The sequence below is a fragment of the Bubalus bubalis genome, chromosome 1 (assembly GCF_019923935.1).
Source record: "Bubalus bubalis isolate 160015118507 breed Murrah chromosome 1, NDDB_SH_1, whole genome shotgun sequence".
In the NCBI taxonomy this organism is placed as follows: domain Eukaryota; kingdom Metazoa; phylum Chordata; class Mammalia; order Artiodactyla; family Bovidae; genus Bubalus; species Bubalus bubalis.
Window position 1 is genome coordinate 179,683,011 of NC_059157.1, and position 144,179 is coordinate 179,827,189.

General features: G+C 41.0%; 2 protein-coding genes across 14 annotated transcripts; one reads left to right on the forward strand and one right to left on the reverse strand.

Moving 5' to 3' along the window:
- Positions 1 to 19,106: 19,106 nt before the first annotated feature.
- Positions 19,107 to 98,387, reverse strand: CEP63 (centrosomal protein 63). Of its 9 annotated transcripts, none has more exons than XM_025291443.3 (16): positions 97,899 to 98,030; positions 94,918 to 94,955; positions 87,679 to 87,747; positions 86,583 to 86,760; positions 69,821 to 69,916; positions 68,871 to 68,993; positions 61,600 to 61,713; positions 37,450 to 37,683; positions 37,054 to 37,193; positions 34,363 to 34,500; positions 31,053 to 31,167; positions 29,995 to 30,192; positions 28,597 to 28,683; positions 22,547 to 22,752; positions 21,492 to 21,777; positions 19,107 to 19,632 (listed from the first exon to the last, which is right to left on the reverse strand). In XM_025291443.3, the coding sequence occupies exons 2-16, from the start codon at positions 94,944 to 94,946 to the stop codon at positions 19,474 to 19,476; spliced, it is 2,172 nt and encodes a 723-aa protein (XP_025147228.3). In that variant the 5' UTR covers positions 94,947 to 94,955; positions 97,899 to 98,030; the 3' UTR covers positions 19,107 to 19,473. The 9 variants fall into 9 exon arrangements, with proteins under 9 accessions (XP_025147228.3, XP_006058646.4, XP_044802872.2 ...); XM_006058584.4 differs by lacking the exon at positions 97,899 to 98,030 and adding an exon at positions 97,604 to 97,892; XM_044946937.2 differs by lacking the exon at positions 97,899 to 98,030 and adding an exon at positions 96,235 to 96,252.
- Positions 98,000 to 103,620, forward strand: ANAPC13 (anaphase promoting complex subunit 13). Of its 5 annotated transcripts, none has more exons than XM_044946971.2 (3): positions 98,000 to 98,125; positions 99,399 to 99,529; positions 103,218 to 103,620. In XM_044946971.2, exons 2-3 carry the CDS (start codon positions 99,431 to 99,433, stop codon positions 103,341 to 103,343), a joined length of 225 nt encoding a protein of 74 aa, XP_044802906.1. In that variant the 5' UTR covers positions 98,000 to 98,125; positions 99,399 to 99,430; the 3' UTR covers positions 103,344 to 103,620. The 5 variants fall into 5 exon arrangements, with proteins under 5 accessions (XP_044802906.1, XP_006058645.1, XP_006058644.1 ...); XM_006058583.4 differs by having other exon boundaries at positions 98,013 to 98,152; XM_006058582.4 differs by lacking the exon at positions 98,000 to 98,125 and adding an exon at positions 98,256 to 98,392.
- Positions 103,621 to 144,179: the final 40,559 nt, after the last annotated feature.

Consider the following 144,179-nt stretch of genomic DNA (forward strand, 5'->3'; position numbering starts at 1 on the left):
CAGCCCTGAGGTTGCCGTGGATGACCTCTAAAGTCCCTTCCAGTCCGGAGAGTTTGTGATGCTGTGTCTCCGTGAACAGATGCTGGCAGGCGGTAGGCCTGAGATTGTCAGTGGCGGAGCATCTGAAGGGCCCTGCTGTGTTAAGAGCCTGCCCTGCAGCCCGCACCAGACTGCGCTGCTGGCTCTTTTCTTGCCCGAGGGCAAGGGGCTGGAGAAAACCCAGCAGAGGGACCAAAGGGGAAGCCGCCGCCTCTGACAGGATGTTGCTTCTCTCTGATTCTGCGAACAGAACTAAAGAAAACCAAAAGTCAGGCAGCAACTGGGATGCCCCCTCTTGGATGTCCTGCCGGCCTCCCTGAGTCAAAAGACTCTTAACCCAGGTCACTTCTCTCCCCCAGATTGCCTCCTCCTGGACTGCCAACACAGTACATGTATCCCCAAGCCCAAAGTCAGACTCATGGTGGCCACTACCGACTCCTGCATCCCTTTCAGTGAGAAATCTGCTCCATTCCGCCGGGTTCCATATTTGACCTGCTCCTCCAACTCCATGTCCACTCCACTCCAAAACCTTTGTCATCGTTCAGGCCCTCCTCATCTCTCAGGGATACATGTGATTGCTTCCTATAATGACAAAAAGAATAAACACTTTTACTGGCAAAGTCTGAATATTTTCAGGGCTGTCTTCAGGAGGGTTGATGTCTCAGAAAACAATAGTCCAGTGAACATCAGAGCTCCTGGTTCTTTAAGCATCATTGTCCCCAAGGCTAATCCTCTCAAGAGAAGTGCCTGCAGGATGAGACATAAAAGAGACAAAATGCCCTCAAGATCCTTGTGTATCCAGTGGCAAAACTGAGACATGAGGTTTTGAGAACAAATGAGAAGGAAACGTGGACTTAAAACAGCTCTCCAGATGCTTGGTCATTGCTACCTGGCACACTGGCTTAAGGATTCTGAGGTCACAGTGGGCTCAGTAGGAAAGTGGACTGTGATTAGCTGGTGATCCTTAGACACTGGATTGAAGGGTGAGGTGTGCCATGCATTTGCCGAGTCTGACTAAAAGGAAGGCAAACCCAAGCTAAGACCAAATGACACAGGAGATTATTCAGACCAGTGGGTGAGTGCTGGCTTCCCAGCAAACTCACCCACTGACAACCAGTCAACTCCCACCATAGGCGCAAGGATGCTCTGGACGTATCTTGACAGCCTCTGGGCTCCAAGAGGAGCCCACCCAACCCACCGCATGGAGCACCCAAACGCATAGCGCTCCAGGAAGAATGAGGCACCCTGAACTTGTGCGCTTTTTCATCTCATGATGAAAGGGTACTTTGCATTTAGGCTAAACGACCACTGTGTGTTCAAAGTGAACATCAGTTCTTTCAAAAACAAAATTCTAGACCATTGGCTTATTTACAGCATTGTTGACCCAAGAGGTTTCCTTTTCCAACTAACTAAAAAGTATACGCAACGAGCACCTTTGCCTCTGTGGGAAATGTGGGTTTACAGGAAGACAAAGATTGCCACCTGGCTGTGTGCACTCCTGGTGTTCACCTCCAGGAAGCAGTCAGGGAACTGATTGATCCGAGGAGTGCCCTGCTTCCTGGGGGGCTGCCGCCCTCAGCTTGTGCTGGGATTGCTTTGTTTCCATCCGGGGGATGGCTGACTGCCTCCACGACACAAGGAATCAGCCATCATTTCACCCTGGCTGTGCGGGGACCAGGTAGGGACTCCCCACTCCAGACCGGTGGGGAGGGCGGTGGGGAGGTTTGTGCCATGAGGGCAGAGGGGCAGCCACACCGTGAATGGCCGAGAAGAACTGGTGCACGTGATTACTGGAGAACAGATGTCAGGAGTGAGGGGCCTCTGGCAGCTCCCATATGGACAGAGTGCTGATGGAGGAGGAAAGTGTACATAGAAGAAATGACTGCGGGATGACAAATTGTCCAGTGAACAAACGGTCTGCCAATATGTATTAATATATGTATTAGTGTGTATGTGAACACCAAGCGGAATCTGAAAGTTAACATTGATCATTTCATCATATTACAAAAAATTAAATGTAGCCAAGATACCGCAGGCATTTGGAGGCTGCCCCCGACTCCATCCTGTGTGGTCATCCCGCCCTCAGGACTGGGGTGAATGTGGATACCGTGAACTTTTCACGTCCGTTTCATCTGCACTAGACCCCTTCCCCACCTCCCAGGAGAAACAACAGAGAGAATCTGATCCCATGAGGAAATCGCCTCTGTTAAAGCTTCACTTGACATTTTTAGAGCTCAGCAATAGTGTTCAAAGTCCATTTTAAAAAGAAGCCAATGGGCTTCTTCCTGGAAAGGTGACCTCTTAGCCTATGGTTGCTGATGACTGTAAGCTGTCATGTGGGGTCAAAAGCCACAAATGCAGGATTGGAGCCTTGGTTTCTCTCTGTAAACCCTGGCTTGACTGGGGGCTCCCCAGAGACCCCTTCCAGCAGAGCTCCCAAGGCTGGGGGAGCCCTGCAGCCCAGACCCATGGATGACATCTGAATGGTACAAGAGTTAAAGGCACCAACTCTGCAGTCAGCCACCGGGATTCCATCCCTGCTCGGCCCCCTACCGCTGCTGTTGGCAAGTTAGCGAGCCTCCCATCTCAGTGTCCTCAGCAGTAAAATGGGGGTAATCATAACACCCACCACGGAAGCTTCTTACAGGGTTTGAATGAATGAACAAGGGCACAGTAAACAAAGTCCCCGGAGAAGGCAATGGCACCCCACTCCAGTACTCTTGCCTGGAAAATCCCATGGATGGAGGATCACAGTGGGCTGCAGTCCATAAGGTCGCGAAGAGTCGGACACGACTGAGCGACTTCCCTTTCACTTTTCACTTTCATGCATTGGAGAAGGAAATGGCAACTCACTCCAGTGTTCTTGCCTGGAGAATCCCAGGGACGGTGGAGCCTGGTGGGCTGCCGTCTATGGGGTCGCACAGAGTCGAACACGACTGAAGCGACTTAGCAGCAGCAGCAGCAGCAAACAAAGTCCCAGCACTAGGGCGCTCAGTGAGGCTCAGCTGTCATCAGCACCACACCAGATTTCCGCAGCCCGGGCGAAGATACTGACGGGTTGCGTGTTGTTTCCTGAAGAATCTGAAGGTCTAGGCCCCTCATAAAATCATACCAGCCCCTGACCTAATAAGAAGAAACCCTGTCTCCAACTGTTGGCCACTCTGTCTCTCCTAGAATCTTCCAGAGACCAGGAGCATAGCTAAGCAGCTATTACATTATTAGCACCCCTTTGAAAGGAGCCTTGAGAACAGTCGGCCAGTCTGCACACTGGCTGGGGAACATATCTGTTACATTCCAGGACCACCGTGTGGCAGGAGCCCTGAGCCCCCAGTGCAAGACCCATCTGAGGCACCCAACCCCACTCTCCCTTCCCCACCTCCTGCTTCAGACAAAAGGGTGGAAATTCTTACTTTCTCTCAGTAATATTTAGTACACTTTTGTAGACCTCTGAGCATCTTTTATCAGATGTATTTCTAGATATGTATGGATGTATTTTTCATGATGCAGTAAATGGTATCAATTTTTAAGTTCATTTTCTACTGTTTTTTCCTAGTGTATAGAAACACTACCTGAAATCATGCAGTGTGTTCTTTGTGGATGCGTACAAATACAAAGATATGGTTGTGAAATTAGAAGGGCCACAGAAGTTTTCAGCAATCTGTTATGTTAAGTTTTAAAGCATATATGATGAAATGCTGGCATTTGTTAAATACAGGGGGAAATGAACCATCCATATCACCATCTAAGAAAAAGAATCTTTGCCAAACCCAGATCATGAAGATTTTCTCCTGTTTTCTTCTAGAGGTTTTATCTCTTAATGAAAGTCACTCTGTTCTATGATCTCTGTTCTCTCAGGGGGATGGAAGGAACATGTGGCAGCCAGCCAGCTGCCATGGCGTCAGTGTCCCTCGGAGCCCTGCAGACAAGGGAAGGTGGCCTGTCCTCCTGTGGTCCTACCCACCCCCTGTCCTGGGGGCCTTGGCTGTGGTGACGGACACTGGCCCCAGGTCAGCCTTATCACCCCCATACTTGGTGCAGGCAGAGTTTGCAAACCTTACTGATCAGCCTGTACAGTGTTAGTTGATTCCAACATTTAAAAATCAATGGACTTCCCTGGGGGGGTCCAGTGGCTAAGACTTCACTTTCCAGTGCAGGGGGGTGCCAGTTCTATCCCTGGTCAAGGAGCTAGGATCCCACATGCCTCATGACCAAAAAAATCAAAACATAAAACAGAAGCAATGTTGTTACAAAATTCAGTAAAGACTTTAAAATGGTCCACATCAAAAAAATCTTTAAAAATTTTAAAAAATAAAATAGCATTTAAAGGACTTCTCTGGTGGTCCCGTGGCTAAGACTCTGAGCTCCCAATGCAGGGACCCAGGTTAATTCCTGGTCAGGGAACTAGATCCCACATGCTGCAACTAGAGACCCTGCATGCCACAGCAAAGATCCTGACTCCCACTACTAACACTCAACACAGCCAAATAAATAAATATCTAAAAAATAAGATAGTATTTTAAATAAATAAATAGAAGTGAAAAATCCCATCAAAATCTGATTGACAACCTTTCCCGAGAAGCCTGTGAAAACCTCCACAAGGAAGAGAGCTGCAGCGTCCCCTTTGGACAGGCCAGCTGCCCAGGTGCCCCCACGCCTCTGCCTCTGATTGTCTCCCAGACCCTAAGGCCACCCGCCCCTGAATGGACGCTTTCCTACAGCTGCCCTCTATAGTGGTGGGTATTACCTGTGAGGTCCCAGCTACAGCTTTTTGATTCTCTTCCCTATTCAGCATCTCACCTGGCCTCACGACAGCTCACGACAGCCTCGCTGAGTGAGTATCAGAGTCTACATTCTGCATATGAAGAAACTGCCCAAGGGTGTACAGCTGCTAAGTGGAGAGCTGGCTTTGAGGCTTCCCTCTGCGCACTCAGACTCATTTCACTCAGCCCATTGCCCTGGGCACTGGGGCCGTCTTTACGCATTGACGATGCAAATTGCTAAGGGCGCAGGTGTGTTACTAGACCCTCTGAGCACACTTGTCAGAGGTTCTGGGAGCAAGAAGGGAGCTGGGGTCTGTGTCGCCAGCATCCTCAGGGAATTGCAGGAGCTCACGCTGCAAAGATGAGAAGTTTGCTTGATTAAATATTTGATGAATGAATTAATAAATGGATGAACTGTCATCTGAGTAGCCCACATACATTTAACCATTAATCAAAACACATTTTAGCTGCAGAAATATTTTAGCTCAGGCATAAAGGAAGGGGAGGGAGGGTTGCCTAACCCGCTCCAGACCCTCCCTCACCACCGAGGTCCTTTCTGCTCATTTAAGGGAGGACTTTCCAGGAAAAGCATAGACAATAATCTGTGCACAACCCTCTGGGGTAAACTGGAAAGGATTTAAGGGTGTCTATTGGAGACAAAACTCATTAGATTTTCCCTGCAATATGTAATTAAGATGATAAAAATAAAATGCAAGTATTAGGAAAGACATTGAACTTATATAAAACTTCTAATATGATCATTTCAAAATTTTTAATGAAAGCCCTGAGCTTTCTTTCATGATCTTAACATTTTTATTGAAATATAGTTGATTTATAATATTGTATTAGTTTCAGGTGTAAGCAAAGTAATTCAGTTATATATTTTACAGATTATGTTTCATTATGTTAATATAAAATATTGAATACTGGTCCCTGTATTACACAGTAAGTTCTTGTTTCTTATCTATTTTACATGTAATAGTTTGTATCTGTTAATTCTATACTCTTAATTTATCCCTCCTATAAGTTTGCTTTCTATTTCTTTGAGTCTGTTTGTTTTATAGATAAATTCATTTTTCACATGCCACATATAAGTGATATTGTATGATATTTGCCTTTCTCTGTCTGACTTGCCTCACTTAGTATGATAATCTCTGGGTCCATCCATGTTACTGCAAATGGCAATATTTCATTTTTTAAGGGTTGAGTAGTATTCCATTGTGTATATGTACCACCTCTTCTTTATGCCTTCCTCTGTCGATGGACACTTAGGTTGCCTCCACGTCCTGGCGATTGTAAATAGTGCTGCGATGAACACTGGGTGCATTGGTCTTTTGGAGCTAGAGTTTTTGTTTCTTCCAGGGATGTGCCCAAAAGTAGGACTGCTGGAACATATGGTACTTCTAATTTTAGTTTTTAATGAACCTTCAGACATTCTCCACAGTGGTCAACCCAGCTTACATTCCCACCAGCAGTATTTGCGGGATCCCTTTTCTCCACACCCTCTTCAGTATTTATTATTTGTATTCTTTTTGATGATAGCCATCTGACCAAAATGGGATATTGTGGTTTTGATTTTCATTTCTCTAATGATTAGCAACATTGAGCATCTTTTCACATGCCTGCTGGCCATCTGTATGTCTTAAGAGAAATGTCTCTTTTGGTCTTTGCCCATTTTTTGATTGGGTTGTTAGTTTTTTTGATATTGAATTGTATGAGTTATTTGTATATTTTGGAAGTTAACTCCTTGTTGGTCACATCACTTAAAAGTATTTTCTCCCTTTCTGTAAGTCGACTTTTCAGCTGGTTGATGGTTTCCTTTGCTGTGCAAAAGCTTTTGTTGATTAATGACCTTAACTTTTTATATCAGGACTTATGCTGGAATTTGTTAAAAACAATTCCTAAGATGTTTTTAGCTAACAGTGTCTTTAAATTCTTTCTAGTCCACTTTGATGAGAAACTTATTATTTTCACTACAAAAGAGTGATAATTTTCTTTACAACATTAATTTGAAGATTGCTGCTGCTACTGCTGCTAAGTCGCTTTAGTCGTGTCTGACTCTGTGCGACCCCATAGACGGCAGCCCACCAGGCTCCCCCCATCCCTGGGATTCTCCAGGCAAGAACACTGGCATGGGTTGTCATTTCCTTCTCCAATTTGAAGATTACAACACCACAAAATGTATTTAAAAACTAATTGCAATTCCTGTTCTTTAACTGACAGATTTATTGTTGAAGTTTCTAGTAATATTATGGAGAGATTTTGAATCCAATCAAACGTTTTTAGATCAACTGTTAAATTATGAGAAACACTAATTTAGGGAACTTCTGTTTCTTGTTGGAGCAGTCATCTTGCTGCTGGCTTGGGATGACAGGCAACAGACACAGCAGAGAGGTACAAGTATCTGACCATTGCTGGATAAAACGTTTGCTTTGTCTATAGGATTTAATTTTAGGCCAGGGGTCCAAAATGAATGTCTGGAGATTCAGAGACAACTGGATTATTTTGTGAAGACAGATTCAGGCCTGCCATCTAGAGTAGGACCCACAGGAACACCAACTGGCTTCTCTGTTACCAACCAGAGCTCTTGGCCTCATGAATCAGTAGAAATTGATCAGAGGCCAGAGGAGACATTCAGGCAAGGCTTTACTGTGGCCGCTGCTGCAGGAGAGTGGAGCGAGAATAAGTCCCCTTGCTTGTTGGGGCGGGGATGGGTGCCCAGGGTGGGGGTTAGGGCCAGCTGGATCTTATATCCTTATGTTGGGTGAGGGTAGGGCCAGATGCGTGGTTTAGGTGGTCTGCCTATCCGTTGGTGGTGCTGTGTGGGGTTTTGGTCTTTCTGTATTTTGCCGTTAGTAATTTGCCCCAACTGAGCATGCACACTCTTAGTTTTAGTCCTTTACAGCTTCTTTGTATTTTGGTGTTTGAGGAGACTTTTGTCCAGGTGCAAGCCCTGCAGCAAAGGGTCCCAGGTGTCTCACCTGCACCAACTACCCTCCCCTTGTCCCTTGCCCCACAGTCCCCAGGTGGCTGCACTTGGGCCACACAATTCTCCTTGCATGCACAGAGCCCCAGCTCCCCCGTGTGTCATGGCTCCTTGTCCACGGCAGACAGTGGCATTCTCTGCTGCTCTGTTGGAGGAGACATCGGAGTGGTCCAGCTTCTCCCTGATCTCCCACTGGGCTTGTCACCTATAGGGAGCATGGGCTGCTTGACCAAGCCTAGTTTTCCCCCAAGTAGCCCCAGGTCAGGCGCTCTGACCCTCCCAGGCTTGACCTGGCTATCCTAAATTCTGACGGCAGCCAAGGGCCCAGGGTCCCCCATAACTCAGGTGGAATGATCTGACCTGTTGAGTGCATGACACTAGCTCTCCAAGATTCCCAAAAAGGGCACCCCTTGCACAAGTCAGCGTGTGATCTCATCCAAAGACTGAGTCCTTAGAATCACAGGTGACGCTAAGCACAAATATTGCCGCCACCACACAAATGAATGTTCACAGACAACCAGACTGACCAGGGACAAGGTGAAGCATGAGTGAACTCTAAGCCTCTAAATGCTTAACCTGGAGTCCATGGACTCCCAGCCAAGGGATCCAAGGAGAGAATTGAAGTTTCTATGAACTTGGATGGAAAAGCTTGATGTCCTTCTTCTCAACTGAAGCTCTAATTGAAAGTTAGTTTCCATTCTATTAGGAATCTTAGCAACAAACTACAGCAGTGTTAACAGTACCTGCAGTTTTATTCCAAGAGAAATTAAGATACTTTCACGTCTGACAGCGAGTGTTGCAGACACTCAGAATAGTGTGTTCATGCATCATTGCTTCAAAACCTAGTGGGCAGTGGACCTGACACTCAATCTCGTTATTTAATGAGTTAATAAAGAGGTCCATGTCATACCTTATCACAAATTTACTTCTTAGTAGATTTTGAGAATTGAATGTCAATGTAATTGGTTTTCTTTTTAACACTATATATCTTATTTTGTGGACTTGGTCACTGTTTTGAGGGATCCATAGGCTTCATCACTCTGCCAGAGAAGTCCCTGGCACGCAAAGGCTAAGGACCTTAAGTGTCTAAAGCCCCAGGCCCAGTGGTCTGGGAAGTACAGGGGGACCATCAGGGGAAGGGAGAGCTGGTAGGAAGAAGAGAGGCCGCTCCCTCACTCCATCCCGGCACTGAGCAGATGCTATGCAGCCTTTCCTATTCTGCTTTGGTACATGTCTAAGGAACAATTATTAACACTTTGAGGACTTTCAGATCTCTAGAAAACAGTTTGAGAAATGTGAATTTAAGGAATGACTTAACCTGGGAACACATGGAAATTGAGTGGTAGTGTTAAACCATGTGTTGGAGTTACACCTTTTGGGAATAAAATAAAGAGCTCCATGATGCCTTCTTCATTCACAAACGGTAGCTCTTGCAGGAGGCAGCAGTTGAATACATCATCCATCTAGAACTTTCTCTACCCTTTGCTGTCGGTCCAACACTTCCTAATATGAACAGGCTGCTGCCGTGTCTCCATGCTGGGTTGAGGGGCCTGTCATCCCAGAGGGACATCACTGAGGAAGCCACAGGGCTCCTGCCCCAGCCACCGCTGTCAGGTACACAGGGACCTGCACAGCTGAGGACACGCTCCTGCTGGGCTTGAGGGCTGCGCTCAACCATGGCTGAAGGGATTAACTGGTAGAAAACACTTGCTGCCTTGTTTATGGCTTTTACTTCAAGGCTGAGGATCTGAAATGCAGGCCCTACACTGCAGAAAGATTCAGACTGGTGAGTTGTGTATATTATACATCAGGGTCAAGACAGATCCAAGAGACGGTCCAGTGAGCGGCCCTCATGGCTTCCTCAACCAGGACAGCTCTGGGGGCTGGAGGCCAGCTCGTCCACACTGGCTACCTCCCAGAGCGCAGCCAGTCCCTAAGAGCAAAGTCCTGTTGGACAGCGTTTGCCTGATCTGCTTCCCACAGCTGAAGATATGAGTGGCTGTATGTTGTGTGGCTGGCTTTTCTTCCTCTGGCCACCACACTTGTAGAAGCACCGGGGACTGGCCAAGCAGGCTTGGGGCACAGTCCCGTACTCCCACACTTCCCGTCAGTGGTCAGGAACCACAGATGTTGTCAGGGCCCTCAGCTATTCTGGAAACCAGCCCCATGGTGGACAGCATGAGCCCGCGCTCCGCTGCCAGGAGAGGAGCCCTGGGTGCCCCAGCTCCTGGCGAAGCCCATACCCATGGAGCCTCAGTGAGGCTCCACCTTGCGGCCCCAGCTCCCACAAGCAACTGTTCAGGCAGAGCTGGATGTCCACCCCCTAAAGAGGGGCACCACTGTTACTCCCGAGTGTGAAAGTGGAGAATATGAAATTTTAGAATAGCATGTGTTATATGTGCTGTGATGTTTTCTGAATATAAACTTGACTTTTTTTAGGTGTTGCTGTGCATCAGAGGGTTTTTTCCGTAAGAGCTTTACTGAAATATAATTCACATGCCATTTAAGCTACCCATTTAAAGTGTGCGATTCAATGGTTTTCAGTTGTGCTATAGAGTTGTGCAGCCATCACAATCAATTTTGGAACATTTTCTTAACTCCCAAGAAATCTGTACCCTTTCATCTTCACCCCCGGCCCCTCCACACCCCCCAGCCCTCGGCAACCACAAACTACTGTCTCTATAGATTGCCTACCATAGATTTTTCATATAAATGAATGAAGCCACCCATATGTGGTCTTTTGTGACTGGCTTCTTTCACTTAATGCTTTCAGGTTTCATCCATATTGCAGAATCATACTTCACTCCTTTTTATTCCCAAATAATACTCCATTGTATAGATATGCCATGTTTTGTTTATCCATCTATCAGTTAGAGGACCTTTAGTTTTTTTCCATTTTGGGGGCTCTTATGAATAATCCCATGAACATTCACGTACAACTCTTCATGTGGACATGTCTTCACTGAGCCTGGGTGTATACCTAGGCTTGATATTGCTGGGTAATATGGGTAATAATCTAACTTTTTAAGGAACTGCCAAATTGTTTTCCAAAGTAACTGAACCATTTCACATTCCCATCAGCAATGTATGAGTGTTCCAATTTCTCCATATCCTCATCAACACTTATTTTTTATCTTTTTATTTATTACAAGTGGGTGTAAAGAGTTTTGAGTTGCATTTCCCCGACAACTAATGATGTAGAGCATCTTTCATGTGCTTATTAGCCATTTGTATATTGTCTTTAGAGACGTGTCCTTCAGATCCTTTGCCCACTTTTAAATTGGGTTGTCTTTTTATTATTGAAAAGCTTGAATTTTTCATGACTATTCAACTGAACTTTAAAACTCAGCCCCAATAGGAATTGGTTAGACGTCTCCAATTTTGTATCTCTCCCCAGGAAACAGAACGCCATTCTGGGAGAATTCCAGCCCCTAAAATTGTGGTTCTTAATCTCTTTTTGGCTCACAGATATCTCTGAGAGTCTGGTAGGAATTATGGATCCTCTCCCTGCATTTAATATCAGGGAGTTCCTGGACCTTCCACTATTCAAGCTTTGCCTTAACTAGTTTCTTTTCATAAGAAGAGTATAAACCCACTTCTGATTGGGTTGTCAAATCATTTGAACTTGGCCTTAATGGGCAATGTTAGTTTCCCAAATTCTAGGTTCCCACAGAAAGAAAGAGTGAACTGTTGTTCAAATGATTAAAACTGCACAGTGGAGAAACAGCTTCTTATAGGAGATTGCTTTTATAGATGATTGCAGTCCATCATGCCTCTAAATTTTCCCTTTTCATTAAGCCAGGCTACGAGAGCGTCACGCTGTCATGTTGGTGACTTCTGAAACCTGGTTCCTCAGTTGCACTCCAGCATTATGCCAGCAGCCTGCACTGAAGCCCCCTGTAAGGAAGCCGTACTGACCCCCTTATTATTCAGTTACAAACCTGCTGTGGCTCACCCCCACTGCTCAGGCACACACAGAGTACTTCTCTTGAACCCATGGTGTGTTTCGATTTTGTAATAATTAACAAAGAATAATTTAATTATGTACTTAAGTAATAAATAATAATGTTTTCTCCTCTGCTTTGGCCTTTAAGAAGCTCAGAGGTAGTGCTGCTGCCTGCCTCTAACAACCAGGCTGGAATAGCTGCTCCTCTGTGACCAGCGTTCACGGCCCTCACTTGTCCTTTGGCCCAATGCCACCATTTGTTCCTTTTAGATGCATTTTTGCTCACTATTTCAATCTGTTTCTAGAGCAAGTTGACACGTTTCTTTTTCTAACCTTGCCATTCTGCACCTTATGTTGTGCACTTCATGAAGTGCTGTGCATGACAACTGCTTACTTGGTGTATGTTCTCAACGACAGAGCTGACTCTAGTTATCTTTCTTACCTGTAACTTTTAGGTTTTGGTCTCGAGGGCATTTTGCAAACAGACCACCATCACCTATAGTTTGCCTGGTGTCACACGTCTGTGTATGAAAAGGAAGACAGAATTTTTTGCAGCTAAACCGACATAATCGAAATACAGAGCATGGTATTGTTTCTATTCCACAAGATACTCCCATAATTTTTACTGGATGAGGCACTGTTCTAAGTGCTTCACAAACACTATGAAGTAGATACGATTTTTATCTCCCCCACTTTACAGATAAGAAAACTAAGGCCTTGAGAGGTTATTAATCTGCTCAAGGTCACGGGGCTAGTAAGTGGCAGAGCAAAGATTCGGAACAGGGTTGTGTACCTGCAGAGGCCACACTCTCTACCCCCAGGCGCTGTTAGAAAGCCAAGCCACTTAAATCCTTCCTGTCATATGGGAACGACGACACCCACTGCCTCCTAGACTTGTTGAAATCAAAAGAGGCTCCATGGAAAGGTCATGTCCAACCCATAGTGGGAATTCATCTTTGTCTTCTTCAGCTAAAATCTGCATAGAAATCCAGACACAACTTCACTAGGATCCAGGCCAAGAAGAATAACTCACCCAAGAAAATGTCATCTGAAAACCCACCACCAGACGACAACAGCCTTATCTTTTCAGCTAATTCGGGCACCCCACTCACTGGGAGGTTTTGTAAAATGTATATGAAGAAACTAACTCAAATTTAATTTTGACACATTTTAATATTTGGCATCTTTTTGAAGAATAAAGTTAAGAGATTAAATTACAATTAAATGTTCTGACAAATTCAATCAGTTAACGATTTCAACTTAAAGCAACACAGTACTGTATAAATGTAAGAAAATACATAGCACCTCATGACTCCTTATTTCCAGCAACTACAGTCTGCCATTGTTTCTCCTAGTCAACAGGTAGTATGAACATTCCATAAGCTTGGGACAGTCTTAAGACTCAGAATCCCCTCATAATAGTCCATATTGGTACAGTATTTTCAGAGTCTACAAAGCCCTTTCAGAAACATCTTTTCAGTAGATCCACTAAACCCCATGAAGTATGATCCATTTTACAATGAAACCTAGAATGGTGGTGGTCTTCATCCACCTAGTACTTCCTTAGTATGTACTATGTTAGTCAACCTGCGGACTGAGGACGGCCCCTGCTTTTGAGGAGTTTTCAGTTCAGTGGGAGAGACACAGAAATTGAGGAGGAAGCACAGGGCGCTTTGAGCTTTGAGAGATGCACGCACAGAGCACCGTGAGAAACAAGGAGGCCCCTTCCCCAGGATGTGTGTGGGAAAGCTTTGCCAAGCAAGGTACTGGGGCACAGGCCAGGAGATATGTGGGAAGAGGGGCTGGCCAAAGTGTTGGCAGCATGTGCGAAGGAAAAACAGTGGCATCTGAGGAAAGACATTTATTCCCTGGTTTCTGAACTACTTGAGTAGCTCCAAGTGCGGGGCTTGTGTGGAGAGATGAGGGCCCCACCAGACAGCAAAGTCCTTCCCCTCAAGGAGCTTGATTCTAAAGGCAGAAGTGACAATAAAAACGCAAATCAAGTGATGGAAGGGCTGCAGAGTGCTGAGTACTGTGAAGGCAATAACTCTGGGCTGGGAGCAAGAGAAACCGGGAGAAGTGGATTTTGGAGACGGCAGTCGGGGAAGACTTGGAGAAAGCACCTATCATGGGTGAAAGAACGGGAGTCCAGGTAAACAGCAAGTGCAATGACCCGCACAGGTTAAGGCTGGCAGCTCTCAAAAAACAGAAAGGAGGCCAGGGAGGCTGGAGCACAGGGAAGGACAGTGATGCAGTGGGCGATGGAGGTGGGCATGGAGTATTGCGGGTCTTATGGGAGACGACAAGCAACTCACATTTAAACTTAGTGGAATACGGAGCCTTTGCAGGATTGGAAGGGAGGTAGCAGGGACACTGTTTAATTTACATTTCTAAAGGATAACTTAGGAGGCATTATGGAGAATGAATTATTGAGTCAGGAGTAGGAGTAATAGCAATTAGGAGGTACTGCTGGAATCCAGGTGAGAGACTGGGTGGCAGGCACAAGGAGAGAAATGGCTGGGTCTGAGACAGCAGGCGGAACTGACAGGACCTCCCAAAGGCTTGGATACGGAGGTGTGGGTAAGGAAGGAATTAAGGAATAACTCCTAGCAACTGGCACACATAATGCCACTCTGACATGGAATCTAAGCAACAGGGACATTCAAGAGCTCTCGGAAATCTTCAGCCTAAGGTTCTTATCAGACATTCAAGTGAAGATATTCTTTTTTTTTTTTTTTTAATTTTATTTTTAAACTTTACATAATTGTATTAGTTTTGAAGTGAAGATATTCTAAGGCAGGAGCTCTGGGGAGAGGTCAAAGGGGTCACTGGCCTACAGATAGAATTAAAAGCTTAAAAGTTAAATGCAATCGTCTAGGGAAAGAGCATGTTGAGTGAGAAAACTCACACCGAAGTCCTAGCAGAGGCCTTTAGTAGAGGAAAATTCAGAAGAGTAGAATCAGACGGAATAAGTAGGAGTGTCAGGTCAGAGAAACCAAAAGTCGGTGAGGGGGGAGACCAAGGGTGTGAAATGATGCTCAGAACTGACAAAGTCACTGGCGACCTCCAGGCCAGGAGAGCAGTTTCATGGCAGGGAGGGAGGTGGGGTTAGAGAGGATTAAGTTAAGAAAATAATGGGACGCATCTATTATCTTTGACAAAGGAAGCAAGAAAATACAATGGAGAAAAGATCAGATCAGATCAGTCGCTCAGTCGTGTCCGACTCTTTGTGACCCCATGAATCGCAGCACGCCAGGCCTCCCTGTCCATCACCAACTCCCGGAGTTCACTCAGACTCACGTCCATCGAGTCAGTGATGCCATCCAGCCATCTCATCCTCTGTCGTCCCCTTCTCCTCCTGCCCCCAATCCCTCCCAGCATCAGAGTCTTTTCCAATGAGTCAGCTCTTCGCATGAGGTGGCCAAAGTACTGGAGTTTCAGCTTTAGCATCATTCCTTCCAAAGAAATCCCAGGGCTGATCTCCTTCAGAATGGACTGGTTGGATCTCCTTGCAGTCCAAGGGACTCTCAAGAGTCTTCTCCAACACCACAGTTCAAAAGCATCAATTCTTCGGCACTCAGCCTTCCTCACAGTCCAACTCTCACATCCATACATGACCACAGGAAAAACCATAGCTTTGACTAGACGGACCTTTGTTGGCAAAGTAATGTCTCTGCTTTTGAATATGCTGTCTAGGTTGGTCATAACTTTCCTTCCAAGGAGTAAGCGTCTTTTAATTTCATGGCTGCAGTCACCATCTGAAGTGATTTTGGAGCCCAAAAAAATAAAGTCTGACACTGTTTCCACTGTTTCCCCAAAAGATAGCCTCTTCAATAAGTGGTGCTGGGAAAACTGGACAGCTACATGCAAAAGAATGAAATTAGATGCGCTCATTTAACATGCTAGTAAAGTTGTGTTCAAAATTCTTCAAGTGAGCCTTCGACAGTACATGAATCAAGAACTTCCAGATGTACAAGCTGGATTTAGAAAAGGCAGAGGAATCAGAGATCAAATTGCCAAAATCTGTTGGATCATAGAAAAAGCAACGGAATTCCAGAAAAACATCTACTTTTGCTTAATTGACTATGCTAAAGCCTTAGATGTCTGGATCACAACAAACTGTGGAAAATTCTTCAAGAGACGGGACTAACAGATCACCTTATCTGCCTCCTGAGAAACCTATATGCAGGTCAAGAAGCAACAGTTAGAATCAGACATGGAACAACGGACTGGTTCCAAACTGGGAAAGGAGTACATCAAGGCTGTATATTGTCACCCTGCTTATTTAACTGATATGCAGAGTACATCATGTGAAATGCCGGGCTGGATGAAGCACAAGCTGGAATCAAAATTTCCAGGAAAAATATCAACAACCTCAGATATAAGATGATACCACTCTAATGGCAGAAGGTAAAGAGGAACTAAAGAGCTTCCTGATGAGAGTCAAAGAGGAGTGAAAAAGCTGGCTTAAGACTCAACATTCAAAAACCAAAGTTCATGGCATCCAGTCCCATCACTTCATGGTGAATAGATGGGGAAATGGTGGAAACAGTGACAGACTTTATTTTCTTAGGCTCCAAAACCACTGTAGATGAGGACTGCAGTCATGATATTAAGAGATACTTGCTTCTTGGAAGAAAAGCTATGACAAACCTAGACAGTGTAATAAAAAGCAGAAACATCATTTTGCTGACAAACGTCCATATAGTCAAACCTATATGGATGTGAGAACTGGACCATAAAGAAGGCTGAGCAGTGAAGAATTGATGCTTTTGAATTGTTGTGCTGGAGAACTCTTGAGAGTCCCTTGGACAGCATAGAGATCAAACCAGTCAACCCTAAAGGAAATCAACCCTGAATATTCATTGGAAGCACTGATGCTGAAGCTCCAATACTTTGGCCACCTGATGCGAACAGCCAACTCACTAGAAAAGACGCCGATGATAGGAAAGACTGAGGACAGAAAGAGAAGGGAGAAACAGAGGATAAGATGGTTAGATGGCATCACTGACTCAAGGGACACGAATCTGAGCAAATTCTGGGAGATAGTTAAAAACAGAGAAGCCTGGCATGCTGTAGTCTATGGGGTCACAAAAAGTTGGACACAACTTAAAAGTGACTGAACAATAATAACAGAACACTTCCTAATACCATACACAAAAATAAAATCAAAATGGATTCAAGACCTAAATGTAAGGCCAGCAACTATAAAACTCTTAGAGGAAAAAATGGGCAGAACACTCTTTGACGTAAATCACAGCAATATCCTTTTTGACTTAGAGTAATAGAAATAAAAACAAAAATAAACAAGCGGGTCCTAATTAAACTTAAAAGCTTTTGCACAGCAAAGGAAACTAGAAACAAGATGAAAAAACAACCCTCAGAATGGGAGAAAATAATTGCAAATGAAAACAACTGACAGAGGATTAATCTCCAAAATCTACAAGCAGCTCATGCAGCTCAATAACAGAAAAAACAAACAACCCAATGAAAAAATGGGCAGAAGACCCACACAGACATTTCTCTACAGAAGACATGCAGACGGCCAACAAATACATGAAAAGATGACCAGCATCACTCATTACTAGAGAAATGCAAATCAAAACCACAATGAAGTTATCACCTCACACTGGTCAGAATGAACATCATCAAAAAAGTCTACAAACAATAAATGCTGGAGAGGGTGTGGAGAAAAGGAACACTCTTGCACTGTTGGTGGGAATGCACACAGATACAGCCACTATGGAGAACAGTATGGAGATTCCTTTAAAAACTAGGAATAAAACTACCATGCATGTGAGTGCAAAGTCACTTCAGTCGTGTCCAACTCTTTGCAACCCTATGGACTGCAGCCCGCCAGGCTCCTCTGTCCATGGGGATTCTCCAGGCAAGAGTCCTGGGGTGGGTTGCCATGGTCTCCTCCAGGGGATCTTCCTTACCCAGGGATCAAACCCACATCTCTTATATCTCCCACATTGGCAGGCAGGTTCTTTACAACTAGTGCCACCTGGGAAGCCCAAACTACCATATGACCCAGCAATCCCACTACTGGGCATACACCCTGAGGAAACCATAACTGAAAAAGATACACGTGCCCCAGTGTTCACTGCAGCACTATTTACAGTAGTTAAGTAGGATAAGGAGCCAACCTAGATGTCCACTGACAGATGAATGGGTAAAGAAGTTGTGGTACATATAAACAATGGAATATTACACAGCCATAAAAAGGAACACATTTGAGTTAGTTGCAGTGAGGTAGATGAATCTATAGCCTGCTCTACAGAGTGAAGTCAGTCAGAAAGAGAAAAACAAATATAGTATATTAACACATATATATGGAACTAGAAAAATAGTACTGATGAATACTCTTGCAGGACAGGAACAGAGACACAGATGAAGAGAATGGACTTGTGGACACAGTTTGGGGGAGGAGAGGGTGGGATGAATTGATAGAGCAGCACTGAAACATATACATTACCACGTATACAATAGGCAGCTAATGGGAAGTTGCTGTGTAACACAGGGAGCTCAACTCTGTACTCTGCGACAGCCTGGAGGCGTGGGATGAGATGGGGAATGGGAGAGAGGTTCAAGAGGGAGGGGACACATGTGTACTTATGGCTGATTCACTTTGTTGTATGACAGAAACCAACACAACATTTTGAAGCCATTATCCACCAATTAAAAATAAATTTAAAAAAAAAAGACGGCAGTGGCAACAGTCACTGCAGACGATTCTCGCCAGAGACGTGTGTGAAGGGGAGCAGGTGTGTGGAGCAGGAGGGAGGATGTGCAACTGAGGTTTTGTTTTGCTTTAAAGAAAGGAGAAATAACAGGATGTTTGCTTGCTGATGGGAAAGATCCACAGAGAGGGCTGGTCACAGGAGCCCCATCTTCTGACAAGAGCCCTCCACCTCGCCTTCTGGTCTCTGGTTGCACATTCCAGCTCCTCTGCTGGATCTAACCACACGATGCTCATGTGCTGGTGTCCTTCGGGCCCCAAGTCCTGCTCTTCTGTCTCCTTGCCCTCCTCCTTCAGATCTCCACAGCTTCAAATGCCTCTGCACCTTGACATCTTTGTTTCCCCTTCAAACCTCTCCTCAGAAATGCAGATGCCGAGATTTCTACTGAGTGTCCCCAGGCTCCCACGCTAACCCAGCCACAGGCCCTGCTCCCACCTCTTTCCCACATCTGTCTTTTGAATAGAAGAGGGCTTCCTGTCAAACTTCTCCAGCCCCTTCACATAATTCCACCTAGCCTCACACATTACCAGCCCAACTGACTAACGAGGAGCAAAACCAGTATAAAACCCAGCAAAATCTGGATCACTCTGCCTCTGAGATCCATGCTTCCACTACACACACTGCTCCCAAAGGAAGTTCCTACAGTTACTTTATTTCCAACATGCATCATAAAATCTTTAATTAGTCTACAGCTATTACACTTAAGTCAGCAAGAGAAAGTATTACTTTATGATAATAAATATTAATATGAGAAAAAAGTCTAGCAAAGTGGTTTATTTACATGTTATTGCTGGAAAAAGTCCTTTAAACAAGACAGTGCAGAGAAAACACCTTAGAGCTAAGTATCAGCTTCTCAGATTCGTCACGGCAGCTTTAGTACATCTCATTTTTATGGTTTCTATATAGTCACATGTTCAGGCTTTCAAAGAGCTGCTACTTCATGATGACAGTAACTCTCCAGTGTTTATTTTTATTTCCAAGTTTGTGATTTTTAGGAGGCTACTTTAGGACTGTGAATTGTTTCACTGTCTTCTCACTTTCTCGCTTTAGTTCTTCGATGTGGGCATCTAGGCGCTCTAGGATGTGATGAGACCTCAGCTCTTCCTCTTCCAAAAATCTTGTGGCTATTGAACCAAGAGGAGACAGAGGCAAGGGACACTAAAAGAGAAACACATTTTGACATATGTAAGTTGAACAGTATATTTCTAAGACACAGTATTCATGATATTTTCTAACTACCAATATCAAAAGGGGCATGTTTTCCTCTGACAAGATACTGTTTTTATCCTAATGATAATAATAGTTAAAAAAAAAAAAGTTCCACAAAAATTAACACAGATCTCTTCCTTTCTGACAATTATGTAAGTGTGAAGTGTCATATAAATATATTAGTTACTCATTTGAAGACTTTCAGAGCGTTCTATACTCTAGAAGAGATATATTTAATGCCTATTTATTTCAAACTTATTTATAAAAATCTGAATGTTACTTTTTAAAGCACAGAAAATCTACCTGTAATAAATTAGATACCAGGTAAAAATCAGTATTTCCCTTCCTCCAAAATTTGAGTCTACAGCCCCTTGTCTGAATTCACTGGTTTCAGAATTTAGATGTACCATATTTAGTTGACCCTTATCTGCAGTAGTTACCTTCTATAATGTCATCTCAAACACTGAATTAATGAATATTGAAACACTGCTCTTATGGGAAACATAAACACATACACACAAACTTCACATAGATTATAATCCTAACTCCTAAAAATAACTCACCAGGTAGATTCTGTTTGCTTTATTTCACAAAAAACAAGGTTCACAGTGTTTGGTGACTTGCCTGAGGCCACCCCATTAATGGGTGCCAAAGCTGTGGTTCAAACCCTGTTCAAGCCCAGCATCTGAGCTTCGTGCACTGTACTGCCCATGAGTGGCTCTATCTTCTGGGCCTCTCAGCACAAGAGCTGAGACAAGAGGGTAACACACCACCTTGGCTGACCTTAGCTGGAAACGTGCAAGTCCAGTGACTCACATTTTGTCCAGCTCTGCCATGTTCATGGATAACTGTGGAAGTGCTTATGAGTTCTGCTTACAGGTAACAAATAGTTTAGCAAGTAGATGAATTCACAAATATAGAATACATGACCTATGATGAGTCTGAGATAACATCCCATCATCAAACACATTGGTATTTCTGACATAAAATGTTAAGTGGGATCAATCAACATTTTATCCACATCATATCAGTTCAGGCCAGGTCAGATCTTAGTGCCAAACTCAGAAAGAAAGTTAAGTCATCAGGTCTTTCTTGGATTTCAGAATTACATATATAGTACGTTTACTTCAACAACTAAAAGAGGACTCCTATGGACTTGTTGGCACATTAAAAAGTCAAAAATACTGAACTTTCACAGATACAGGACCATCAGGGTGATGAGAATGAACGGCCAGAGCTGAGTGTTTCAGCACAGAAGGCAAAAACAAGGGTGGAGAGGAGTCCTCACATCTGCTGCAGGAACAAGGGGCCAGCCCTGTCGAAGGGCAGCGTCTGCCACCAGGGCCCCGCAGGGCAGCACCCAGTCTATGGTCTATAAACAGACACATCAGCTGCCATTACTTCCTCTGCCTCGACCCACTCTTTCCCTTTCCAGCCATTCCTTTTCTCCTTCACCACTATCTATGCCCCAGGACTATCTTGGCAGGCAGAGATATTCCTTGAACCAATCATTTCCAATACAAAGGTGAGACTCTCTGAAAAAGGCAGGAAGGGAATTTTCAATTTTGGCTAAAAATAAATGAATCCCTATAACTTGTATTTAATAAGACACCTTTTGAAAAGTACTTGTGGCTGAAGTCTTCACAAGCAAAATCTTAGGACAGAAATACATGAGAATAACAAAGGGTACTTAAGAGAAAGAACCAGTAAGGAGACAAGAAAAAAAAAAAACCTTATGCCTTAAAATAAAAAAATAAAATCAAACTAAACACATTTAATAAACTAGTAAGATCAGAAAGTGTCCATACCGAAGATGTAAAGTCTTCTGGGTCATTTATACTCTCAGAGACAGTGTCAGAAAAGTTGGTTTCATTTGTATCTAGCACTGAAGGCAGAGAGTTAGTTTTGCACAGAAAGTTAGATGGCAGAGAGACAGTGGAGCAGCAAGAGCTGATCTGATGGCTCGGGGGGCTGAAGCCCCGGGACAGGGACACAGGCTCTATGCTATCCGACGCTTGTCCTTGCGGAGAATGAAGACCTGCTTTGTAGGGCTCAGCCTTCATCCCATCATGCCTGTGCTGGCCATGGGCTGGCCTGGATAGCAGATTAGAAAATAAAGCAGATAAACATTGTAGCAATTTTCCTCCTTTAAAGAAACAGACTTATTGTTGGACGTTCAATAAAAATACAGAACCAGACTAAGGAGAAGGCTATAATTTACAAAATCAGAAGCCCGTTCAGACCAGGCATTCTTTTCATCACCCTGGCCCCAAATACCCAATCCCTATGACCACGTTCCTGCCCCCACAGACTTACACAACAGCAAGGAAGACAAGTAAGCTATCTGAGTGCCCCAGTGGGGTTGGTGGTAGGACAGAGGGGAGCACTGTGCAGAGAAAAGTTCCTTATCTTTACCTGGGGGTGAGGTGGGAGTGGCAGAGAGAGTGTCAGCAAAGGTTCCTGGTAGGAAAACATGTAAGAGCTGAAGCTGGGTGGTTTTTCATTGAATGCTGATGTTTTAGGCAACAATCTATTATTAGTTCACCAAAAATACAAAAGAAGCTTTTTATAAAAAGCTAACTTCCACTTCTTATGGGACAAGTGAAGCTAGAAAGGTGGGAAGCAGCATAACAAAACTCAGGGGAATTAGGCTGTTATTCTCACCTACATCTAGACATGAAAGTGATATATAACCCCCTGCATTTTTTAACCTACCAGCTTTACTTGTACACACTGTACTTCAGAATTAAACAAAGGGTCCTTTGATAAAGATTTAATTTCTATAAATTGGAAATTATTCTCAAAGAAATGAGCATTACATAATAAAGATACATATTTTAAATAAACTACGAAGAAAATTTACTTGAACTCTGTATTCTTGAACTCAGGTACTCTGCTGTATGTTGGTTTAAAGATCCTGTCCCGGTTTTTTTTGCATATCTGAGTAGAAATCTCCAGCTGACCTTTGGTATCCATCAAATCTTTCTGTAGTTGTTGATTTTCAGATACTAATTTATTTAATGCCTCAATATAATTTTCCTGGAGGTCTGCTAGTGAAATCTCTTTTGCCTAATAAAAAAGAACAGAGGCACTTAATTTGTAAAAGAATACTTGTGATCTGTGATACTGCTGGTGGAAAATTACTTTTAGCTGTGACTAGTTAATCTATGGTTTTACTTAGGAAAAAGTATAGATCTGATTTTGGCACCTTAAAAAAAAAAAGGATGTATTTCTTACAGTTAATGGGGTAGGAGCACAATGGGCTTCCCTGATGTGTGAAGGAATATCCAAGGAGCTGGAGGAAGGCTGGAACTAGGATGGAAAAAAGCTACAAATGAGAATCAAATACAGACAAAAAGAAAGAAAACAATAACCATGAATTCTTTAAGAAAAGAGAAAGTTGAGCTTAGTGAAATAAATCAGACAGAGAAATACAAAGACTATGTCATCCCTTATATGTGGAAACCAGAATATAAAACAGATGGATATTACAAAACAGAAGCAGACTCAGAGACACAGAGAATGGTGACCAATGGGGAGCGGAGGGGCGCGGCTAGACGGAGTGGAGTGAGAGGCACAACTACTATGTATCAAATAAATGAGCTACAAGGACATATTACACAGCAGACCACACAGCCATCATTTTATAATAACTTTACACAGCATAATCTATAAAAATATGGAATAACTATGTTGTACACTTTGATATTAATATTGTAACTATACAACTATAGTTTAACTTAAAAAAAAAGGAAAAGACAGAGACAGAAGGTTGAATAGCGCCACAATACCTGTGGAAGACAATCAAGAGACCTATTTCAAAGAAAGAAATCTGAACATAAGGTTCTGAAAAGGAATTCTGACTGGCATGGACAACTTTTAAATAAATAACTCTCTGGTCTTAGAAACTTTTACATAATGTTGTACCTATTCTGGTATGTGAGATTGATTTTGACATGATAAGTCAGTATTCAACAAGGATGACGTACGAATTACTACTCTGATATGGTCTGAATTCTGTGATTATAAATTCTACTGCTCTTCAATTCTAGGTGTTTCCTAGTAATATAGTACCTAAAAAAAACAGAAGTCTGGACCATTTTTTCCTAATGACAAAATGTTTTCATTAGCATTCTGAAAAATTATGTTTATCTTCTTTGGAATTTAATACAATGTTTAGCTTGCCCTTTTCCATAAAGAATTTTTTGAAAATAAGCTGGTCAAGTAGTTTTACAAACACAATTTACCTAACAAAAAAATAAAGCTTAAAATACAACCATTTAACTATCTGTACTAGTAGTGACAATAAGGTATAAAATCTTTCAGGAAGTTGTTGACAGATAAAATCTCAAAAAGAAAAATCTGCAGGACATAGGAGCTAAACTATGAACTACTGGCAACTTTTATTTTCACTGTGGTAAATAATTTATCAGAGCTATTGCTCTCATTACAAAGCTCATTAGATACTTTTATTAAGAGTTATTTAGCCAAAATTATTCATTTGTAAAAGTAATATCACCTTCCTAGGATAGTAAATGCAAAATGGAACTTTCTAATAATTGTTCTTAATACATACATCATGTTTATACTGTAACTTAACTGCTGACATGATCCTCAACAGCCAGAGTTTGGTATCTGATGTCATTAAAGATATCTTTTAGAAGAAGATAATGTTTGCTTTTTCCAGGCAGGCATCATTTAAATTTTTCTCAAATTTACTATTTTATTAACAATAATTACAAACAAATGAATGTGAAAGGTAATATAAAAAGTGCATAGCAAGCACACAGCTGGCTGTGTGAAGAAAGAACATCCCTACCACTGTTAGAGGTTTCAGAAGAAATTAAGGCAATGGCACCCCACTCCAGTATTCTTGCCTGGAGGATCCCATGGACGGAGCGGCCTGGTGGCTGCGGTCTGTGGGGTCACAAACAGTCAAACACAAATGAGCGACTTTACTTTCACTTTTCACTTTCATGCACTGGAGAAGGAAATGGCAACCCACTCCAGTGTTCTTGCCTGGAGAATCCCAGGGACAGAGGAGCCTGGTAGGCTGCCGTCTATGGGGTCGCACAGAGTCGGACACGACTGAAGTGACTAAGCAGCAGCAGCAGCAAGCTGAACAGAATCTCTGGCCATAGTCTGGGTTAAGCACTTCTGAGAGTTCCCAACTCTTAAATATGAACAGGTAATCACACTACATAAGATAAAAGTCTCAATTAGCTGTTTCCAAATCCTGAGCAGTGACAGACTTTATTTTCTTGGGCTCCAAAATCACTGCAGATGGTGACTACAGCCATGAAATTAAAAGATGCTTGCTCTTTGGAAGAAAAGTTATGACCAACCAAGACAGCATATCAAAAAGCAGAGACATTATTTTGCCAACAAATGTTCATCTAGTCAAAGCTATGGTTTTTCCAGAAGTCATGCACCGACGTGAGAGTTGGACCATAAAGAAAGCTGAGCACCGAAGAAATGATGCTTTTGAACTGTGGTGTTGGAGACTCTTGAGAGTCCCCTGGACTGCAAGGAGATTCAACCAGTCAACCCTAAAGGAAATCAGTCCTGAATATTCACTGGAAGGACTGTTGCTGAAGCTGAAGCTCCAATAATTTGACCACCTGATGTGAAGAACTGACTCACTGGAAAAGACCCTGGGAAAGATGCTGGGAAAGACTGAAGGCAGGAAGAGAAGGCGACGACAGAGGATGAGACGGTTGGATGGCATCACCGACTAGATGGACATGACTTTGAGCAAGCTCTGGGAATTGGTGATGGACAGGGAAGACTGGCATGCTGCAGTGCATGGGGTCACATAGAATCAGCCACAACTGAATTGAACTGAAATCCTGAGCCTTTTGAAGACTCTGTGGTGCAAATTAGGTTCTTGGTTTTCTCCACCACTAGCTTAGTATTGCTTATCAAGGTGTATAAAGTCGTTTTCCTTCCTTCCTTTCTTCTCTCCTTCCTTCCATCCACCTTCCCCCTTACAAAACACTTAGCCGTTGTCTCCTCTCCTACATTTTTCATCCTTGTAGGTTTGCTTTAAAAAACAAAGTCCTTTCACTTTAGTTTTAGAGGGATTTGACGAGGGAGCATATGTTCATCTGCCACATTAAATGACGGCATAACATTTCCTAGTAAAGAAAATCATGAAACCATCCCTCTACAGACTAACATTTACATTTTTTCAAAATTTTGGATACTGCAAACAACACTGAAATGACCGTTTTCATGCATTTGCTTCTCCAGGATGGGTTCTTTGGGAATGCAAACTGATGACAAAAGGAGAACAATTCAGCAATGACAACCAAAATCAGAAATGCACATGACTCAGGACTTTATAGACTGCATGTATTAACATTCGGTTTAATGGACATTGCTTAACTGCCCTCCAGAATAGCTGTGTCAATTTACTTTCTCATTAACAGAGCACTAAAGGGCCTGTTGCTCTATATCCCTGCCAACACTGGTTGTATCAGTTTTTAAAAAATCATTGTCAAGCCAATAAACAAAAGAATATTTATTTATTTTGTTTATTAAGGGATGTAACTGCTTTTCTTCTTTGTTGAATTTCTGCATTACTTCTATGATTATCTATTTATGGACTATGTAGATCACAACAAACTGTGGAAAATTCTTCAAGAGATGGGAATACCAGATCACCTTACCTGCCCCCTGAGAAACCTGTATGCAGGTCAAGAAGCAACAGTTAGAACCAGACATGGAACAACAAACTGGTTCCAAATTGGGAAAGGAGTATGTCAAGGCTATATATTGTCACCCTGCTTATTTAACTTATATGCAGAGTACGTCATGAGAAATGCTGGGCTGGAGAAGCACAAGCTGAAATCAAGATTGCTGGGAGAAATATCAATAATCTCAGATATGCAGGCTTAAAATTCAACATTCAAAAAACTAAGATCATGGCATCCGGTCCCATCACTTCATGGCAAATAGATGGGGAAACAATGGAAACAGTGACACACTTTATTTTCTTGGGCTCCAAAATCACTGCAGATGGTGACTGTAGCCATGAAATTAAAATACACTTGCTCCCTGGAAGAAAAGCTATGACCAGCCTAAATAGCATATTAAAAAGCAGAGACATTACTTTGCTGACAAAGGTCCATGTAGTCAAAGCTATGGTTTTACCAATAGTTGTATATGGATGTGAGAGTTGGACTATAAAGAAAGCTGAGTGCCAAAGAATTGATGCTTTTGAACTGTGGTGTTGGAGAAGACTCTTGAGAGTCCCTTCGACTGCAAGGAGATCCAACCAGTTAACCCTAAAGGAAATCAGTCCTGAATACTCATTGGCAGGATTGATGCTGAAGCTGAAATTCCAATACTTTGGCCACCTGATGCAAAGAACTGACTCATTTGAAAAGACCCTGATGCTGGAAAAAATTGAAGGCAGGAAGAGAAGGGGACGACAGAGGATAAAATGGTTGGATGGCATCACTGACTCGATGCACATTAGCTTGAACAAGCTCTGGGAATTGGTAATAGACAGGGAAGCCTGGCCTGCTGCAGTCCATGGGGTCTCAAAGAGTCGGACACCACTGAGTGACTGAACTGTACTGAACTGAACCTATTTTCCTACTAGATTCAATGATTGTATTATCTTTATAAGGCCTTTATATTAATACATTAACCTTTTGTCTGTTAACCGATTGTTTTCCTCTAGTCAATCAGTCTTTTAAATGGGGCCTTTTGTAATCCAGAAATTTCATATTTTTATGTTGTAGAATTCTTTATGTTGTAAAATTATTTGTGGTTTCAAGATGCTAAGAGAGTCTCACCCTCTCAAAAGATTATAAAAATGATTCCCTGTATTTTCTTTTAGCTGAAATAAAGTATTCGTGTAGTGTTTTGCGTGTTCTTCCACCCCAGCCTCCACAATCCTTGAGAGTGAAACTAAAACTACCTAGGAGCCAAAAGGGGCACTGTACAACCACGAATTTTTGGAGGCATAGACTCTCCAGAAAAACAGAAAAAAAGAATTTCTAAAATCTCTGGGCATTTGACCTATATCAAGAAAAGAGGGGTAAGAAACAGACGGGTCATTTTGCAAAAATAACAATTTTATAACAAAACAGTTAAAAGAGCACCCACACAGCTGGTAACTGTTAGCTAATCCTGTTCTCTGGTTTCATAGAAGCTTGCTTACACTTCTTATCCTCCCCTACTGGATTACCCTCAGTCTTGTAAAGACAAGAATCTTATTCATCCTTGTATCTATTACATCATCTACTAAATACTTTGAGCATAAAAGATTCTAGAATATTTGATTAAATGAAGTGTATTTTCTCTAGTGGCTCAGATGGTAAAGAATCTGCCTGCAATGCAGGAGATATGGGTTTGATCTCTGAGTTGGGAAGATCCCCTGGAGAAGGGAATGGCTACCCATTCCAGTATTTTTGCCTGGAGAATCCCATAGACAGAGGAGCCTGGAGGGCTATAGTCCATGGGGTCGCAGAGTCAGATACAACCAAGCGACTAACAATTTCACTTAACACTTTTACCTTGTAGAAATATATTTAAAACAAAAATACTTAAAAGATGACATACTTTATAATGAAAAGAGTGTGAAAATAGTAATTACAGTAATAATAACAGCGTTAAATATTTATTATATACCTACTAAATGCCAGACACTATGCTAAACCCTTTATATATATTCTCTCTATTTTACATGTATTTTTACCACATATAGTATTTTTTTAAATCTTCCAGTTGCTGGAGTGAAGAGTCATATTTTGCCACTCCTATCACTGTCTTCTTTTTGAGAAAGTTTTTGCAGAAGGATTATTTCATAGTTTGATCTTAGCTTTCTCTACAATATCAGTATTAACAAATGAATTTCTTTTAAGGCTTGTATAGCAGAAAAGCAAGTTTCTATATATGTACCTCATGTAAACCCAATTCCAATTTCATCACCATTTCAGAAAGATGACGATTTTCTAACTTGAGTGATTCCAGCTGACCCAACATCTCCTGAGAAGGGAAAAGTAGAAAAAAAGAAATAAATGTAATGAATAAATCAAATCCATCTTAAAAATTTTTTCTATATATAATTTTCATTAGGTGAAGTTACATTCTTCATTCATATATACAAATACTTTCTAAAACATTTTTTGAAGAGGTGTTTCAACATGAATTTGTACGCATGCAATTAAGAGTATTATTCTAAACAGATCAATCCAGGCACTGGTGACTCCCTGGCACTCCTCTTCCTGGCCTCTGCCTCCAGCATCTTGTAATCTGCACTCCTTTCAAGTAGCTTATTCCTACTTGAAGATTCCTGCCTTCCTTGGCTTCCTGCTTCTTTTCTGAAAACTATCTGGTTTTCTTCCTTATTGTCTCTTTCCTTTTTAGCATCATTCTGGCACCTTTTTACTCTAAATGAGTAGTTTCCTAAGTTGGGTTCAAGTCTCTCCTCTTCACACTCTATGCCTTCTCCTTACAATATCTAAGTGTCTTGGGGTTTCAAATGCCAACTTCATGTAAAAACTTCCACGGCTAAATGTCTTACCTTGATTTGAATCTTGCACTCCAGGCCTTCTATGGAACTTAGATATTTCCATATGAAAGTCCAGCTTTTATCTCAAACCAGTGTCCCTTCTGCCAGCTTCCCCATTTTGTGTAATATTCATACAAATTCATTATCCTCCCCAAACCTGCTCCTTATCTTTTCTGTATTTCATTAAAGAGCATCACTCTCTAATCAGTTGCCCAAGCTGGAATCCTAGTGACATCCTTCCCTAACTCTGTCTAACTCACTCTCCCTGTCCAGTCAAATACAAAGTCTAGTCAGTCTTACCAGGCAAGTATCTCCAGAACGATCCACTTCCCTGGGTCTCCCCTGCACAGTGCTCAGGCCACCATCTCACTGCTGTGACAGCATCTGAGTGGTCTCTCTGCCTCCTTTCTTATTCTCCATACAACCACAGATACTTTTCCTCCTGTTTAACCCATTCTCTACAGACCCCAAGATAACATGAAAACTCCTGCACAGGGCAGGCGGGCTTTTCAGGAGCTAATCCCTGCTTTCCCATTTCATCCCTCACCACTTGTCCCACCTGCCACAGTGAACAGGGTAACCTTCACCACTCACCATAGAAATAGTCCTTTCACTTGTCTGAACTACTCTTAACTCCTGCCAATCTTCACAAGACTACTTGTTAACCAGCCTAAAGAAGGGGGTTAATAAAAATGTACTGAATTAAACACTATGGAAATTATACCTTTAATAAATCGAACCTTCAAAAACAAACTTCAAATAAAGAAAATTTTTGTTCGTTTCACCTTATGCTCGACTGCTTTTTCTTCTGCCTTTTGTATCTCTGCTTTGAGTCGCTTTTCCATGTCAGAGGAAGAACTTTTGGTGGAAGCAATAGTGATATCTCGCTGATGTAACTCTCGAGTTAGTTGGGAGATCTCCATCTTCATTCCTTCTAGTACAGAACTGTAACTCTGTTCAGCCTGTAAAATCTGTTCTTTCAACTGCAAAAAAATAGAAAGCATTACAAATTGAGAGAAGACATGTTAGATAGAAAAATATAATATTAATAATAGAGTAATTTTTACCTTGCCTCAAGTCATAAATTTTTCCCTAATTAAATCTGCAAAAGATTAGCAATTTACCAAGCTATATATCTGTACTGAAGGTCAGGTGGTTATGCCCACAATTATTTATTAGATCTCCAAACAGTGAGAGATGGCTGACTCAGATGCTGAGAACCAGCATCAACGAGCTGAAGCACACATAGTCTAGAGGACAGCGTTTGTTACCTTCACTCTTTCTGGTTGCAAATCTAAAAATTTGCTTATATGGTTTCCTGGTCCACAGAAGATAACAGAAAGAGAAAAAGAAAGGAGCTAGAAGTAATCTCAAAGAAGTAATAAAAAGAAATGACTCAACAAACAGGACAGTTAGGGCCACTAACACAGAGACAAATTCCACAAACTTCAAATGCCAATGAGGATATAACTACCCACAATACAGAAGAGAACACACATCCATCACCACCTTCAGCCAGTAAGAAAATACTAAATGTCAGCTCAATTAATATGTTCATGTGTTCATGCAAGCAAGAAGGTGTATTATCTTTTAGAAAAATTTTCATCAAGACATATTTAAAATAAAATTGTAAAGTTCAAAGGAGGCAGGCTTCAATTATCTTGAAAATACTTAAACGGCATCCCTGAGGATGACACAGACATTCTCCTAAGCACCTTACAGGCACTCTACTCATGAGCATCACATGGCCTCTGGATGACATTTTTCTCTCATTAAAATTAACGACTATAACCTCCCAACCCACTGCTCAGTCTACAAACACGGAGGGGTCTGCACCTCTCACCTTCTTGATCTCAGCCCTGTACTCATTGTTGTGCACTTCCATCTTCTTCAGCTCTCCATATTTTTCCATTAGCTCTTGGCTCAGCTGTTTACATGTTGCACTCACAGATTCTAAGCTTTATGACAAAAATAAAGTCACATATTTAAAACAAAACAAAACCCTGAATCCCACAAGTTGACTTATCTAACTACCCTCTTAATGTCCAAGAAATAAACATCACTTTGTACCCCAAAATAAAACTCATTTCCAATTTCCATATCAGTGGAGTCAGCAAAATCCAATCCACACTTCTGGGGAGATACTTTTGACTTCTGTGTTCACCTATATACCTTCTATCTGCTTAAAATACTACTGGTTACAAAACTCTAAATGTTATAGCAACTTAGGCAATTTTTTCTTTCTAGTCATACACGAGCTGCCATCATACTGTCATTCTTCACCACGCTTAATTACAATCCCATCCATCACACAGCTGCCAAAATAATCATGAGTTTCCAACCTGTCACCTTTATTTATCCCTCATCAGATATAAGAACCTCAGGGACACCATACTTGTCTTATCTCACAGCTTATATCCACTATAAAGTCGTTTTGCTTCTAAATTGCTAGGCTTTACAGTCTGCCTTGAGACATGTGCTAAGCCTGATTTCTTTTATTTTCACATACCACCTCCCTGGCCACACAGCACCTCCCCCTACCACCTGACAATGGACAGTCAACACCCTTTCAAGAATCTAATCAGCATTTACCTGGATAGAGCCACCCTGACCCTCATTCCCCTAAATCATCTTAAAAACAGTCTACTTTCAATTGTTAGAGTTTGAATGTAGACACTTTCTAGAACTTTCACTTTAAATTGCTCTTAGGTCTTTTAATGTACATATTCTGTCTCTCAAACTACAAATTCTATAATTAAAATAATATCTTTAACTTCTCACCTCCCTTTAACCTTGTCCACCATACTCTCGGGCCCTTCATCATTTGGCTCCAGACTGTTCAATAAAGGCTTAATAACTGTTCGACTGTTCCCACACACAGCCAATTTACCAGATAAGCTATCGTTCAAAATATCACCTTGGCAATACAACACAAAACAATCATGTACATTCCTCCAGTTCCTGTTTCACGGAGTATTCTGTTCAAACTGAACAATACAAATAAGCCATCTAAAACGGTTCCTTTTTCTACCTGTCTTTTGCTATAGAAAAATAATCTTTAAGTCATTCAGTTTTATTACTGAACAGAGGTATTTGTATCCATTTATTCCAACCTTATTTCTAAAAATCCTAGAATGCTTATTATGTGGTACTTAGTACATGACTGCTGCTGCTAAGTCACTTCAGTCGTGTCCGACTCTGTGCGATCCCATAGACGGCAGCCCACCAGGCTCCGCTGTCCCTGGGATTCTCCAGGCAAGAACACTGGAGTGGGTTGCCATTTTCTTCTCCAACGCATGAAAGTGAAAAGGGAAAGTGAAGCCGCTCAGTCATGTCCAACTCTTAGCGACATGACTACAATATGTCAAATAGAACACTGAGGTAGAGAGAAAAGAAAAATCAGAAATAATCTTGTCCTATCTAAAGATGGGAAAATCGAGGCCTAAAGAGAATAAGGTGTTCCAGGTTGGCAGTGTGTCAGAAGCAAGACACAAGTCTTCAGAGTCTGCCGAAAGCATAGCAAAACATGTAAAAGACCACTAAAAAGTTAATCAATGGAAAATCTATGATAAAAAATATAAGTATCAGCTCTAATATCAATAACAATTTGTCATTGTTGTTTAGCTGCTAAGTCGTGTCCACCTCTTTTGCGATCCCATGGATCACCACCAGGCTCCTCTGTCCATGGGACTTCCCAGGCAAGAATTCTGGAGTGGGTTGCCATACCTTCTCCAGGGGATCTTCCCAACTCAAGGATTTAACCTGTGTCTCCTTCACTGATACAAATGGATTCTTTACCTGCAGAGCCACCAGGGAAGCAATGTCAAGAAGAATGTGCTGTGCTGTGCTTAGTTGTGTCCAACTCTTTGCGACCCATGGATTGTAGCCCACCAGGCTCCTCTGTCTATGAGGATTCTCCAGGCAAGAACACTTGAGTGGGTTGCCAAGCCCTCCTCCAGGGGATCTTCTCAACCCAGGGACTGAACCCAGGTCTGCTGCATTGCAGGTGGATTCTTTACTGTCTGAGCCACCAGGGAAGCCCGTCAATAAGAATACTAAACTTTATTTTATTCAATCTACAGTGTGCAAATATACTTCAGTAATGAGAATTAAGAATATCTTAAGTATTTCAAGGTGAGAAATAAAGCAAAAATTCTGTGGATGCATGTATATTTACTATGCAAAGAAAATACTTAGTAGTTTCCAAAAACAGTAATAAAAGATATATTAGTTAGAGTAGGGACAAAAATTTGTTACTTAAAAAGGCAAAATGGAAATTTTTTGGTTGTTTGTTTCCCTGCAGGCTAACAGTTTATATATTTTTATCTTCTACATGCAGAAAACATTAGAGTACAAATGACTGTGATTTACGTTTAAAATAAAATATCAAACTGCTCCCAATCAAAAAGTTCTGCAGTATGACAAAAAAAAAACTTCACTGTATTGTAATACAAGTGAGCTGGGCATAGTACAGCATAAATAAGAATTCAATCAACACACAAGGACATATCAACAGCATTTCAGAACAGAAGGAAGGAGCACCATATGTCCAGTGAGACCTCCCCAGTGAGGTGGCTGGTAGAGGGGAAAGCCAGTCTAACCGAAGGCCTTCTGCATGGGAGAAATGTGAAGACATACAGAGAGTCAATATAGACACCTCTTGAAGAACTGGGTTTTGAAGAAGAGCAGAGAAATATGGAAGTAACTTGACAGGGATGTAGAATTAAAGGAGGGTTTTCATCTTTTTCCCAAGATGAGGAATATTAAAACAAATTTTATACCAGGGGAAATGATTTAGCAGAGATTAAGAATTGACAATGTAAAAAAGAAAAGAAAAAACTGTAGAAACTATATATAAGTGGAATCTTAGAAGCACAGACATGTAATCCATTGATTCATCCACTCTTCACAGATTAAGGGCACAGACAGGTGCAGGCTGACTGGTAGGTTTGGTGGTAAAAAGATTAGGAAGTTCTACTTTACTTGAGATCAAAGTTCTCCTTTAATCTCAGTAAAATCAGAAGTTAGGCCAATTTGTGAAAGCTGGAGGAAAAAACATGTTTTCATTTGTTATATTAGCTTACTTTATCAATACAATGATTGAAATAGTTTCTAACAATTTGAACATTGCTGAAATGCATGTAATTATCTACCTGCCTTCCAGACGCGTCACCTCTGCCTGCAGAAGCTCTTCACTAGTGTGGGTAAAATCCAGTTGGCAGAGCACGTTCTGCAAGTCCCCCTGCCCTTGAGAGGCATACCTCCTTTCTGCCAGAGGTTCCTCCAGTGATCTACGGGAAGACATAGAAGGATTGTTAAAGGCCTGCATCTTTGCAAACAAAAACAACACAGAAGCAGTTCGTATTTTCCCAATTCTTTTTAGTAATGAAACTCTTCGGAATTCTTTAGTCTGTTTCCTGGTTTACCAAAAAAAAAAAAAGTTAGCTGACTGTATAGAGCTTCCTCATCTTAGGCTGCAAAGAATATAATCATTCTGATTTCTATATTGACCAACTGGTGATGTCCATGTGTAGAGTCTTCTCTTATGTTACTGGAAGAGGGTGTTTGCTATGACCAGTGCATTCTCTTGACAAAACTGTTAGCCTGTGACCTGCTTTTTGTACTCCAAGGCCAAATTTGTCTGTTACTCCAGGTGTCTCTTGACATCCTACTTTTGCATTCCAGTCCCCTATAATGAAAAGGACTTCTTTTTTGGGTGTTACTTCTAGAAGGTCTTGTAGGTCTTCACAGAACCGTTCAGCTTCTTCAGCATTACTGGTCGGGGCATAGACTTGGATTACTGTGAGAGTGAATGGTTTGCCTTAGAAACGAACAGAGATCATTCTATTGTTTTTGAGATTGCATCCAAGTACTGCATTTCAGACTCTTCGTTGACCTTGATGGCTACTCCATTTCTTCTTAGGGATTCTTGCCCATAGTAGTAGATATAATGGTCATCTGAGTTAAATTCACACATTCCAGTCTATTTTACTTCATTGATTCCTAAAATGTCGATGTTCACTCTTGCCCCCTCCTGTTTGATCGCTTTAAATTTGCCTTGATTCATGGACTTAACATTCCAGGTTCCTATGCAATATTGCTCTTTACAGCATCAGACTTAACTTCCATCACCAGCCACAGCCACAATTGGGTGCTGTTTTTGCTTTGGTTCCATCTCTTCATTCTTTCTGGAGTTATTTCTCCACTGATCTCCAGTAGTATACTGGACACCTACCGACCTGGGGAGTTCATCTTTCAGTGTCCTATCTTTTTGCCTTTTCATGGGGTTCTCAAGGCAAGAATACTGAAGTGGTTTGCCATTCCCTTCTCCAGTGGAACACGTTTTGTTAGAACTCTCCATCATTACCCATCCATCTTGGGTGGCCCTACATGGCATGGCTCATAGTCAAGGCTGTGGTCCATGTGATCAGTTTGGTTAGTTTTCTGTGATTGTGGTTTTCAGTCTGTCTGCCCTCTGATGGATAAGGATAAGGAAGCTCCCTGATGGGAGAGACTGACTAAGGGGGAAACTGGGTCTTGGTCTGATGGGTGGGGTCGTGTTCAATAAATCTTTAATCCAATTTTCTGTTGATAGGGAGGGGGGTCCTGTTTCCTCCCTGTTGGAGGAGTTTGACCTGAGGGCAAACTATGGTGGAGGTAATGAAGATAATAGAGACCTCCTTCAAAAGGTTCCATGCACACACTGCCGCAATCAGTGCCTCTGACCCTACAGCTGGCCACCGCAGACCCACGCCTCTGCCCGAGACTCCCGGACACTCACAGGCAAGTCTGGCTCAGTCTATTGTGGGATCACTGCTCCTTTCTCCTGGGTCCTGGTGCACACAAGGTTTTGTTTGTGCCCTCCAATAGTCTGTTTCTCTAAGTTCTGGCTGCCCTATGGTGGGGTTAATGGTGACCTCCTCCAAGAGGGCTTATGCCATACCCAGGTCTACTGCACCCAGAGCCCCTGCCTCTGCGGCAGGCCACTGTTGACCCATACCTCTACAGGAGATACTCAAACACAGTTCTGGCTCAGTCTCTGTGGGATCCCTGGGTCCCAGTGGCACAAGGTTTGTTTGAGCCCTCTGAGCATCTCTGGCCAGTATGGGGTTGATTCTAAACGTGCTTGTGCCCCTCCTACCATCTTGCCAGGGCTCCTCCTTTGCCTTTGGACGTGGGGTATCTTTTTGGTGGAAGCCAACATATTTCTGTTGATGGTTGTTCAGCAGCAAGTTGTAATTTTGGAGTTCTCACAGAAGATAAGCACATGTCCTTATCAGCTACTAATCATGATCTATTTTACCAAAGAAGGTAGGCCTCCCAAGAGACAAAAGACTATAATTCCTTTCATGTTTGGAGTTTCAGCAAGGGTACAAATTAACAGGAGACAGAGAAAGAATAGTTGCTAAGTCATGTCTGACTCTTTGTAGCCCCGTGAACTGTAGCCTGTGAGGCTCCTCTGTCCACTGGATCATCCTGGCAAGAATAATGGCATGGGTTATCATTTCCTCCTCCCGAGGATCTCCCAACCCAGGGGATTGAACCCACATCTCTTCCATTGGTAGGTGGATTCTTTACCACTGCATCACCTGGGAAGCCCATACAGATTGACAAAAGGGTTTCTAACTTTCTAAACATCAGAGTTTCTTGTTTAGGGGACCCAAACTGAAGGTAGAAAAAAATAACCATACATTATTATCTAATACCCTAAAAATTTAACTCCGAAATTAAAACTAAGAAAACCTATAATATGATCAAGCACAAAATTATGAATATGTAATATTAAAAACCATGCAAATGCCAAACCACCCTGTGGCTAAGACTAATAATATTTAAGGTTATACCTTATGGTCTCTACTGTGTGTTGAGTATCAACTGCCTTTAATTTTGCTTGCAGCTTCTCCTTTTGTATTCTTGCATCATGGATAAAATTTTCTTGAGTCTGAAGAGCTGCCTTCAATCCTCTCTTTTCTTCTTGCAGAACCTGTAAAAATACTCAGAAAAAAAGTCAGATGTTATTACAGTTTTTCTATTTCACGAGAAAAGGAAGCCAGGAGTCAAACTGTAAACTATATAACAGATACAGTATTAAAAGGCCCAATGTCAATATCTGATCCATTGGCTATAGAGTCGGTAAGAAACTGCAGATTTTGGAACCTGGTTCTAGGTTAATTAGTTTCTCTTAAAACAGACACACACACATTTCCTCAGTTATAGTATATAAAAATTTAAAAATATACCTCTAGCAGTTTTTCAGATTCCCTCAATTTTTCTTCTTTCTGCCGCTGCTCTTGCATAATAGTCATATTGGTTCCGACCAAGTCATTGACTCTCATGGTGAGGCGCTCTATTTCCAACTCATTGGCACAGATAGTATCATTGGCCCGCTCCAGCTTACTGCTCAGGTGCTGAATTTCCGACTGGCTGGACAGTTCCACAGACTCTAATTTTTGTTTCCGATTGGCAAGCTGAGCCTAAAAATACACAAATTACCAATTGGTAAAAGTAAAAGAATAATCAATGAACAAGGAAGAATGAAAATGAAACTGAATTTTACCTCCATAAAAATATACAGCAATAGATCATTAAATAATATATAATTCATTCACCACTCCAATCAAAAACTGAACAAAAATTTAAGCAGACATTTCTCAAAAGAAGACATACAGATGGCCAATAAACACATGAAAAGATGTTCACATCACTCATTATTAGAGAAATACAAATCAAAACTACAATGAGGTATCACTTCATACCAATCAGAATGGTCATCAGAAAAAGAACTGCGAACAATAAATGCTAGAGAGCACGTAGAGAAACTAGAACCCTGCTGCACTGCTGGTGGGAGGGTGAACTGGCACTGCCGCTCCAGTGTGGAGACTCACAACAAACTAGGGATAAAACCACCATGTGGTGGCGGTTTAGCCGCTAAGTCATGTCTGGCTCTTGTGACCCCGTGGACTGTAGCCCTCCAAGCTCCTTTGTCCATGGGATTTCCCAGGCAAGAATATTAGAGCGGGTTGCCATTTTCTTCTACAGGCGATATTCCCAATTCAGGGATTGAACCCACATCCCTTGTGTAGAAGGTGGGCTCCTGAATTACAGGCATATTCTTTATCACTTACCCACTAGGGAAGCCCCCAAACTACCATATGACCCAGCAATCCTACTACTGGGCATATACCCTGAGAAAGCCACAATTCAAAATGACACATGTACCCCAATGTTCATCACAGCACTATTTACAATAGCTAGGACATGGAAGGAACCTAGATGTCCATCAACAAATGAATGGATAAAGAAGTTGTGGTACAATGGAATATACTCAGTCATAAAAAGGAATAAATCTGAGTCAGTTGTAGTGAGGTAGATGAACCTAGAGCCTCTTATACAGAGTGAAGTAAGTCAGAAAGAAAAAAACAAGTATTAATATATTAACACATATATATGGAATCTAGAAAAATGGTACTGATGAACCTAGTAGAGAACAGACTTGACACAGCAGGGGAGGTGAGAGTGAGATGAATTGAGCAAGTACCACTGACATACATAGACCATCATGTGTAAAACAGACAGTCAGTGGAAAGTTGCTGTATAATACAGGGAGCCCAGTCTGGTGCTCTGTCATGACCTAGAGGGGTGGGATGGGGGGAGGGGAGGAAGGCTCAACACAGAAGGGATATATATAAAATTATGACTGATTCACGTTGTATGGCAGAAACTGATGCAACATTGTAAAGTAATTTTCACCAATTTAAAAAAAAATTTATAAAGCTAGAAATAAAAATAAAGTAGTTGTGGTACATATATACAATGGAATATTACTCGGCCATAAAAAGGAATGAATTTGAGTAGTTTTAGTGAGGTGGATGAACCTAGAGTCTATTATACTGAGTGAAGTAAGCCAGAAAGAGAAAAACAAATATCATATATTAATGCATATATATGGAATCTAGAAAAATAGTACTGATGAACCTATTTACAGAGAAATGGAAATGCAGATGTAAAGAACAAACTGGTAGACATGGCGTGGGAAGGAGAGGGTAGGACATACTAAGAAAGTAGCACTGACATATATACACAATCATGTATAAAATAGGTAACCTTCCTAGTGGGAAGCTGCTGTATAACACACGAAGCCCAGTCTGGCATTCTACGACAACTTAGAGGGGTGGAATGTGGCAGGTAGGGAGGCTCAAGAGAGAGGTGATATATATATAATTATGACTGATTCACACTGATGTACTACAGAGACCACCACAACATTGTAAAGCAATTGTTCTCCAATTTTAAAAATACATATACATACATATATATGTGTATATATAATATATTCATGATAGAAAAAAAAAACACTCCATGATAAAAACTAGGAATAGAGAGGAACTTTCTCAACTTGACAAAGACTTGTTACAGAAACCATACAGCTAACATTATACTTAATGTTGGGAAACTTGACACTTTCCCACAAAGATCAGATATAAGGCAACAATCTATTCTTACATCACTCCTTTTCAACATCATAGTGGATGTCCTAGTTAATGCAGTAAGAAAAGGAGATAAAAGGTATACAGATCAGGAAAGAAGTCATAAAACTACCTTTATCCACAGATGATGTGATCATCTATGTAGAAATTCTGAAAGAATCAACCAAAAAAAAAAAAAAAATTCCCTTGAGTTAATAAGCAACTATAGGAAGGTTGCAAGATATAAGGTTAATATATAAAAGTCAACCATTTTCTTATATGCCAAAAGTAAACATGTGGAATTTATATTAAAAACAAAACACAGGACTTTCCCGGTAGTCCAGTGGTTAAGAACCTGCCTTGCAATGCAGAGGACACGGGTTCAATCCCTGATCAGGCAGCCAAGATCCCACATGCCTTGGAGTAACTAAGCCTGCGCACCACAACTACAGAAGTGGATATGCTGCTGCAACTAAGATCCATTGCAGCCAAATGAATAAAATAAAAATTAAAAAACAAAAAAACACATCACTATTTATATTAACACCTAAAGAAATTACTTAAGTACAAATCTAATAAAATATGTACAAGATCTATAAGAGAAGAACTACAGATCTCTGATGAACGATGTCAAAGAATAAATGACAAGATATTCCATGTTCATGGAAAGGATGAATCAATACAGTCAAAATGTCAGTTCTTCCCAATATTATCTATGAATTCAATACAATCCCAATCAAAATATCAGCAAATTATCAATATTTTGTGAATATCAACAAAACTGATTCTAAAGTTTACAGGGAGAGGCAAAGAGTCAGAATAGCTAATACAATATCAAAAGAGAAGAACAAAATTGGCTGATGTTACCTAACTTCAAGATTTACTATAAAGCTATAGTCATCAACAGTGTAGTATCAGCAAGAGAACAGACAAATAGATTAAGGGAACAGAATACAGAGCCCAGAAATTGACCCTTATAAATATAGTCAACTGATCTTCGATAAAAGAGCAAAGGTAATAAGATGGAGCAAAGATAGTCTTTTCAACAAATGGTGCTGGAATAACTGGACATCCATATGCAAGAAAAAAAAAATGACATGTCTGACAAAGGCTTTACACTCTCCACAAAAATTAATTAAAATGGATCATAGACCTAAATGTAAAATGCAAAACTTACAAAACTCTTGGAAGATAATATAGGAGAAAATGTAGCTAACTTTGGGTATAGTGGTATCTTTGTAAATGCAACACCAAAGACATGATCCCTGAAAGAAATAACTGATAAGCTGAAATTCATTAAAATTTAAAACTTTTGCTCTGTAAAAGACAATGTCAAGAGAATGAGAAGACAAGCCACTTTAGCAACTGTCTCATGGACCTGTAGGACCCAATTCCTGTAGATTTGGGTGATTTTTTAGGCTTTGTATCCCAGCTATACTGGTTTTGTTTTGTTTTTTTTTAATACTGGTTTTTAGCTCCCAACTTTCTAGTTTTTCACAAGTTTAATTCCAGCATCCTGAAAGGTACTTTATCTTCACACTGAAGACAGACATAAAGCATTTGTGTAAGTAAAACTTCCCATATTCTAAGTATTTTTAAAAGGTAAAGCACACAATTTTATTTTAGAAATTTAAGTCCCTGGGAAATCTGCTGTGTAAAGATTTTTATTGTATATAGTACAGGGCCAAAATCCTACTATGGTCACATAAAGTAGATACTCAATGATGCCCATAAGCCAGAGAGAGGGTGGGAGGAGAAAGGCAAAGAGGCAAAAAAACAGTGTTTACATAAATTACAGACCAAGATTCCAGCATAAAGAATCAAAAACTTATTACCAGTGTGAAAAAAGAACATCAAACAGGTTTAGATGCACAGGAATAACTGCCAGGATGCAACTGCCTCCAAACTTTTAAAATACCACATAAACTACCCACCTCAACAAGGGGAAACCTTACACAGAATTCTGCACAGAATAAAACACTGAAGATATTGGATGATGGTGGTAAGAGAAAGAGCCCAACTTACTGAACCTCCCAACCCTATTTTAAATTGCACAGTAGCCCTGGGGCTTGGCAGAACACAGCTAGAAAACCACTGCTCAACCGGATGCTCAGGATGAAAGACAATATGTGATTGCAAAACATTAGCATTGTCTTTTTAACACTGTAATAGCTATTTAACATTCAGTTCAAATCTGTGATCTTAAAGTAAACTGGTGTTGAAATTAATAGTTTAACTAAGCTATAGTTTAACCAGCGAGTCTAGATTTGATACATAAAAACTAACCAATATCTTAGTACTATAACATCAAAAATACAGCCTTTTCCCCCCCTTTTTTTTACACTGAAGTACAGATGACATACAGTATGTTAGTTTCAGGTGTAAAACATAGTGATTCGACACATATACATTATTACTGATCACCATGATAAGTCTAATAGCCATCTGTCACTATACAAAGTTATTACAATATTATAAACTATATTTCCTATGCTGCACAACACATCCCATGACTTTAATTTTATAACTGGAAATTTAAATTAATTTCCTTCACCTATTTTGCCCAACTCCCCTCATCGTCTCCTCCATGACAACTGCCAGTTTGTTCTCTGGATCTCTGAGTCTGTTTCTGTTTTGTTTCATCACTTAGATTCCACATGTAAGTGAAGTCATATGGAATTTGTTTTTCTCTGTCTTATTTTACTTAGCATAATATCCTCTAGGGACATCCAGATTGCTGCAAATGGTAAAATTTCATTCTTTTTTATGACTCATATACCACATTTTCTTTATCCATTCATCTATCAATGGGCACTTGGGTTGCCTCTGTTATCTTTATTACTGTGAATAAAGATGCAAAGAACATAGGGGTGCACATATCCTTTTGAATTAGTCTTTTTTTTTTTTTGGAAAAATGGACAGAATTGTAATTGGTAGATCATATGATAGTTCTTTTTTTAATTTTTAAGGAATCTCTATGCTGTGCTTCCAATTTATATTCCCACCAACATTGCATGGGGGCTTCCCAGATGGCACAATGATAAAGAATCCGTCTGCCAATGCAGGAGACGCAAGAGACTTGGGTTCAATTCCTGGGTCAGGAAGATCTCCCAGAGTAGGAAATGGCAACCCACTCCAGTATTGTTGCCTGGAAAATTCCACAGACAGAGGAGCCTGGTGGATTACAATCCATGGGGTTGCAAGAGTTGGACACGACAGAGTACATACACACAACAGTGAGTGAGGGTTCCCCTCTCTTCATCGTCTTCAACACTTACTTGTTACCTTTGGATAATAGTCATTCTGACAGGTGTGAGATGGTATCTCACTGTGGTTTTGAATTGCATTTTCCTGATGATTAGTGATGCTGAATATCTTTTCTCAAGTTTGTATGTCTCCTTTGGAAAAATGTCTATTCAAGTCCTCTGCCAATTTTTAAAAATCAGGTTGTTTTTTGACCTTGACCACTTTAAGTTCTTTGTATATTTTAGATATTAAACTCCTTACAAAATAAATCACTTGCAAATATGTCCTCCAATTCAATTTTCTTGGACAACAAAATCATTGCAGATGATGACTGCAGCCATGAAATTAAAAGACGCTTACTCCTTGGAAGGAAAGCTATGACAAACGTAGACAGCATATTAAAAAGCAGACACATTATTTTGCTGACAAAGGCTCATCTAGTCAAAGCTATGGTTTTTCCAGTAGTCATGTATGGATGTGAGAGCTGGACCATAAAGAAAGCTGAGCGCCAAAGAAATTATGTTTTTGAACTGTGGTGTTGGAGAAGACTCTTGAGAGTCCCTTGGACTGCAAGGAAATCAAACCAGTCAATCATAAAGGAAATCAATCATGAATATTCACTGGAAGGACTGATGGTGAAGCTGAAACTCCAATACTTCGGCCACCTGATGCAAAGAACTGACTCTTCTTCTGACACTGGGAAAGACTGAAGGCAGGAGGAGAAATGGACGACAGAAGATGAGATGGTTGGATGGCATCACCGACTCAATGGACATGAGTCTGAACAAGCTCCAGAAGCTAGTGATGGACAGGGAAGCCTGGTGTGCTGCAGTCCATGGGGTCGCAGAGTTGGACACGACTGAGCAACTGAACGTAACTGATTCAGCAGTATACCTTTTCATTTTGTTGACAGTTCCTCTGCCATCAGTTCCTGTGCAAGGCTTTTTAGTTTGATATAGTTCCACTTGTTTATTTTTGCTTTTGTTTTCCTTGCCTGAAGACACAGATCCAAATATATATATATATATATATATATATATATATATATATATATATATAGCTAAGAACCACGCCAAAGAACATATTGCCTATGTTTTCTTCTAGGAGTTTTATGCTTTCAGGTTTCACATTTCGTGTCATCTATTTTGAGTTTATTTTTATACAAGGTATAAAAAGCTGTCGTTTCATTCTTTTTTCCCAGCACCATTTTTTGAAGAGACTGTCTTCTCCCCCATTGTATATTCTTGGCTTCCTTGTCATAAATTAGTTCAGTTCAGTTCAGCCGCTCAGTCATGTCCAACTCTTTGCAACCCCATGGACTGCAGCACACCAGGCTTCCCTGTCTACCACCAACTCTTGGAGCTTGCTCAAACTCATGTCCATTGTGTTAGTGATGCATCCAACCATCTTATCCTCTATCGTCCCCTTCTCTTCCTGCCGTCAATCTCTCCTAGCATCAGGGTCTTTTTAATGAGTCAGTTCTTTGCATCAGGTGGCCAAAGGATTGGAGCTTCAGCTTTAGCATCAGTCCTTCCAATGAATATTCAGGACTGATTTCCTTTAGGATGGACTGGTTGGATCTCCTTGCAGCTCAAGGGACTCTCAAAGAGTCTTCTCCAACACCACAGTTCAAAAGCATCAATTCTTCGGTGCTCAGCTTTATCATCCATACATAACTACTGGAAAAACCATAGCTCTGACTAAACTGACCTTTGTCAGCAAAGTAATGTCTCTGCTTTATAATATGCTGTCTAGGTTGGTCATAGCTTTTCTTCCAAGGAGCAAGCATCTTTTAATTTCATGGCTGCAATTACCATCTGCAGTGATTTTGGAGCCCAAGAAAATGAAGTCTGTCACTGTTTCCATTGTTTCTCCATCTATTTCCCATGAAGTGATGGGACCAGATGCCATGATCTTAGATTTCTGAATGTTGAGTTTTAAGGCAACTTTTTCACTCTCCTCTTTTACTTTCATTAAGAGGCTCTTTAGTTCCTCTTCACTTTATGACATAAGGGTGGGGTCATCTGCATATCTGAGGTTATTAATATTCCTCCTGTCAATCTTGATTCTAGCTTGTGCTTCATCAAGCCCATCATTTCGCATGATGTACTTTGCATCTAAGTTAAATAAACAGGGTGACAAGATACAGCCCTGATGTACTCTTTTCCCAATTTATATGGTCATAAGTTAATGACCATATAAATTAATGACCATATAAATGTAAATTTATTTCTGGGCTATTTGGTCCATTGATCTGTGTCTGTTTTTATGCCAGCACCTTACACTTTTGATTACTACAGATTTGTACAATAGTTTGAAATTAGGGAATATGATAATTACAACTTTCTTCTTCTTTCTTAAGATCTCTTTAGCTCTTTGGGGTTTGGTTTTGTGTGTGTGTGATTCTATACAAACTTTAGATTTATCTGTTCCAGTTCTGTGCAAAATATCATTGGAATTTTGATAGGGACTGCACTGAATGTATAAACTGCTTTACGCAGTATGGACATTTTAACAGTATTAATTCTTCTAATCCATGAGGCATGGTATATCTTTCAATTTATTTGTGTCATCTCCATCTGCAATTTCTCTCAACGTCTTAGTTTTCAAAGTACAGGTGTTTCACATTTTTTTGGTATTTTAAACTTTTAAACTTTTTGATGCAGTTGTAAATGGGCCTGAAATCTTAATTTCTCTGATAGTACATGATTAGTGTACAAAAAAGCAACAAATTTCTGTGTATTGATTTTTTTAGACATCAACTTTACTGAATTCATTAGCAGCCATTTCTGTTTTTATTATTGTGGAGGCTTTAGGGTTTTCTGTATGTAGTAACATATCACCTGCAAACAGTTTTACTTCTTCCTCTGCAGTCTGGGTGCCTTTTATCTTCTTCTTGCCTGATTGCAATGGTTAGGATTCCTAATACTATGTTGAATAAAACTGGTGAGATGGGCATCCTTGTGTGTTTCCTAATCTTAGTAGAAAAGCTTTCAGCCTTTCATAGTTGAATATTTTTCTAGCCGTGGGTTTCTCATATATTGTTGTTGTTCAGTCGCTAAGTCATGTCCTGCTCTTTGCAACCCCATGAACTGCAGCATGCCAAGTTTCTCTGTCCATTACTATATCCCCGAGTTTCTTCAAACCCATGTCCATTGAGTCAGTGATGCCATCCAACCATCTCATCCTCTGTCACCCCCTTCTCCTGTTGCCCTCAATTTTCTCCAGCATCGGGGTCTTTTCCAATGAGTTAGCTCTTTGCATCAGGTGGCCAAAATATTGAACCTCTGTCAGCAAAATGATGTGTGTGCTTTATTTATACGCTGTCTAGGTTTGTCATAGCTTTTCTTCCAAGGAGCATCTTTTAATTTCATGGCTGTAGTCACCATCTTCAGTGATTTTGGGGGTCCAAGAAAACAAAATGTCACTGCTTTCACTTTTTCCCCTTCTATTTGCCCTGAAGTGATGGGACTGGATACCATGATCTTAATTTTTTGAATGTTGAGTTTTAAGTCAGATTTTTCACTCTCCTCTTCCACCTTCGTGATAAGGTTTTTTAGTTCCTCTTCACTTTCTGCCATTAGATGGTGTCATCTGCATATCTGAGGTTGCTTATGTTTCTCCTGGCAATCTTGATTCCAGCTTGTGATTCATCCAGCCTGGCACTTCACATGATGTACTCTGCATGTAAGTTAAATAAGCAGGTGACAATATACAGCCTTGACGTACTTTCTCCCCCAATTTTGAACCAGCCCATTGTTTCACGTCAGGTTCTGTTGCTTCTTGACCTGCATACAGGTTTCTCAGGAGGCAGGTAAGGTGGTCTAGTATGCTCATCTTTTTAAGAATCTTCCACAGTTTGTTGTTATCCACGCCACCAAAGACTTCAGTATAGTCAATGAAGCAGAAGCAGATGTTTGGGGGAATTCCCTTGCTTTCTCTACAATCCAACAGATGTTGGCAATTGGATCTCTAGTTCCATTGCCTTTTCTAAACCCAGCTTGTACATCTGGAAGTTCTTGGCTCGTGTACTATTGAAGCCTATCTTGAAGGATTTTGAGCATTATCTTGCTAACATGTGGAATGAGAACAAGTGTATGGTAGTCTGAACATTCTTTGGCCTTGTCCTTCTTTCGGATTGTATGAAAACCGACCTTTTTCAGTCCTGTGGCCACTGCTGAGTTTTCCAAATTTGCTGGCATATTGAGTGCATCACTTTAACAGCATCATCTTTAAGGACTGTGAAGAGCTGAGCTAGAAGAATTCCATTACCTCCACTAGTTTTGTTCATAGTGATGCTTCCTAAGGCCCACTTGACTTCACACTCCAGGATGTCTGGCTCTAGAGAGTGATAACATCATCATAGTTATCCAGGTCATTAAGACCTTTTTGTACATTTCTTGTGTATTCTTGCCACCTCTTCTTAATCTCTTCTGTTTCTGTTAGGTCCATACCATTTCTGCCCTTTGTTGTGTCCACCTTTGCAGGAAATGTTCCCTTGGTGTCCCTAAATTTCTTAAAGAGACCTCTAGTCTTTACCATTCTATTATTTTCCTCTATTTATTTGCATTGTTCACTTAAGAAGGCTTTCTTTTCTCTCCTTGCTATTCTTTGAACTCTGTATTCAGTTGGGTTTACCTTTTCCTTTCTCCTTTGCCTTTTGTGTCTCTTCTTTTCTCAGCTATCAGAACGGCCTCCTCAGAGAACCATTTTGCCTTACTGCATTTCTTTTTCTTTGGGATGGTTTTGGTCACTACCTGTACCTGGGTTGGTTTTGGTCCTGTACAATGTTATGAACCTTCATCCATAGTTCTTCAGGCATTATCGCTGTCTCTTCATCTTCAGGCACACTGTCTCTGTCTCTCTTAGGCATTCTGGGGGGTGTGTGTGTGTGTGTGTGTGTGTGTGTATGCCACATATTTTTTTAATTTTTAAATTTATTTATATTTTTAACTGAAGGATAATTGCTTTACAGAATTTTGTTGGTTTCTGCCAAACATCAACAAGACTCAACCATAGATATATGTATGTCCCCTCCCTCTTTCATCTCCCTCCCATCTCCCTCCCCATCCCAACCCTCTAGGTTGATACAGAACTCCTGTATGGGTTCCCTGAGACATACAGCAAATTCCCATTGGCTCTCTATTTTACATATGATAATATAAGTTTCCATGTTACTCTCTCCATACATCTCACCCTCTCCTCCCCCTCCTCCTCTCTTCCCCTCTCCCCGTGTCCAAAAATCTGTTGTCTGTTTCTCCGCTGTTGCCCTGCAAATAAAATCTTTGGTACCATCTTTCTAGATTCCGTATATATGCATTAGTATAGGATATTTATCTTTCTCTTTCTGACTTATTTCGTTCTGTTTAATAGGCTCTAGGGTCATCCACCTCATTAGAACTGATTCAAATGTGTTCCTTTTTATGGCTGAGTAATATTCCATTGTATATATGTACCACAACTTTTATTCATTCATCTGTTGATGGACATCTAGTTTGCTTCTATGTTCTAGCTATTGTAAATAATGCTGCAATGAACATTGGGGTACACTGTCTTTTTCAATTTTGGTTTCTTCAGGGTATATGCCTAGGAGTGGGATTGCTGGGTCATATGGTGGTTTTATTTCTAGTTTTTTAAGGAATCTCCATACTGTCTTCCATAGTGGCTGTATCAATTTACATTCACACCAACAGAGCAAGAGGGTTCCCTTTTCTCCACATCCTCTCCAGCATTTATTATTTGTAGACTTTTTGATGATGGCCATTCTGACCAGTGTGAGGTGATATCTCATTGTAGTTCTGATTTGCATTTATCTAATAACGAGCGATGTTGAGCATCTTTTAATGTGTTTGTTAGCCATCTGTATGTCTTAACTGGAGAAATGTCTGTTTAGGTCTTTTTCCCACTTTTGTTGTTTTTCTGTTATTGAGTTGTATGAGCTGCTTGTATATTTTGGAAATTAATCCTTTGTCAGTTGTTTCATTTGCTATTATTTTCTCCCATGCTGAAGGTTGTCTTTTCACCTTGCTTATAGTTTCCTTTATATATATATATATATATATATATATATATATATGCCACATCTTCTTTATCCATCCGTTCATCTGCCAACGGACATTTACGTTGCTTCCATGTCTTGGCTATTGTAATCAGTGCTGTTATGAACGTTGGGTTGGGGGCATGTATCTTTTAGAATTACAGCTAACTGTTGATATATGCCCAGGAATAGGATAAAGCTGAGTCATATGGTAACTCTCTTTTTAGTTTTTAAAGAAACCTCCATACTACTTTCCATAGCAACTACACCATTCATTTTGTTTACGGTTTCCTTAAAAGCATCTAAGTTTGATTAAGTCCCATTTGATTTTTTAAAAATTTTATTACTTTGGGATGCTGACCTAAGAAAACATTGCTACAATTCATGTCACACCATGTTTTGCCTATGTTCTCCTCTAGGAGTTTTGTGCTGTTTAGTATTTTTATTACCTCCTTTTTGAACTCAGGATGTGGTAGACTGGAGAGATCTGTTTCATTGTTTATTCTTTCAGGAGACTTCTCTTGTTCTTTTAATTAGGAGTGGTTCCTCTGCTTCTTTATACTTATATTTCTAACTCTAAATTTAGGAGAAACAGTTACCTACTTGTGGCTGTTTTTGTGTAGGAGCATCTGTGTGTGGCCTGCATGTGTCTAATATTTTTGGTGCAAGGGCTTTTAGTATAGAAGCCTCCCATGTCTTTCCTCAGAATTTGCTGGCTGTTATCCCCTTGATACAGGGCGTGAATGGCGTTGTAACCAGAGCCTGCACTGCATGTTGAGCAGGGCCTCCTCTTTGTGCTGTGGCTGTCAAAGCTCTGTCAGGAGCAGGATCTGCTCCCCAGTTGTTGGAGCAGATGCCCCTAGATCTGTTTATGAGCTACAATGTGGGGTAGGTGTAACTGGTGCGCTTCCACTGGGAGAGGAGTCACTGATTATTCCTCCGCAGGAGCTATCCACCAGAAAGTACACTCTTCGGTGTCAGCTTTTACCCAATGTGCAAGCTCACAAAGTACACTGTGTTACATTGCTGCTGGCACTGCTTTCAGCTGTGAAAATGTAGGAACTGGATGTCCCTCTGGCGCTGTGCTCACAAGTCATCAACAGAGATCCACTGGCACAGATCTACTTATGTCAGGCACTGGGACCCACCATAGTCATGATTAGTTGCACAACTGTACCCACTATGGGAGATACAGTATCATCCTGGCCCTGGCTCCACATGTCCCTGCCCACAATGCCCACAGCTACTACCTCCAGACCCACCTCAACCACAGGAGTACCAGTAATCTGCTCAGATGTCCCACCACCACTGAGCTTACAAAGGCACTCCAGGTGTAAATTTGCTGAAGTTGCAAAGCCACCAGATAAAGTTCAGATTTCAGCCCTGCTTCCAAAGTCATGTGGCCCCTGGGGATCTGCTCTGATTTCAGCCCTGCTTCTGTGTTGGACAACCCTTCTGTGTTTGCATGCTCCCAAAGCTCACGGAGGCAGAGCCATACCCACTGCAAGCATGCCAAAAATGAGGCTCCTATAGTGAGGCCCCACCTCCTCCTCTGCATGCTTGTTAACCATGCAGCTTCCATGTGGACCTCAGCTCTGTCCTGCATACACTCCCAGTTCTGACCCACACTCCCAACTCCTTCAGGGTGTCTCCATGCAGCCAACTCCAGTCCTATGGTTTGACCTCTGAAGCCTGAGTTTTAGCACCCAGCCCCTACATGCACCATCAGATATGGGGAGTGCAGTGAGGTGGCCCAGATCATCTGTGTTTTTGGCTCTGTTCTGCCTGCCGCAAAGTATCTTCTCCCCTCCCTCTGAGCCTTTGAAGCTCCCTTTCTGTCCTGCCTGATCTCCTAGCTGATGAATGGGAGTTCCCGGGATGAGGGAATCTTTCCCCTTTCACAGCTCCCTCCCAGGGGCACTTCAGATACTTCCCCCTCACTTTTTCCACCCTACCAAGTACATGGTGATCATTCTTGCAACTGTGGTTGTATGAGATCCTCTGTCACCATTCAGTAGGTATTCTATGAGAACTGTTTCACACGTAAATGTATTTGTGATGTATTTATGGGACTAGGTGAGCTCCATATCCTTCTATTTCTGCCACCTTGATCTCTCCATCTTAATTGTTTTAGATAGATTTTTACTACTTTTATTTTTTAACCTTTATACTAGTTTTATAGATGGATGATCTGCTACCTTTACTATATGTTTGCCTTTACCAGTAAGTTTTTTTTTTTTTTTCATAATTTTCTTGTTTCTAGAAATTGGCTTTTCTTTTCCATTTATAGGAGTTCCTTTAACTTTCTTTCAAGGCTAGTTTAGGGGTGGTGAACTTTAGCTTTTGCTCTCTAGAAAATTCTCTTTCCCTCCTTCAATTCTAAATGATAATGCTGTCAGTTAGACTACTCTTGGTTTTATGTATTTTTTTTTCTTTTAGCACTTTGAATATATCATGCCAGTGGCCTGTAGTTTCTGCTGATAAATCTGCAGAGAGATCTATGGGAATTCCTTTTTATGCAACTAGTTTCTGTGTGTGTGTGCATGCGTTTGTGCGTGCTTGGTGTATATTTTTAAGATTCTCTTTAACTTTTAACATTTAATTATATTGTGTCTTTATGGGTTCATATATGTGTGTCTCTTTGCATTCATCTTGTTTGGAACTCTTTCTGTGCTTCCTGAACTTGCATGCCCATTTCCTTTGCCAGATTACAGAGATTTTCGGCCATTATTTCTTCAAATAGGTTTTCTGTCCCTTCCTCTTTCTCCTTCTTCCAGGAACCCTATAATGCCAATGATAGCATGCTTGATGTTATCCTGTGCGTGCCTGCCCAGTCGCTCAGTTGTGTCCAACTCTTTGCAACCCAATGGACTGTAGCATGCCAAACTTCTCTGTCCATGGGATTGGCCTGGCAAGAAAACTGGAGTGGGTTGCCACTTCCTACTCAAGGGGCTCTCCCTGACCCATGGATCAAACCTGCATCTCCTGCATTGGCAGGTGGGTTATTTACTACTGAGCCACCTGGGAAGCCCCCACTCAGGAAACCCTTAAACTATCCTCACTTTTTAAAAATCTTTTTCTTTGTGCTGTTTTGCTGGAGTAATTTCCACTACCCTGTCTTCCAGATTGCTGATCGATTCTTTTACCTCCTTTAATCTGCTGTTGATTCCCTCTAGTGCATTTTCATTTCAGTTATTGTATAAATATATATATATATATATTTATCATTTTGAGTTCTGAGTTCATCCATTCTTATGCCAAGTTTGGAGAATCTCTATGACTATTACTTTGAATTCTTTATCTGGTAAATTGCAGTATCTCTGCTTTATATATACATTTTTTTTCTTTTTCCTGAGGTTTGGTCTTAGTTTTCATTTGGAAGCTATTTCTTTGTCCCCTCGTATTGCTTAACTCTCATTGTTTGTTTCTATGTCTGAGGTATATTAGCTACATCTCCAGCCAAGTGCTCCAGGGGTATCCCCCATGTGGGTATGGGTACTCTCCTGCTTTTATTGAGCCATGATTACTGCAGGCACATTGGTAGGTGGGACTGGTCCCCAAGCCAGTTGGCTGTAAAGCTCGGCTATGACTGCTGTGGGCAGGCATAGCCTATCTTTAATTGATTCAGTATTTCCATCACATACAAATACAGTTTTTAAGCCCAGTGAAAATCACATAGTCACTGCAAGAACATACTCTAAATTTTCATTAACCAGAATTAATTAGTCTTAGTGAAAGTCATTCAGTCGTGTCTGACTCTTTGTGACCCCATGGACTATGTATATGTAGTCCATGGAATTCTCCGGGCCAGAATACTGAAGTGGGTAGTGATTCCCTTCTCCAGGGGATCTTCCTAACCTAGGAATCGAACCCAGGTCTTCTACATTGCTGGCAGATTTGTTACCAGCTGAGCCATCAGGGAAGCCCAAACCAGAATAAATACACTAGACCAATACAGCACTCACAGCCACGTGGGGCCACTGAGCACCTGAATTATGGCTAGTCCAAACTGAGATGTACTCAAAGCATAATGGGTCAAAGATTCAATTTTTTTAAAACTGTGAATGCTATAATAATATTTTCATCAAGTGAGATAATGCACTCAAGACGGCAGAGTAGAAGGATGTATGCTCATCTTCTCCTGCGAGAACACCAAAATTGCAACTAGCTGCTGAAAAACCATTGACAGGACAATGTTGGATTCCACCAAAAAAAGGTCATTCAGGTATGACCTAAATCAAATCCCTTATGATTATACAGTGGAAGTGACAAATAGATTCAAGGGATTAGATCTGATAGACAGAGTGCCTGAAGAACTATGAACGGAGGTTTGTAACACTGCACAGGTGAACACTGAGGCAGTGATCAAAACCATCCCCAAGAAAAAGAAATGCAAAAAGGCAAAACGGCTGTCTGAGGAGGCCTTACAAATAGCTGAGAAAAGAAGAGACGCTGAAGGCAAAGGAGAAAAGGAAAAATATACCCATCATACCAACTGCAGAGTTCCAAAGAATAGCAAGAAGAGATAAGAAGGCCTTTCTAAGTGAACAGTGCAAAGAAATAGAGGAAAAAAATAGAATGGGGAAGACTAGAGATCTCTTCAAGAAAATCAGAGATACCAAGGGAACATTTCATGCAAAGATGGGCACAATAAAGGACAGAAACTGTATGGGCCTAACAGAAGCAGAAGATATTAAGAAGACATGGCAAGAACATACAGAAGAACTATACAAAAAAGATCTTCATGACTCAGATAACTACAATGGTGTGATCACTCACCTAGAGCCAGACATCTTAGACTGCAAAGTCAAATGGGTCTTTAGGAAGCATCACTATGAACAAAGGTAGTGGAGGTGATGGAAATCCAGGTGAGCTATTTCAAATCCTAAAAGATGATGCTATTATAGCATTGCACTCAATAAGCAAATTTGGAAAACAGCAGTGGCCACAGGGCTGGAAAAGGTCAGATTTCCTTCCAATCCCAAAGAATCAATGCCAAAGAATGTTCAAACCACCGCACACTTGCACTCATTTCACATGTTGGCAAAGTAATGCTCAAAATTCTCCAAGCTAGACTTCAACAGTACTTGAACCATGAACTTCCAGATGTTCAAGCTGGATTTAGAAAAGTCAAAGGAGTTGGAGATCAAATTGCCAACATCCGCTGGATCACAGAAAAATCAAAAGAATTCCAGAAAAACATCTACTTCTGCTTCATTGACTATACTGTGTGGATCACAACAAACTGTGGAAAATTCTTCAAGAGATGGGAATACCAGACCACCTATCTACCTCCTGTGAAACCTATATGCACGTCAAGAAGCAACAGTTAAAACTAGACATGGAAAAATGGACTGGTTCAAAATTGAGAAGGAGTACATCAAGGCTGTATATTGTCACCCTGCTTATTTAACTGATATGCAGAGTACATCATGTGAAATCCTGGGCTGGATGAAGCAAAAGCTGGAATGAAGATTACCAGAAGTATCAATAACTTTAGATATGCAGATGACACCACCCTTATGGCAGAAAGCAAAGAATAACCAAAGAGCCTCTTGATAAAAGCGAAAGAGGCGAGTGAAAAAGCTGGCTTAAAACTCAACATTCAAAAAACCAAGACCATGGCATCCAGTCCAATAACTTCAATGGAAACAATGGAAACTGATTTTCTTGCCCTCCAAAGTCACTACAGATGGCAAATGCAATCATGAAATTAAAAGATGCTTGCTCCTTGGAAGAAAAGCTATAACTAACCTTGATAGCATAATAAAGAGCAGAAACATCAGTTTGCTGACAAAGATCCATATAGTCAAAGCTATGGTTTTTCCAGTAGTTATTTATGCTGGATGTGAGAGCTGTACCATAAAGAAGGCTGAGTGATGAAGAATTGATGCTTTTGAACTGTAATGTTGGAGAAGACTCTTGAGAATTCCTTGGATTGCAAGGAGATCAAACCAGTCAATCCTAAAGGAAATCAATCCTAAATATTCACTGGAAGGACTGATGCTGAAGCTGAAACTCCAATCCTTTGGTCACCTCATGCAAAGATCCGACTCTTTGGAAAAGACTCTGATGCCGGGAAAGATTGAAGGCAGGAGGAGAAGGGGACGAGAGAGGATGAGATGGTTGGATGGCATCATCAACTCAATGGACATGAGTTTGAGCAAGTTATGGGAGATAGTGGGAAGCTGTAGGAGGACAGGGAAGCCTGGTGTGCTGCAGTCCACGGGGCCTCAGAGTCAGGCATGACTGAGCAAATGAACAACAAAAAAGAGATAAATAGAATATATTAATTTTATCTGTTTCTTTTTACTTTATTAATGTGACTTCCAGAAAATTTTACACGTAGGTGGTTCATATTATATTTCTATTGGACAGAGCTACACTAGAATATCTCAGGCCTACCTCTTCCAATATGAAAAGTCAGAAAGAAAAATACAAACTTTCATAAAATGATTACTTCTCTTAAATATCTAGTGTTAGAGGTATAATGGCACCCCACTTCAGTACTCTTGCCTAGAAAATCCATGGACAGAGGAGCCTGGTAGGCTGCAGTCCATGGGGTCGCTAAGAGTCGGGAACGACTGAGCGACTTCACTTTCACTTTTCACTTTCATGCACTGGAGAAGGAAATGGCAACCCACTCCAGTGTTCTTGCCTGGAGAACCCCAGGGACGGGGAAGCCTGGTGGGCTGCCGTTTCTGGGGTCGCACAGAGTCGGGCATGACTGAAGTGACTTAGCAGTAGCAGTAGCAGAGGTATCTTAAAGCCAATTATTTTTAAGCCTTTTTTTCCCCCACTAGCCACTGTCACTATTTTTTTTGAAAACCAGAGCTTTCTCTTATTAATATAACATATAGCATTTTAACTATTCTGGTGGAGCATGTGTGTGCATTATTTGCTCAGTCATATCTGACTCTTTGCAACCCACCAGGCTCTTTTAGTCATGGAATTCTCCAGGCAAGAACACTGGAATGGGTAGCCATTCCCGTCTCCAGGGGAATCTTCTCGACCCAGAGATCAAATATGGGTCTCCTGCATTGTAGGCAGATTCTTTACCATTCTAGTAGAGTGGGTGGAATTATTTCAACAATACAAATCACAACAAGGTGGTTAAAAGTAAAGAAATAATTAAGAAAGTAATTTATGTCATGGAGATAAAAATAAAAGCCAAGGGTGGGCAGCTAATGTGTGAGAATAGGGAAAAGGCTGGGGACTGGGGACTAAATTCAAATCCTCCTTTGGCTTTGTGGTATATAATCCTTGGGCTTCAAGAAAATAACTTTTCTATATAGTGAGATTACTGAGAAGAATATGATACAAAGCAACAAGTGTTCTTTTTTTAATTTTCCAAAGAACCCCAAAATGAAGTTATGCCACTGTATGCATCAATTTTTACCACACTCTCCATTAGAGTAAACTCCAAATATGTCAGTGCAGACAACAGCTCTGCAGCATTTACACTAAAGAAACATCTTGAAAGACAGCCCATCAGTGGTATAGCTCCCAGTAAGACCTTATCACTACTGTGTCTCTGTCATCATAAACTTTTAAACAGTAAATCTGAGCCAATTCAATTAAGTATATGATAATTCTACCAAGACAGCAGGTTAACATTTGTGTTAGGATCATCTTTTTTTCATAAGGAAAATGGTGCCTTTAAAAATATAATATATATTCAAGTCTGAACAATATCACACAGCCCATCTAAATACTTCAAGAGGAAAACATATACAATGCAGGCTTTACTTTTCTTGCATACAATGTATAAGCTAAATATTCTACATTCTGAGCTGGCTTAAAATTTTAATTTTTTTCAAATGTTCTTAATGTTCTCTAAGACTTCCCTGAATGTTTCCTTTTCGCTCACTGTATTATTTGGACAGGAGGGAAAGTAGCAAGTGATTATTTTCCCTCTACACAGAAATGACCTTATGTTTTAGTGATTATTCTGATGTTTTCCTATGCTTATACAACCATCACTCTGTCTTTGCATCTAATAAAGTACTTACAACTGTTTAACAACTGTACTTTTAAATTTAATATATTTTAATATTTGATAGAACAAACATCACCCTCATAAAAAATGTTGCCTGGTACCATTCAAAATCCTTCCACATGAATTTTAGAATCATCCTGCAAAGTTTTCAAAATGTAACAGACAACAAATTATGTGGATAACCATTTGGAAAAAAATATAGATCTCTATCAAATTCCTTGTACCAAAAGAATTTTCAGATCAAATATATTAACAAGAAGTTATAAAGCATTAGAAGAAATCTTGGCTTATGTAAGTCTTTATGGTATGACAACAAAGATAAAAACCTTAAAGAAAAATTAACAGACTTAAGCCATTCTAAAAACTGTCTGTAAAACAACTGTATTTTCATAAAAATTACTAGGCAAAATTAAGGTAAACTGGGAAAACACACACAATTGCAACAAAACAGCAAAGAGTTAATATATTCAATGTATATATTAAGACCTCTTTCATAGTATAATATAAATATGCTTTAAAAATAAGCAAGGGACAGAAATAATTTACAGAAGAATGGAAAGTCATAAGTAGATTAAAAATGCTCAGCCTCATTCATAATTAAAGATGCAAATTAAAACAAATAATCAGATACCATTTTTTTCCACCTATCAGATTGGCAAAGACAAGCCTAAAAGTAGGGGAAATTAAAAGAAATATTTAAATAAATAATAGTGCTCAATAATGAGAAAGTGTGAGGAAACATACATTCTCAAACACTGCTGGTGAAAGTGTGCATCAGTACATCTTTGAAGAGTACTTTGACAATATGCATTAGAATCTTTAAGAATGTATGACTACTTTGATGCAGTAATCTTATTTCTAGGGCCATTTCCTAAGAAAATAAATGGACATAAACACCTAAATATTTAAATAAGGATGTTCACCCAAGCTCTACTTAAGAGTGAAAAAAATAAAAACCTAAAAATTCTACAATAAAATACTGGTTATATGAATTAAGGCATTTAATGGTAGACTAAGCTTCTATACAATCATTATGACTCATATTTGCTGACATGTCTTATTTAAAGAAGAAAATTTTTAACTGGTGAAAATTAAATAAAATATTGTAAAATGTTTAGCATACTGCCTGTCACATTGTAAGCAAATAATTTGCACTTTTACATAATGTTTCATGAAAAATTTCAAATGTATATAAATATGGAAAAAGTAAGATGATGAACCCTTAAACATTCATCACCTAGCTTCAACAATTATCAACTTTTTGCTATTTTCAGTAATTTTTTAAGTTCACAACTATTCCTCCATTCCCATACACACATATACAGTTTTTCCTACCAAATGTACATGAATGCAATGTACACTGCAGACAAGCACAGAAAAAGTCAGAAGAAATTTACATGCAAATGCTAATTATGGTAAATCTCTAAAAGGATGGAATTATGAGTGATTTTATTTAATTCTCATTTTCTCAGTTTTCTAAAATGAACATGTTTTATGTCATTTTAATAGCTGACCAAAACAAAAAAACTCAAGCAAATATATGACTCAAAGGATGAAAAGTTAGTCGGAACTCCACTTTTCTTTTTCTTTTTTTCACCATGCAGCTTGTGGGATCTTAGTTATCGAACCAGGGTTGAACCCAGGCCCACAGCAGTGAAAACACTGAGTACTAGCCATTGGACTGCCAGGGAATTCCCTGAACTCCACTTTTAGATGTTAAAAAATATAAAAGAAAAAATTTTTTATCATTTTTTTTTTTAAATTTGGGGTATAAGTGTGGCTGTTAATGGAGAAGGCATGGCACCCCACTCCAGTACTCTTGCCTGGAAAATCCCATGGATGGAGGAGCCTGATGGGCTGCAGTCCATGGGGTCGCGGAGGGTCAGACACGACTGAGCGACTTCCCTTTCACTTTTCACTTTCATGCATTGGAGAAGGAAATGGCAGCCCACTCCAGTGTTCTTGCCTGGAGAATCCCAGGGATGGGGGAGCCTGGTGAGCTACCATCTATGGGGTCGCATAGAGTCGGACACGACTGAAGCAACTTAGCAGCAGCAGTGGCTGTTAAGGGCTTCCCAGGTGGCACTAGTGGTAGAGAACCTGCCTGCCAACACAGGAGACATTAGAAACATGGGTTCAATCCCTAGGTCAGGAAGATCCCCTGGAGACGCGCATGGCAATCCACTCCAGTATTCTTGCCTGGAGAATCCCATGGGCAGAGCATCCCAGAGGGCTACAGTCCATACAGTCCCAATGAGTCAGACACGACTAAAGCCACTTAGCGTGCATTTGGCTACTGATATCCATTTATCCAATCTACAAAGTTTTCTACTCTTATTGTTCAATGATGATTCACTTATCAACAAAATACAATGTTTCAACCTTAAGTGGAATTCAAAACATTATTTCACACAACTTGGGAAATTTGAAAAGATTAGATATTAAATTATTTAAGAAGTGTTTTAGTCTGTTAACATAACAGTGGTATGTTTAATTTTTTTAAGTCCTAACCTGCTGGGAAATAAGATAATATCTATAATTTGCTTTGCAATATTTCAGCCAAAAAAAAGTAGAGAAGAATGAAATAAAATTGGCAAAATGAGTTGCTGTTCAATGAATATAGAGCCTTACTCTTGTAAGTTGAAAAGTTTTAGAGATTTGTTACACAAAAATGGACATATAGTTAATACTCTACTGTACTCTTTAAAATGGTTAAAACTATGTTTTAATATTTTTTACCACCAATTTTTCAGAGAAGGCAATGGCACCCCACTCCAGTACTTTTGCCCGGAAAACCCCATGGATGGAGGAGCCTGGTAGGCTGCAGTCCATGGGGTCGCTAGAGTCCGACACGACTGAGCAACTTCACTTTCACTTTTCACTTTCATGCACTGGAGAAGGAAATGGCAACCCACTCCAGTGTTCTTGCCTGGAGAATCCCAGGGACGGGGAAGCCTGGTGGGCTGCCGTCTATGGGGTCGCACAGTGTCGGACACGACTGAAGCAACTTAGCAGCAGCAGCAGCAACCACCAATTTTTAAGATTGGCAAAATGATAACTATTAATGCTGGGTAATGGGTATATAGAAATTTCTTTTAAGAACTTTTTTTTTAAATGAGGACCAGCGAGTACTGCTAAGGGAGAAAGACATAAAAGTAACAGTTTTTCCTTAATCAGAGCAGTTTTAGTTTAAACAAAACTATCAGAAGAGTTCAAATACAGAAAACAAATGTTGGCTTTTTAAAGCCTTCTTACTCTAGCTCTAGCTGAATTATGGTAAATAAAAATCTCATTTTTTCTAACAATGAAGCTTTAATTATGTTGAGTAATCACAATAGCAAATTAAAAAAAAGGATCTACGATCAACAATAAGCATACTACATAGAAGAATAATTGAGAACTTAAAAACTAGGACTCAATTTTCTTTTTTGCCCACCTGAAGCCTATAATATCTTATAGCTATTTATGTTTGTACAGTGCTTTAGCATTCAGGTAAAAATAAAAAAACCTCTGGTCTACACTTCCAGGATTTTATTGGCCCCCTTTGGCTGCATAGCTTGCTGCAGCCTAGTAAATAATTTTGATCCTTTAGATTGCTGTGGGCCCCTTGTGCCATTCTGAGTGGAGTCACTAACAGCAGAGCCATTCATGGCAGTTTACTAGCCCACTGATATCTGAGGGTAGATGATTAAAAGCCAATATATTACTAAGATTTGGAGCAGCAAATAATGCAGACTGTTTTTTACCTTTTTTAATTCGTCCCTCTAGCTCTTCTTAATTTCTCTGGTAATTCCCTCTTCTATAAAACTGAGATTTCTACCAACCTTGACAAATTATCATGATATTAAACAGACAACATATAATAACATATTCTGGATAACTACATTCAGAAGAAGTGTTAAGACAGTGTCTAGCACATTGCCGTTGTTGTTGTTCAGTCACTAAGTCCTATCTGACTCTCTCTAACCCCACGGTCATAAATATTCATTACCCTCTATGTTCACTTCCCTTTTGATCTTGGTTTTTAATTGAAAAAGCAAACAAACTGAATATATTCCAAGAAGAAAACTCCTAAATTAGGTAGCTAATTTTTTGTTTTGCTTAAGCCATCAGTTCTTCATTTAAAAAGTTTCTAGTAATGTTGTAAAAAGTGTTTCTGTTCCCACAAAGATACTGCTTTTTGTTAGCGTGAATCTTTCAGTATTTGTGTTCAAACAGGCTGACTGGCCGAAGCTCCCTGGCTGAGGACCTCAGCTAAGGCACCCCCAACTATCAGAGATGGAACAAAACACAGACAGAAGTGGGGCCAAGGCAAGAGCCAGAAACAGCCTGAATAAGTCAGTCAGAGCCAGAAAGAAATGGAAAAGGAGACAGAGAGCAGAGGTAGAAAGAGAAAGGAAGGGAGAGTGAAATCAAAGTGTGGAGTGAGCAGGAGAAAGCAAGTCAGTGACAGACTGAGAGAACAAGAAAGAGCCCAAGTGAGGGAGGAAGGAACCAGCGAAGGAAAGCAGCAAGCAAAGAGCAGTGGGCGTGAGGACAGGGGTGAGCACGGTGAGCACACGGCGCTGCATTTTTTAAGCTGGTTCAAATTTAATCGAAACCTCTCTGCCTCTCATTATTCCAAAAAATGTCTTAAACTTACCTGAATTATCTCCGATTGTTCAGCTAGAGCCTTTCTTTGTGCCTCCAGAGAAGACACCTGTTGCTGATAAAGCAAGCGCTGCTTCTCCCAGTCCAGTGATTTCTGACGAAATTCCTGAAGAGGCAATTAAGGTACTTAACTTCTAAGTGCTTCCCCTCGCTGTCACCACCTTCCAGATTCACTTTTACTTTAATTTTTCCCCAGGTCCCTGGGTACACATGCACCTTTCTCCACAGCAGGAGCCCCATTACTCACTTAACTGATAGAACTGTAGAGTAATACTAAATTCCTTACATACTGTGCCTCTGGATATCTGCCTTTCTAAATTTAACACACTAATGGTGAAGAGTACGAAACACAGATACTAAACACTGGGTTCAAGATGATTTTCTAAGATCTGCTGCCACCTAAGGGTTGTTATAATTTTTTAGTGATTTTTCAGAAAACTGATGTTAAGATAATGAAAATTTCAAAATATGATTATACTCATCACTCACTACCCAAATTCTTGATATCCAAACCCAGGAACTGAACAGATTCAAACAAATGGTCAGAGAAATCCCTGGGGAGCCCAATTCTCATCAGAGTCTAAAATTCAGGAACCAGACAGATTCAGTTAACACAGTATCCTTTGATATCCAAATTTTTATTATTTCAACAGATCTATAAAGACATGAATAATAAAAAATATCTGTATTAAATTTTAACAGATATCTATAACCCAAAGCCAAAGAGTTCAAAATTAATGATGGATCAATAATAACTTCAAGTTGCATGATCAAGAAAATGAGCCCAATATTCATGAAAACGAGGCAAATCAAAGGGAAAGGAAACTCAGTCTTTCTATCACTGTCCTCCAAGAGTCTCAACCCCAGTTTCCTTTCCCTTTGATTTGCCTCGTTTTCATGAATATTGGGCTCATTTTCTTGATCGTGCAACTTGAAGCTTAAGGTAATTACTGTTCACCAGCTGATATTCACTTACTCATTGTTTCTACCACATATATTCCAGGTACTGTTCTAGTGCTAGGGATACAATATTTAACAACAACAACAAAAAAAATTCTAGCCCCATTCACTTGGAGGGAGACAGGCAACACATTATTGTACAGTAATTAGATAGCAATACGGTCATCTGTCAGTATCTGTGGAGGACTGGTTCCAGACCTCTGTGGTTACTAATCCACAGATGATCACCTCCCTTATAAGAAATGGTATGTTATTCACATGTAACTAATGTGCATCCTCCCACAGACTTGAAATCATTTCTAAGTTACTTACAATGCCTAACACAATGTAAACACTGTGTAAATAGCTATAAATACAATGTAAATGCTTGTGCATAACAAATTCAAGGTCTGCTTTTTGGAATTTTCTGGACTTTGCTTTTCCCAGAATATTTTAGATCCACAGTTGGTTAAATCCACGATGCAAAACCATAGATACAGAGAGCCAACTGTACCCATTCTGGGGAAAATCGAGCATGGAGTACTCAGAGTTGGTGGTTGCAGTTTGCAAAAGGAGTGGTTAGATTGAGTAACATGAAAGTAAACACCAGGGAGATGGAGATGAAGTTATACTATTCTGAGAAGTACAAGGCCTTGATGTGGAAGCATCTTGTCATGTTCAAGGATGAGCAAGAAGCTTGGTGTAGCTGCGGGGGAGTGAGTAAAAGGGAAAAAAAAGGAAGGGAAAGGTCAGAGTTAATAGGCAGTGAGACTCCACAGGTCATTATGATAACTTCACCTTTTAGGAGAAACTACTGTAAATTTATGTACAGGAGAGAACATGATTTAACTTAAACCAAACAGAATCATTCTGGATGCTGTGCTGAGAAGAGAGAAATCATGGGTGACTCCAAGGCTTTTAGGCTTCAGCAATCTGACGAATGGAATTACATTAACTAAAACAGAAATGGTGCTGGAAGATGAGGTAGAAAAAAGTCAGGGCCTTTATTTCAGACATGTCAAGTTTGAGACAGCTTTAGATACCGTATGGAGATGTGAAATGGGAAGTTGGAAATTGTTCTGTAGCCAAAAGTCAAGACTAGATATAGGAATATAGGAATTATCAACATATACACAGTGCTTACAGAGGAGGCAATGGCGCCCCACTCCAGTACTCTTGCCTGGAAAATCCCATAGACGGAGGAGTCTGGTAGGATGCAGTCCATGGGGTCGCTGAATTGGACACGACTGGGTAACTTCACTTTCACTTTTCACTCTCATGCATTGGAGAAGGAAATGGCAACCCACTCCAGTGTTCTTCCCTGGAGAATCCCAGGGATGGGGGAGCCTGGTGGGCTGCCATCTATGGGGTTGCACGGAGTTGGACACGACTGAAGTGACTTAGCAGCAGCAGCAGCAACACAGTGCTTAAAACTATGAGACTGAATGTATCACCAAGGGAGTGGCCTCGACAGAAAAAAGAAGAGGTACAACAACACAGCTGTAGGGTGTTCCAATGATAAAAGGTTGGGGAGAAAAAATAATTGAGAAGGAGTGGCAAACAAGGTAGGAGAAAACCCAGCAAAGTGCAATTGTTCTCCAAGCCAAATCCAGAAAGCCAAATCCAGCTGAGTCCAATGCTGCAGACAGGATATGGAAGATGAGGGTGGACATAGGCTTCAGTAATGCAAATTCACTGGTGACCTCCATGCCAATAGCTTCTTCAGAGGAGAGAAAGGCTTACTGAGTGAGTGTAAGAAAAATGGAAGGAAAGGAACTAGAGACAAAATAGTGGGCCTTAGAAAGCATCATTATGAACAAAGCTAGTGGAGGTGATGGAATGCCAGTTGAGCTATTTCAAATCCTGAATGATGATGCTGTGAAAGTGCTACACTTAATATGCCAGCAAATTTGGAAAACTCAGCAGTGGCCACAGGACTGGAAAAGGTCAGTTTTCATTCCAATCCCAAAGAAAGGCAATGCCAAAGAATGCCCAAACTACCGCACAATTGCACTCACCTCATATGCTAGTCAAGTAATGCTCAAAATTCTCCAAGCCAGGCTTCAACAATACGTGAACTGTGAACTTCCTGATGTTCTAGATGGTTTTAGAAAAGGCAGAGGAACCAGAGATCAAATTGCCAACATCCGCTGGATCATGGTAAAAGCAAGAGAGTTCCAGGAAAACATCTATTTCTGCTTTATTGACTATGCCAAAGCCTTTGACTGTGTGGATCACAATAAACTGTGGAAAATTCTGAAAGAGATGGGAATACTGGACCACCTGACCTGCCTCTTGAGAAACCTGTATGCAGGTCAGGAAGCAACAGTTAGAACTGGACATGGAACAACAGACTGGTTCCAAATAGGAAAAGGAGTACGTCAAGGCTGTATATTGTCACCCTGCTTATTTAACTTATATGCAGAGTACATAATGAGAAACGCTGAGCTGGAAGAAGCACAAGCTAGAATCAAGATTGCCGGGAGAAATATCAATAACCTCAGATATGCAGATGACACCACCCTTATGGCAGAAAGTGAAGAGGAACTCAAAAGCCTCTTGATGAAGGTGAAAGAGGAGAGGAAAAAGTTGGCTTAAAACTCAACATTCAGAAAACGAAGATCATGGCATCTGGTCCCATCACTTCATGGCAAATAGATGGGGAAACAGTGGAAACAGTGTCAGGCTTTATTTTTTTGGGCTCCAAAACCACTGCAGATGGTGACTGCAGCCATGCAATTAAAAGACGCTTACTCCTTGGAAGGAAAGTTATGACCAACCTAGATAGCATATTGAAAAGCAGAGACATTACTTTGCCAACAAAGGTCCATCTAGTCAAGGCTATGGTTTTTCCTGTGGTCATGTATGGATGTGAGAGTTGGACTGTGAGGAAGGCTGAGCGCCGAAGAATTGATGCTTTTGAACTGTGGTGTTGGAGAAGACTCTTGAGAGTCCCTTGGACTGCAAGGAGACCCAACCAGTCCATTCTGAAGGAGATCAGCCCTGGGATTTCTTTGGAAGGAATGATGCTAAAGCTGAAACTCCAGTACTTTGGCCACCTCATGCGAAGAGTTGACTCATTGGAAAAGACTCTGATGCTGGGAGGGATTGGGGGCAGGAGGAGAAGGGGACGACAGAGGATGAGATGGCTGGATGGCATCACTGACTTGATGGACGTGAGTCTGAGTGAACTCCGGGAGTTGGTGATGGACAGGGAGGCCTGGCGTGCTGCGATTCATGGGGTCGCAAAGAGTCGGACACGACTGAGCAACTGAACTGAACTGAAAGTCATTTAGTTAAATGACTATTCAAACAACTTTAAACAACTTTATTTTTTATAAAATGAAGGAGAAAAAGGAGACTGTATCCAAAGAACAAAAATAGAGGTCAACAAAGGATATTTAAGAGGGGGGAAATTTGCATGTTGGTGGAAAATACCCAGTAGGGAGGAAGAACCTGAGGATACAGAATAGAGGAGCATTTCTGGAGTGGTGTTGTGGAAAGGGAACAGGGAGAGCATGGACAGATCCTTCAGGAGGAAGGCAAAGTATATATGGAAACAGTTGCAAATAGGAAGGCAGAAAGGCTGGAAGCTGTGAAAATTATCTTTTCATTGTTTCAGTTTTCTCAATGAAATATAAAGGTCATCACCCAGAAGTGAGGATGTGGGGCAAAGTGTTAAAAATTCAAGAAAAGACAAAGTATGAAACAGTCATTATGGAAAAATAAGGGGAGAGTGAAGAGAAATATGATTCTGGACAGAATGAGGACCCATCTGAGGTGAGTGAACACAAATTGAAAGTCAGACCAGTCAGCAAGATCGTATTTTTCTCCAGCCATGATCTGCCACAAATGACAGGTAGACAGTGGGGAGAAAGCTGGATTTAATGAGAGTTAAAGGAGGAGGCTAGTGGACCATAGTCAATGGGGTCGCAAAGAGTCGGACACGACTGAAGTGAAGCGACTAACTAAGCTATGACAAACCTAGACAGCATATTAAAAAGCAGAAACATTATTTTGCCAACAAAGCTCCTTATAGTCAAAGCTCTGGTTTCCATAGTAGTCGTGAACGGATGTGAGACCTGAACCATAAAGAAGGTTGAGCACTGAAGAATTGATGCTTTTGAACTGTGGTGCTGGAGAAGACTCTTGAGAATTCCTTGGATTGCAAGGAGATCAAACCAGTCAATCCTAAAGGAAATGAACCCTGAATATTCGTTGGAAGGACTGATGCTGAAGCTGAAGCTCCAATACATTGGCCACCTGATGGAACCAATTCACTGGAAAAGACCCTGATACTGGGAAAGATTGAGGATAGGAGAAGGAGGCAACAGAGGATGAGATGGTTGGATGGTATCACTGACTCAATGGACATGAGATTGAGCAAACTCAGCGAGATGGTGAAGGACAGGGAAGCCCTGCAGTGCATGGGGTCACAAAGAGTTGGACACAACTGAGCCACTGAACAACAACAACAACAAAAAAAAGAGAGGGCACAGGAATGGAAGGGGAATATAAGGAGTGTAACCATGGGATAGAAGCTGGGTAAGGAGTGGTGAGTGCGGACATGAGGTAGGTATGGAGCAGTGACAAGTGGCCGGATCCAAGCACTTTAAGGAATGGGGAATCAGGTGATTATCGAGCATTAGGAATAAGAGGGAGCAAGCTGAAAAGACGGGGATGGTAGTCAGAAAGAACGAGATGCTTAAAAATGTGATTCTTGGAGGGTTGCAAGTATTGCTAGTGACAACACTTAAGGAACCGCAATGGGAAAAGGGAAAAGAGACAGACAGGAGATCAAAATATCTCTGGAGGAAAGAACACCAATGAACCAAAGACCACAGTATTATAAGGATCATCCTTGTGGATACCAAAATCCTCAAGAATTATGGTAAGAGCAATGCTGGAGAGAATGACAGTCAACCAGGGGAGCAATCAGGGATCAGAAGATGCCTAATTTGCCTGTATGTACATTGTTGTTGTTGTCGTTTAGTCACTATGTTGTGTCTGACTCTTGAGACCCCATGGACTGCAGCCCGCCAGTCTCCTCTGTCCATGGGATTTCCCAGGCAAGAATACTGGAATGGATTGCCATTTCCTTCTCCAAAGGATCTTCCCAACCCAGGGATGGAACCTGAGTCTCCTATGTTGACTGGCAGATTCTTTACCGCTGAGCCACCAGGGATGGTGGTATATGCTGATGACATGAAAATCAAAGATGGAGACTCTGAGGTATAAAGAAAACAGAATGGTCTGGAAGCAGTAATGGGGAATAAGAACATGAGGGGTTTTGTACAAAAACCCAGGTACCAGTGAAGAAGGCTGGAGAGAAAGCAAAACCTGATTCTAAGCTCTTTAAACATAGAAAAATATTGAGATGTAAAAAATATTAAAAGTAGAAATTAAAATTCTAGGTAGAAATACTATAACAGTATTAGTGGGTGACAGGTCACCCTGAGTAGAAACATTGTAAATAATCATACAAAGATGCTAAACAATGTTTCTCAAATTAACATCAGCTGGGGAAGCTAGATAAAATGCAGAGTCCTAGCTCACATGCTATACTACTGGATCAGAATCTCTGGGAGACCAAAGAGGACCCTGGTTGACACTTAGGTACATTTGAGAACCAAGAGCATAGACAGAGGAGAGGAGTGGTGGATTCAACGGGGAAAAAGTGACAGGCCCATGCTGTTCTTGGTGGTGGTGTCTCAACTTCCTTAACTCCTCTGGGGAATCAAGATATACAATAATCATGGAGTTACTCAAACTTAACAAAAACTTAGCAAAGACGGAGGCAAGTGACTTATTATATCTAAATGGGAACTAAGAATAAATAATCTGATATGCAAAGTACTGTGTAAAAAGCCACATACCTTCAACACTTACTAAGCCCCTCTGTTAGGTGATAAATAAAACAAAGACAACACCCACAGAGGACAGCCAGTAGCTGGTATCAGTGTTCCTTAGTGCTGGCATTCGGGGTACAAATTCTTTCCTGTGTGGAATAGGCCCAGTCATGTTTGGTGTCCCTGGTTCCTCTGCCCCACTCTCCAGTTTCACTCCCAGTCATCTGACAACCAAAATAATGTCTCAAATATTTCCAATGCCCTCAAAGGATGGCACCACCCTCTTGAGAACTACTGACAGCTAGTAATCACAGGGAACCAGATGATGACAGGACAGCCTCCCACCTTTGAAATAGCTCAGTGGTAGTCCTGCAGGTGAGAGAAAACTGGCTTCATGAAATAGCACTATTAGAAACAGAGTTTTCCTACATGAAGGCTGACAATCACTACAAGCCAGTCAGGACTATGAACATACCTCTATTTTTCCAGTTAACCTCTCAATTTCAGACCGATCTTCCCTGTGATTTTTGGCATTTCCTCTGAAGTCTCTTACATGTTTTTTCTGTAGCTTTTCATAGCTTCTCTTCAGTCTGCTTAACTGTAAACACAGTTATTTCTAGACTTAAAATTTACGAATGTGTAAACAGTGCTGATAAAACAAACTGGCATTATGAAAGCACAAGTAGAGCTAACTACCATCCCTGAAAATAGAGAGCACGTTAGATAAAATACAAAACTCAAAACTACATAAACACCAGAAGAAAAAAAAAGTCAAATAAAAAATAAAGAGAAAAGTTTAACAAATAAATAAAACAAAGGTCTAATTTTTTATTATAATATACAATAGCCCTGCACTTAGGGGCCCCACAACCCATCCTCACAATAAAAGCAGCAAATAAACACTCTTTTTCTTTTCTCCAGGCCTGTGGTTCTTGAAGCGTTCCCCAGTGGAACACTGATATTCACTATGCAGGAAAGGAATGCTTCGGAATTGAATAAAAAGTATTTTTTCGCCAATCTGAAGAATACAATTCAGTTAACTGGTAGAATTTTCTTACCTTTCTAATCTATCCCAAAATGCTTCTGAAACCTTTGAATTTTCCATTATTTAAAATCTACTGACTCAACTCAAAAATAAAACATTTAACATAAGCTTTTGGTATCAGCATTTCATGGTATTATACAAAAATAGCTCTATTTCTTTCAGATACTCAACCGAGAAACATATTTTAGAATCACTGTTGTAGGTAATATCAAATATATAAAAGGCAAAATTCTGGGTTTAAGAATAGAGAAAGATTTCTACCCCAATATCTTCCATGGAATATATACATCCACTTTATAAAGTAGAAACCAGCTCATTAACAAAATTCTCAAGGCTGAAGAGACAGAATTATACAATATATAATAGAATTAAAATCTTACTTCTTCATGTAGTTTCTTTAACTCTTGCTTATACTCCATGGCCATCTCTTGCTTGACTTTTTCATGTTTTTCTACCTGCTGACGCAACATTCCAATCTAAAAGCAGAGAGGTGGTAGTATTTTTCATTATTAGCATTGAAACAATTGCCCTGAAACATAAAAATAGAAAATAACCTTTGTACTTATCTGTAAAGACACGTTCTCAACTATACAACTTCTCAGGAAGTCAAATACCTAATTATTTAATAATTTATAACACTTCCAAAAAAATAAAAATAAGAAATTGTTCTAAAATTTCTAGGTTTAGATGAAAATTTGCTCTATCTCACTTATTCCTCCTAACCCTTTTTACCAGGAAAAAAAAAAAAAAAAAACCTCATAAAAAATTAACAAGTTACAAGAACCTTGGAATCTAAAAATATTGAGCAAAAATCTATGCGAGTTCAAGAATAAATTCTATAAAGCAAAGCACAGAATACTAACATTAGACAGAAAGACACCAGGAGGCTGAAAGCTCTTGTTATATACAGTCAACATTCATTTAGATTTACCCACAAATTTAGTGTTGTGCTAAGTCCTTCAGTAGTGTCTGACTCTCTGTGACTCTATGGACTGCAGCCCATCAAGCTCCTCTGTGCATGGGATTCTCCAGGCAAGTGGGTTGCCATTTCCTAATCCAGGGGATCTTCCCCACATATCTCCTGCATTAGCAGGTGGATTCTTTACCACTGAGCCACCTGGGAAGCCCTATTAGATAAATAGCTAAGACTAAAACTTAAGAATATGCCATAAAATGTTATTTAGACTTAAGAGGAGAATGCCAAAAGAAAAAAAAAAAAGAGTTAAAGATACTGAAAGAACGGTCTTAGAGAAGCAAGAATCCTAGGTTCAGAGGAATAGGGCAGATGATCATTGTTTTTTCTTATGAGACTTATAGAACTATTTTTCTTTTCATTTATTATAAGAGTCAAGCATTAGAATAAAATGTGAAGAAACAATTGTTAAATTTTATTTATTTACCAGGGTCTGGTTCATAATAGTCAAGCAACAATATTTAAATTTCTTAAAGAAAGTATATTTCTTACTAGTACAAACAACTCCCTCACTCTCAGCAATAGGCATTAGGCAGAGAAAAAGAGGTCAAATTTTGAAAACTGTCAGTATGGATGATATCATTTTAACTACAATTTAGAATTTTTAAAGTGGTTTCTTAAACCGTAACTCAATCTTCACAACATGGGAACATAGGAATTATATCCTCATTTTGCACAGGATGAAACAGGTTCAGAGACGTTATTTTGTCCACCACCATTCAGGTGAAAAAATGCACAGCCAGGACTCCAAATCCCTTACTTGTTTCATTAGGTCTACCTGCTCTGTAGGGCATTAGAAGGTAACAGCAGCAGCAAGGTCTATTAAAACCAATCCAATCCAAACAGTGTAATCAGAAAACATATAAAGCATTCACTTATGAAATGAGTTGTTTATACTAGTACTCCTCCAAGTATGAGCTACAGATGGGCTGGACCTGGTCACAACAGCAATCCAACAGGAGCTAAGAACCTTGAAGCAGAATGTAAATCAATTATGTTACAAAAACACTGCTTGGTGCAACTGACATTTTTATACAGCAAAACTTTCTGTGATGTGAAGGATGCAATACACTGATTTACATTCTGATGCAAGCGTTACCTCACCGTGAACCCGTCATTTGAGTAGCATTGGTTTATACCATGGGACTAACTGCTCCTAGGCCTGAAGCTTACAAACAAAAATGACAAAAACTTAAAGGCCTATATTCTAGTTCTTCTATCATATGCTGTTCAAGTAGATTAATAAATATATTACTACCAATAACAGTGAAATTACAATTTCACAGATCAACTCTATGGAACAGATTCTTATCATTAGTATTTGGTAAATGCACTTTACCTCTAGAAACTTAATCAACTTCCAGCAACCCAATCAATGAAGCAGCAAATCACTGACAGCTACATTTCTAAATATCTTTACGTCTTGATGCCCAAACTTGTAATCTTCAAATCCTTACAAAGGAGCCCATCTGCTCAATCCCATCAATTTCTTTTCAAGTGTTAAGTATGGGAATACCTCAGAAATACTGCAGATTCCTACCAGATCACCACAATAAAGCAAATTTTGTGATAAAATGAGTCATACAAATATTTTCGGTTTCCCAGCACAAATAAATGTTATGTTTGCACTGTCCTACAGTCAACTAAATGTGCAAGAACATTATGTCTAAAAAGCAGTGCATATATCTATCTTAATTTAAAAACCTTGTATTGCTAAAAAAAAAATGCTAACCATCATCAGAACCTTCAATAAGTCATAATCTTTATGCTGGTAGAGGATTTAAAATATTGCAAGAATCGAGTTTCCCTGGGGCCTCAGTGGTAAAGAATCCTCCTGCCAATGCAGGAAACACAGGTTTAATCCCTGATCTGGGAAGATCCCAGATCCTGTGCACGGTACAACTAAGCCCATGGGCCACAACTATTAAGACTACACATAAGAACTGTACCAGAAAGGTCTTAATGACCCAGATAACCACAATGGTATGGTCACTCACTTAGAGCCAGACATCCTGGAGTGTGAAGTCAAGTGGGCCTTAGGAAGCATCACTACAGAGTTAGTGGAGGTGATGGAATTACAGCAAAGCTATTTCAAATCCTAAAAGATGATACTGTTAAGTGCTGCACTCAATATGTCAGCAAATTTAGAAAACTCAGCAGTGGCCACAGGACTGGAAAACATTAGTTTTCATTCCAATTCCAAAGAAAGGCAATGCCAAAGAATGCTCAAATTACTGTACAATTGCACTTATTTCACACGCTAGCAAGATTACACTCAAAATTTTTCAAGTTAGACTTCAGCAGTATGTGAACCAAGAACTTCCAGATGTTCAAGCTGGATTTAGAAAAGGCAGAACCAGAGATAAAACTGCCAACATATGCTAGATTATAGAAAAAGCAAGGGAATTTCAAAAAACATCTACTTCTGCTTCATTGACTACGCTGAAGCCTTTGACTGTATGGATCACAACAAACTGGAAAATTCTTAAAGAGATGAGAATACCAGACCACCTGACCTGTCCCCTAAGAAACCTGTGTACAGGTCAAGAAGTAACAGTTAAAACTGGACATGGAACAACAGAGGGTTCAAAATTGGGAAAGGAGTACATCAAGGCTGTATATTGTCACCCTGCTTTATTTAACTTATATGCAGAGTACATCATGAGAAATGCTGGGTGATTCATAAGAAATGAATCACAAGCTGGAATCAAGATTGCCGGGATAAATATCAACAACCTCAGATACGCAAATTACACCACTCTTATGGCAGAAAGCAAAGAAGAATTAAAGAGCCTCTTAATGAAAGTGAAAGAAAACAGTGAAAAACCTGGCTTAAAACTCAACATTAAAAAAACTAAGATCATGGCATCTTGTCCCATCACTTCATGGTAAATAGATGAAGAAAAAGTGGAAACAGTGACAGATTTCATTCTCTTGGGCTCAAAAATTACTGCAGATGGTAACTGCAGCCATGAAATTAAAAGATGCTTGCTCCTTGGAAGAAAAGCTATGACAAACCCAGACAACAAATAAAAAGCAGAGACATCACTTTGCTAACAAAGCTATGGCTTTTCCAGTAGTCATGTAGAGTTGTGAGAGTTGGACCGTAAAGATGGTCCAACTAAAGAATTGATGCTTTTGTACTGTGGTGCTGGACAAGACACTTGAGGGTCCCTTGGAGAGCAAGGAGATCAAACCAGTCAGTCCTACAGGAAATCAACCATAAATATTCACTGGAAAGACTGATGCTGAAGCTGAAGCTCCAACACTTTGGCCACCTGATGCAACTGACTCACTGGAAAAGACTCTGATGCTGGGAAAGACTGAAGACAGGAGGAGAAGGAGGCGACAGAGGATGAAATGGCTGGATGGCATCACTGACTCAATGGACATGAGTTTGAACAAACTCAGGGAAATAGTGAAGGACAGGGAAGTCTGGCGTGCTGCAGACCATGATGTTGCAAAGACTCAGACATGACTGAGCAACTGAACAACAACCACCACCAGAGACCAGGAGCCACAGCTACTGAGCCCATGTGCCACAACTTCTGAAGCCCACGTGCTCTAGAGCCCATGCTCTACAACAAGAGAAGTCACAACAAAGAGAAGCCCATGCCCTGCAACTAGAGTAGCCCTTGCTCCCTGTAACTAGAGGAAAGCCTCCGCAGCAACAAAGACCTAGCACAGCCGAAAGTAAATAAATAATCTGTTTAAAAAAAGCAATATTTAAGAATTACCGAAATTAGACACAGAGACATGAAGTGAGAAAATGCTATTAGAAAAAAGATGCCTACACACTTGAGTTCAACTCAAGGTGGCCACAAACCTTCAATCTGTAAAAAATACAGTATCTCCAAAGTGCAATAAAGTGAAGCACAATAAAATGAAGTCTGTCTGTAGTGCGGTAGTGCCTGTGACATCAAAACTAAGCCACCGGAATAAATTTAACCAGCCCTGGAGTGACAAAATAGTCTCACGATTACACACAAGGGAATTTCTTTAATTCACAGAAACATACATGGGAGTTTCTAACAAAATAAACAACTTAGGTATCTACATATATAGATATGATCCTTGAACAACATAGGTCTGAGCTGCACAGATCCACCTATACGGGAATTTTTTTCAATAAACATGTGTTACATAGTGCACTATCCAAAGTCGGTTGAATCCACAGATTCAGAACTACAGATACAAGCGACAATGTTAGTCACTCAATCATGCCTGACTCCTTGTGACCCCATGGACTGTAGCCTGACAGGTTCCTGTGTCCATGGGATTTTCCATGTAAGAATACTGGAGTGGGTTGCCATTCCCTTCTCCAGAAAATCATCCTGACCCAGGGAATGAACTTGGGTCTCCTGCATTGCAGGCACATTCTTTACTGTCTGAGGCACCAGGAAAGCCCCAAGATAAAAGAGTCAACTGTAAAATTGTACACAGATTTTCAACTGCATGGGGGATTGGTGCCCCCTGACTCCCAGGCTGTTCAAGGGTTAACGGTACAGTGTTTAACTAGGAAACCACTATCACCTTAACTTACTCAATGGAACTACTTGTGTTTTGCCCCAGGAGAAATAAAGAAGTGGTAACTAAAGTAACTTACCAAGGAGCACTGACTCTACCTAAATTACAAATAAAAATATATATATATATATGATAATCATTCCAGGCACTTTTTCAGTAACTTCAGTATCTTTTCATGAGATATAACTTTAAAATACATTCTCAAAAGTCTACCCAAATTTTAAAACAAATTCCAGTTTAGCAAGTGGCATCTCAGAACACAATCTAACATAGCCAATGTAACTAAGTACAGTTGACCCTTAAACATGGTTGAACTTCATGGGTCCACTTATATATAGATTTTTTTTCAATAAATACTACAGAGCTACATGAATTCATGAATGTGGACTCTCAGATAAAGAGAAAGAAAGTGAAAGTTATATAGCTCAATTGTGTGGGACTCTTTGCAACCCCATGGGCTGGAATTCTCCAGGCCATAATACTGGAGTGGGTAGCCTTTCCTTTCTCCAGGGGATCTTCCCAACCCAGGGATCGGACCCAGATCTACTGCACTGCGGCCAGATTCATTATCATTTGAGCCACCAGATAAAGAAGGCTGACTATAAAGTTCTATGTGGATCTTTGATTGCATTGGAGTCAATGCATCTAACCCCCACATTGTACAAGAGTCAACCGTACTGCTATGACCCAAACTGCAAAAGGTCAACCACTGACAGATTCTCTTGACAAGGAGAAAAACACTTCATGAAGCCTAACACTTTCCTTGTGACATGAAACAGTTCTAAGATATTCTTGATAAGTGCAGTACCATCAACAGAATCAAAATCTCAATGCATCCCTCACAGAAGTGCCCTTAAGAAGCAGAACAACAGCACTAATGAGTGGTGATCCTACTGGTAGGAAAGCCCATCCAAGTGGGACTTGGGACCAGTGTTTACCTACAGTCCTTCCAATCCTTCTGAGATTAGTATTTATGCCAGAAATTTAGGGGACATTCTTGCACTTATATATGTCTTCTGCTTCTCTTCCAATATTCAATGTTCTTTTTATTGTATCAGCTAAATTAAGAGAAATCAATTAGCAAATGTTATTAAACTTTTCCCAAAAATCATCAATAACACTGGGTGGTAAGATCATAAATAATATTTATTTTCTTCTTTTCTTTCTTTTCCCCTTTTCAACAAGTATAAATATACATTTTTTTTTTAATTTTCTGAGTTTTATTTTAAACCTAACCAAAAGAAGCAAATTGTTGAATCTGAGCTTAACTTTTTACACATACATAATACATAATCATACAATGTGGCCAAAAACAACATTCACTAAACTCAGTGATTATTAACATGGGCATGTAATAGAATGATCGTGTGACTCCCTTTACATTTTCTTAAAGAAGTTACATATGTACTACATGTGACCAAGGTAACATGATCCTTGAAATATTAAAAACATTAACATTCTTATGCACTTTCACCAATGAATTTTTCTTCTGAAAAAAAAAACAAACAGAATTTGACATACAAATGCCTTCTATGCATTATAAAAAAAGAGCATTAACAATTCAAGATAGCGATGTAGGAAGATTCTGAACTCACCTCCCTCCTCAGATTCACTGGATCTACAGCTAAACATGGAACAATTTCTTCTCAGAAAAAAACTTAAAGCTTGGTTGAGGGACAACTACATGTTGGACAAAAGAAAAGAAAACCATACAAAAACCTGTAGAGGAGATGGAGACACAATCTCACCATAAATCTCACCCCTAGTGTAGCAACCATAACCAGAAGGGAACTCAAAACTCAGAGCTTCTCCTTGAGGAGCAAAGGGTTCAAACCTCACCTTGGGCATCCCAACTTTTAAGACATGCACTTGAGAGGTGAGCCCCCAAACATCTAATTTTTGAAAACCAATGGGTCTTGTGTCCCAAGATCCACAAAATGATAGCAACCTGAGAAACACCTCTTAGAGGGCTCATGTGCTTGGACTCACCCATTCCAGAGTCCAGCTCAGAGGCAGCCAACTGGGGCTAGACTTAAAGTGAGTAAGGCCCACCATTAAAACCTCAGCTAAAGGGACAGGGGTCTTATTCAACACACACAGCTAGGATCCTGTTGGAACACTCTGGAAACAAAGACTGGAAGGTACCACCTTTTTCATGCTCCAGAGCACCACTATCTCCTGGAAGAGAAACTTGCTCTGATGTCCTGATCTTTACAGCTCCTGCCCAGGATATGATTCTAGATTACCTGGCTCTAGAGACCAAGGGAGCTTCGTGTTCTGGGTCCTAAGGAACTGTTATAATCAGTGTCACCCAGAAAGGAGCTCATGCCCTAGTCAGGTGCCTGGATTTTTGTGACTACTGCTAGAGAACACCTCTACATTAACTGGCTCTGGCGGTAAGTGGGGGCTTCCCTGGTGGATCTGCAAGAATCCACCTGCAATGCGGGAGACCCTGGTTCAATTCCTGGGTTGGGAAAATCCCCTGGAAAAGGGATAGGTTACCCTCTCCAGTATTCTTGGGCTTCCCTGGTGGTTCAGACGGTAAAGAATCTGCCTGCAACGCGGGAAAGACCTAAGTTCAATCTCTGGGTTGGGAAGATCCCCTGGAGGAGGGCATGGCTACCCACTCCAGTATCCCCAGAGAATCCCCACTGGTGGGCTACAGTCCATGGGGTCACAAAGAGTCAGACATGACTGAGCGACTAAGCAAAGGAGGTCAGTGGGGCTTATACTCGTGGGTCCTACAGGACTGCAACCCAAGGAGAAAGAGTTCTTAAACAGCTACTATCACAAAGGCACAGCAAAAGGCAACAGACCCTGGAGTTGCATTCTTTCTGTGAAGGGAGATTACTAATGGATCATCATGACTGCTAAGGGACAAGCTTCTGATTAGGCATGCATCTTGGCGTTGACTGCAGTCCTTTCCAGAGACCTTGGAGGGCACTACCTTTGCTTTCACACTCTGCTGCCTCCAGTGCACAGATGGCATGGCTGTACACATGGCTTGTGCCCAGGGGCCTCCCTTTGATTACCTAGCTCTAGGTGACTGGAAGGACTTGCATTCCTGGATCCCACAGAACTATGGCAATCAGAGGGATAGTTCTTAGCAGGCTACTACCCTTAAGGCACTGTACAGAAAGTAGAATGAGGCACACTCCCCAGGCTTTCTGTGAAAGAGTCCCCTTTACTTGTCTTGGACCTTTGTCCTAAGGAGTTTCAGGTTTGGCTCACATTTAGTGGCCTATGGAGTTGCTCTCAAAGAACGTAGGCTGTGGATACCTTCTTGGCATTCTCCCTCTGCCTTGCTCCAGCCCAGAAGTATTACCCAGAAAACAGCTCACATGGAGCCCACATGTTGACCTCCAAATCACCTGGCTCTGAGGACCAATGTGGCTTACTCCTGCAGCCCTTCAGAACTGTATATACTTGCATACTTTAAACGCTGCTGCCCCAGCTTCCAGTCAGTCTGAATCTAGGTGCTGAGATTCTCCACTTTGGGACAATGACAGGTCTTGGCACATCCTCAACTACTAGGTGCTACTAAAAATACAATAGGCTGCCTAGACAAGTACAGACGTTTGAGAAACACCCAGAAGCTGAGGCAGGGTTGAATTACAAGGTTCATCTCTTACACAAGGCCACTCCTTCAACACTGGAAGAGGTGGTTATTTCATTTACTGTACAGAAACAAATGGAGAGTCAAGGAACAGAGGAATATGTTCCAAATGAACATAAAATAAACCTCAGAAGAAACCTTAATGAAATGGAGGTAAGTAATTTAGGACTACCTGATTAGAGTTTACAAAAATGCTCACTGAACTGTGAAGAAGAATGGATGAACACAATGAGAACTTCAACAAAGAGACAAGAAAAAGATAAGAAAGTACCAAGTAGAAATCAGAGAACCAAAGAACACAATAGCTGAACTGAAGGACACACTAAAGGGGTTCAACAGCAGACTGCTGCTGCTGCTAAGTCACCTCAGTCGTGTCCGACTCTGTGCGACCCCATAGACGGCAGCCCAGCACGCTCCTCCATCCATGGGATTTTCCAGGCAAGAGTACTGGAGTGGGGTGCCACTGCCTTCTCCGCAATGGCAAACTACATGCAGTCAACTCACAGACAAGGCAATGGAATACGCCCAATTAGAGCAGCAAAATGAAAAAAAGAATGAATACTGTGAAGATGGCTTCAGGAGCTTATGGGACAACACCAAACAGACTTTCACTTTATAGGCTCCTAAAAGAGGACGAGAGAAAGGAGTAGAAATCTTATTTGAAAAAATTATGGCTGAAAACTTCCCTAACTTGGGCAAGAAAACAAGCATCCAGATCCAGGAAGTCCTGAGAATTGCAAACAAGATGCTACCAGGGCTTCCCTGGTGGCTCAGTGGTAAAGAATCTGCCTGCCAATGCAGGAAACATGGGTTCAGTCCCTGATCTGGGAAGATCCCACATGCCTCAGGGCAACTAAGCCCGTGGGCCACAACTGTTCTATTCAGCCTGTGCTCTAGAGCCCAGGAGCCGCAACTACTGAGCCCTGGTGCTGCATCTACTGAAGCCTGCATGCCCTAGAGCCTGCGCTCTGCAACAAGAGAACCCACTGTGACGAGAAGCCTGCACACCACAACTAGAGAGCAGCCCCTGCTCGCCACAACTAGAGAAAAGCTCACATGGCAACAAAGACCCAGCACAGCCAAAAATGATAAATAAATCAAATTATATTTAAAAAGAAGCTATCCAAGAGACCCACACCAAGACACATTGTAACTAAAATGTCAAAAGTTAAAGACAAGGAGATAATCTTAAAAGCTGTGAGAGAAAAACTAGCTCTGTACAAGGGAACTCTCATAAAGCTATCAGCTGATCTTTCAGCACAAACATTGTAAGCCAGAAAGCATGATTCATTCAAAGTACCGGAAGAAGACAACGTCCACTCAAGAATACTCTGCCCGGCAAAGTTTTCATTCAGAATCAAAGGAGAGATAAAGGTTTTCAGACAAGCAAAAGTGAAAGGAGATCACCACCACTAAATTGGCCTTATAAGAAATTTTAAAGGGACTCCTTTAAGCTGACAGAAAGGATGTTAATTATAATTAGTAACAAGAACACAAATGAAAGGATAATTATCATTGGAAAAGTGAATATATAGTGAAGGTAGTGGGTTAATTACTAATAAAGCTAATATAAAGGTTAAATGAAAAAACTATGATTACGATAATTAGCTAAAAAATGCACAAGATAAAAATATATAAAATGTGACATTAAGACATACAACATGAGAATAAATGTTGAGTTTCAGAATGGGATCAAACTTCAGATGTTATCAACTTAAAATAGACTGTTACAGATATAAGTTGTTAAATGTAAGTCTCATGGTAACCACAAAGCAAAAACCTACAATAAATAAACAAAAGAGAAACAGGTATAAGAATACCACTAAAGAAAGTCATCAAACCAAAAAGGAAGAGAGCAAAAGAAAGGAACAGAGAAAAACTACAAAAGCTGCTAGGAGACAATTAACACAATGGCAATAAGCACATACTTATCAATAATTACCTTATCTGTAAATGGACTAAATTATCCAACCAAAAGCCATAGAAAGGCTAAAGAAATAAAAAGCAACACACTCCTATATATGCTGCCTACAAGAGATACACTTTAGATATAAGGACACACTGAAAGTAAAGGGGTGGAAAAAGATTCCATGCAAATGAAAACCAAAAAATAAAGATGGATTAGCTATATTTATATTAAAAACAAACAAAAAACAAACTTTTAAAACATACTTTTTAATAAGAGACAAAGAAGGGCATTACATAAAGGGGTCAATCCAATGAGAGGATTTGACATTTATAAATATTTATGTACCCAAAATAGGAGCACCTAAATATGTCTCACATTTATTAACAGACCTAAATGGAGACATAGGCAGCAATACAATAATAATAGGGGACTTTCATACCCCACTTACATCAATGAAAAGATCACCCAGACAGAAAGTCAGTAAGGAGATACCAGCCTTAAACAACATATTATACTATATGGACTTAACAGATATTTATAGAACATTCCATCCAAAAACAACAGAATACACATTTTTCTCAAGTATATATTGAACATCTTTAATAGATAGATAAACCATATGTTAGGACAGAGACCAAGTCCTAATAAATTTAAGAATATTTAAATTGCATCAAGCATCTTTTCCAATCACAATGGCATGAAATGAGAAATTACATGACGAAAAATGGAAAATATACAACATGCTACTGAATAACCAATTGGCCAAAGAAGAAATCAAAAGAGAAATCAAAAATACCTTAAGAAAAACAAACATGTAAACATTAACATGCTAAAATTTATAAAATACAGTAAAAACAGTTCTGTGAGGGAAGTTTACAGTGATAAATACCCACTTCAAGAAGCAAGAAAAATCTCACACACAATCTAACTTCACCTTAATGAATTGGAAAAAGAAAATACAAAGTCCAAAGTTAGTACAAGAGAGGAAATAAAGATTCAGTTCAGTTCAGTCACTCAGTTGTGTCCAACTCTTTGCGACCCATGGACTGCAGCACGCCAGGCCTCCCTGTCTATCACCAACTCCAGGAGTTTACTCAAACTTATGTCCATTGAGGTGGTAATGCCATTCAACCACCTCATCCTCTGTCGTCCTTTAGAATAGAAATAAATGAAATAGAGACTAAAAAGACAACAAAGATCAGTGAAACTTTAAGAGCTAGTTTTTAGAAGACAAATAAAATTGACAAAACCTTAGCTAGACTAAGAAAAATAAGAGAAAGGACTCAAATAAGTCAAAAATGAAAGAGGAGATATTACAAGTGATCACAGAAATGCAAAGGATCATACAGACTACTATGAACAATAATATGCATACAAATTAGACAAACCAGAAGAAATGGATAAACTCCTACAAATATATATGCTCAAAGACTAAAGGATGATGAAAAAGAAAGTCTGAATAGACCAATCACTAGCAAGCAGATTGAATCAGTAATCAAAAACTCTCAACAAACCAAAGTCCAGGACCAAATGGCTTCACTGGTGAATTCTATGAAACATTCAAAGAAGAATCAATATCAATCTTCTTCAAACTCTTCCAAAAAATATAAGAGGGGGATCATTTCAAAACACAGTTTATGAGGGTGGTATTACCCTGCACCAAAACCAGACAAGAGTACTACAAAAAAAAAATTTTTTTTACAGACTAATATCCCTGAGGAACATAGATGCAAAAATTCTCAACAAAATATTCAGCAATACATTAAAAGGATCACATACCATTATCAAGTGAGATTTATTTCAGAGATGCAGGAATGGTCCAACAACTGTAAATCAGTCAATGTGATACACTATATAACAAAATGAAGACAAAAATGCTATGATCATCTCAATAGATGCATAAAAAATATTTGACAAAACTCAAATACACTCATTTACGATAAAAATCTAAAATCTCTCAACAAAGCTAGCATAGAGGAAACATACCTTAACATAATGGCACACATGACAAGCATGCAGCTAACATACTCAATGTTGAAAATCCTGAAGCTTTTCCTCTAAGATCAGGTATAATACAAGGATGCTCACTTCACCACTTTTCTTCAACACAGTACTGGAAGCTGCAGCCAGAATAGTTAGGCAAGGAAAAGAAATAAGAGGCATTCAAATTGGAAAGGAAGAAGCAATACTGTCACTGTTCGCAGAGGACATGAACGTAGCTAGGAAACCGCAGACTCCATCACAAACTAATAGAACTAATAAATGATTTCAGTAATACTACAGGTACAACATCAATTTAAAAATCTATTGTGTTTAATAACAAGCTATCAGAAAGAGAAATTGAAGACAATAATCCCATTTACAACTGCATAAAAATAGTAAACTACCTAGGAGTAAATTTAACCAACAAGGTAAAATACGTGTATACTGAAAACTACAAAATGTTAGCAAAAGAAATTGAAAAAGACACAAATAAATGGAAAGATGAAAGACTGAAAGAATCACTATTGTTAAAATGGCAATACTATCCAAAGCAATCTACAACTTCAGTGCAGTAGATATCAAAATTCTAATGGCATTTTTCACATAAATAAAACAAACAAAAAAATCCTAACATTTGTATGGAACTGAACAGTCAAAGCAATCTTGAGAAAGAACTAAGCTGGAGGCACCATGGTCCCTAACTTCCAAGTATTTTATAAGGCTATTATTACATGCAAACAGTAAAGTTTTATGGGCATAAAATCAGAGACTTGGATCCATAGAACAGAATAAAGAGCCCAGAAATAAACCCACATATATATGGTCAATTAATTTATGACAAACAAACCAAGAATATACAATGGGGAAAAACAGTTTCAATAAATAATGTTGGGTAAACTAGACAGTCACATGCAAGAGAATGAAGCTAAACCACTATCTTACACCATTCACAAAGTTAACTCAAGATGGATTAAACACTTGAACATTAAGACCTGAAACCATAAAACTCCTAGAAGAAAACATAGGCAGTAAGCTCCTTGATATAGGTCTTAGTGATAATATTTTGAATCTGTACCAAAAGCAAAAGTAAAAAAAGTAAAAGCAGCAAAAGGGAAAATACACAAGTGTGACTGCATCAAACTAAAAAGCTTCTGCATAGCAAAGGAAACCATCAACAACATGAAAAAGGCAACCTACTGAATGGGAGAAAATATTTGCACATTAGTAACTGACCGAGGGTTGACACCCAAAACACACAATGAACTTACACAATTCAAAAGCAAATAAACACATCCAATGAAAAAATTCAAAAACAAAAAAAAACATCCAATGAAAAAATGGGCAAAAGATCCAAATAGACATTTTCCCAAAGGAGACATACAGATAACTAACAGGGACATGAAAAGATGGTCAACATCACTAATCATCAGGGAAATGAAAATCAAAACCACAATGAAAGAGCAACTCAAACCTTGCAGAATGGCTAGTATCAAAAAGACAACAAATAACAAGTATTGGCAAGGATGCAGACAAAAAGGGAAGCCTTGTGCACTGTTTGCAAACACGTAAATTCACACAACCATTATGGAAAATGATAGAGATTCCTCAAAAAATTAAAAATAGAACTACCATCAGATCAGATCAGATCAGATCAGTCTCTCAGTCGTGTCCGACTCTTTGCGACCCCATGAATCGCAGCACGCCAGGCCTCCCTGTCCATCACCAACTCCCGGAGTTCACTCAAACTCACGTCCATCGAGTCAGTGATGCCATCCAGCCATCTCATCCTCTGTCGTCCCCTTCTCCTCCTGCCCCCAATCCCTCCCAGCATCAGAGTCTTTTCCAATGAGTCAACTCTTCCATACAATCTAGTAATTTCACTTCTGAGTATTTATCTGAAGAAAATTAAAAAACACTAATTCAAAAAGACACATGCATCCTCGTGTTCACTGTAGAATTATTTATAATACAAAGATGTGGAAACAATCTCAGTATTTACTGATGAATGAATAGATAAAGAAATCATGGGATATGTGTATATATAAAGAATATTATTCAGCCATAAAAAACAAAAAAGTTGCCACTTGCCACAGCATGGGTGGACCTTGAGGGCATTACACTAAATGAAGTAATTCAGACAAAGAAAGACAGATACTCAAATACTGTCTGATCTCTCTTACATGTAGAATCTACAAAAACAAACAAAAAATGAGCTCATAGATAAAGAAAACACATTGGTGGCTACAAGAGGCAAAACTTGGATCAGAGGGTGGAAGAAATGAGTGATCAGTGTTTTGTTTTAATAAATTGAGTTTAAAAAAAAACTTAAATGCTTTCTTCAACAAATATATAAGAAACATATTAGGTTGGTGCAAAAGTAATTGCAGTTTTGAATTGTTGAACTCTGCCATTTGATATTGGAATGCATTCTTAAGTGTGATTGTTATACATCATTTTAATGCACATTTTTCACTTTATATTTCTTTGCTAATGACTTATTACTTGCTATTTATTTTATCTTTAGTCTATGTAAATAATGCTAGACAAAAAGCAAATTTGAACAATTTTCTTATTTGAGTTCCAAATGGGTTGTAAAGCCGTGGAGACAATTTGCAACATCAACAACACATTTGGTCCAGAAATTGCTAATGTACTTACAATGCAGTGGCAGTTCAAGAAGTTTTGCAAAGAAGATAAGAACTATAAAGATGAGGAGCACAGTGACCAGCAATAAGAAGCTAACAACGACCAACTGAGAGGATCGTTGAAGCTGATCCTCTTAGAACTAGATGAGAAGCTGCCAAAGAACTCAGTGCTGACCACCCTACAGTCATCTGGCATTTGAAGCAAATTGGAAAGGTGAAAAAGTTTGATAAGTGGGTACCTCGTGAGCTGACCACAAATCAAAAAAATCCCAACAACAATGAACTATTTCTTGACCTGATTGTGACATGCAACAAAAAGTGGATTTCACATGACAACCAGAGACAACCAGCTGAGTGACTGGACCACAAAGAAGCCCCAAAGCACTTTCAAGGCCAAACACACCAAAAAAAAGGGTCGTGGTCACTGTATGTTGGTCTGCGGCCCATCTGATCCACTACAGCTTTCTGAATCCTGGCAAAACCATTCCATCTACAAGTATGCTCTGCAAATTGAGGAGATGCACCAAAAACTGCCACATCTGCAGCCAACACTGGTCAACAGCAAGGCCCCAATTTTTCTCCACGACAATGCCCCACCGCACAGCACACAACCAACACTTCAAAAGTTGAATGAATTGGGCTACAAAGTCTTGTCTCATCTGTGATATTTAGCCGACCTCTCGCCAACTACCACTTTTTCAAGCATCTCAACAACTTTCTTCAGTGAACACACTTTCACGACTAGCAGGAGGCAGAAAGTGCTTTCCAAGAGTGCATGGAATCCCAAGGCGTGGATTTTTATGCTACAGGACTAAACTTCTTTCTTACTGGCAAAAATGTGCTGAATATAATGGTTCCCATTTTGATTAATAAAGATGTGTTTGAGCATAATTATGATAAAAAGCAGAGACATTACTTTGCCAACAAAGGTCCATCTAGTCAAGGCTATGGTTTTTCCAGTGGTCATGTATGGATGTGAGAGTTGGACTATAAAGAAAGCTGAATGCAGAATTGATGCTTTTGAACTGTGGTGTTGGAGAAGACTCTTGAAAGTCCCTTGGACTACAAGGAGATCCAACCAGTCCATCCTAAAGGAGATCAGTCCTGGGTGTTCATTGGAGGGACTGATGTTGAAGCTGAAACTCCAATACTTTGGCCACCAATGCGAAGAGCTGACTCATTTGAAAAGACCCTGATGCTGGGAAAGATTGAAGGCAGGAGGAGAAGGGGACAACAGAGGATGAGACGGTTGGATGGCATCACGGACTCGACGGACATGGGTTTGGGTGAACTCCAGGAGTTGGTGATGGATAGGGAGGCCTGGCATGCTGCGGTTCATGGGGTCGCAAAGAGTCAAACACGACTGAGTGACTGAACTGAACTGAATAATGATTTAAAATTCACGGTCTGAAACCACAATTACGTTCGCACCAACCTAATAAAAGGCAAAGTGAAAATATCAATAAGAGCAGCAAATCGTCTGCATTACCTCTTTGTGTTTCAAATCCAACTGACTCCTGAGAGCCTTAAGTTCCCGTTCACGGATGTCCAAGCAAGTTTCTAGAGCGTGTGTCTGTCCTTCCCATTCAGATTTTTTATGAGCTACCATTATGTCAATCTGTTTCATGAGCTCCTGCAGTTCTGCTTCACAGGATGTCAAAAATCCCCTATAAATAAGAACAGACCCTTAAGAACACAGAACATATCTCCAAGTGGCTTTTCATCTTTCACATGTAAAAACAGAGCAAATGTAAACCTACCTAAGGTGGAACAATGTCAACAAATAATCAGAGTAAAAAACAGGATCTCCGAGCTTTTCCCTTTAAGGCACATAAGGTGATCAGCTATTCCACAGAACAGTCTTCCTCCAGCAGCCAACCTAAAGCCTACAACATGTGGCCAAACACAGACTGATGGAAGTCTGGTTTGGGAGTGAGACTTCCACAACCAACAACTATCTCATCTTTAACATTTCAGGGAAGCTTTCTGAAGAATCCAGGAAAGCATATGTCATATTCTCAGCTAGCCAAGCAAATAAAAAGCTTTGGAAACAAGTAGGAAAATGACAATACAACTTTAAGAACTGTCTTAAGAAATTCTTCCTTGAGCCAAATTTATTCCAACTACTTCTTTCCAACTTATTATAAGCAACTTACTACAATCTATCTTCCTGTAAACTTACTGATGTCCTTCAATATTTCAGGAGATGTCAGATATTACAAAGGTAAAAACACAAGTGGACACAAATGTATTGGATTCAAAGAGGTTTCCAGGAATGGCCACAGAGAAATAACTACTAAGGCTTAAATATTAAAAAAAAAAATCATTTGCTCTTAGTGTCACAAAATCCTTGTTTTTTAACAGTCAAAAATTTAAAGTGGGTTGACAGAAAGTATCCAGCTTCACACTGCTGAGATGAGGGACATGCTCACCCCAAGGAGACATGCTGTCCACAAACATGACACGATCAGCCTAGATTTTGTTCACATTTCTGCTTCTGTACCCAAAGCACAAAATGGTCAGAGGCGTAACTCAGACATGCTTTTTAAACTCAGTGAGAAACTTAGGGTCAAAAGCAAACTTACCCATCATGCCCCCGATTTTGTATTCCTTCCAACAAAGCCTCCATCGCCAAATCTCCTTTGTGTTGACAACTGGGAAAGCAAAAAAATCAGTCAGGAGAAAACGCATTTTTTATGTTGCAACATTCCAACTTACAAACTTAAGAATGTGAATGAAAGCATACAAATTAACAATGAGAAAATGTAGCACTCCTTAGGATAACTGTAGAAGAGTCAAGGAATATCCCTTCAAGAAATAGCAGAAACAAACACACTTCAAAATAACTTCCAATGATCTGCGCTGCCACTGACACTTCCCCGCATGACTAAAATCAAATGCCTTACTGTGGCACCCCTACTTTCTCACGTAAGAGCAGGTCTGGGTGGAAGTGGGTGCTAGCAGCAGAGGGACACAGACACTAACAAATCAGGAGGTCAGACGAAAAGTGAGCTTCTTTAAAGAGACAGTGTTAAAAGGTAAATGTTCTGTGCTTGAACTTATTGGTCCATCATGGGAGCTCCTATTCAACTCTAGATGACAGGCCCATGAAGCTCCTAGAACAGCTTCCATCCCCTAAGAGGCGACTACTGACCTTCCTCTGCACTTCATTGTTCTTAGTCCTTAACAGGTCATTTCACTGGAGTTACATCACACTGGAAATGTCTTTTTTCCCACCCTTTTCCCTTACTATTCCACCCTCAAGGGCAGAAAACCAGTTTTATTTACATCCGCAGCTCCAGGGCTTAGTGTGGCATTTCAACCTGATCTGCGCTGAATGCTTTCGGCTGGCTTATCTCAATTCCCCTCCCTTTTTTACCTAGCCCCCTGTAAAAACTGGTCTATAGCTGGAGAACTGCAAAGAATCTAGCAGAGGAAGAAGGGAAGGGAGACAGAACAGACTATCACAGAAAGAGAAAGACACACCATAAAGAAAGGCAGATGAGACGAGAAGGACCGCCCTTAAATCTGGATATGCCAAAGAATAGTAACTGCTGTAGGTTTCTCACATATCACAAATCTTCAGAATGTTCATGTGTCAAACCACTACTCATTCCTGAAGAACTGCTTTCTTCCTTCAACATTCAGAGGCTCAACTCTGAATCCTCTTCAAATTATATTGCTCTAAGAGGACTTGATCTGCCTCTTGAGAAACCTGTATGCAAGTCAGGAAGCAACAGTTAGAACTGGACATGGAACAACAGACTGGTTCCAAATAGGAAAAGGAGTATGTCAAGGCTGTATATTGTCGCCCTGCTTATTTAACTTATATGCAGAGTACATCCTGAGAAATGCTGGGTTGGAAGAAGCACAAGCTGGAATCAAGATTGCTGGGAGAAATATCAATAACCTCAGATATGCAGATGACACCACCCTTATGGCAGAAAGTGAAGAAGAACTAAAGAGGCTCTTGATGAAAGTGAAAGAGGAGAGTGAAAAAGTTGGCTTAAAGCTCAACATTCAGAAAACTAAGAGTATGGCATCTGGTCCCATCACAGTATAGATGGGGAAACAGTGCAAACAGTCACTGACTTTTATTTTTCTGGGCTCCAAAATCACTGCGGATGGTGATTGCAGCCATGAAATTAAAAGATGCTTGCTCCTTGGAAGGAAAGTTATGACCAACCTAGACAGCATATTAAAAAGCAGAGACATTACTTTGCCAACAAAGGTCCATCTAGTCAAGGCTATGGTTTTTCCAGTAGTCATGTTATGGATGTGAGAGTTGGACTATAAAGAAAGCTGAATGCAGAATTGATGCTTTTGAACTGTGGTGTTGGAGAAGACTCTTGAGAGTCCCTTGGACTGCAAGGAGATCCAACCAGTCCATCCTAAAGGAGATTAGTCCTGGGTGTTCATTGGAGGGACTAATGTTGAAGCTGAAACTCCAATACTTTGGCTACCTGATGCGGAAAGCTGACTCATCGGAAAAGACCCTGATGCTGGGAAAGATTGAGGGCAGGAGGAGAAGGGGACGACAGAGGATGATATGGTTGGATGGCATCACTGACACAACGGACATGGGTTTGTGTAGACTCCAGGAGTTGGTGATGGACAGGGAGGCCTGGCGTGCTGCGGTTCAAGGGGTCGCAAAAAGTCAGACACGACTGAGCAACTGAACTGAATGGAACTGAACTAACCACTAGATATACAGTACTGAAACTGAAATAGCCCTTTTCAAGGAATTAATAGTCCAGTATGGGAAAGAAAAAAATTTACTAAAATGTTCCCCTAAAGTGATAAATACAGTGATACAGACATGCATAGGGTATCCTGCAAACACAGGAGAATAAGAAGACTGGAAAATACAACCACGGCACATTATCTGCACTTATTTCTAAAGTTACTATCAGGAGTATTAAATAACTATTCATGCATAAATATGGCAGAGAGGATTTCTTTCTAGTTGGTTTATCATTTTTATTATACCAAAATTAGACAAAATAAAAAGTTAAAGGTTTTTATGTTCTATTCCACTGTCTTTCAAACAATGATACAGTCAATTACAACAAGACAAAGATTCTGCTTTGCTCCACTGCAGGAAACTGAAAGGCAGTACACAGTTCAGACAGTACTAGGCAGATGAAGATCCAGGACAGAGTCTTACTCTGCAACTAACTAGCTTTGTGTCCTTGGACTTCACTTTCTTTCTTTATGAAGGGGCATGACCTATATAGTCTCCAAAATTTTTTCCAGTTTTTAAAGGGATTCTAATGGTCAAACACATACATACTGTAAGTACCATGCTCTTGACAACTCTATGTGGATATTTAGATTTGGTAACATAATACACAATATACTTTCTGGATGACATTATTTAATAATTAGCAATATTTATTTTGTTGTTGTTCAGTCGCTAAGTTGTGTCTGACACCATGGACTATAGCACGCCAAGCTCCTCTGTCCTCCGTTAGTTTCAGGAGTTACTCGAATTCATGTCCAGTGAGAAGCTAAAAGTCACTGAATGCTCAACTGTTCTGCCTTGTCTATACTGTCTAATTCAATCTTCATTACAATCGTAAAAGATACATACTATCATTTTGAGGAAACTGAGGCTTTAAAGGTTAACTTGACTATGGTAAACTACAAACCACAGTCCCAGGACTCCAACCGAGGCAGGGTGACTCCTAGGCTCCAGCCAATATGTGATCTTTATATATTTTACAGTATTCCAGGTCTTAAAATACATCAGCATATCTTCTTTTGATTTAATAATATCTTCCTGATATAAACAAAATGAAACCAAATTGAAAAGTCTGGACACAGGAAGAAATACAGACTGAACCATGACACCACCGCCATGGACACCAGAGGGCAGCAGCACAACAGTGAAAATAGCCCATTTCAGACTTTAAAATCATGGTCTAAGACATTGAGATCTGTTTTAAACAAAAGGTGCGGGTGATGTAGGGAAGATAAGTAACATTTGCTACAGAAAATAATCTAATATATAATGTTTTTTAAAAAATACTTTCACCATCTTCTTGAGCAGCTAACAAACACCATCCCTTCTTCCTGAGGATCAGGTAAAAAGTAAGAACTCAGATTTCTATGGACTTTTCTGAGTTTCTCTCGCAGCTATATCACGGACTCCTTTCCTAACAATCTGACCCTCATTCAGCTGCATGCAGTACATTACTCTGCTTTCCTTTTTGGCCTGTTCCATGCAATAATTATGTAAAGTTTATTCTTTGTCCAAAATAAATACAATTTTAAGTATTACGTTGGTGCAAAAGTAATTATGGGTTTGCATTGTCAAACTTTGCCGTTTGATGTTGGAATACATTTTTATATAAATGTGGTTGTTATACGTCATTTTAATGCACATTTCTAGCTTTATATTTTTTTGCTAATGACTTATTACTTGCTATTTATTTTATATTTATTTTAGACTAGGGAAATGATGTTAGACAAAAAGTAAATTTGAACAATTTTCTTGAGTTCAAAATGGGTCATAAAGTAGCAGAGACAACTCACAACATCAACAATGCATTTGGCCCAGGAACTGCTAATGAATGTACAGTGCAATGGTGGTTCAAGAAGTTTTGCAAAGGAGACGAGAGGCCTGAAAATGAGAAGCGTAGTGGCCCGCCATCGGAAGCTGACAACAATCAAGTGAAAGGATCACTGAAGCTGATCCTCTTACAGCTACAGAAGAAGTTGCTGAAGAACTCAGCATCAATCATTCTATAGTCGTTTGGCATTTGAAGCAAATTGGAAAGGTGAAAAACCTCAGTAAGTGGGTGCCGCATGAGCTGACTGCAAATCAAAAAAAAAAAAAAATCATCATCCTGAAATGTCATCTTCCCTTATTGTACACAACAACAATGAATCATTTCTCTATTGGACTGTGATGTGCGATGAAAAGTGGATGTTATAGGATAAATGGCAACCACCACCTCAGCGGTTGTACTGCAAAGAAGCTCCAAAGCACTTCCCAAAGCCAAATATGCACCAAAAACAGGTCATGATCACTGTTTGGTGGTCCGCTGCCTGTCTGATCCACTACAGCTTTCTGAATCCCAGTGAAACCATTACGTGTGAGAAGAATGCCCAGCAAATTGATGAGATGCACCAAAAACTGCAATGCCTGCAGCTGGCACTAGTCAGCAGAAAGGGCCCAATTCCTCTCCACGACAACGCCTGATCACATGTCACACAACCAACACTTCAAAAGTTTAACTAATTGGGCTACAAAGTTTTGCCTCATCTGCCATATTCACCTGACTCAACCAACTACCACATCTTCAAGCATCTTAAAAACTTTTTGCAGGGAAAATGCTTCCACAACCAGCACAGTGGCAGAAAATGCTTTCCATGAGTTCATGGAATCCCAAGGCATGAATTTTTATGCTACAGGAATAAACAAACTTATTTGTTGTTTGCAAAAATATGTTGACTGTAATAGTTCCTATTTTGATTGGGCTTCCCAGGTGGCGCTAGTGGTAAAGAAACCGTCCGCCAATGGAGGAGACATAAGAGACATGGGTTTGATCCTAGGGTGGGGAAGATCCTCTGGAAAAGGGAATGGCAATCCACTCCAATGGACTGGAGGATCCCAAGGACAGAGGAGCGTGGCAGGCTGCAGTCCATGGGGTCGCAAAGACTCAAACATGACTGAGCAACTTAACACACTATTTTGATTACTAAAGATGCACTTGAGCCTAGTTATAATGATCTAAAATTCAGTCTGAAACCACAATTATGTTTGCACCAACCTAATAATTAGTGTCATAATCTGTTATTCCTTGCCATTAACATAAAGTGTTAAAGTAGTTAAATGGAAACTTTGCAGCTCTATAATTGGCACAGGACAAGCTTAGTCATTTCAGCATTTAGACCAAGACATCAACAATCAAAAGTTATAATTAAAAATCTCCATTGGAATGAAGACTGTTTTAAATCAGTGAAATCTAGAATAAGGTGGTTAAAGGAAATACAGGCTTTTTCATCAAGTCTGGAAAGCTGGGAAAACATACTTTAAATCTTAGAGAAACAGAATCCAAAGAAGGTATCTAATAATGGACAAATCTTTGAAATTCATTAACATATTGGAATTTAAGAGCTAGAAAGGACCAGAAGGCCTCCAATTTAGCTTCTTCACTTTATAGATCAGGAAAAATACCCAGAAGTATGTGCCTGAGATCAAATTATTCACAAAATGGGACACAGAAAGAAAATAAATCTAGTTGGAATTATGAATTAATCCTAAGAGAAAGAATATGTCTATTCATCAAGTCTCATTTTAAAGGAGGATTACAATGTTTTGTCCCTTACCTGCCTTGGTGTTACTGTGATTACAAAGATCTACGGCTGTGTCAGATATACTATGACTGAAAAACTGTACCTGCTCCAATAAATAATCAGTATCATTTACAAATGCCCAAAAGGGTTCCTACTGAAACTTAAGGGACAAAATTATCAGATAAAAGATCAAAGAAACCTCCCAAAATAAAAGTGAAATTTTAAAACATGGTCTAAATTATGACTCCAAATTCAGAAAGAATAAGGGCAAAGACTAAGAAATCTTTAGTAGACAAAAATACAATCTTACATGGTAAAAATGCTGTAAGCAAAGCTGAAAGATAAATGACAACAATACTTAAAGTTTTATCACAAGGGGTTAATTATCCAAATGCATAAAGACTAAAACTACTAAAAACTGAAGGGAAAAAAGAAATCTATAGAAAAATGGGCAGAAGATAAGAACAAAGAGTTCACAGAAAGAGAAATCCAAATAAACATATGAAAAGATGCTTAACCCTGTTCACAGTAGAGAAATATAAACTACATGTTATGCATAATTGTCAAAATACATTAAGCATATAAAATTATATATAGATATATAATATATAGTGCATTTGTTCTTATGTAAGGACAAGCCCCAAACTGGTAAATATGATACCTATAAGAAAGGGAAATAGGGTAGACAAAACAGGAAGCTAAACTTGTCAGGATGGACCTTAACGGATACTTGTTTTATAGGCACTATGCCAATGTTTTACTTATAATGAAACAAATCCAAATGAAGGGGGGAAAAAAGCAGTATTGAAAATTACTGGAAACGAAATAAACTATCAACTAGATACCAAGTTGGCAGCCTTACCATGTAACAAATTGCTTCATATGCTTTGAAAACACAACAACTTTACTGTACATATTTCAAGTGGGGTAGGTACTAAGGACAAAAAAAGTACTACAAAGAAATCCTAAACACCATTCAGGAAACAGTTAACAGTAAATTTGGTATTCTTAATTTGAAAGAATTACATACAGGAAAAAAGTAACTATGTTAATAAGCAAAAGAGAAAAAGATATAAAAAATATAAAATCAAGTGTTTTTAAAAAGCTATGAAATTAAATTGGCAATATCAATGCGAATTCTGTATGTTTCTTGTTTTTAAAATGTACCTATTTCCTAACTTTGGCTACTGTAAATCCTAAAACCAATGACCAACCTAGTAGCAAGAGCATCTCTAGCACCCAGACTTGTCTCTCAAATCACCTCAACGAACCAGGGCTGCTTGGTGGCCAGAATGTATAAGCGAGCCAGGAACATGTTTTAAAAGAAAATAAAGAAACTCTCAAAGACTACCACTGGTCATAGCAAAGTGGACAGGAGCCAACTTAAACAGGCTGCCACTTGCCAACAACTTGAGTACGCAAAAAAAAAAAAAAAGACTGCAATAGGTTGAGAAACTTTAAATATATTCAAATCTATAAGTTCATGATGATTAAAAAAAAAAGAAAATCCTCATGGTTACCTTTGAAGGTTGCTAGGCCACCAACTCATTACTGTGCTCTGAAAATAGAGGGAAAGAATTAAGCATTTTTCTTGCTTTTCTTGTACAAACTGTATTTCAAATAGCTGGTGGGGTTATCAAACAGCTGGTGAGTTAAAAAGTTCTTCATAAAAAATTTCCAGCTAATAAATACTAAGGAATGATGGAATCAGAAAATCACTATATTGCAGGCCCTAATGCAATAATGGATATAAGCAACCTAAATCCATGAAAGGATCTCACCATTAAGTGAATGGTTCATGGATAATTTCATGATGAATGGATTGGGCTGACAATACCTGAACCCATGCTGCTCAATCTTAACATTAAGAAAGAGAGAAACTCAGAAATAACGTGCCTCACTGAAGGATTCTGCACCAACAATGAAATCTTCTTCTGCCTCCTCCCCCAAAAAAGTCAAGGTTGAATCTGATCAAGCTTCTAGATCAGTGCTGTTCAACAGAATTTTATGAAATTATGAAGACACTTTATATATGCAGCATTTGAAGAGTAGCTATTTGGCATATGTGTATTGCTGCTGCTGCTGCTACTGCTGCTGCTGCTAAGTCGCTTCAGTCGTGTCCAACTCTGTGCGACCCCATAGACGGATTAGACACTTGAAATGTGCCCAGTGCAACTACAAAACTGAAATTTTTAGTTTTATTTAATTCATGTAAATAGCCACAGGTGGTTGACACCTACTATATGGGCTGTGCAAGTCTAGATTTCACTACCAGTTTATTCCCTTTAAAGGAAATAAAGGGAATAGGTGTACAAGTTAAAAGATGGCATCTGGATGCAATCAACTAAATCTAGAACGTTAAGGGAAAAAAGGGAGGCAACAAAATTGTAACATTAAAAAAGATTGAGGGGCTTCCCTGGAGGTCCTTCTAGTGCAGGAGGTTGCTGGTTCCATTCCTGGTCAGAAAGCTAAAACCCCACATGCCAAGTGGCCAAAAAAACAAAACATAAAACAGAAGCAATGTTGTAATAAATTAAAGACTTTAAAAATGATCTTAATCAAAACAAAGCAAAAAAATCTTAAAAAAAAAAAAAAACAGAAAAAGATTGAAAAAGTGTATCAACTCAATGCAACACATGGATCTCTATGGGATTTTAATCCAAACAAGCTGATTTTAAAAACACATATATGGGACAGGTGGGAAAATCTGAACCCAGACTGCATACTGACAATGTTGTTCAGTCGCTAAGTCATGTCCAACTCTTTCCAACCCCATGGACTACAGCACTCTAGGCTTCCCTATCCTTCACTATCTCCTGGAGTTTGCTCAAACTTACATCCAATGAGTCAGTGATGCCATCCAACCATCTCATCCTCTTCCATTGACCCCTTCTCTTCCTGCCCTCAATCTTTCCCAGCATCAGGGTCTATAGGATTTTTACTAATTTTCATAGATGTGATGACAAAACTGTGGTTTTGTAAAGCTGAAAACACAATCTGAGTTCTTAGAGAAAAAAATTTAAAGTAACACAGAAACCAAAAATTAATTTCCTGAAACCCAGGTCAGTGTCGGTTTTAGCTGAATTTCAAACAAGCTGACATACGTTTAAAAGTAGGAAGCTCTAATAAAGTTGACTACTGATGCTGTTACCATGTAATACCACTACTACGTTAATTGACAATGGGAAGGGCCAAGCAAAGTTGTTCTACCTTTTAACGCGAGACAAGTAGCATCAATACAGTTAATACATACAACAACTACAATAATTGTTAAAACCTGAATATACATCCATTTTAAAGAGTAGTGTAACTGAATGTTTATAAACATTTAGCCCATTTTAATTTCAGTGGTTCTTACTATACTGATCACTGACGATATAGTCAAGAGGCAAGAAGCTCAAGATAAAAACCTAATGATACTACATTTCAAATAAGAAAATATATATCCTTTATTATATCATTAAGCTACAGCTATGATCAGTATAGAAATATTTGAAGGTAAGGTGTAATGATCCTTATGGTTTCCTCTTCGTATCTAGAAAATAGTTAAATGCAAGCATGTGGGGAACTATATAACTACAGGGCACAAATCCTACAGTACTGTTTTATTAAAGGAAGAAAAAAAATGTTAACACTGGTTTAAGGAACCGTTTGTAACGCTTAAGGAAAACTACTCTGCGCAATACGTGTGCTTTTAACTAGTCGCTGTAAATGAACACGAGTCGCTGACAGCAAGCTCACTTTTACTCTGATGTTGTAAAAACTACATTATGAGCCTAAAGTTTACTACTTTCAAATATGTTCATGATTATAGTGTTCTATGGACCCATCCCTTTTTTTCTATTTATTTCGCATCCCTGATTTCTATGGAGCAATAAGTTCAGGGTTCCCCAAATTCTGTCCTTCATGATTTCTGCCACATTACCGTACCTCTGGAACTAACATTAAGGTTTTTAAGTCAATTATTTTCAAAACTTGCTAAAATTCCCTCCCATAAACGAACCGCTATCACCTGCCGTCAGTAACCTAAGTCGCAACAAGGCTAGGAAGCTAGCCAGATGAAGCAGCCCAGGCGGGAGGGCTGGGCAGGGGATACCTCCCTAGAAGTGGCAGACTGACTCGCTGCCGACTCCGCTGGGAGAAGGGGAGCAGCTCGCCCACCCCGCCGCCCTCCCGCCGGCCGGCCTCAGGGGAAGGGCTGACCACCTGGCTGGCCCGGACTGCGCGCCGTGGGAATCCATATCTTGCTTCGCGTGTCTGCGAAGCGTTTGCGGCGAGGAGGGGCGGGGCGCCGGGGCGGAGCCGGGCCGGCGGAGGCGAGCCTGGAGGCCAGCGGGTGGCTGAGGAAGTCGGCCCCCGGCCATTCGGCCGCTCAGTCTGCGGCCGCACTGCAGCCAGGGCTGCCTCCGGTTCCGGACACGGGCACCCGTTGCCTGTTGGACTTGCACACATGCGGTTACAGGCCTGCCACGAGCGCGCCCCCGAGTCTTCCCGCCGTTACCTCCGGATGGGGGCGCGCACGCGCGTCACCGCCAACCTGACGTCCAGTCACGGTCTTCGGAACGTTCGTTCCGCCTACTGCTCCTTCACTTTTGATTGAAGCAACGTCCTCCTGACTCCCCCTCCGCCTCGCCAAATGGGCTGACCGACATCCGGGGATCGGCGAGCAGGGCGCGTCTGTCACATGACCGCTGGGGGCGTGGTTCTGGCCGCACTGGGCCAGTGCTGGTAAAGGTTTCCCGCGCCCTAGCTTAGGTAGTGTAGGAGTCAGATCGGCCGAGGTCGTTGTCCTCACCTCATCCTCATAACTACCTCCCTTACCGCACGTCGGGAGGGTAGAAAGGGACTTACACGGCGGTCCTGGACGTCCCCCGCTTCCGCATTTGGTATAGCCCGCCTCGGGCCGGAAGCCGAGGCTGTGGGGCGGGATCCCACGCCTGTACGGACGGTGGTGGCCCGAGAGGGTCATATTTAGCGGGGGAAAAGGCATTCCAGGTTTGCTCTTTTAACTACAAGCTTACGGAGCTCTAAAACAGAGGTGAATAAAACTGCCCCTATCCTGGAGAAACGTACGCACCGCATGTCTGGGAAGACCCTGTAACGGGCAATGTAACAAGCTCCTGATGGGGCCCATTTTCGGCGCCCAGGGAAATATGGAACCTGCGGAGGGGCGGGTACCGCGTTCTTCTTGGGGCTTAGAGAAAGCTTCCTGCAGGAGGCAACTTGGGAGCTAAGTTGTTTAGAGTGACTGGGGGTTAGCTGAGGAAAAAAGGAAGAAGAGAGCATTCCAAGCTTTGGGACAGTCAAGAAAGATTTTGTTCAGGAAAGTGGTAACAGTTCATTATGGGGACTGGCAAGTGCCTGGGACGGTGGCTGTGGCCTGGTCAGTGCCCGCCTTGTACTTTCCACGCTTCCAGCCCCTGAAGAGTGAAGGCACCTTAGCGCCTAACTCTGGAAATGAGACATTAGCCCCGATGAGCTGACACCCAACTTTGAGTTTGGAAGGAAAAATAGGTGTTCGTGATGGGGCAAAGAGACCTTTTTAGGTGCAAAAGCTGGAAAGTGTGACAAGTTAGATGTATTCTAAAGAATAGGTGAAAAACAATTTGAGGCCAAATTGGGGAGAAACATGCTGAATCATTAATAAGAAATTTACGCACAGCAATTGGAAACAATAATGCTTGAACGATCAGTCATAAAGCCAACTTAACTTGCCTAGTGAATCATAAAAACAAGGAACCATTCAAGGGCAGAATGCATGCTGACTCTGAGTGATCCGAGAAAACTTGACCAAAAGATGGAATCTATGTGTGACTAGGAAGATCAGCTGGGAGGTACTGTGATGTTATAAAGAAACTGTAATCTAATCCAGGTGAGATGAGTCTTTCCCGGGATGATCCAATGCCAAAACATCCACACTAGAAAGCCTAGAGAACCCTAGTGCTGGATTACATCATCTTTTCATTCTTCATGTTTAAGAAATAACCTCTTTGGTTTACAGGTCCCATCTGACAAGATCAAAGCTTCAAGAGAATGGACAGTGAGGTACAGAGAGATGGAAGAATCTTGGATTTGATTGACGATGCTTGGCGAGAAGACAAGCTGCCTTATGAGGATGTTGCAATACCACTGGTAGGCTGTAATGTGTGCTGAGGGTGATGAGTTAAAGGTCTGATCTGGTAGACCCTAGTAGCTATAGGTTATCAATGGACAAATAAACTAAAGTCAAAGAAATCAAAACTATGGAGTCCTCTGACTCTGGAAACCTCTGGAGAGTATTAAGCTCAACTTCGTATTTGAAGAGAAATGTGGTTCAGATTGCTGAGGTGACCAGCTCAATTAGAGGTCATATGAGAACTAGAACTGAGGTCCTCTGAGCCATGTTCTGTCCACCACACCAAAGGTAGTAAAGAACTTAACGCATACCATGAGGAGGAACAAGAAGCAGTGGTATATGCACTTAATTTCTCTACCTGTGGCCTGTCATTTTTAGAAACTCACAGTTTTGGAGCACATATCTATTCTAGGTTCCCTGGAAAATATTCAGAAGAGACCTGGCTTTTCTTCTTTTACATTTAGATCATCAGGCTTTTTTCTTTCCTAATCTCTGGAAAATTCTTCTGCAGGGAGTTTGTTAAGCTTCATGTCATAAGATCTAAACGTTTTACTCGAATAAATGCTTACTAAAAATTCTGTTTATGTCATAGAAGCCTAACAAGAAGAACCAGGACTGTTTTTCTTTAGAGCCTGCCAAGAGTTGTTGATTAAATAGAGCTTGCGAGCAGGTGGTCTGCTGCGGCCATATATGTTTTCATTTAAGAATAAGAGGTACTGTGTTCAAGGAATAATACACATAACAGGTAATAAATGACAGCTTAGTTCAAGTTTAGAAAAATAATCAAAAGAGCATAATAAGAATTATAGCTCCACTTTCATTGAATACCTGTTTTGTGCCATGGACTGAAGTTGAAACCTGACATATTTTATCTGTATCCTTAAAAGAACCTTTGGGGGTGCTGATGATGTCCCCACTGTACAGGAAGAAAATAGGATCAAAGAGGGGATCTTGCCCAAAGGTTGGTAGCTAATAAGCTGGACTTCACACTGAGGTCTGTGAGGCTCCAAATCCTGCCCTGTGGACTTCTGTTGGTTCTTTCGTTCCACAAGCAGTTCTTTGAAACCTATTGTGTGCCTTAAGACTAGGTAAACATAAGGACATTTCCTGCCCCTCTGAGTCTAGAAAGGCAACATATATCAAAAAATAATTGTAATAGTAAGTGTTCTGAGTGGAGGTCATGAACAGCTATGTAGTCTAGAAAGTGACTGCTTGCCTGGTGGGCATTAGAAAGGGCTTCAAGAGGAAAATCACATTTAAGCTTGTCGTAGGAGAGGAACAGAGGGTTAGTGAGGATGGGCAAGCAGTGGGAACAGATGTGCAAAAGTTTTGAATGGCTTTGGGAGATGGTAAGGTATTCAGTGTGGATGGAGAATATAACTGTTGTAAGTAAGAAGAAAAGTTGGTCTTGGACCTTATTTTGAAAGGAGCATTTGATACCAAGCTTACCCCTCATCCTGAGGAGTGAGGATCCTCAAAGTAGAGATCTGCTGTGTTCAAAATACTAGAAGATCAGTTCAGCAGCATTATTAGAGAATGTCTGCCAAGGAGAAAGGAGCCAGTGACAGAACAGAGAGGCCAGTTAGGAAGCTAATGCAGTGCCTAGACAAAGGAGGAGGGCCTAAACAAAGGCAAGAAAGTGCAGAGGAATCGCTGAATTCTGGACATGCTGACAGCAGGATTTGGGGATGATTTGTGTGGATAGGGTTGAGGGAAAGGGAAATTTCAATGCTGACTTCCAAGCTGTAGCCTGGCCCTGTTGCTAATCCATGTCTTTTCCCCAGGGTTTGCGATTCTAAGGCAATGTTTGTGTCAGTTAGCTTTTGCTGCTGCCTAACAAATACCCCAAAATATGGTCGCTTAAAACAATAGCTGTTTATGTCATGATTTTGTCACTCAGCTGAGTCTTCTTGTCTTTGCTAGCATGGTTGATCCCTGCTGGACTTGGTGTTTTGCAGTGGGCCAGCAGACTGGCTGGTGGCTAAGTAGTTCTGAAGGCTTTGATATGTCTCACAATGAGCAGGCTGTCAGCTGGAATGATGAGCTAACTAGGCCACAGTCTCATTATCCAGCAGCTTAGCCCAGACTTCACATAGTCATTTTCAGATTCTAAGAGCAGGGTGAGAGGAAACTGCAAGCCTTCCTGGAGCCTAGAGCCTAGACCCAGAAGTCACATGACCAACCCCAACCGAGGGTTGGGGAAATAAACTCTGACTTTTCATAGGAGTAGCTGCAAAGAATTGTGGCCATTTTTTGAGACTTTGTGTTTGTTTTCCAGGCACATAGGCAATTTTATATGTTGGCATTTGTTGCAAGAGACAATAGTGACCAAATTAAAGACATGCTTATTTTAGAATGAGATGAAATTAAATAACTGATTAACCAAGGACTTGTTTATGCTTTGTCAGCTAGAAGTAGTTATTGAAACCAAATTTTCTCTTTGAGTGCATTATTGCTTTACAGTAAATGATAGTTCCTTTCAATTTGTACAAGTATGTTTGAATCTGAGTTTTACCTTTGTAGAACAAAATGTATGTGATTCAGATATACTTGTACATCTTACAATTAAATCATTTTATTCATATTGAACGTCATTTTGAAGGAAAAAGTTATTATATTCATATACTGCAAGTTGATAAATGAAAAGAAATATATTGGTACCAGAGAATTCTAGTACTAAGCAGAGTTCTGATAGTAACAAATTTAAATACAAGGAAACTATCAAAAAATTCTCACCACAGCACAAAAAACTGGTGAACTATGCGAGGTGATGGACGTGTTACCTAGCCTTACTGCAATAATCATTTCACAGTATATACGTGTATCATCATGTTGTACACCTTAAACTTACACAGTGTTATATGTAAATTAAATCTCAGTAAACCTGGAAATACATAAGGACACTACCCCAGATTCTACACTAAGTGTGGCCCATGGCTTACCATTTTCAGACAATTGTGGGTAAGCTGCGTTGCTTTCTGCTGCCCTGCTCCACCACTAAAGGGAAGTCTCTTCTATTGTCTTATGTTTCCGTGCTCCCCACTCACCTCCATTATGTAACAGAGGCACATTGGATACCTTTGAATTGTTTTGAATTGGATTGTTTTGAATACTTTTCTCGTGCGTAAGGAATATGCCAGCAGATGCGGCATTCTATAAAGCAGCCTCCCCCCTCCACCCGCTCCAAAAGATTTAGTGCTAGCTGTTTTCATTGTTCCTAGCCACTGGTGAAGATGGCAAGTAGTTCATGCCCTGGACACCCCATGCAGTGCTGACCTGCGTTACCTCACTTGGCCCTCACAGCAGTCCTGTGAGGCGATGACTACTGTTTTCTCTCATTGCTGAAAAGGAATCAGAGCCTCCGAAGGTCTGAATACCTCGCCCGAGTACCCCAGGAAATGGTGGAGTCATGGGCTAGGATCCCGGTGGCTCCAGGAATCCTGTGTCTTTAGCCTTCTGCCACAGTGCCTCCCATACAAGCCCCAGAGTCATGATGCCGTTGTTCTGGCTGGAGGCGGATGGGGCACGTTTGATCAAAACTTGTGACTTTTTTTCCTCACTTTTTTGATTCTCGCTCTTTCTGTAGGATATCTATACTACCTGTTTCAGGAACTCACAGGTTTTCCTTCTAAGTGTTCTTGAGTTTTAAGGGGTTTGTTAATGCAAAGGAAGCCATCGTTCTGAATGTCCTTTGTACCTTTTCAGAATGAGCTTCCTGAGCCTGAACAGGACAACGGAGGCACCACAGAATCTGTTAAAGAACAAGAGATGAAGTGGACCGACTTGGCCTTACAATACCTCCACGAGAACGTTCCCCCCATAGGAAACTGACACCTGGCTCCTTGTTCAACAGATTTTTTTTAAAAAATACAGATACAAAACATTTTCTTTCTGTCTCCTAACTTAAATCTTTTAGTGATAGATCAACACTCAAAAATGCGCAACTAATTTTGTGGCAGCAAGATACAGTGTGAAAATACTCAATCAGGTTGAGAAGCTGATTGCGGTTTCTTAGGGATGTAGAACATCTGGCCCTTTGAACCTAAAGTTCTTCACTGACTAGCTTGTGTTTGAACATGATTCATTAAACATTTGCCTTTAATTCTGATTTTGCTTTACTGTCAGAGTTTATCACCTCCCAGCTACTTACATGTGTCCTGTGACACAGGTGATGGGGGATATGAGAGGGAAAGGTGAAGAAAGACGAAGTCAGACCTGAGAATGAACTCCCATTCTGAGAATCATCTGAGTGGGTTTGTGTGGAGTCTGTAGATGTTGTGGATACATAGCCTGGTCACTGACTACTGGGATTCCTAAAATTCCCCATGAAATTTTCAAAACTTCGGATAAATTTACAAATTAAAAGCTATCTTGACAATTAATTTCTCTTCTCCCTACAACTTTCTCTGGTGCCTCAGGAAAGGTGAGATGGACCAATAGTTTTACCCAGTAACAGGATTCTTTATTTTCTCAAAGCCCTTTAAGGTATAACTGAAGCACCGTGGAGTCAGTATTTGGTTACACATTTGAGTAAGAACTTGTATTTTGAATAACACATTGATGGACATTTATTTCCCAGAATTATTTGCCTCTGTTATGTGGTATCACTCTTGTTCTCTCCCCAGATTGTAAACTCTGCGGGGAGAGGCCCTGGTTTTAACATCTGTACCCCTCATCATAAAACTGGAAACAGTGAATAATTGAAATCTCTCTTCTCATCATTTTTAACGGGTCATTTTATTTACATACCTTTTAGGAATAAGAAGTATACCACAAACAAATGAGCTGATTTTAGGGTTTCGATCAGAAACATGGTTGTAACAACTCATCTGTCATCCAAACACACCCAGGCTGATGGGGTCCCTGGGTATCAGTGACTTGCCTAGAAGTCATTCATCTCAGAATAAAGGCCTCAATTCACCAGTCCCTCAATAACCAAAGACAGCTCAGTAAAAAAGAAAATTACAATGTTCAGAAAAAACATACCAAGAGAAAACAAAGTTTTTCAAAAAAGTACCTAAAATTCCACAGTTCTTCCACAGTCTAGTTAACTGAGAGCTTTACTACAGCTTTACTTGTGGTATATAATACCCAAGATACTAACATCTGGAAATCCAGCCTTGCTTGTGGGCCCCACCTTTCCCAGGAGTATTGGTAGACCAGTTGCACAGTATAAGACTTGTAAACTAGACCGTTGTTGGTTTATCTGCTTGGCTGTGACCCTCATCTGAGAACTGCTCCCACAACACATTTGTGACCCATGATAGGGTGGCAGAACAGTGGCTCACTGTAAGGAATTAGGTGACCAATTCTGGGCCAAATTGTCAGCTGCAGCTTTAGAATCTGCCCACCTAGGCCTGGCTGGATGATGGGCACAAGAGATGCTGGGCTGCCCTTGTAGGGTGCCTCCCTAACCATAGGAGCTGAAATACCCATGGAGGAAGGTGTCTGCAGAGGGGCTGAAGGGCTGTGTCCACGTAGCTCTTCTGTGGTTCCTGTGCCTGGCTGCTGTGCTTTCCAGTTCAGCGCATGTGTGCTGCTCTCTGTGGGAGGCCCCTCACCAAGTACTGGTGATGGCAGTGAACAAAAGCATGGCTTCTGCCTTCATTTAGTGGGGGAACAGTATTAAACCAGTAGGCATACGAATCTATGGTTTTAAATTGTGACACATACTAGGAAGAAAACGGATGTCCCTTAGGTTCCTAGAAGCAAAATCAGAAGCAGTTTCTTCTGCAAGGAGTTTATGGAGATTAAGCTTCCTGGAGAAGCCTGTGAGGGAAGCAGGGTAGGGTTGGAGAAGAACCTGAGCAAAGAAGGGCTTCAGCTGGAGTCTGGCCTCTGCCTCATTCCTTGGAGCTACAGAGCGTGACGTCACAAGAGTCTCCCCACCTTGAGGCAGGGTCCTGGGCCTTTGTGCCCAGTACCTGGTGGTCAGTCATCGGCTCTGCCCTCTTGGGCCTCCCTGGCAGCTCAGATGGTAAAGAATCTGCCTGTGATGCAGGAGACCCAGGTTCGATCCCTGGGTAGGGAAGATCCCCTGGAAAAGGGAATGGCAACTCACTCCAGTATTCTTGGCTGGAGAATTTCATGGTCAGAGGAGCCTGTCAGGCTGCAGTCCATGGGGTCACAAAGAGTCCGACATGACTGAGGGACTAACCATGGAGGGCATAACCAGGCATTGCTAGGGGACAGGACCTTCCAAGGAATAGTGTAGCTCTTGGCAGTCAACAGTGAGGGAGTGGGTGCCCAGACAGACCAGGCAGAGGGGATCTGGGCCCCAACAGTGACAATTGCAGGGGATAGAAAGTAGAGAGTATGACTGGGAACCTGATTTAGATTAGATGATCACAGTGAAACCCTTTTGGTAAGTAGATTTTATAGCACGTATTTTTTTTCTGAATTTTTCCCCTTCTCCAGTGAAGTGGCCAGGTCCTTAGTGCTTCCTATTCGTAGCAGAGAGCACATGCTCAAAACCAACCCTAATCCTTGTTTGAGGAGCAGGGAAGGGATGGAGAGGAGGAGCCTCTTAGGAGCAGTGGAAGTCTGTGCCCCAGTGGCTGGTGGTACCCAGTGAGATGGTGATCTTCAGAGGCTTGAGGTTTGGGGGTCCTCCAAAGGAAATCTGAAGTCAACCTGAGTCTCCCAGCCTGAGCAAAGACCCCTAAGCACTGGAACCACCTCCTTCAAGGCCCCTCAGAGTTGGCAGTGAGGATAGCAGCAGGCATGCAGATGGACTGGAGGTCCTTGCCCATTTTCGAGCATCGTAAATGCTTGTGAGACCCTCAGAGAGGAAATGATGCCTCAGTGACCAGAGATCTAATTTCTGCTGCAGCACAGCAGAATGGAGGCAAAAATACTTAATTTGCTCTGAAAAAATTAGAAAACATGGTATTTCTTGTACCCTCCTTGAGTTTGTGAGCCAACATGTGACGGGTGGGTAGGAGTAGCCAGGGGAAGAATTGAAGGGTGAGGGTTGATGGCCGAGAGCAAACTGCGTAAAACCCAGAGGTGAAACTGGCATCACAAGCAAGCTGGGTGGGGAGGCAGGAGGAGGTGGGGGAGGGCCTGACCAGATTTTATTTTCTTTTTTTTAACATAGATCACTCTGGGTTTAAGTTGTTAAGAACAGAAGCAGAAAGACAGAAGAGGTTTTGCCTTGGCTCGAGTGAGGAATGGTGATGGCTTGAAGCAGCAAGACGGAGGCTGGCAGTAGAGGGACTTGGCTTCACATGCCGAGTGAGAGGTGTGTGTCAGGCAGCCAGCACCCTAGGTGGTGGCTGTGTGGTTCAAAAGATACTTGGGTGTCCAGTGTGAGCACTAACCTGTGACCAAGAGGCAATTCTCTGAGCCAGACCCAGGGCTCCGGATGCAGCCTCTGTCCTCTAGAAATGGAGGATCTAGTCCAGGAGTTACCCATCCTTTGAAGTCCAACTTAAACCCAATTCTTAATAATATAGTAAAAATAATACTGTTAACTGAGCACTTATTCATGTTCTAGACACATGACCAAGAGGTGGAGGCTTAACATTGAACAGCTTCTTCCAAGATAAAGTCACTTAAATAGTAAATGGGTTCCAACCTAAGTTTACTGGTCCTAAAACCCACATCCTCTCCCTGGACCATGTTATGTCCCCTGAAAAACGTTTGACCACTCTGTTCTGAACTGGGAAGAAAATCCTATCCAATCATTTAGAACTTCCAAATGTTTGCCTTCTTTTATAATTGAGAGAAAGAACTGAAAAAATAATTTTTATTAAGATCCTAGGAGTCATGAAGCAGGAGACCCTGGGTTGACCCCTGGGTTGGGAAGATCCCCTGGAGAAGGGATAGGCTACCCACTTCAGTATTCATGGGCTTCCCTGGTGGCTCAGCTGGTTAAGAATCCATCTGCAGTGTGGGAGACCTGGGTTCAATCCCTGGGTTGGGTGGATCCCCTGGAGGAGAGCATGACGACCCACTCCAATATTCTTGTCTGGAGAATCCCCCATGGACAGAGGAGCCTGGCAGGCTACAGTTTATGGGGTTGCAAAGGGTTGGACACAAGTGAGCGACTAAGCACAGGAGTCATGAAACATCTATAAATACAGCGTATTACCAAACCCATATATAATTCATGTAACTCTTAATTTTACCATTATGACTTATATTGTTATCACCGTTTTGTATACAAGGTCAAATCCCTTGGAGAAGGAAATGGCAACCCACTCCAGTACTCTTGCCTGGAATATTCCATGGATGGAGGAACCTGACGGGCTACAGTCCATGGGGTCCCAAAGAGTCGGACACAACTAAGCAACTTCACTGGTTCAGACCCCTCAGATGTGTTAGATTTTGGTGCTTTGACAGCTTCATGTAATGCTACCTGGTACCCAGCAGGGGGCACTCAGTTTCTTTAAGAAAGTCCGAATTGCTGGACCTTTAAACTCTAAACTCAAGGTCCTGAATAAATGTGTTTTGCTTGGGAGTGATTCTGCATATCTGGGTTCCAGTGTGCTGGGTATGGGTTTCTGTGAATCCCTGGAATTTCGGCCAGCCACAGGCGGCCTGGGCAGCTCACCTAGTGGGCTCCTCACTCCTATTTTGTAAGGATCCAAGAAGGCACATGGAAATTGTGGGCAGTTTAGAATTTGGGTTACAGTGAAAGAGAGCCAGAATCAGGGTTTTGCCCACCTGAGACTCAAGCTCATACTCACAGTCAGGCCTGGAGACTCCTTACTATGCTGTTCTCCAGCTCTTTGTGTTATTTGGAGATGTTATTCACCATCATGAAATGAACCATTAGGCTCTAGAAAGACTATTTCCCAAAGTTTCCTTTCTTGATTCAACCCTGTTTCCCCCCAGTTAAATTCATCCCCCAGTCCCTTGCCACGCTTCACCCCATCTGTGGGCTCCTCAGGAAAGTGGCGGGGGGTGGGCAGTTAGGGACTGGCAGGTGAGGGCAACTGCATGGTCACGTGAGAAGACACCCATCTGTGGTCTTCCTGGCCTTGACCTCTGCACCTGTACCAACCAGGACTGGTTGTGGGCACACCACCTGTGCAGACGCACAGGCCCCACATGCAGAAGGCCCCCACTGTGGCCATCTTAAAAACTTTAATCATTTTTGAACAAGTGGCTCACGTTTTCATTTTGTTCTAGGTTCCCCAAATTATGTAGCTGGTTCTTGGCACCCATCTATGGGGTTCCATGATGGACGGTGCCCTCACCTTGGGAGTGACCATTTAAGACACCATGAGCGTTGGCCTTAGGGGTGATAGGCAAGCAGGCAGGAAAGGCAAGAGAAAACCTGAGGCCAACCTTCAGGCTTCCTATGGAGTCCTGAAAGTTATTCCGGTTCCTCACAAAATCGTACAATGCAGTTACTGAAAGTGTTTCCTGAGCTCCTATGTCATTCTTGTTGCCTGAAAGCAGCCCTTGGGGTGAGGGGCATGTAGAGAAACGCTGGAAGTGCCACAAGGCGGTTTTGTGGACGGCTAAGCAAACCTCAAGAGAGGTGTTCACCCAGTCCTAGGTATGTTTTTGCCCAAATTTCATCTGGAGCTCAGCCAACTGCTACACGGATGTGTACCCTGTGGCCCTGAGTTCAGCAGTGCAGCTGGCTCAGAAAAGGGCCTCTGACTAAGAGGAGAGGCACAGCTGCAGAGCTGGGAACTTCAGGCCATGCATTCCTTCAGGACGGGTTCTACCTCGGTTTTTCTTTAGTTTACCTTCTGTACTGGGCCATATGAAAAAGCTATTTTTATAGGTCAAAATAGTCACCGTTTCCTCTGTTTTTAGCTAATATTATTCTTTCCTAGAGCCAACTGTGCATGAATACACCCAAAGACACATAAGGCACACAAACCAGACTTGATGGGGGAGGCAAGGATCTGGCAGAGGGTGGAGAATTTGAAAACAGCCAAATGACTGGAAAGGAAGTGAGGGAGGTTGATGTGTAAACCCATCCCCGTGATTCCACGCCTAGCCTGTGACTCAGCTCCCCTTTATCGTGGCCACCACCCAAGGACAAGGGGGTTTTCCTCCTCCCATGCCATGATCTTGCCACCACTCTCCAGGCGCCTCTCCCTGTGCCACCTCCTCATCTGTCAGCTCAGTCTCAAGCCCTCCCTCCAGCCCCCTTGCCATGCTCACAGATTGGTATCCACTTTAACTGGCAGGCAGTCTAACTGTCCAAACTTCTTGAGGAAGAGGGAGATGGCCAGTGGGAACACCCTTGTATCTGTCATCCAATAAGACCTCCCACCCCAGCCTCCCTCAGCGCAGCCCAGACAGATGGGAATGGGCCTGCCTGTGAGGCCCTTCTCTCCTGGCCCATCTTTTATTTTTTTAATTGAAGATAATTGCTTTACAGAATTTTGTTGGTTTCTGCCAAAAAGCAACAAGAATCAACAACCATAGGTATACATATATCCCCTCCCTTTTAAAATTCCCTCCCATCGCCCACCCCATCCCTCCCCTTCAGATTGTCAGACTTCAGTTCCCTGAGTCACACAGCAAATTCCCATTGGCTATCTGTTTTACATATGGTAATATAAGTTTCCCTGTTACTCCCTTTCCATGCATTCCACCCTCTCCTACCTCTCTGCTACCCATGTCCATAATTCTGTTCTCTATGTCTGTGTCTCCATTGCTGCTAAGTCGCTTCAGTCATGTCCGACTCTGTGCAACTCAATGGACGGCAGCCCACCAGGCTCCCCCGTCCCTGGGATTCTCCAGGCAAGAACACTGGAGTGGGTTGCCATTTCCTTCTCCAATGCATGAAAGTGAAAAGTGAAAGTGAAGTCGCTCAGTTGTATCCAACTCTTTGCGACCCCATGGACTGCAGCCTACCAGGCTTCTCTGCCCATGGGATTTTCCAGGCAAGAGTACTGGAGTGGGGTGCCATTGCCTTCTCCAGTGTCTCCATTGCTGCCCTGCAAATAATTTCATCAGTACCATCTTTCTAGATTCCATATAAGTCACAAAGAGAAAGATACATATTGTACACTTGCCCATCTTCCTGGCTTTGCTTTTCCAGCTGCTCTCCTCCCAGCCCAGGCTCTCAACTCTCACGGGTCTGTGGGTGTTGAAAGATACTCTTTCTGCTCCACTCACAGCTCCTGCTCACCCAGGGCTGCCCTCTAGGAGATTCAGTGCTCACAAGTCCAAGTTCTTAGCCCGGGAGGACAGGCAGTAGTGGCTCCAGGAGTATAAGAGAAATGAACCCCAGGCCAAGCTGGAGGATTCCAGGTAGACTGGACTCGAGACAGCAGTGGAAGGGTTGTGCCTCTGGTCCCCCTCCTCCTATTGACTGCTTCCTGCCTCTTCCACCCAACTACTCTCTCTAAAATCAATCAAGGAATCAGTCTTTCTCTGTTTCTGTTTCTTGCTTATCTCCCTTTCACTTATTTACCTAAATATCTTTCTCTATACATTAGACTTATCTTTCTTCTTTCATGTTGTAAATTCCTTTAATAGAACTCACATCACCTTTACATCTTGTTTTATTTTACATAAAAGTTACTTATGTGAAATTACATATAAGTAAAATATATACAACCCACTCCACTATTTTCGCCTGGAGAATCCCGTAGACAAAGGAGCCTGGCAGGCTACATTCCACAGGGTCGCAAAGTCGGACACAACTGAAGTGATTTAGCATGCATACATGCAAAACATATATAGGCTGCTGCAAAGTATAGCGGCTAAAAGTACAGACTTTGGAGGCAGAAAGACCTAGGTTCAAAACCCAGCACAGAAAAAAAAAAAGCCAGTGTAGCACAAGGAAATGGCAACCCACTCCAGTATTCTTGCCTGGAGAATCCCACGGAGGGAGGAGCCTGGTAGGCCACAGTCCATGGGGTCGCAAAGAGTCGGACACGACTGAGCTACTTCACTTCCACTTCCACTTCCAGCACATCAGGTGCCCGTCCCCAAACAAGTTATTTACCTTTCTGAGCCTGAGTTTCCACATTGATAATTGAGTTGACAATACTGCTTACATGATGGCTTACTGGAAGATTGAATGAGACAATGCAAGTGAAGCACTTAGAACTGTTTCTGGCACATGGGAAGCACTTGATAAATATTAGCTCTTATATGTTTTCACTATAATCAAATAAGCATTTCCAAAAATTTTCTACACTGATCATCTGAAGTCAAACAAAGGATAATTAATTTTCTTACATAAATAATCATTTCTAAATAATCCTTGGGGATTATTTTATATAGTAGAAACAGCAATGAATTAGAAGGCAAAACATCTGGGTTCAAGTCCTAGACCACCACTTACCAGCTATGTGACCAGGAACCTGCCTGTCAACCTCTCTGAGCCTATGTCATGGACTTAGTGAATAAAATGTGTACAATAAATTCAAAACCGTTTTGTAATTATAAAGAACTGTATACACTTGTGTTAAACATAATTTATTTGCTTCATAAGTTGAAATTTATTCTAAAATTCATATTTCATAGCTCTTAACATATGTGCTAATTTAAACATAGAAAATATACATGTAGGCAAATCTATATACAAATTATGTATGTAGGTAAACATACTTTTATAAATCTGGAAGGAAAGACAACAAATTCTTGATAATTGTTGCCTCTAGGGACAAAGTTAGACCAGCCAAGAAAGAAATTGGCACCTCTTAACTCTAGCTCCTTCTAGAAAAGAATAGTGCTGAGGTTATGGGTAACTTTTGAAAATAAGAATATAGATATTGTGAAAGTCAGAATGGCATTGCTTTTAAAAAAGTGTTCCTGCTGCCTTTGAATAAAGATTTGGAAAGTACATTAAAACTTGTGTCAGCTTTTGATAACTCACTCTACTGACATTCAGCAGAACACCAGCTTGGTGTGAAGCACTCTGGGGGATGCAAAAGTAGATCAGATGTGGGATTTTACCTGAGATTACAACATGTTAGATCAGATAAGACACTGAGGCAAAGGGTCATAATCTAAGAATAAAGTGGTCAGTGTGCCTGGGGTACTGTAAATACTTACTGGATAGATGGACACAGAGGTGGATGGATGGGTGGATAAATGGATGGATGAGTGGATGGATGAATAGATGAAGATAATGCCATGAAAGAAGGAAATCAGAAGAGAAATAGATCTGGAGTTGAGAGAATTTAGAAAAGCTTTGTAGGAAAGATAGCCTTTGAAACACAGGCTAGATTTGGACATCTAGAGATTAGAAGGGGAGTTAGGAAGATGGGAAGGTCCCTTAGTGATGATATCCTGTCATTTCTGATTCAATCCCAGCTTTTCCTTTCCTCTCTCACTTCCTTCCAATTAAGAGACAGAGCTAGTGTGTTTGGAAACATAAGCTATTTTGGTTGTTAGTAACTGGGATGGTGGGGAAGGGAGATGTCAAAAGTTACTACTGCATTTAGTGGTATGTTGGCCAGAGTTGTTAAATATACTACAGTAAAGAATTGTTCTAAAATATTAATGGTGACCACACTGAGAAATACCAGTTAGTGAGAGAAGCATCACAAATAGATTTTTACAGTGTCATAAAGAAAGTGCTGACAGATACATACACATTTTCTGCTTTCGTCAGCCAAATCAAATGTTGTGACCTTTCTTCCAGGCAAAGGAGAAGGAAATAAGATTGGAAAGTACCATGGTGGGTGTTGAGCAGGCAGATGGCTAGTCCACAGGTCTTGGACTAGGTCTTGAAGAAAAGGGGGCACAATCAAGGTCTCTGATTAGAGGAATGATCTTGTCATACCTCCACTTTAAGAAATGCCAAATCTCTATCTTAAAGAGAACCAGAATATGAAATGATAAGTTAATTTTTTTTCAGCGTTACCTTGGGTCTGCATCAGCCTATGCTAAGCAGTCTTCCTATATTTTTTAAACTTCTACAACTTTGAAGTATAATAAAGTAAATTCATTCAACAAGGAAAACAAAGCCTAGATTAGATCCCTACCTCACACCACATATTCAAGATGGCTTAAAGAATTCAGCATAAAATATTTTAAAGATGTTGGGAGAAAATGTAGTTGAATACTTTAGGAAACTTAAAATAGGAGAGGCCTTTTTAAATCTACAAACCCCAGGAACCAGAAAGTACAAAAATAGGTGAGCTTAAGATTTCTACATGCAAAAGGTATAACATTGAAAGAATGGAACTTGGTTTTAACATATATAACAAAGATCATTATCCAGATAACCCATAAGGCTTCTATAAATTAATAAAAAATAACACAAATAGAAAAATAGGCAATAGGTCTAGTCAGGCTATTCACAGAAAAAAAAAAAAAAGTACATAACATGAAAATACGATTATGGCAAGCTCTTCAGATTGAGTCACTCAGCTCTGTGCTTACCACTCTGTAGCTTGCCTTGCCACATGCTGGAGCTTGAAAAGTTCATGCCGACAATTTTCCAGTTTCTTTAGAGCTGAGCTTCTGCATGTGACCTGGCTTTCCCTGGGCAGATGCACCCTCCAGGAGATCTACTGACTCTACAGGTACACAGAGTTAAGGATTTCTTTTTTTTTTTTTTTTCCTTCCCTTAACAGAGTTAAGGATACACAGAGTTTCTTATTTTTCATGACTAGTTTGATTTTTTTTTTTCGTTCATCAATATAGTAGAGATCTGTGTCTAGACGCAATCTCCAGCTTCATGGGTGTTGTGGACAGGGTGCAGGGCATTTATTAGGCAGCTGAGGCAGTGTGGTCCTGGAAACCAGGCGTGGCTGAGGTTTCCTGGTTTCCAGATTGCTGAGTCAGCAGTTTGTACACAGCTTTCCCAACCCCCAAGTTTCCTGGTCATGGCAGAAGGAGAGACTCCTTTGCTAGATCTGTTTTGAGCTGGAGTTCCGGGAATCAGTCCTCTAAGACCAAACTAGAACCTGCTTTTCCAGCTAATCTGACAAAACTATAAGCACCCAATTCCCTATTTTAATTTAAGTAGTTACCCTACCCCACTATCTTTCTACATAAACTGGTAGAGTGGTTTCTGATATCTGTAGTTGAACTTTGATACAATGATCAACCTTACAAATAATCAAAGAAACGCAAATTACACCAAAAATGAAATAATTTCTCATTCATCAGAATGTGAACACTTAAAGTGAAAGTGAAAGTCACTCAGTCGTGTCCACCTCTTTTTGCCCCCATGGACTATATACAATCCATGGAATTCTCCAGGCCAGAATACTGGAGTGGGTGGTCTTTCCCTTCTCCAGGGGATCTTCCCAACCCAGGGATCGAACTCTGGTCTCCCACATGGCAGGCAGATTTTTTACCAGCTGAGCCACAAGGGAAGCCCATGAACACTTAAAAACATTGGTAAAATTCATCGTTGGTAAGGGTGAGAAGAAATGGGTGCTCTCTTGGTGGCTGTTGGAACAGCCTTTTGAAAAGCAGTTAGGCAGTGTTTATCCAAATGTAAAATATGCATCACATTCAACCCAGCATTCCACCTCTAAGCATCTGCCAAAGAGAAATACTACCACCTATCCTGAAGGAAACATCTTCCAAGGATATTAATTGCAGCATTGTGAGAAATGGAAAAATAACAATAGCTGAAACATCTATCAAGAGGAAATAGTTAAGAAAATTAATGTACAACTATACTTTGGACCTTCTCCACAGTAGTTAAAGAATGAGACAGAGTTCCAAGTACTGATATAGAAAGTCTTAGACATATTTTCAAATGAAGAACAGATTGCAAAAAAGCATGTGTAGTATAATCTCATCTATGTTTAAAAATACATATAACAGAAGTGTAAGTTTCTATTTGAATATGCTCATGTCTGCAAAAAATCAGACAAAGGTCAGTTCAGTTCAGTCACTCAGTCGTGTCCGACTCTTTGCAACCCCATGGACTACAGCACCTCAGGCTTCCCTGTCCATCACCAACTCCCGGATCTTGCTCAAACCCATGTCCATTGAGTCAGTGATGCCATCCAACCATCTCATCCTTTGTCATCCCCTTATCCTCCTGCCTTCAATCATTCCCAGCATTAGGGTCTTTTCCAATGAGTCAGTTCTTCGCATCAGGTGGCCAAAGTATTGGAGCTTCAGCTTCAGCATCAGTCCTTCCAGTGAATATTCAGGATTGATTTCCTTTAGACAAAGGTCAAGAAGAACACAAATCAAACTACCCTGAAGGCTGAGGAGGGACCAGTGCAGGGTTTTGCTTTCACTCTCTAATCTTCTGTATTATTTGAACATATGAATATTTTACAATAAGAATGCACTCATATATATTACATTATTATAATACATGAATTGAAAGTTTATAAAATACTACAGGGGCAAGATCCCAACTTCCAAATGCCTAGACATTAGATGCAGAGATGGATCTATCTATCATCCCTCCATCTATCTAGGACAAGGAGAGAGAAAGCAAATATGTCAAAATTTGTTTGAACCTAGGTGGAGGGATATGGGTTTTCATTGTATTATTTTTTCAACTTTTCTGTATTTTAAAATTTGTCTCATAAAGTCGGAAATAAAAACACATCCAAAACACATCCAAAACACACACACACTTTTCCTGTGCAAGCAAATTTTTCCAGATGTGGGAGCAAAGCCTGTGGCTCGCCCAGATGCAGTTAGGGCCAAAAAGCATTGGCCATCCTTCCCTCTGGCTTCTTAGGGCCAGTGCATCTCGCTCCTGTGTCCTGAGTAGCCTGCAGAGACCTCAGTGTGTGCTAATGGAGAGGTCAGAAGCCCCTTCCCCAGTCTTCCTGCAGGCAGAATCCAGGTCAGTCCCTTCTGGGGAGCAGAGACCTAGCTGAGTCTCTGTCCCCCTTCCTGGAGAGCAGTGTCCACGTGCGGTGTTCTGTTTAGCCGCTTCAGTCCTGTCCGACTCTCTGCGACCCCGTGGACTGTAGCCTGCCAGGCTCCTCTGTCCATGGGGATTCTCCAGGCAAGAATACTGGAGTGGGTTGCCATGTCCTCCTCCAGGGGATCCTCTCAACCCAGGAATCAAACCCAGCTCTCCTGCATTGTAAGCAGATTCTTTACTGTCTGAGCCACCAGGAAAGCCCAAGAATACTGGAGTGGGTAGCCTATCCCTTCTCCAGGGCATCTTCCCCACCCAGGAATCAAACTGGGGTCTCTTCCATTGCAGGCAGATTCTTTACCAGCTGAGCTACCAGAGAAGCCCTGCTGCTGCTGCTAAGTCACTTCAGTAGTGTCCGACTCTGTGTGACCCCACGGACGGCAGCCTACCAGGCTCCCCCGTCCCTGGGATTCTCCAGGCAAGAACACTGGAGTGGGTTGCCATTTCCTTCTCCAATGCATGAAAGTGAAAAGTGAAAGTGGAGTCGCTCAGTCGTGTCTGACTCTCAGCGACCCCATGGACTGCAGCCTACCAGGCTCCTCCATCCATGGGATTTTCCAGGCAAGAGTACTGGAGTGGGGTGCCATTGCCTTCTCCGAGAGAAGCCCTAGAGACCCTGTATTTAACTTGAAATATATCCCACCCCAGTGCCTATTTATGCCAGTCAACCCCAGGAAGGGCAGAGGTGGCCACTGGTAGGAAGAGGACCTGGGGACTCCTTCATTGCCACAGGATCCTTCATCTGTTCTCCACCTGGTGTTTATTTTTGGGATAGAAGGGTGAGGAGAATGGGGGTAAAGGAATTGCAAAAATAAAAAAGGAATTGGAATTTTAATGAGAACCATCTGGAGTGCTTGCCAAGGGTGTAATGTTTGGTCTAAGAAAGTAATTCCTAGTTTAAATGAGGAAAAGAGAAGTGGAGGAAACTATTACATGGTGCTTACCCCTCAAAACTGACTCTGAACAGAATCACCTAGAACACGCACATCACACACGATGGGGGTGAGGCAGAGCTGAGGGGAGGAGGAGAGCGCCTTTCTTGGCCCTGGCGTGCGGCAGAGAGGAGGAATGTCTCTCCTCTGCCAAGGAGACTTTGAGGGATGCATTGTGGCGGGCCCGGGGCCAGCGCAGGAATCTGGAATCTGGGTAACCGTGGAAACGGGCCCGCGGGTGACAACAAACACGGGCTGGAATTTCAGCATTCGCAGCCAGGCCACGGAGGAATGGGAAAATTCGGGAAAGTTTTTCTGTTTGTTTTTAATCCGAGGATGGGGAGGGGGCGGGGAGGGAAGCACTGGAGGATAGCCACAGTGCTCCGAATAAACGCTCCCTGCCGGTACCACAGCGGAATCACAGGGAGCCAGACTCTCGAAGTCTCCATTTTCACCTTATTCTCTTCTTTATTTATAGCCCGCCGCATTCCACCAAGCATTCCACCAGGTCTAAAGCCGCTCCTGAGGGGTGTCGGTGCACAGTCGGATCCCTGTCCTTGCCCAGCAGCAGGAAAATCACAGATCCCGAGGACGCCCCACTCTGCTGTTGCTGCTGCTGCTAAGTCGCTTCAGTCGTGTCCGACTCTGTGCGACCCCATAGACGGCAGCCCACCAGGTCCCCCGTTCCTGGGATTCTCCAGGCAAGAACACGTCGTCTCAATTCAGCCTCACAATAACCCACAATGACCAGGGTGGCCAGGTCCCCACTTTACACGTGGGCGAAGGAAAATCAGAAAGCCAAAATTCGAGGGCGGTCTGCCCAACCCTGGCCCATCCTCTTTGCACCAGACTATCCCACCCGTAATCTTTATTCTGAAATGAATGAATAATTATGGTAGTCAACATTCAAGAAGGAGAGAGGCTATATTGCTTGGATCAGCATACATATGCCAGCTATCCTTGTGGCTAAAGATGTGGGTCTTGATTGAATGGGAAAAGATCTATGTGATAGAAATTTTTAGAGTTAATAGGCAGAAAAAGAACTCATGAAATAGATAAACAACAAGGTCCTACTGTATAGCACAGGGACTATAGTCCCTGTAATAACCTACAATGGAAAAGAATCTGGAAAAGATGTATATATAAATATGTACATATATATATTTACCTGAATGATTTTGCTGTACACCTGAAACACTGTAAATCAACTATACTTCAAAAAAAACAAAAACAAAACAAAACAAAAAACAACCTATGGACCCTAGAATTTTCTTCTCTTGAACCCTTTAGAAATAGAATGCCTGGCAGAGTACCTGGACAGAAGCAGGCCTAGGTACCATGAATTTTAGGCAGTCACTGGGGGTTTGGTGCTTTGCACATAGGGAAACCAATGTAGAATTGGGCTGGACCCCACGTCCTAGGTCCAGGTCCAAGGTTCTCTTCTGGACAGCATGTCCCCAGAACCTCTGGAAACAAGCCCATAGTTGACCTTGGAGTCCAAAATGGGTTTTGATGAAACAGATGAATCAGCAAGGTTAAAATAGGAGGTCATAGAACCATTACAGAGCAGAGGATGGTTACAGAGAAGGTGGAAAAAATGCTTAGCTTTACATTCTTTACAACTGAGATCAATATGGGTACAATCCTTCCTAGTTTCACTGTTATGACCATCGATAGTTAAGACGGTGTGTCTGTTCTGAAAAAAAGAGACTCAATTCTTTGCTAAATTCTTTAGGAAAGAAGATAGCTTTAAATCACCAGAGTTACATAACTTTATAACAGTTTCAAGAAATCATCTTGAAACTTCATTAGTAAAAAAATGCTCCTGAAGAAGCCAACAGGAAATAAAGAATTGCAAGGAATTTTTGGAAATAAGAGGATGTTTTCTTTTGTTTGTTTTCGAAGTGGGGAAAAAAGTTTTTAAGGAAAAAGGAAGCCCTGACCCACATAAAGATAGGGTTTCAGTGAAACTAATTTGAGCCCAAGAGGGAAAGTGTTGGCTGCTTAGCAGTGTGAGTGCCCAGGCCATAGCAGGTCTGTGTGGGCTGTGGAGAGCATCAGCTTTCCCCGAAAAAAGGGCTCCAGAACAGAGCCAGTTACACTAAAGGTGAAATTTCATTTACAGAAAAATAACAAATCTGCCTGAGAGTGTCTGCGGCCATGTTGAAATTTATACAGAAACTTAAAAATTGTTTTAGTTTGTAATTCAGGAATAGCTGCTATTTATCCTGAAGTCACTGGTTTTTCCCAAAAGCTCTGCCCTATACTTTTTAATCCTGAAACCCCCATTTCCTTTATTTTGTTGTTAAAAATGGGGGAACGTGTCATTCATTTTCTCAGCAAGTCTTTTTTTGAAGGTTTTTTTTTTTTTTGATGTGGACCATTTTCAAAGTCATCATTGCATTTGCTACAACATTGCTTCTGTTGTTTATGGTTTGTGTTTTTGGCTGTAGGACATGCAGGATCCTAGTTCCCCCACCAAAGATGGAACCCACACCCCTTTAAGGGGAAGGCGAAGTCCCAACCAATGGACCACCAGGGAAGTCCCTCAGCAAATATTTTTAACCACATACTCTATGCCAGGCTCTGAAGAAAGTGGGGCTATGGTATCAGATTATTGCCTCTTGGGTTTCACACCATATCTGAGTTTTTAATATTAAAATGCAGTGTCTGTTGTGAATCTCTGAGCCTCCCACAAAGTGTTGAGAGTACATAATACTGTAAGCACTATGCAAGCTTAAAGAGGCCACTGCCCATTCTTAATGAGAAACTTCTGTTTATGATTCATGGATTAAACCCCCATAAATTGCTTCATGTACATGCCCAAAATATGTGGATCCACAAGAGGTCTGAGTGTATTCATGTAAGTATGTGTCTGCTCGTGAGAAAGTGTGTGTGGGAGGGAGGGAAGGGGTAGAAACTGTTTTAATTTTTCAAAGCTAGAGGGGCAAGCAAAACCTATTTATATACATCATTAAGGAAGTGAGTGTATAGGACATAAAGATGGGAGAAGCCAATGCGTTTCCAAATTGTCATCCCTTTAGCCCTTGAGAAGATGACTCCTTTTGGGGAAACCATGGACTAGTGTTTATTTTCTCAGTGATAATTGCACTGTTGTTGTTTTTTAATCTCAGTGACTCTAAGAAGGGAGTTTAAATAGGATTTAAACAATCACTTTTTTTATTCTTTTATAAAAAGCCTTTGATCCTTTCATAAAAATCTTATTAAAAAATCTTTATCGCCCAACTTTTCATTATCTCAGCTATATTTACACTGAAAGGACCCCCCTGCTGTCGGCATGGTGGCCTGCACACCATTATAGCATGCAGCACTAGATTTGAAGGGGCCTTAGACGAGATCATCTGAGCCCAGGGTGCTCAGTTATTTGTCATGAGAATGTGTTCTCCAGGCAAGTTGTCTCTTTCTGACCAACTCCAGACCGTACCCATTGGATGAGCAGAAGCCTAAGTAGTGGATGTGCTCTGACTGAGGACACCCTGCAGACCCTTTCCTGTCCCCTCCCCCTGGCGTATTACCAATATGTGCTCCTGGCCTTCACGGGCAGAAGTAACCAGGAACACTGGAGCTATCACTTAGATGTTCTTTCTACGTTGTGTGAAGTTGAGGAGCATCACTTCTGTTTTTGCCAAAACATCGATGTGAAACTGGATTTTTCAACAATAACTTTGATTAAAAAAAAACCATGAATCAGAATATTTTGAACTCCAGTTTGTATCGTGCTGTCAAATGTAAGCCCCAAAACAAGCCTGTATCACACAAGGTAATATCCTATATCCAACAAGGAAACAAGCACTATGTATGTGTCAATTAGGATGCTTTTGGTTGCAAGTAATACGAGACTCAACTAACAGAAGCTAAAACAAGGGGATTTATTATTTCATATAACCAGGCCAGATCCAGGGTTGGTTAATTCTGCAGCCAAATGACACCATCCAGAACTCAAGTTCCTGTCCATTTTTAAGGTTCTTGTGTCTTCCTCACCTGTCATGGTCACAAGATGGTGGTCACAGCTCTGGGCAACATATCCTCACTCCAGAAGCAGAAAACCATCTATATTTCCCACCTGGTTCAAGGATAGCAGGTGGCAGAATCAGAGCCAATAAGAGCATAGCTGGGAAGGTGGAACAGAGGTAAGTATCACACACACACTGGATGGATACAGCCATATGCACTGCTGGCAGCTGTCTTATAACTATGTGGTAAGTGCACATCTGAGAATGATCTGACTGTTCAGAGAAGAATCAAGCCAAGAGGCAGAAATGGATACAAATGCCATTCTGAAGCCACATATGCCCTTGGCCGTTTAGCTTCTTGAGCCAATAAATTCCTTGTTTGACAGGATGGTTCAGGGTTGGTTTTCTGTCACTTGCAACACAGAGACCTCATTTATGTAACTTTTCCAACCCTACACTGGTCCTCCAATCTTGTTTTGCTTCCTGAAAACATTGAGGTGTCTTACATATAGCTGGCCAGTGCTCAATAAAACTGACGAGACATAATAAACAAAGACTGAGCAATGGTCTCAGATTGCAGGAGACTAAGGAAGCCTGAAAACTAAATACAAAGTGGGATCCTGGATTGGATCCTGGACCAGAGAAAGGATATTAGTGAAAGAAACTAGGAAAATCCAAGTAAAGTCTGTAGCTTAGTCCATTATATTGCGTCTATGTTAATTTCTTAGTTTTCACAAATGTGCTGCAGTATGCGTTAACATTAGGGGAAGCTGAGTAAAAGGTATATGGAATCTCTTTCTATTAGCTTTACAACTTCTCTATCTAGAAACATCTAGAATTTTTCCAAAATAAAAGCTTTAAAAATATATATTACCAGTCGCTAATACTCCAAAGTCTAGTAAACACTGCACTTGTCTGACGTCTTCAAGTCAGAGATAAGCACATTAAATCCCAAAGAGGTTAAGGGACTTGCCCATCACTTGGTGATTCATGTCAGAGCTGAGCCTGGAATCCAGATTGTATCACCTGGATGCACAAATCACAGGGCAGCCAGGGGAACCAGGGACCTTGCTCAGAGGAATTAGTTTCTATGGAAACAGCTCTTCTCAAAGCATACTAAATTCCTTTGCTGCTCTCCCTATTAGCTCTGGACTATTACATTTCAAAGTCCATTTTTCACATTGATAAATTACATAATTATAGCAGTCCAGGAATGAGCTACAACATCATGGAAAAGGAATTTGTACCAGAAATTTAAACTACCATATGGTCAGTGGATTAACATCAGTCATAAATAGAAACCATCACATTCTGTGGTGCCTGCCAATTACATTCATATGAATTAAGCATTTTCTGAAAAGCAATACACACAAAAAATGTTAATGCAAGATAAATCCAAGCCACAATGTTTCCAAAGACAGATTTTTAAAGGGACTGTATCTCTTACTTAGGTGGGAGAGAACATGGAATTCAGAATAAAGCTGTATTAGATGACTCAAAAAGTGACTATAGAGATGACAGACACTGATGTCAAAGACTCATTTGTAAAGTTTGGATAAAGTGCATTTTATAAAATGTGAAGGAACAAGCAGAATAAGCCCAAACCCCCCTAGAACAATCTCCTCTGTCATGCTGAGTTCCTCCACAGAACTGAACAAATACAGCCTCAAGATGAGACTGTTTGAGTACAAGGAGCCACCTCTGGTCCACCTGCTTTCCCCACAAACCACCAATCCTATTCTCCAGGATACCCTCGTGTAATGCTCTGTCATTCACACTCTGGTGCCCGGAGCTGGGCATGGGCACAGAGTTGGTCATGGATATTAGTTCCCTCCTCCTCTCTTCTTCCTCTGCTCTTCACCCAGTTATTACTCTTCTTCATCTTGTGAGCACTGGCCCTTGGGCAAAGCCCAGCACTTGCATGTTGATCACAGAAGGTCATAACCCATGGGACCCCCAAGAAACATGGTAACTAGCACCCTACCCTCTAATTGCTGGTGACTGTCAGAATTATCTGATAAAAGTTATGACAATATTTCCTCTTCGTTGGCACAGAGATGATTCAGGAAGCACATCTCGATAGAGGGAAAAACCACAATTTCCAATGTTGGCTCACAGTGTCCCTCATTAGCTAATGGTTTATATGACAGAAGATAAAAAATGAGCTTGACAGGCAGGAATAATGGGCCCCAAATGACAAAATGTCATTTAGAAAGAATGTAGGCAGTGCCCGGCAGTTAGGTTGCAGAAAGTGCCTTGCAGAGGCCCAGGAAGGCAGCGTGTGGTGAGAGCAAGAGCAGAGGCCTGGGCCTGGGAGTGCCGTGTCCCAGCCGAGCCCTGGACCAGCTGGCCATCCTTGGACAAGTTACTAGCTTCAGGGAATGCAGTTTTCCCATCTGGAAAACAAGAAACTCAATGGGGTGATCTTTCCTGTACTTCCCAGATTTGAATCAATTCTTTGCCAACAAAAGGAAGATGACTCAGAGAATAATGGTGTGTCTTCATGATAGGGAATCGTGCAGCTGTTACAAGCCCTTTGTTTCCCAAGAATATTTAAAGTGAGAAAGTGCTTGTGACATGATGGTAAGCTAAAATTAAAAGTAGGATGAGAAAATTAAATATAGATTATGGTTCTAATTGAGCAAAATGGAATAGATACTACAGAGAAATAAAAGACTAGAAGGAACCGCACAAAAAAAATTAACATTGTTTACCATGGGTGCTTTAGTTTTTACTATTCAGAGCACTTAAAATTGTATTTATTAATTGAATAAAAGCTCAATAGTCCATTCCTTTTAGCCAGTTCTCTGTTAAATAAACTCCAATGGGTAAAATCATATTTATTACTACAAAGGTAGTAAACGCTTGATTAAAAACTCCAACAATACATAAATATATACAGTAAAATTTAAAGTTTCTCCTCTTTTTCTTCTCACTGACACTCCCCAGACATAACCTATATTAACACTGTGAAGTAAATGAGACTTTACCAAGTTTGCAGCTGAATTTGCTAGAAGCATCTTTTGTTACAAGCAGTCTACACTGAGAAAACTAGAAACACAGATGGTTTTTATTAAAAAAAAAAAAAAAAAAACCTAAACCTTTGCAATCATTGCAAATCCTAGGAAGAAAGTTTCAGTGAGATATTAGAATAAAGAATTAGGGTAAACACTAGCAAAATAAATAAATTCAGGTACTAGCATTTTAGTAAATGGTTTTAATAGAAATCTAATAATCAGTTTTATAATGACTGTGATATTTGAAGTTTGTTTATTTCTTAAGGTATTTGAAGCATTAAGAAAGTCTAATATAATGGATTTATAATTTTAGAATATGATTTAGAGTATGATAAATACTTAGACAATTATTTTCCCATCAGTGGGAAAATGACTGGGAAAATTTAATTTGTAAGACAATGAGTTTTGATTTACAACTGTGTAAGTACTGTGTGAATATGTAGAGAAATATGGAACATTTAAAATTAATAGAATGCTTATCATTTGATTAAACTTGAAACATCAGTGAGTGAACCATTAAACAAAATGCAGGAGTAGTAATCCTTCTCCATCCTCAAAAACTCTCAAGAATTGTTTATGTGCATGCTTAAAGCTTGGGCCATTCTTTGTTGAGGACCCCAAAGTATGAGCCTCAGCATGAGGATTTGGGAAGGGGAGAAGTGGGAAGTCAGCCTCCATCCTAACCTGCAGACCCTCTGCTGAAGCTTCGCCTGAAGAGAAGACTCAGTCCCAGCTGACCACTGATTTTCACCTGTGACCAGTGGTGTGACATCCTTCTCTCAGGAGGACCCCAGTGGCAGCAGAGGTCTCCAGGGACAATAGAGACATCCACTGTCATGCTTGCTTCTTGGCTTCTGGGATAAGTATGAGTTCTTCTCCACCATGAGGCAGGATAAAACAAGTAAATACAAGTTAACAACTTGCATGCTTCTTGGTTTATCTGGCAAGGTAGACCCCAGGAAGAAAGGGAAGGTGAGTTCAGATTGGGACCTTGAGATCTTTAACTGGAATATTGCAAAGAGAGACAACCTCAATTGTATCCCAAGCAGATAAAGTGAACATATTGGTTACTTTTAAATCAGTGGTCTAAATCATCTATTTACTCCTTTCTCCAGGTATCTGTACCTTACTTCCTTTCTGTGGGAACCACCTCTCCTTCATGGTCAATGTATCTATTCCTGGTGCCATGGATTCCTACCCCTTCTATACCCACTAGAATGTGATCAGGACCAGCCAGTCAGAGTATCACTGGTAAACTCTGGAGTCTGGAGCTCTGAGGGCCATCACATCAGGTGCTGCTGCTGCTAAGTCGCTTCAGTCGTGTCTGACTCTGTGCGACCCCATAGATGGCAGCCCACCAGGATCCCCCGTCCCTGGGATTCTCCAGGCAAGAGTACTGGAATGGGGTGCCATTGCCTTCTCCGACATCGGGTGCTAGAATGAACCAAACACAAAGGAACTGTCTGTCAGTTAGACAGGGAGAAACCAGGCCCTGGACGTTGACAGTCCTGAAGCATTTCCTAGACCTTTCAGTTACTTGAGCCAATAACTTATCTTTGGAGTTTAAATCTTTTTGATTTGAAGTTTCAGTCATTTGTTACCAAAAGGGTAACAAACTTATGTCCTAACTGATATAAGTGTATCTGAGTACTTAGATGGATCTGGAAATTTCACCAAGGAGAGTAGCTGAAGCAATGGTGATATAATCCAGAGAAGAGAAAATTCCAAGACTACACAATAACTCTTCAGATACCATATCAAGGGATGTTACTGTGTCCACTCAGTTTCTTAATATTTACAGTTGTACAACCAGCTCCTTCAGATGAAGGTGACCTCCTTAGCAGAGGAACAATCCAGTCAAGGATAGATAGCCTCCTGACAAAGATGTTGGCACTGAGATCCCTTCACTGGGTGGGAAAGGTGAATTTTAAATGACTCTTCTGACCCTAGCAGTCAACATAAAGTAGAAGATATAATCTCTAGGGAAGGTGCTCAAAACTCTGCAATGTCTAAGCATGATCAGTGAGAAGCTTTGGTGTAAGTTCTTTGAATTAGCTTTGGTCTGTGACCTGATGCTTCATAGTAAGAGAGTTAAGGTGGAAGTCAGAGGCATCACCAGAAAGCATAGAGTACTAACCACTTCCTTCTCAAAGAACACAAATTGTTTAAATGGGAATGCTGTAGTTGGTTTATAATGCTTGTTTGCAAAGCCACTTCTGTTGACTTGATCAAAATGAGAGTGAAATATGGAAGAGACCAGCCAGAAGCTTGGTAGGAGCAAAGGATTCTGCATACACCTGCATATATATGTAACTGTGGTAGTAACCAAAGTCAGCTCCCTATACCACTGGCACCTGGAGACTGAGATGAGCATGGAACAGTTAATGTTTTCCTTAGCATGGCAGGTTGGCTTTTTTCACCCCATAATCCACATCTCTGACCTCTTCCTTTTCCCCAAGTCCATTGCACTGAGTCACTTGGTCTTTATATTGATTCCTCAGGTTACATCTGGCTCAATCCCATCTTAGAGCCTTCATCCATGCTCTTCCCATGTGCCCAGCCCTACTTTAGGTCTTTGAATGGCTGGCTTTTGGGGAATGTGTATATGTTAGCTCAAATAGCACCTCCTTAGTGAGTTCTTTCCTGACTACCAACTTGAATTAGCAAGTCTGTCCTCAACATGTGCCCAAACAGCACCATTCTCTTCTTCACTTCATCCATTTCATTGTCTCCCAAGAACTCATTACTATTGGAAATTGTCTTGCCCACTTATTTTCTGCCTGTTTCAGTCTTACCTCTCCATGAAAGCATAAGGTCTGTGGGAGCAGGAACCCTGCTTGGTCACTGCAACATCCACAGCTCTTAGAACAATTCCCAGCCCATGGTACCCATGTCATGAACATTTGTTGAATGAGTAAATGATTAAATGAGCCTACTCTTTCCCACCCTGATCTTGGAGAAATTTCCTTCTCTACAATATAATGTTTTCTGGAAGACAGAGAAGTGACTGAGATTCAGATAAAAGAGACTCATTTGTTGAAAGGACTCATCCCTGGTACAGCAACTTGCCCTTTAATTGGCTTCATGCCCTGAGGTGAGCAGGGAGGAAGGTAACAGAAGACTTTATCCAGAGCACACTCGGATGTGAGCGTATCTAAGATACTCCACGAGAGCACATCTAACATAGTCTGCGGGAGCAAGCTGGCCTTATTTGTTAAAGGAGCTATGGCTCAGCAACACCCAGCCCAAGGGACAGGTGCTGCCTTTTCCACCCATCAGGTCTCCTCTGGTTCTCCGTGAAGAGAAACATGAACAGAGCCCTCTCTCCTCTGCTGTGAAAGCCCATAGTCTTGAGTTCAACTCTCAAGTGTAGCCATTGTTTTTCCTCTCAGTAGAGACAGATAATGTTGCCCAGTGCCTGAGACGGTTGACAGCGGATGGCCTGTAAAGCATGGGTGTACATCAACAAAGCCACTTGGATCACCTTCCTAGGATTTTACCCCACAGGGAACTTCTTCCAGGACCTTGGGAGGAAGAGACTTGTAATTATTAAAATCAAAGAAGGTGGGAGGAGTACTCTTTGGAATGTAGTCTCACAGGCTTTCCTGAGTTAGGAGTAATTTCTGGGCACCCTAAACACGTTGGCCAACACAGAGCTGACTTTAGCCTCTCAGGAAAGTCTGGGCACAGGAGGTGGGGGAACAGGCTTCCCACAAGGAATTTTTTTAAAAAACAATATCTGAAATATAGGAATGGCATCTCTAGGGCAGGTGCAGATATTCCGGAGGGAAGGATTGCTCCATGATGGTGTGAGAGGGAAACTAGACATACCACAGGGACCATGTCCATTAGAAAGGTGGCCACGGGGTGCATTATTTTTGGCTAGAATACTAAACCATTGGGAAGCCTTTTATTTCTTGATTCACTTTTGTAGCTGCTGAAAGTGCAATATTGTCCATCCTGCATTCACCCATTTATATCCATCAGTCATTATTGAGTCACTGTTACATTTCAGAGACCACTTTTGGTTCTAAGAAATCAGCTCTGAACAGGACAGACAGGGCCCCTTTGCTAATAGTGCTGACATGGTAGAGGGGAAGATGGACATTTAAGAGATATTTGCACCAGTAATTAATACAGATAGGACTTCATATGGAAGTAAGTTTGCCAGATGAAAAGATGATCTTGCAGCCAGTTTCTTCCCTGTCACACTCCGACTGTTAACAAAACAAAACAAAACCCTGCAAGGAGTTGGGGGAGGAATGGGAGCAAATAACAGTCAGCAGCAGACGGTGAGCAGCACCCTGGACCCTAGGAAAGGGGAGATCTTGGGAGGCACAGAAACCAAGAGCCAGCAGCTTTCCCCACTTCACTTGCTGCTCAAGCTATGCTCTCAGGGGCAAGTGGATCTGGGCAGGGTGTTGTTGACCTGCCCTGCTCTCAACCATATTCCCCTCTCTGCCAACAGCTGAACAGTCACATGTGGTATTTCTCACACAGACTTCCTCACAAGTTGCATCAGTTCAGGTCCTCCAGGTGGCAGAAACCAAGATGGAGTTAGGAGAGTGAGGGATTTCCTTAAGAGATGACTGAGAAGAAGGCGGAGAGGAAGAAGCAATGGGAGGCAAGGAGAGCCTTCAGATCACAACACCGTTCTAATCCCATGAAAGGAGAGTAGGAAGGAAATAGAATTAAGTAGGAAGAACCTCAGAGCAGTACAGTTCAGTTCAGTTGTTCAGTCGTGTCCAACTCTTTGTGACCCCATGGACTGCAACACGCCAGGCTTCCCTGTCAGTACAGCACACAGCAGTACAGCCCCCGGAAAATCTTGGTCAGCCCAACTGGGAGCCCTGGAGCAAGGATTGCCTGTGAGAGGGGTCCTGTCAGGACCTGACACCCCTGCTGTATGTGGTCATCTCCTGTCGCTGCCCAGGAGAGTGTGGCCTCGGCTCTAACACGGCAACGGATCCTGGAGGCATGGTAGTGGAGCCTGTGAGCTCCTCTGGACAGGTTCTCTCTTGAAGGGAGAGCAGCGTGGCTCACTCCTGTAGCTGCCTCACCACAGTTCTGGTCTCCACTGCCGTCATGGATACCAAGGAAGTCTTTCCATAGCAGAGCCTTTGTCCTCCAGGGCAGACAATAGCAGTAAGATGGGGGTGGTGGGCACAGAGGACACAGTTCCTGGGATTAAAGGAGACACCAGAAGTATTGCCAAGGCTCCAACAGTGCCGGCTGAAATGGCTGAATGATAGTTGTGGGTGGTCACAAGAATGGGAAAGCCAGCCAGGGATAGCCAGGGCAACAGGAAGTGGCTGATCGCCAGGAGTATACTAAGATGGACTAACCAGTAATGGGGATGCAGGACACGACCCTCACAGGCAGGCAGCCCAGTCCCCAAGTTTAGCACCTCTTCCTTGGTTCCCTATATTCTCCTCAGGGCAAATCTAAACATCTACCTCTGTAAACATCCATCTACACCCAATGGGGTTCACCCTCTGATTCTCAGGAGCTTAGTGTGTGCATGCTCAGTCATTGAGTCGTGTTCAACTCTTTGGGACCACATGGACTGTAGCCCACCAGGCTTCCTTGCCCATGCAGTTTTCCAGACAAGAATACTGGAGTGGGTTGCCATTCCCTTTTACAGGGGGTCTTCCCTTCTCAGACTTAGAACCCATGCCTCCTGCATCTCCTGAGTTGGCAGGCAGATTATTTACCACCACACCACTTGGGAAGCTCCAGGAACTTAGTAACTGATATCATAGAAAACCCTTGAAAATTGTTCTGATAAAAAAAAAATCCAAGAATTAAGCCAAATTTATATTAAACAAATTCTAAATCATATTTCTCAAAATAGAATAGAATATCTTAGCAGTACATGTAGTCTAATTTAATAATTCTCTGAAAAAAACTCATCCTGGATATTACATCCAACATTAAGAGGCCCTTGGACATACCAAGGATTATATTGTATTGTGAAATAGTGAGTACACCAGGCTAAAATCTCTGTGGCTAAGCTCCAATGAGAAAATAAGATGAAATAAAACAGCGTTGATCCAGCAAGGGGGGGCCCCGTGCGTTTGAGCACCCCACATATTACAAACACAAAACCTAAACATCCATCCTCACGATGAGCACCACCGAGATCCTGAGAAACCCTTTTGTCCTCAATCCTCAAAACAAAGTGACTGATCGTTGTGAACGTGCAGCCTCAGAGAGATACAGTGTACTTAAGTGGAGATGGGGTGCTCAGATCAAGAAAGACAAATTAACCTGCCTGATCCTTCCCTGGAAAAGATCATTTTTCATTCCAATCCCAAAGAAAGGCAATGCCAAAGAATGTTTAAACTACTGCACAATTGCACTCATCTCACACGCTAGCAAAGTAATGCTGAAAATTCTCCTAGCCAGGCTTCAACAGTACATGAACTGAGAACTTCCAGATGTTCAAATTGGATTTAGAAAAGGCAGAGGAACCAGAGATCAAACTGCCAACATCCATTGGATCATAGAAAAAGCAAGAGAATTCCTGAAAAACATCTACTTCTGCTTCATTGACTACACTAAAGCCTTTGACTGTGTGGATCACAACAAACTGTGAAAATTTCTTAAAGAGATAGGAATACCTGACCACATTACCTGCCTCCTGAGAAATCTGTATGCAGGTCAGAAAGCAACAGTTAGAACCGGACATAGAACAACAGACTGGTTCCAAATTGGGAAAGGAGTACATCAAGGCTGTATATTGTCACCCTGCTTATTATTATTATGTCACCCTGCAGATGTACCCCTGCAGAGTACATCACGTAAAATGCCGGGCTAGATGAAGCACAAGATGGAATCAAGATATATCAAAATATCAATAACCTCAGATATGCAGATGACACCACCCTTATGGCAGAAAGCAAAAAAGAACTAAAGAGCCTCTTGATGAAAATGAAAGAGGAGAGTGAAAAAACTGGCTTAAAACTCAACATTCAAAAAACTAAGATCATGACATCCAGTCCATCTCTTCATGGCAAATAGATGGGGAAACAATGGAAACAGTGACACTTTATTTTCTTAGACTCCAAAATCATTGCAGATGCTGACTGCAGCCATGAAATTAAAAGACGCTTGCTCCTTAGAAGAAAAGTTGTGACCAATCTAGACCACATATTAAAATGCAGAGACATCATTTTGCCAACAAAGGTCTGTCTAGTCAAAGCTATGGTTTTTCCAGTGGTCATGTATGGATGTGAAAGCTGGACCATAAGGAAAGCTGAGCATAGAAGAATTGATGCTTTTGAACTGTGGTGTTGGAGAAGACTCGAGAGTCCCTTGGACTACAAGGAAATCCAACCAGTAAGTCCTAAAGGAAATCAGGAATGTTCATTGGAAGAACTGATGCTGAAGCTGAAGTGCCAATACTTTGGCCACCTGATGTGAAGAACTACCTCATTGGAAAAGACACTGATGCTGGGAAAGAATGAAGGCGGGATAAGAAGGGGACGACAGAGGATGAGATGGTTGGATGGCATCACCGACTCCATGGACATGAGTTTGAGAAAGCTCCAGGAGTTGGTGATGGACAGGGGAGCCTGGTGTGCTGCAGTCCTTGGGGTCAAAAAGAGTCGGACACGACTGAGTGACTGAAGTGAACTGAACTGATCCTTCCCCTGAGAGTATGAACACAATAGATCCTTGTATAACAGAATATAATTTCTCAGTTGTACCGAGCACTTAATTTCCTGCTCTCTTCCTGTTCCAGTGTTTGCATCTAGATGTTCTCCGTTAATTAGTGCCACATTCACGGCAGTAGTGTATGTATGGCAGCTAAGGAACGTTTTGCAATTTTATTACATCATTCCCATTGCTATTAAATTTGGCCATCAGTGGAATCTGTAATGTTTCAGTACGTAAACCTCCATTCACACTCTTGGCCTGGGCCCCGCAAATGTGAGAAACAGACCTGGACAGTGGTACCCTGGTCATCGAGCAGAAGTCAACAAAAAGGTCCACATGAATCGGGCCACCGTTCATGAAAACTTTCCCGTGACAGATCATTTGTGATGACAACCACAGCCGCAGGTCTGTAAACTCGCCAAAAGGCCCTGGGTCCTACACTCTCTGGTCTCCTAATCAGCTGTTTGCCCTGTTCTGAGAGGATCTCTGGGTATTTAGCCTAAGTGTTGTGAGGAGCATCCCTCACACCCTGGCTTGTAAAGGAAAGACAACTTCTTGTTCTACGTCAGCCCTAGCCTCCCGGTCAGGGAATCCAGGCTGTCTGAAATCTGATCCCGGGGGGCGCTCTGGAGACTTGCTTCCAGATGGTCTCCCCACTCGTCCACAGCCCCAGAACTGCTGCTTCTTCTGCCTAATGTCCGTGTGAAGGTGTGTCTCTGCTGGTGGCTGGGCTGAGCCCCACCAGAGCCTTACTGCGGGGCCAGCCTGGAGACCCAACTCACCCAGGAACAGAAATCCCTCCTCCCCTGATGCTCCATGCACCTCCTCAGAGAAGGCCAGTCCCTTGTATGGCTGGCTGGCTTCTCCCAGCTCCCAGACATCCTCTGAGGACCTCTTGTGGCATGTGCCATATGGCCCTCCACCCTTGCCCACCTAATCCCCAGGCATCTCCATTGCACATGCTCAGCCATGAGAGAGCAGGTCTCTCTCTCCCTGAACCATGTGGCAGTACTGCGTGGTTCTTTTAAAAATAAATATTTAGTCTGTCTCCAATATGACCCTTTCAAAGTAATCATTTTTCTCAGTTAAAAAAAGGAACAGAAAAGACCATGCTCTGATCCAGTTTTACTGCATACTTTGTCACACATCCAATAATCCACCTGACAGTTTCTCAGCTGCCAAAGATTTCCATTTCAACCTGTTTCTTAGAGCCGGGCATGTTCACGAGGGGAGGTCAGAACCACACCCACCGGACACCACACATCTCATGAGAAGTTCTGGAGCCTTCCTAATGGAACAGAGGCTGCCTGCACGTGTCCAAACTGTCAGAGATGGAAGACAGGCAGCATGATCCCCTAATTTTACAGGTGGAGAAACAAGGGCATGGAGAAGTGAATGAGCCAGGTCACCGTGGAGTCAACAATAGCAGGAGCTCTGACCTAGGGCTGTTTTCATCACAGAAGTATGTGGACTTTGTTCCCAGGAAACGAGCCCACACTTCTTCAGTAAATAGGAAGGGACTTCCAGGGCTCTTTCATCACTCCAAAAGGAGAATTGTGGCCAGGAAATGTGGGCAGAAGACCTTGGACAATCGCCAATGGAGCTGCCCAGCTCTGAACTCATTTGGGCCTGGAGCAGAGAAGTGTGAGAGCGGGAGAAGGGGAAGGGACAAGATGTTCAGCAAAGTAAAGGAAGGGGGTGTTAAGTAGGTGAAATGCACATCTGATACAGTGATACAGAGAGAGCATTTGACACAGCTCCTTGAGGAGAAAGATCTACAGCCCTAATGCTGGCTGTGGAGCATCTTAGGGCAGTTGCCTCAACCTTGGCAATACACTGGAATTAACTAAGACACTTTAAAAAATGCAGATAACTAGACCCACCTAGAGACTGAATTGTTTTTTTCAGTGCTTCTGAGCAGCAGGATTTGTAAATGCTCCCCTGATGATTCTAATATGTACCCAATGTTGAGATCCAGTTCTTAGAAGAAAAGGCTTCAGTCCATCTCATATTGGGTTCCCTGCTTCAAGAAGAAGCAAATAATATTCAGATAAAAAATACTCAGATCTTTTTTCTATCATATCCTTAGCCTTCACACCAGGAATTATAATTGCTCTAGCCTAAACTGTCAGGTTTTCTGCTGGGATCCTTCTCCTGGCATCCTGGCCTCTGCTTTGATGGTCAAATCTCCATATCTCAGATTCTCCAAAGTCCTTTCCAGTTCCCAAAGTCCCTTGGTATGTAACTCTATAAAAAAAAATGTTTAGAGTCACCACTGCTGTGGATGTGATCTTTTAAAAAACTCCATCTTTCTTTTCTAGGCATGACAGAGTAACTGGTACCAGGCTTGTCCTCCCACTATTAAAAAAACTGTAAAATTGGACAAAATATATGAAACTGCTGTTTCCAAATACCAGACAATGGGCAGTGCAGGACAATGGTCAAGGAGGGCGAGGAAACTCAGTGAGCCTTATGATTGCCCTGGCTTTCTGCCAGGAGCCGCTTTTCCAGATGGTGGTACAGAATAGCTTTACAGTTTTGCCAAGTCAAGCAAACAGAGATCAGAGTTCAGAGAGGCAGAAATGACTGGAATTTATGGGGCTGAGAGAGGAAAGAACTATGTGAAGAAGGAGCTCCTGGATTTACAGAGTGGCTCCTTGAGTTTATTGCTGAAAACCAAGCTATGAATACTTCGGGTGAAACACCAAGAGGCTATGCAAAGAAGTACTGGGAATCAGTGGTGAACAGTCCCAGAGCTTACACAGAGATACGAGATAGTATAGATCCAGCCGGGGAGTTGATTTCACCGGACACCCAGGGCACTTTAGTAGAGACCCTAGAAGGGTTTTATCTTAGTAGCAGAACTAAAACAGACCTAAAGTAAAGACTACTCTAGACCTGCCTCAACAAATTTAAAAGCAAACCTTCAAAAAATTGAGTTGATCCTAAATACCCCACGTGGATACTGAAACAAAATTAAATATCTTTAAAGAGAAAAACAAACAAAAAAAATTCACTCAAAAAGCAACTATGACAATGTCTATGTGCTGTGTTGTGCTAAGTTGCTTCAGTAATGTCCGACTTTGCGACGCTATGGATTTTAGCCCACCAGGCTGCTCTGTCCATGGGATTCTCCAGGCAAGAATACTGGAGTGGGTTGCTATGTCCTCCTCCAGGGGATCTTCCCAACCCAGGACTCAAACCTGCATCTCTTGTATCTCTTGCATTGACAGGCAGGTTCTTTACCACTAGTACCACCTGGGAAGCCCTATAACAATACTGGAGTGGGTAGCCACTCCTTTCTCCAGGGGAATCTTCCCAACCCAGGGATCGAACCCAAGTCTCCCACGTTGCAGATGGTTTCTTTACCAGCTGAGCCACCAGGGAAGCCCATAACAATGCCTAGCATCCCCTAAAAATGTACTAGACATACAAGATGCAGGAAAATGTGACCCATAACTAGAAAAAAATCAATAGTAGAAGCATCTCCAGAAAAGAAATTTTGGAATAAGCAAACAATTATATTAAAATGGATATTATAAATGTTAAAATAAATAGGCATCATGAAAAAGATACAAGATTTTAAAAAGAACAAATAGAAACTCTAGGGATAAAAAATACAATATCTGAAATGAAAAGTTTAGTGGATGGAATTATCATCAGATAAAATACTGCAGAAGAAAATGTAAGTGAATTCGAAGATGGAATAGAAATTCTAAAACTAACACATTAAAACAAACAAAAAAAAACTGAAAAAAAATCAGCAGAGCCTGTGAACCATGAAAACATGTCAAGTGGTTGAACCTGTTTCTTCATATATATAAATAATACCTGAAACATTTCCGAATTTGATACATTTTTTCAAATCATAGGTCTAATTAGCTCAACTAACCTCCAAGAAAGGCACACGCAAATAAAACAATGCAAAGGTATATTGCTAAAACCAAAGATAAGGAGTAAATCTTAAAGGCAGACAGGGGAAAAAAATCACATACAACATTAAAAAAGAGAGAGAGAGAATTCCCATAAATTTATCTTCAGGAAAAATGTGAACCAGAAGACAATGAAATGGCATTTTTTAACTGCTGAAATTAAAAAATCAATCCAGCATTCTATAAGATGTGAAAATATACTTCAAAACTAAAAGTGGAGGACTTCCCTGGTGATTCAGTGGTTGAGAATTCGCCTGCCAATACAGGGGGCATGGATTTGATCCTTGGTTGGGAAAGATCCCACATGCGACAGAGCCACTAAGCCTGTGCGCTTCAGCTACTGAGCCTGTACTCCAGAACCTGTGCTTTGCAACAAAAGATGATGCTGCAGTGGAAGCCTGTGCCCTGCAACTGAGGGGTGGCTCAGCTCTCTGCAACTAAAGGAAGCCCGTGTGCAGCAACGAAGACACAGTATAGCCAAAATAAATTTAAAAAAAACTTTAAGTGAAATAAAGATATTTTCAAACAAAAATTAAGGGAATTCATTGTCCACAGACCTGCTTTGCAAAATAATATTTTTATGAATAGAAATAGAATTTTTTTATAAATATAAATAGAACCTTTTTAGATGGAAGGAAAATGACTCTGATGGAAATTTGTACCTACACAAATGAATGAAAGTTCCCAAAATAGCAAATAAGTGGGTAAATATAAAATACTTCTTCCACATTAAAACTTTTATTTAAAAGATAGTTAGCTGTTCAAAGAAAGAATAATATATTGTAAAAGAAGTGAAATATATGATAACAACAGTACAAAGGATTAAGGTCTAAAATATATATATTGTTGTAAAGTTCTATTTTATACCCAAAGTGATTAATATTATTTAAATGTAAACTGTGATAAGTTAAAGACATAGCAATACATTGTAAATCCTGTTGTAATGATTAAAAATAAAACAAAGACATATAGCTAAAAATTAAAAGTGGAGATAAAGTGAAATACCAACTGGATTTTTTTTTAAAAAAGTCCCAATTATATATTGTCTGTAAGAATCCTACCTTAATCATAAAGACACATAAAAGTCAAAGGCGAAAAGATAGTTTAGAGAAAAAGATATAAAATGCAAATACTAACTATAAGAAAGCTAACAATACTATATTAATATTAAATGAAGTAGGCTTTAGTTCAAAGAATATTATCAAAGATAAAAATGGACACTTCACAATGATAAAACAGTCAATTTCCCAAGAAGACATAACAACCCTAAATATTTATGTACCCAAAAATAAAACTGCAAGCAGCTTGAAGCAAAAACTAACAAAACTGAAGAGAGAACTAGACTTTATCTTTAATTACAGTTGGATATTTCAACATTTCTCTATTAATTTATAGAACAAGTAGACAGAAAACCAGCTAGTATTTAGAAGATATGAACAGTAATTAACCAATTTGATGTAATAACATTTGTAGAACACTCACACCAAAATCAACAGAACACACATTCTTTTCAAGTGCACATGAAATATTCACTCGGATAGACCATATTCTGGGCCACAAAACAAGTCTCAATAAATATAAATATATTGAAGTATGTAGTCTCTGCCCACTCAGAATTAAATTAGAAATCAGTAACAAATATATCTAGGAGAAAAATTCCCCAAATATTTGGAAATTAAAAAATAAACTTTTTAATACACTATGGGTCAAAGAAGAAACCATGAAAATATTTTAGAGTGAATGAAAATGAATATACAACATACCAAAATTAGCACAGTGTAGCTGGAGCAGTAGTTGAAGAAAAATTAATAGCTTTATATGCTTATATTTGAAAAAGTCTAAAATCAATTATCTAAGCTTCCACTTTGAGAAGCTAAAAAATGAAGATCAAATTAAACCCAAAGTCAAAAGAGTGAAAATCAATGAAAATGGACAAACAATAAGAACATCAATTTTTAACCTCTAGTTTTTTTTTTTTAAAAGATCAATAAAATTGACAAGCTAGATTGACCAAAAAGAGAGAAGACAAAAATTGCTAATATCAGGACTGAAAGAGGACACATCATTACAGATAGTATAGATATTAAAGGATGAAAGGAAATATTAAGAACAACCCTATGCCAATAAATCTCACAACTTAAAGAGGCAAATTATTTGAAAAATACAATTTACCAAACAGAAAAAGAAATAGTCTAAATAGTCATATGCTTACTAAAAAATAGTTAATTTGTAAATAAATCTTTCCATAAGGAAAACTGCAGTCCTAGATAGCATCCCTGATGGAAAATCCCATGGACAGAGAAGCCTGGCTACAGTCTATAGGGTTGAAAAGAGACAGACACAACTGAGTGACTAAGCATGCATGCATACATAGAAAAATCTAATGAGTCTACAAAAATGTTACTAGAATTAATAAGTTCTAGATCTCAGAATACAAAGTCAATATACAAAACTCAATCAAAAGTATTTCTATATAGTATCAATACAAATTAGAAAATAAATGTTATAATTCCATTTATAAAATACCATGAAAAAGCATGATGTGTTTAAGAATAAATTTAACAAAAAATGTGCATACATGTATTCAAAACTATAAAACATCACTAAAGCAAGTTAAAGAAGAACTAAATAAATGGAGAGAGAGTACATGAATTGGAAGACTCCATATGATTAAGAAATCGAATCTCCCCAAACTGATATACAGATTCAATGTGATGTTCATGGGTTGAATCTAAAATTTATAAGGAAGTACAAAGGATCCAGACAAGTTAAAAATATTTTTATGAACAACAAATTTGGAGTATTTACCTACCTGATTTCAATACTTGCTAAATACTATAATTATCAAGACAATATGGTATTAACATATCGTATTAAGGATGCATATCAATCAGTGGCACAAAACAGGGAATCCAGAAATGGACCCATGTGTGGCTATTGCTTTTCTGACACAAGTGCAAAGGTAATTTAATGATGAGAGAGAAGTTTTTGGGAAAACAGTGCTGGAACAACTGAATATAGAATATTTTAAAAGAAGTAGAAGAAGAATTCCCCGGTGGCTCAGAGGATAAAGCATCTGCCTGCCATGCTGGAGACCAGGGTTCGGTCCCTGGGTTGGGAAGATCCCCTGGAGAAGGAAATGGCAACCCACTCCAGTATTCTTGCCTGGAGAATCCCATGGACAGAGGAGCCTGGCCGGCTACAGTCCACGGGGTCGCAAAAAGTCGGACACGACTGACCGAGTTCACTTCACTTCACTTCAGAAGAAGAAGAAAAAGAGCTTTCACTCTTATTTCATACCATACACAAAAATTTACTCAAAAAAAAGCATCACTGAAATAAAGAATAAACCATAAAATTTCTAAGAGAAAACTTAGAGCAAATTTGTGTAATCTTGGGGTAGGCAAAATTTCTTAGGATACCAAAAAGCACAAACCATAAAAGATAAGATTACTAAATTGGAGTCCATCAAAGTTAAAAATACTTCTACTTTTTAAAGATACTACTAAGAATACAACAAGGTAATACACAACATGGCAGAAAATATATCTGATAAACACACACATTTGACAAAAAATGTAGATCTAAAATATATAAAGAACTCAATAATAAGAAAACAAATAAGGACAAAAGATTTGGACAGAAACCACAAAAGGAGATGTACAAATTATCAAAAGCAGGTGAAATGATGCTTAACATCATTAATTACCAAGTAGATGCAAAGTAAAACCATACTGCTAAGTCACTTCAGTCGTGTCCGACTCTGTGCGGCCCCACAGACGGCAGCCCGCCAGGCTCCCCCGTCCCTGGGATTCTCCAGGCAAGAACACTGGAGTGGGCTGCCATTTCCTTCTCCAGTGCATGAAAGTGAAAAGTGAAAGTGAAGTTGCTCGGTCGAGTCCGACTCTTAGCGACCCCATGGACTGCAGCCTACCAGGCTCCTCCGCCCATGGGATTTTCCAGGCAAGAGTACTGGAGTGGGCTGCCATTGCCTTCTCCAGTAAAACCATAATAAGAGGTATAACCTACCCATTAGAATGGCTAAAATTAAAAAGATGGGCAAAGTACTAGCAAAAATGTGGAGCAGCCAGAACTCTCACATATCTCTGGTGAGCTTACCAAATGGTACGAACACTTTGGGGAATAATTTGGCACTTTTTGAAAAGTTAGTCATACACTTATCCTTGTTGTTGTTGTTGTTGAGTTCCTAAATTGTATCTGACTCTTTGCAACCCTGTGGACTGCAGCACGCTGGGCTTCCCTGACCTCCTCTATCTCCTGGAGTTTGCTCAAGTTCACATCCACTGAGTTGGTGATGCTATCAAACCCTCTTATCCTCTGCTGCCCTCTTCTCCTTTTGCCTTCAATCTTTCCCAGAATCAGGTTTGCCATTCCCTCCTCCAGTGGACCACATTTTGTCAGAACTCTCCACTATGACCCATCTGTCTTGGGTGGCCCTGCACAGAATGGCTTATAGCTTTACTGAGTTACTTAAGCCCCTTCGTCATGACAAGGCTGCGATCCATGAAGGGGTACACTTATCCTACAACAGCAGTCCCATGCCCAGATATTTGCTCAAAAGAAATTAAAACCTATGTCCACACAAAGGCTTTATTCATAATATGCAAACTGTAAACATCCTACAAGAGAAAGGATAGGCTCATTATGGCATATCCATAAAATAGGACGCAAGAGTCAACAATAAAAAAGGAACAAACTACTGCTAATCACAAAAAAGGATAAACCTCAAGAGCTTTGAGTAAAAGAAGTCTGACACAAAGTGCATAATCTATAAGTCCATTTATACGAAACTGAAACTGAGTGGGATTCTGTGAGGCCTTCCCAGATACACACTCCATGACCCACAGCTCTAATTTAGAGAAAAGCTAATTTAGCTTCCTAGGACTTCTCCAAGTTCCAAAAAGCAAATTTAATCAGAGAAGTGAGAAGATACAGAAACAAAGGAAAACACTTGAGTAAGACAAAATAACAATACTTTAGCCATAAAACAAAATCAAGGACATTTATTTCCTCCTCAAGCAGTAGATAATATCCTGAGCCATACCCTTGAGTTGTTCTGCAGATACTAAAACCACCACCAAGTGGATGAAGCTAACTGCATAATGACCCCCAGATGAACCCCCACTTTGGCCACCTGATGTGAAGAACTAACTCACTGGAAAAGACCCTGATGCTGTGAAAGATTGAAGACAGGTGGAGAAGGGGATGACAGAGGATGAGATGGTTGGATGGCACCACCAACTCTATGGACATGAGTTTGAGCAGGCTCCAGAGTTGGTGATGGACAGGTAAGCCTGGTGTGCTGCATGCAGTCCATGGGATCACAAAGAGTCAGACACGACTGAGCAACCGATCTGAACTAAACTGAACTGAACTGAACCCCCATGAGCTGGTTGAAGCCTGAAAACTGATAACACTGACCTCTGTGACCTTCCCAATTACCTCACCACCCACCAATCAGAAAATTGTGCATGAGCTGATCACATACCCTGTGACCCTCTCCATCACACTGTCTTTAAAAATCCTTCCCTAAAAGTCCCTGGGGAGTTCTGGTCTTTTGAGCATGAACTGCCCATTCTCCCTGCTTGGTCCCACAATACACACTGTACTTTCCTTTACCACACCTGGTATCAGTACCTTGGCTTTGCTGCACACCAGATGAGCAAACCCAAGATTTGGTTCAGTAGCAAAACTCTAAGAAAGACAAATTTGACCCAGAGCAACAAAAACTGATCAGCGATTACCTGAGGCTGGGGTGGTTGAAGGGGATCAGTTTTGAAGGGGGACTAACAGTAATGGCTACATAATCTGTGCAGCCCAGTGTAAAATGAAAACACGCGGCCCCCTATTAAAAAATTATTAAGAATGTCAAGGCAGGGGCAGCAGAGCATTAAACCAAGTGTGTGGCCCTTCTGAACATGAGCCCCCATATAAAGACACAAGTCACACACCCAGGAAACTAACCCTGAGTACAAGAGGGCTTTTGTGGGGATGAAATGCTCTATATCTTGATTTTGGTGGTGATTATACATTTGTGTACAACATGGTTGTCTGAAGAGGCCTTACAAATATCTGTGAAAAGAAGAGAAGTGAAAGGCAAAGGAGAAAAGGAAAGATATACCCATCTGAATGCAGAGTTCCAAAGAATACCAAGGAGAGATAAGAAATATCAATAACCTCAGATATGCAGATGACACCACCCTTATGGCAGAAAGTGAAGAACTAAAGAGCCTCTTGATGAAAGTGAAAGAGGAGAGTGAAAAAGTTGGCTTAAAGCTCAACATTCAGAAAATTAAGATCATGGCATCCAGTCCCATCACTTCATGGCAAATAGATGGGGAAACAATGGAAACAGAGACAGACTTTATTTTGAGGGGCTCCAAAATCACTGCAGATGGTGATTGCAGCCATGAAATTAAAAGATGTTTGCTCCTTGGAAGAAAAGTTGTGACCAACCTGGAAAGCATATTAAAAAGCAGAGACATTACCTTGCCAGCAAAGTTTCATCTAGTCAAAGCTATGGTTTTTTCAGTAGTCATACATGTATGGATGTGAGAGTTGGACTATAAAGAAAGCTGAGTGCCAAAGAATTCATGCTTTAGAACTGTGGTGTCAGAGAAGACTCCTTGGACTGCAAGGAGATCCAACCAGTTCATCCTAAAGGAACTCAGTCCTGAATATTCATTGGAAGGACTGATGTTGAAGCTGAAACTCCAATACTTTGGCCACCTGATGCGAAGAACTGACTCATTTGAAAAGACCCTGATGTGGGAAAGAATGAAGGCAAGAGGAGGAGACAACAAAGGAAAAGATAGTTGGATGGCATCACCGACTCAATGGACATGAGTTTGAGTAAACTCCGGGAGTTGATGATGGACAGGGAGGCCTGGCGTGCTGCAGTCCATGGAGTCGCAAAGAGTCAGATGTGACTGAGCGAATGAACTGAACTGAACCTATACATTTGTGTTCATTTGTCAAAGCATACTGAACTAGGGTTTAAATGGCAGCAATTTCCAAAGCCAGTGATGAGAACAAAACTGCAGACAAACCAGCCAACAATCTCCATTGATTTTCTTTCTACATTAATCTACTAAATGCAGTTCTTGGGCTTTCAGATTTTAACCATGCCCTCTACAGAAAATTCCCAGAAGGTCCTCATTTTCATTTACTATCTGTTTATTGAATACTTACTTACTGGTATTATCCAAGGAGTTGGAGACAGGAAGATTTTTTAAAAACAGAAATTCTGCTCTCAGAGAATAAATATAATTGTCCCTTGCTATCCATCCTGGTTCAAGGACCTCCTGGGATACTAAAATCCAAGGATACTCAAGTCTCTTATATAAAATGGCATGCTAATTGCATGTAACCTATGCACATCCTCCCATATACTTTAAATTATCTTAATGCCTAACACAATGTAAATGTATATGAATAGTTGCAATTTCAAGTTCTGCTTTTGGGAACTTTCTGGAATTTTTGTTTCTGAATATTTTTGATCTGAGGTTGGTTGAATCTATGGACAAAGAACCCGCAGATAAGATAGTCTAGCAATGTGTTGTCTGATATAATAGACAATGAAAGTGAAAGTATTAATTGATCAGTCATGTCCAACTCTTTGCAACCCCATGGACTGTTGCCCGCCTACTGGAGTAGGTAGCCGTTTCCGTCTCCAGGGAATCCTCCTGACCCAGGGATTGAACCTGGGTCTGCTGCATTGCAGGCATATTCTTTACCATCCAAATGACTTAGGCAGCATTTAAATTACATCTATGAAGATTAAAGAAACTAAAATTTCAGTTCCTCATTCACACTAGCCACATTCCAAGTGCTCAGTGGCCACCTGTGGTGGTGGCTGTCATACTGGATCAGAAAACATTTCCATTATTGCGAAGAGTTCCACTGGATGGTGCTTAGAGTGGGGACAGGCAGTGGGTACTAGACATAAATTAGATAGCTCCACATTTACCCTGCTTTTAAGTATTAGCAGATACCCATCTTTTGTATTCAATCACCCACAAACCAGAAGCAGCCCCTTGCCAGGCCAATGGGTGCAGTGGGGTTTGGGGGTCCCTGCTTACATGGGGAAGAAGCCACTCCCTAGAAAGTCTGCTTGTTGTCAAATGTGAAATGAGCTTCCCTTCCTGGACGGAAATACTCCTACTCCTACTACTACTAAGTCACTTCAGTCGTGTCCGACTCTGTGCGACCCCATAGACGGCAGCCCACCAGGCTCCCCCATCCCTGGGATTCTCCAGGCAAGAACACTGGAGTGGGTTGCCATTTCCTTCTCCAATGCATGAAAGTGAAAAGTGAAAGTGAAGTCGCTCAGTCGTGTCT

Coding starts and splice junctions, on each gene's coding strand:
- CEP63 (XM_045166458.1), bottom strand. CDS start 98,387: ATGCCTTTTCCCCCGCTAAATATGACCCTCTCGGGCCACCACCGTCCG. Junction 86,761..87,678: donor CAAAATCGGGGGCATGATGG/GTAAGTTTGCTT, acceptor TCTTATTTATAG/GGGATTTTTGACATCCTGTG. Junction 37,194..37,449: donor AATCTGAAAAACTGCTAGAG/GTATATTTTTAA, acceptor GTATTTTTACAG/GTTCTGCAAGAAGAAAAGAG.
- ANAPC13 (XM_044946971.2), top strand. CDS start 99,431: ATGGACAGTGAGGTACAGAGAGATGGAAGAATCTTGGATTTGATTGAC. Junction 99,530..103,217: donor AGGATGTTGCAATACCACTG/GTAGGCTGTAAT, acceptor GTACCTTTTCAG/AATGAGCTTCCTGAGCCTGA.